This window comes from Eulemur rufifrons, chromosome 9 (genome assembly GCF_041146395.1).
Source record: "Eulemur rufifrons isolate Redbay chromosome 9, OSU_ERuf_1, whole genome shotgun sequence".
NCBI classification, from domain to species: Eukaryota; Metazoa; Chordata; class Mammalia; order Primates; family Lemuridae; genus Eulemur; species Eulemur rufifrons.
In genome coordinates this window covers 32,957,281-33,085,257 of record NC_090991.1, presented here as the reverse complement: position 1 = coordinate 33,085,257, position 127,977 = coordinate 32,957,281, and the positions used below count along the sequence as shown (strand labels likewise).

General features: G+C 47.3%; 4 protein-coding genes across 8 annotated transcripts; 2 read left to right on the top strand and 2 right to left on the bottom strand.

The window, feature by feature from the left end:
* The first annotated feature begins 7,075 nt into the window (after positions 1–7,075).
* On the top strand, positions 7,076–62,230 carry ABCC3 (ATP binding cassette subfamily C member 3). Its single transcript, XM_069482390.1, has 31 exons — positions 7,076–7,157; positions 30,432–30,608; positions 30,964–31,089; positions 31,272–31,409; positions 32,283–32,408; positions 32,615–32,676; positions 33,391–33,522; positions 34,652–34,843; positions 38,338–38,515; positions 38,617–38,778; positions 40,275–40,367; positions 41,572–41,775; positions 41,897–42,043; positions 42,435–42,522; positions 42,801–42,867; positions 43,090–43,216; positions 43,302–43,478; positions 46,002–46,169; positions 46,491–46,680; positions 47,649–47,763; positions 47,939–48,083; positions 48,181–48,388; positions 48,575–48,885; positions 49,686–49,885; positions 50,005–50,131; positions 51,198–51,299; positions 54,576–54,722; positions 54,906–55,064; positions 55,675–55,841; positions 58,407–58,601; positions 61,094–62,230. Exons 1-31 carry the CDS (start codon positions 7,113–7,115, stop codon positions 61,200–61,202), a joined length of 4,584 nt encoding a protein of 1,527 aa, XP_069338491.1. The 5' UTR covers positions 7,076–7,112; the 3' UTR covers positions 61,203–62,230.
* Positions 62,231–63,880: 1,650 nt separating this feature from the next.
* Positions 63,881–76,398, bottom strand: ANKRD40 (ankyrin repeat domain 40). The gene is made up of 5 exons (XM_069481174.1): positions 76,020–76,398; positions 70,407–70,555; positions 69,509–69,994; positions 66,836–67,017; positions 63,881–66,157 (listed from the first exon to the last, which is right to left on the bottom strand). Exons 1-5 carry the CDS (start codon positions 76,151–76,153, stop codon positions 66,011–66,013), a joined length of 1,098 nt encoding a protein of 365 aa, XP_069337275.1. The 5' UTR covers positions 76,154–76,398; the 3' UTR covers positions 63,881–66,010.
* An 8,267-nt stretch (positions 76,399–84,665) lies between these two features.
* LUC7L3 (LUC7 like 3 pre-mRNA splicing factor) lies at positions 84,666–110,610 on the top strand. 4 transcript variants are annotated; one of them, XM_069482387.1, is made up of 12 exons: positions 84,697–84,894; positions 97,080–97,146; positions 100,165–100,204; positions 100,711–100,855; positions 101,192–101,266; positions 102,574–102,678; positions 103,578–103,739; positions 104,142–104,425; positions 104,974–105,134; positions 108,404–108,544; positions 108,650–108,755; positions 110,105–110,529. In XM_069482387.1, the coding sequence occupies exons 1-12, from the start codon at positions 84,796–84,798 to the stop codon at positions 110,136–110,138; spliced, it is 1,419 nt and encodes a 472-aa protein (XP_069338488.1). In that variant the 5' UTR covers positions 84,697–84,795; the 3' UTR covers positions 110,139–110,529. The 4 variants fall into 4 exon arrangements, with proteins under 4 accessions (XP_069338489.1, XP_069338488.1, XP_069338487.1 ...); XM_069482388.1 differs by lacking the exon at positions 108,650–108,755 and having other exon boundaries at positions 84,666–84,894; positions 108,404–108,597; positions 110,105–110,610; XM_069482386.1 differs by having other exon boundaries at positions 108,650–110,529.
* Positions 110,611–116,782: 6,172 nt separating this feature from the next.
* On the bottom strand, positions 116,783–121,141 carry ANKRD40CL (ANKRD40 C-terminal like). 2 transcript variants are annotated; one of them, XM_069481171.1, is made up of 4 exons: positions 121,102–121,141; positions 118,475–118,555; positions 117,724–117,884; positions 116,783–116,926 (listed from the first exon to the last, which is right to left on the bottom strand). In XM_069481171.1, the coding sequence occupies exons 1-4, from the start codon at positions 121,139–121,141 to the stop codon at positions 116,783–116,785; spliced, it is 426 nt and encodes a 141-aa protein (XP_069337272.1). The 2 variants fall into 2 exon arrangements, with proteins under 2 accessions (XP_069337272.1, XP_069337274.1); XM_069481173.1 differs by lacking the exon at positions 118,475–118,555.
* Positions 121,142–127,977: the final 6,836 nt, after the last annotated feature.

Here is a 127,977-nt window from a genome sequence, read left to right as displayed (position 1 = left end):
TGCTTGGTGCTAGGCTGGGGAGGCAGGGTCTCCTCCTTCTGCTATCAAAGCATTATTGCTTCCCCTTAGCTCGGCAGCTCCGTGAATGTGAGTAATTCCAGATTAACTCTTATTTCTGCTGACAGCTATCAGCCGCACACTGAAAGCTGGAAATTGGCATAATGAAGCTGTTTTGGCTAATGGGCTGCCTGAGGCTGGGGGAGGATGCCTCAGCGGCTGCAGAGCTGGATTTGTGGGTTGGTGGAGGAAAAAGGGGCAAATGCTTCTAGGTCTTCCTTCCCGAGCCGAGGCTTCAGCCCTGGATTTGCCACACTTGTGGCTGGATGCGTGACCCGATTGGTCTGGGCTTCAGCCTCCTGCCTTTGCAGGGCGGGCGGGGAGCTGACTGGCACCCCCTTGCCCGCCCACCTGCTGGCAATGGGATTAAGCTGTGCAGATGAAGTGGGCTGCTCTGTCCCCGGGATGGGGGGCCAGGGCTGGGTGTCCAGAGGTGACCTTTTGGTGGAGTTGGCTGCTGAGTGGGGAGCTGGCCCCCTGGGGGGTGATGAACGAGCACCATCAAGGTGTTTACACGGTCTGTCTGCCGCCTGCCCAGTGGGAACCAGCAGAGGAGGGAGTAGTGAAGGCAGCCACGGGCAGGCAGGGGGAGGGGAAAGAAGAATGGCCCCAAGCCACCTTTCTGGTGCTTCCACAAGCAATATTCTCTTGTCCGAAATGCTGGTGCCAAGAGGTGGTGACCATGGGCTCAGTCAGCCTGTCACCTTCCAGGTGTTACCCCTAAACATCTGCCCCAACCCCACTCCCTTCTCAGCCCTGCCCCGTCCCCCAGGGTCCTTCAAACCCCAGGACTGGATTGGATTCTGGAAACCTCAACGGCAGCCCTCATGAACAGCCCCCGTCCTCTGAACCAGGCAGCTGGGAGCTGGGGGTGCCAGGCTGCCGGGTGGCGGCCCTGGAGGCATTCATTGTCCAGCCTTGTGTTTTCTATGCTGGCGAGAGCTTTTCTAATTGCTCTTTTGAACAGAAATGATACCACTCCTTGAAGCAAACACCTAGCTTTATCCTTTTAGTGTGTGCAATAATGCCAAACACTTTTCCCCTGGCCACCTTGGGTAGGGAGAGGGAGTGCTTGTAGGAGCTGCCATTTTTTATTTATTTATTTTTTTTTTAAGCAAAGCTGTACAAATTTCCTAGAGTTTTGTCACCTGGATCTGCAGATGAAGCTTTTATATTTTTGTAGAATTCTATAGCTGTCTATTTCCTATGAGGATGGAAGATATGGGGAGGAGGCTCTGGGATCTTTTTTCCTTCTATTGGTTGGAAGATTCTGGGTCAGGGCGAAGCCAGAGAGCTGGACTGTTGCCCCTCCCCTCCATTCCAGCACCGCCACCCCCCAACCGGACAGCGGGGCAGCCCTGTAATACTGCAGCTGTAGCGTTACTCAGGTTGACTCAGCGTGCCTGGTTCTTTCTGGGATCCCCTTCCCCTGGCCCCCTCCTCCCAGTAGGAGCCTAGGAAGCTTATTTGGGGTGCACTGACCACAGATTTGGGTTGCTCGGATGTGCAGTGGTCAGTCTGCCTGGTGGAAAGGAAGCGGCTGCCCCGCTCCCTCCCTGGCCCCATCAGTGGACTGACGGGTTTCTCTGGAAGAAGACAGCGCCTGGAGGGGGCATCTGGGTAGCGATGTGGAAATACTAACAGCAGAGTCAAAGTGGGTATTTTGGGGGAGAGAATTGTGGCCTCTCCCCCAGTAATGTAAAATTTTTATTGATGATGGAAACTGTTTTGTCTCATTAAAACGGTTTGCAGTGGAAATCCGTTCAGATTCTGCTGAATCTTACGAATGGCAGTAATAATAACGGTGATGCTAACCTCACGCTGCTGTCTGGTGGTTATTCGATTCTGTCCAGGGTGCGTGGCGGGTGGGGGCAGCGGGTGGAGAAGACTGAAGGAGGTTGGGTGGGAGGGGCTGGTGGAGGCGGCAGGCCTCGGATCAGGGCCTCCAGGGGCAGGACTGGAACTGGCTGGGGGCTTCAGGAGGATGGGGGCTTTCAGAGGTGGGAGCATCCACCCTGTCGCTTTTGCCCTTTCCCTTGGGGGTTCAGAGGAAACTGTCAGCGGCTGCAGCCCCCACCTCGGGCTTGGTTGCTTCTGCTTCTGCTTCCTCCACCCCCAGGACTCCAGGAAAAGGTCTGTCTGGGGGTGGGGGACTGGGAAGAGGGGCGAGCTGAGCTGGTGCTAAAAACAATTCTGAGGCTCATCTGCAGTCTCACTTCTCAAAACACCCCAGCAAGGGAAGTACAATTGCTAGCATTTTCCATGAGGCAGTGGGGTTCAGAGAGGTTAAGTGACTTGTCCAAGGTCACACAGCCAGGAAATGGCACAGTTGGGAATTGACCCTAGGTCTGGCCAACCTCTAAGCCACACTACCCCTGTCTCTTCTCACTGTGGGGGGCATGGGGCATGATGGGAAGAGTCCTGCTTACAAAATGACTTGCTAGGGGGCCCTTTTCCAAAGCAATCACATTCATGTTCACAGACATGTACATACATGTTCCCAGCTTGGCGTACTCACAGGGTTAGGGAGGCCCGTAGCCTCCCACCTTGTGGGCTCCCAGCCTCCGACCACAGGGAGCCATGGGGAGAGGGGTTCCATCACAGCAGAGGGTGTCCCTTGGCTCCAGGTGGCTGTCTAAGAGCCGGCCAAGGCTGGCTCTGCAATCACTCCAGGTTCCCAGGCCTCACCCTTCCCTGGCATAAAGTTACCCTTGAAACCCATGGCGCCTGTTTTCCTCCCCATCCCACTCCCTTCTGGCTTCCTGTCCCCTGCCCCTGCCCCACCCAGACCTCACCCGCTTTCCAAACAGCCTTCGCCTCCACCCTCACCTTGGTCCCCACCCATCACAGCCTGGTGCCCCATGGCCTCCTTTTCCCTCATCTGGACTGGTGACAGCGGTGTAGCAAATGCATCAGACACCAGGTGGCAGCACCAGGCGGCACCCTCACCTGGTGCTACCCCGCGCCCTTCTTGCAGAGGGAGCAAGCCAGGGAGAGGACACCCACACTGATGTCCCTTCCAGGGACAGGTGCTCTCTGTGACCCCCAAAGGAGCAAGCAGGCTCATGGGGACCAGTGAAGGACTTTGTGTGTGGAGAAGCCCAGACAAGGATCCCGGGCATCTGAGTGCCGAGCCCACAGTGCTCAGTGATCCCTGCCTGAAGCTCGGGGACTCAGGACTAATCCAGGACAGTGGTTGCCAGGAGGGGAATTAACTCTCAAAGCAGGTTTAGTTGCTCCGGGGCAGAGCAAGGCGGGTCAAGGAGGCAGCTGCTCCAGCGACCCCCCAGGAGGGAATTCTGCTAAGAACTTTGAAACTCTGCATGCCTTAGCTCTGGTCCAGGTGTGGGAGCTGCTGACTGTGGCCTGCAGAGCTAATTAATTCTTCTTGCTTTGAAAACTCCAGAATCGGGCACAGCAGCCAGCACTCTCACCTGCATGCCAAATCAGATCAAGCACAGGCTGGGGGCGGAGGGGCCACCAGGCTGGGGTCTGGAGGAAACAGGCCCACTGCTTGGGAGGGGACAAGGGGGAGGCGGGTGTAGGAGCTGGAGCCTGGTTCGGGGTGCTCCCGGCCTTCAGGGAGCCACCTGGGGCTAAAAGATTCAGGCAGGAAGAGGGAGGAAAGGCTTTGCTCTTCCACACCCTGCCCCCTCTGTCTCCAACCCTAGTGTTTCCTGTGCCTGGGTCTCCCTGTCCGCCCTTGTTCTGCTTTCTTCTCTCTGCTGTCACGCCTGCCCTGAGCCGTACCTTGCAATTATTTTATCTTTCCATCTCCTTGCCAGGAAATCCCTGATGCTGGGTTCCCCTGGGAGGCTCGCTGCTGCGGGGGAGGCAGCACATGCTCCTTCCATCCTGCCTGGAGCTGCAGTCAGCTGGGGAGGGAGGATGGGGCTTGGGCCACTGAGGCTGGGGGAGTTTCAGTCCATCTCTCTGCCACAGTCCAACCCACAGGGCCTTTATTGCTTCTCCCAGGAACCCTCCAGCAGAAACCATCTTGGCTCTGAAAACTCAAAAGCAGAGTGGGCAGTGCCCACTGCTGGGACTGTACCTAATGCCACAGTAGCAGTAGGTACAACACTATCACCTCTTCTTAGGAAATGGGGCATTTGCTTTATCTATCAACAAACACTTCCTGAGGGCCAACTTTACCAGGCACTGTCCTGAGTACTGAGGACACAGCGATAAATACGACTCAGTCCTTATCCTCAAGGTGTCCACAGTCCTCTGGGGCAGGTAAGCAAGCCAATTAGTGATTACAGTATGGGGAAGGGGACCTTGCAGAGGAAGTGTCCCTAGCCCGGGACTGGGATGGGGGAGGTCCAAGAAAGGCTTTGATGGGGAGGAGGACTCAAGCAAAATCATGAAGGATAGGTAGAGTTTGCCAGAAGCAGAGAAGGAGGTAGGGTGTGGGGAGGAGAGTGCAGCTTTGTCGGTGGGCTGGGAGGCATGCACGCACCAGCTGAGGATACAGGAAGTGCGTCCTGCTCAAGGAGGCTGCATGGGAACAGCCTGGCATTCAGAAGACGTGGGGCTCGTCCTACCTGGGCCAGGATAAGCTCTGTGACCCTGAGCAAGCTATGGGATGGCTCAGGGCCTCGGACTTCTTGCTTTGGTGAGAACAAACAAAACAATAACATCCTAGAAATACTGTGGTTACTGTTCAAGGGCTGTGTGAAAGGGGTCATATTTCATGAGTGGCCAGGAGGGCTGAAGCCCCAATGCCACAAGAGAGAAGGGGGAAGGCGAGGATCCCCAAGGGCCCCCATCATGCTCTCAGAGTCTCCCACCTAGTGCTGTAGCCTCGGGAAGGTGATGGCAAGATGAAAAGGCTAGGGCCAAAAGGGATGGTGCTTCAGCCCCAGTACTGAAGCCAGAACCTAAGGGACCTGGCCCCGAGCTGGAGCTCTAACCGGTGGACTGCCCGGCCAACCTTGAGGCTGGAAGGTCCCAGGTGGAAGTCTTGGGCTGGTTCTGGGCTCCCCATCTCAGGAAGGAGGTCTGATTGGGGAGCTTAATCCCTGAAGGACCCTAAAGGAAAGCCCCCAAGTCTCCCCAGTCCCAGAGGCAGCCTTCCTCGTTTATCTGGTACCTAAGACCCCACAAGCCTTAGAGGAGGACTGGGAGAGGAGGGAGGGTGAGGGGATGCTGGTGGGTAGATCAAGGCAACAACCCAGGGGCAGGGGGTACTCATGAAGCCATGACGGGGGCTGGGAAGGGGCAGAAGAAGATTCCCAGCTGCCCAGGCCATAGCAGCCTGGAGCACCAGGGCTGGGAGAGAGCACAGATGACAGCTTGCCCAAGTTGCTGAAGAAACTAAGTCTCAGAGACACCAAGGAGCTTGTTGAAGTCACACAGTATGCAAAAGGTACTGCCCGAGGCATGGGGGCGATTAGAGGTGACTCGGTCAGTCCCTGCCCTTGGGGACCTCTCAGACTGTCAGCAAAACAGAATCTTCACAACTAAATATAATCCAAGGCACACTGTGACAAGGTGTGAAATCTCTGTAAAGTCTTTTGCCCAGAGATGGGGTGGGAGGACAGGAGAGAGTGGGTGTGAGTGGGTGAGTGCAGGGGAAAGGGGCAGGCAAAGAGGAGGCTGGGAGGACTGGCCCAGTGGAGGGGTAGAGGCCCCCAGTCCAACAGCCGGGGATGGGGGAGGCTTGTCCACCCCATTCCCACCGCCATCCTGCGCCCGCCCAGATCTTGGTTCTGAGAGCTCACAGCTGAAGAGACTTCCCTTCTGGTGACTTCCTGCCTTCCTAGAGAGACAGGAGGTGGCCGACCACTTCTGTGCTATCTTGCTGGCTCCCACCCACGCATGCCACTGAGAAGACAAGGAAGGAAACACCTTCTCTTGAGAACAAGTGCCAGGAAAGGGATGGTCAGGGTGAAAGGAGGCCGACCTTGCAGGCAGGGGTGTGGAGAGCTGAGCCAGGCAAAGAGCTGCCCAGGGAGAATTCCTTTTCGGTCCCGAGAAGGGATGGGGAGTTGGCTTCTAGGACCCTGTTAGGGAAGAAAGAGTGACGGGGGGAGTAAGAGATGGAGAGATCCCGTCATGGGCAAGCTGGGGAAAACAGGAAAAGGTCACTGACTCCAAACCCATTTTACAGATGAGTAATGTGGAATCTCAACCTCAGGAGGAGGATGCTAACAGGGGGTTCTTCCTGGGTTCACCTGCCCATCCCCACCCTGATCAGGCTGAAGTGGAGGAAATTGACACATGCTGGGTGCCTGCTAAGTGTGCCAGTCAATATACTCTATATACCCTTCCCAGTGAGCCCTCAGAGAACCCTATGAGGAGATTCTACTATGATTATCCCTATTTCACAGATGTGAAAGTGGAGGCACAGGGAGGCACTGAAGTGCCAGGACAAGATCAGGGAGCCACACAGCCTTAGAAGGCAGCAATTTAAGAGGACTATAAGAGGTCACCGTCTGGATGATGCTGCGACCTCCTTCCATTCCCTGTTCCATGGGGCGCACACCTGTTCACAGTGCGTTGGTGTCTGCCGGTTGTCTCTGGCAACTTGTGGGGAAGAGGCAGCCTTCCTGATTGGGCATGCAAGCTCTTCCTGTTTTACAGATAAGGAAACAGACGTCCAGAGATGACCCTGACTTTCTCAAAGATTTCTTTTTTACCAAGAGAGGATTGCTAAATCTCTCTCCGTGCGTGTCTCCCTAACTCGTCGGGCCCCACGGAGTTGTTGGGGGCGCGTGTGGGAGCCTGTGTACCCCAGTTCCCCCTTGGAAGCACTGCTCTGGGCCTATCAGCCTCAGTATCTAGAGGGGCATCTCTCCCACATGGCCCCGGGGCCACGGCCCCCCACCTCTGCCCCAAAGTCCCTCCCAGCGCCAAAGTTTCACGGAGGCGGGGTGCTGACGCAACGCGGGGAGACTGACGCGAGAGCGCGACCCAAAGAGCCTGGGGGTAGGGCTCGGCGGGCGGGCGGGCCGGGGGCGGGGCGCGGGGGGCGGAGGCGGCAGCCAGGGCACTGGTTGTGGCCCGCGCCGGTGGCAGCGCACTCACCTTCGTCGCCAAGGCGCTTCGACCCCATGGACGCCCTGTGCGGCTCCGGGGAGCTAAGCTCCAAGTTCTGGGTAAGGGGCGGGGCTCAGCGGTCACGGTGGCGGGGGCTGGGGTTGGCCAGGTTCGTCCGGTCCCGCTGCCTGCCTTCCCGCGGATGGAGGGCGTGCGTGGCCGAGCCCCTGAGATGGCCTGGGCGCCCGGGAGAGGGCAATGGGGCGCCGGGGCGGGAGCGGGGGGCTGGTCTGTCCGCGCCACTCGCCCGTTCCTCCCAGCCGGTCCCGCGCGGTGTCCTGCTCCACCCTTCCTGGCCCCACGGAAGAGCCCAGGATAGTGAGGCACAATGCATGGCCCCCCGGGGAGTGGGGAAGCGCCCCACTTGCTGCTTCATCCTGGCCCCTCTGTCTGATGTACAAGCAGCATTTCGCCATTAGCCGGGTTCCTACTAGACCCTTCTGCCCTACGGACTAGGGTTGTGCCCAGTCCGCATCCCTGCTCTGGGACCCCCAGGGCATCCAGAGCACCTGCCCAACCAGGTACTTTGGGAGGCTGGCTGTGCAGGTCCTCACCCTTCTTGGGCAGGGGTCCGGCCACCTCCTTTCCTTGGGAAAGAGCCACCAGGTGGCAGGTCTGAGAGCAAGCAAGCCCTCCTTACCTCCCAGGACTGGGAGAGGGGGTACGTGGAGATGCGGACCCCACTCTGGAGACAGGCCCTTACAGGTACAGGGGATCCGGATTGCTTTAGTCCAACCCTCTCCTTTTACAGATGGAGAAAGGGCTGGGAGAGAGGAAGGGACTTGCTCAAAGTTATCCAGTTCAATGAAGGCAGTTCAATGAAGGGATAGAAAAGCAGGCCATTTTGTGACTCACCCCAAATCTCTTTCTAAGACAGGCTCCTGATCCCAGTCCCCCCAGAACAGTTTGGGTGCATTGAGTGTATACAGTCCAAGAGGCAAGTGATAGTGTGGTGTTCGTTTAACAGATGGAACTCAGATTAAAGGGGCTTATCTGTGGTCATCCAAGGGTGCCCAGCATAGGCTGGTCTCAAGTCCAGGACCTCTGAATCCCAATCTCAAAGTCTTTTTCCCATTTTGAGTATTTGTTCATATGTGCTGTGTGTGTGTGTATGTATGTGCGCATAGGGTCTTATCCATAGGTGTGCGCTGTACACGTGTGTGGGTGTGTGCATAGGTGTGTAAGTCCAGAACCACGCTCTTGGGCTGTGTTTGGGATGGGCTGAAAGTATTACGGATTTTTTGAAACTTGGGGCCATGGAGTGCCTCTACCTGTGCAAAATTCTCTTTAGTGGTCTCTCTTTTTCTCTGGGTGACCAAAAGATTAACCAGAGATGGTATAACTTCTCTGACACTGCCCTTCTTCCTTCCTAGCCCTACAGGAACCTCATCTATTAACCAGCTTGGACTGTCCACTTGTCACCAGGGTCCAGAGGTTGCACCTCTGGCTCGTGGGTGTAGTTCCTTTCACTGCTGGCTTGGCCATGGCTGGTATCATTGTCAGGGTGGAGTGCTGGTGCATGCACGTTTGAGAAAAATTTCTCGAGGCAAAGATGAGGATAGAAAGAAGAAATGTATTTTACTTTCCCAAGCGGGGAAAGGGTCAAACACAAGAGAGGAAGAGGAAGAGTGTGTTGGTAGAGAGAATCAGGTAGTCAGACTTTTTATTTAGGAATTGTAAAAAAGGGATGAAGATGATTTGTGGGTGTAGCTGAATTAAGAGGGAACTGTGAACGAACCCTGCATCCACTCCTCTTCTTTCTTCTTGGCAGACAAATAACAACAGACGTGGGTGATCTAGCCCTTAAGATATGATTTTGGGCGGGACTTGAGGTCTGATGTTTTGTTCCTCTGCTGTCTGCTTTCCGGTCCAAGGAAAGATTTACATCTCCCTTCTGTCTTTCGGCTCTTTTCAGACAACGGAACCCTTCAGGGTGCCTGCCAGCTAGGGAGAGAGGTCATGATTGATCTTTAGGTGTTGTTAGCAAATTACTGGGTTAGATATTTTCCTGTTATTTCAGCAATCATGACATGGTCATGGTGTCTGGAAGGCTCAGAGAGAAAATCAACAGGACAGTGTGTCCAAGCCTCAGGCACAAGGACTGCTTGTTGCTGAGGGGACAGCTAAACCTTGAGAGCTTAGGACTGTACAGAAATGGTGACCTAGTCTCAAGGAACCTGGAGTTGGGGAACTCAGGACTCCCTTTTTGTCCCAAGCTCAGAGATCCTTTGGTTCTACCCTTCCGTGTGATTGTAGAATCCAAGAAAGTCAGAGCTTAGGGGCTGGTCCAACCCCTCATGATAGAGCTAGGGCAACTGAGGCCAAGGGAGAAAAGGTCACACAACAATGAGATACAGAGTGCTGGACTGGAAAATAGGACCCCTGGGATACGGTTGGTTCTAACTTTGCTGTTGCCTGACATTGCACCTTTGAGCCTCTGGGCCCTTTGGCCCCTGAACTTCAACTTGCTGCTCGGGAGTGGTACGTACCTCCTCTGAGCACCCCAGGGACAGGCAGCTCATCTACATCAGGAAGCTCTCGTGAGGCCTCTGCTTGGACACGTTAAAATGGCAGGAAACTGACTACTCCGCTTCCCACTCCAATCTCTAAACATCTTTCACATGATCTTCTTGGCTCCTGAAAGCTGTTCCAGGCTGCACCTAGTGTGGCTGGCCAGTGCAGATGGGGAGTGGAGACCGCAGGAAGGCCCCCAGCTCACCCCTGAGGGTTTGAATTGCTGAGAAGAGAAAGGGTCTGAATCCTGAGGCTGGAGCCTAAACTATAACTCAGCTACAGGAAAGGCCTGGAATTCTGGGTGTGCCAGGTTGCATCTCATTTGCATTGCATATGATTCAGGCAAACCTCCCCTGGGACCTTTTACCTGTGGGCCCTGGGGGTGATACCCCTTGGGGAAAGCAGCTCAAGGTAGCCAGGAAGTACCTGAACTAGGAGTGAAAAGGAGGTGAAAGGAGCGAGAGGGAGTGGGGTCTTCAGGCCCCTCTGGGCTACTTGTTTTGCTAGCTTATCTTCATAGCCTCAGTTTCTCCACCTGTGAAATGGGGAAATAACTCACCTCACAAGATTTTCACGGGGATCAAACGAGATAGGGAACATGAAATGATCTTGAGAACTAATTAACTCTCTATGGGTAGCAGGTCCTGACACTCCTAGGAAGAGGACAGAGGAGAAAGAGAAGTGAGGTTAGAAGGGGACATTAGTCCACGGCCATACCACCCTGAATGCACCCGATCTTATCTGATCTTGGAAGCTTAGCAGGGTTGGGCCTGGCTAGTACTTGGATGGGAGAAGGGAATGTTAAACCTGGGAAGACCTAGAAGGAAAGGGCCGGCAGGGGCAGAGGCTCCATGTTAGCTGTTTGCTGGGGAACAGGGGAGCTGATCTTGGCTAAATCTGAGGGTAGGAGACTCAAGTGACACAGGACCCCGGAACATGTGCACGTATATGTGTATACTTACACACACCCTTTGCTGGGTAAATGATTTGTCTCTTTTTTTTGAATCTCTCTCTCTCACGTCATCCACTTTGGGCCAGGTTACCAACATCTCTGGGAGGTTTTGTGCAAATAAATTCCAAGAGAGTGAATCGTGTGACCAAACTACTCATGAGGCCAGAGGCACCTCTAGAACAAGCGGGGCGGTGGTATCCCTTCACTCTGCCCTCTGCCCCTGGCCTGGAGGATTTCTCTCTGTTCTGAGCAACAGAGGATGGAGAGCACCCAGGTGGCAAAGAGAAACCGTGGACGAGGGCCTGGGGCTATTTACTTTCAGGTAAACACCTGTTTGCAGAATTAACCTTGATCTCATGGCCCCAGGAAGCTCAGAAATCTGACGAGCCTGACCATGAAAGTTATGCAAAGATGGCACTGACTGCCTGAGAACTAGTGAGCTCCCCGTCACTGGGGATATGTAAGCACGTGGTTAGTGACCATGTGGGGACGCTGGAGAGAGAATTCAAGCCAGGCAAGGAGGTGGGGTCCTGAGATTCTGTGACCAACTGGGAAGAGGGAAGATGTGGTCAGTGAGGAATCACTGATTCCTCCTCTGAGATTTCCAGACTCCCCTTTCCCCGGCTCTTTACTGCCCTAGACATGGAGTTTACTTAGCAGCAGCTTCTGGTAGAGGCCCGTGGGTCTCCCTCTGGTCAGGCCCACGGGGAGGGTGCCCTTGTTACCGAAAGCTCAGTACTCGTCCCCAAGGCCGCATCAGAAGAATGAAGACAAGTGGTTTGAGGAGAAGGAAAGAGGAGTTTTATTAATTTACTGGCAAATGAGGAGGATGGAGACTACTGTCTAAAAATGCCATCGTGCTAATAATAAAGCAAAAATACAGAGCTTTTAAAGGGTGTGTTCTCAGCTTCAGGCAATTGCTGTTCAACTACAGTCGATGGTTACAGTCGTCCCATCTCTGCTGAAGACAATCTGATGGCCTACACCCAGGACCTCTGTAGCAGGTCATCGCAGGTCATCTCCTGCAGCGTAAAAAACTTTAGACATTCCTCTGCCCCTCCCCGACCTGAGGCAGGGATGCAGGTCCTAGCTCTCCAAAAGGAATTGGAGGATGTTTTAAAGAGACATAAAACATTTTTTTCCAGGGCCAGGTGCGGTGGCTCACGCCTGTAATCCTAGCACTCTGGAGGGCCAAGGCAGGAGAATCGCTTGAGGTCAGGAGTTCTAGACCAGCCTGAGCAAGAGTGAGACCCCATCTCTACTAAAAATAGAAAAAATTAGCCGGGCGTGGTGGTGCATGCCTGTAGCCCCAGCTACTCAGGAGGCTGAGGCGGGAGGATTGCTTGAGCCCAGGAGTTTGAGGTTGCTGTGAGCTAGGCTGACACCACGGCACTCTAGCCCGGGCAACAGAGCAAGACTCTGTCTCAAACAAAGAAACACTTTTTCAGGCCATTTCCTCTGTTACTATTCCCCACTGTCAATGTTTCTGTTTCATATGTGTGGGAGGAGGGGGGGACTACTCTATTCCACGTTCCCTTAGCTGTTTGCCCGCCCTGAGGAGGCAAAGCCCCGGCCCCTTGGAAGCTAAGCTCCCTGTGTCTCCTGCTCTGTTCTAGCTGGTCCCGATTCTGCCACTTACTCGCTTTGTGACTTTGGGCAAATTACTCACTTTCTCTGGGCTCCAGCTGGGCTTAGGTGGGCTCTGGGGCCCCCTCGTGTCTAGAGTTGCCTAGTGATGATTCTGGGAAGATGAACCTTGGGCTCGGGGGCTGAGGTCTTGATTAAGGTCCTCCAAGTTTTAGAGCTTCTCGGGATTAGGGTCTCTGCCTGGGGATCAGGCAGCCACCAGGACACATGAGTAATGCACAAGGCTCCAGTGTCAGTGCTTTTTGACTCTCAAATGAAGACAGTGACCTGCAAGGCTGCGGGGAAACTGGCAGGGACAGAGCCCCTGGGGTGGGCAGGTGGGTGGGAAGTGGACACTGCGCAGCCCAGTGGACACCAGAGCTTGCCTCTGCTCCCAAGAACCCAGTCCTCCCTGCCAGGCCAGGGATCCCGGAATGCCCTTCCTCCACCGCAGGTGGGGGCAGTGAAGCCAGTGTGGCACAGCTGTGACCTCTGAACTATTGGCTTCTGGCTAGGGGATTTCTTTCCTCGTGGCCCCAGGCTGGCTTCTCCCCAGCCGGGCCTGGGTCTCTGAGGGCTGGAGACTTGGGGAAGGAAGTGAGTCAGGGAAGTAGCATTCAGGTGGGAGCTTTGCCAAGCCTGCCTGCTGGCCCCCAGACAGCGAAATGGTCTTGAAGCACCGGCTGGCCTCCAGGGAGGGAGGTCCTAGCAGGGACCACAGCTAGGGTAGTAGCAGGACCTGGCAGCCTGGGCTGTGTCTACCGCTCCCCAGCAGGACTGTCCTGGGGGCACCAGGTGGGGCAGGACGGGACAGGAGGGATGAGACCTGGTGTGTTATTGTGGCAGCTGGGCCTCTGCCCTCCCCCACCTGCTGGGTCGGGGGTGGGGCTGGCAGAGGGCAGGGTGTGGGTGGGAATGGGGGGTGCTTAACCCTGGGATTGGATTTCTCCTTCTAACTGGATGTTCAGGTTTCTAGTGCTGGGCTCCTGCAGCCCCAGCTAGTCTACAGCCCGGGCGTTGGCAGCCCCTCCCCCTCTGTGAGACTAACTGCAAAAAGGAGGTGATTTGAGGGCGGGCTGCAAGGCTGAAAGTGATCTGGACGCACATGTTCTATCCCCGAGGCGGGGTGTCATGCCAGAGCCCTACAGAGCACAGAGGTGTAACCCTGTGGTTAGGGGCTGGGACTCTGAAGCTAGACTCCCTGGGTCCAACTCCCGGCATCAGCATGGGGCCCAGCTGCCATGAACTTGAATGAGAACCCTGGTCCACAGAGGAGCTCCGTGGACCAAAGTCGCTGTGGGCCGGCAGGCCCCGTGCACAAGTGGATTGGCCAGTTTGTGAGCCTTAGGCTAGCCCAGCACAGTTTTGGACCCCTCCGGGCCTTCCAGAGGCTTCCTGTTTTGGCCAAGGCAGCCCACCAGTGGGGACCAGAGCCTGTCCTAGCCTTTCTGCACCTCCATTTCTGCTAAGATAAATGATCTGTCAGTCAGTCCCTTCCCAGGCTGTGACCTGAGGAGCTGCAGGGCAGTGGTGGCTTCTCCTTCCCCCACCACTGCGGGGGATTAAGGAAGTAATGAGTTTTCTCCTGACAACAGGCCTGGGGCCCCAGGGGCTGGGAAGTCCCTGGCAGAGCTTGGGCGGAGGGCTCCAGGGTCCTCACCCCCACCTGCCGCCTCTGGGAGTCTGCAGGGATTTCAGCCTCAGTGCCCACGCAGGGGTGTCTGCCCGGTGGCCCATTCTGCATTCTGCGGGCTGGACCTCCCCCTTATCAGCCCCATCCAGCTGTTTAATCGCATTATTAAGGAAGCGCTTGTTGCTGTGGAAACTGTGTGGGTGATGGCGGGGGAGGGGCTGTGGGCCCAGCTTCCGCCTCCCAGCTGGTGCTCTTTGGAAGGGAAGGGAAGGAGGGAGAAGGGATCGTCCACCCTGCCCTGTGGGGTTTAGGGAGTGTCACGGGGTTCAGCAAATGACCTCCACTGACCCTGTCCTCACCTTCGTTGGAGTTGGAAGCCACCTCGAGTGCCAAGAGCTGTGGCCCTGGTACCTGGGAGAGGGCACACTGCGCTCCCGGGCGGGCAGCTGCAGAGGCGGGGCTGGCACCCTTCACTCATCTGCTTGTTCATTTGACAAATCCGCATCGAGCGCCTTCTCCCTGCCAGGCGCTGCTCTGGGCAGCGGGAAACACCGTGAACTACAGACTACAGGCCTCATAAACCTGTCTGCACGGAGCATGTATTCTAGTGGGAAGAGGCGGAGAAACAATTACAAATAACTGAATTTCACAGTATGATAGAAGGTGATTAGGGCTGTGGGAAAAATAGAACAGGCTAGGAGGAATGAGGTGCGGGGACGGGGCTGGGGGGTGGCTGGGAGTGAGTTAAAATTTTAATTGGGAAGGCCAAGGTGGACCTCCAGGAGAAGGTGAGAGCTGAGCAAAACCTTGCAGGTGCTGAGGGCCTGAGGCTGGGAACACCCAGGACTAGCGCTGCTGGCCTGGGGCAGGAGCAGGCCCGGCTGGGGGGCATGCGGGGACTGGGAGGAGAGTGGTGAAACAGGTCGGGGGATAACACCAGAGAGTCTTTTGGGCCAGGGGGACTTCGGCTTCTACTCTTAGTGAAAGAAGCACACCCGGTGGCCTTGACCCAGAAGAATGATGTGGTGGGTGGCACAGTCGGGCTCAGGTTCTACAGACGGCTGTCTCTGCTGCTGTGCTGGAAAAGACAGGGGCTGTGACAATGCAGGAGGGCCATCGGGGAGCGGGGGGCGGGGGGGAGAGAGACAGAAGTGCTGGGAGACACAGTCGATCCTGGCTCTATGGGGGTGCCAGGTGAAGCTGCCTCTTTGCAGATAAGGACAGAGGGCCACAGCACTGCCATGCCGTCCAGCCTAACACTCTGAAGGGAGAGTGGCAGCGTTTACTGACGGATCGGATGGGGGTGTGGGGGAAAGAGAAGCAGCAAGGGTGACTCCAAAGACTCTGGCCTGGGAGACGAGGAAGGGAGGAAGGAGTTGCCATCCCCCGAGGTGGGCGGGCTGGAGGGGGCAGATGGGTAGGAGTTCAGTTCTGGACATCTTGTGTGTGACACGTCCCACAGATGTCCTAGCAAGGGCTCTGGGGTGCACGATGGGGACACAGGTGTGGGCAGCATCCTGCTGTCCCCTAGGGAGGGCTCTTCCCAGTGGGGGACATGCTCATCTGAAGGAAAAGAGCCCAGGCTGGACCTCCCTGAGGGTCAGAGTAGCCACCCAGTTCTCACAGCCGCACGGTCTCCTGGCTGTAGCCACAGGGTAGGTGTTGTTCTGCTCAAGTCCGGGTGCTTCGCTGGTCATGCTGTCCCCTGCAGGGAGGTAGCTGGGATGCTGTTGCTACTCCCATGAACACGTGGAGACTGAGTTGAGGCATGAAGGGGCTCGCCCACAGTTACGTGGCTTGAAAGTGGCAGAGTCATGCTGAGGCTCTGTGCCGGCTTGGGTTCTCGTGGCCACTCCCTGCCTGCCTTGGAGAGCCGTGCCATGGCTTGCACGCCCACACGGCAATTCCTGTCGTGCCCTCACGCTGGGGCTCCCGTCCTCTGCACACACACTCCCTCGTCGCTCAGTGCAGTTTCTGGGCCGCTCCTGCGCACCTGGCCCTGTGCTGGGAATTAGAGGGCGCGGGCCAGGGCAGGAGAATGGGGCGAGGGCACGGTGTCTACCCTCAAGAGCTCAGGTTGCTGCAGGAGAGAGGATGTGTTCACCTACACAGATCCAGGTGGCACACAGTGGGGAGAAACCGCAATGTGGCCTCACCAAGCCTGGGTGCCTGTCCCAGCTCCACCCTGCTGAGTGTCCTTGAGCCTGTTGCCAAGGCAGGTGGAGCCTACTTTCTCCTTTGTAAACTGGGCTTAACGATGCCCCTCCTATGTACCTCTGGAAGTTGTTCTGAGACGACAACCAGATAATAACCATGTAAGTGCAGTAATAAAATGCCAGAGAAACATTAGTGGCCTTTATCACCCCCACTTAACTGGCTGCCAGGATAAAGCAAGAAAGTCAGAGGCCACGTGGCTCCAGACAGGTTTCCTGTAGGGGATGAGGCTTGGGCTGGGCCTGGAGAGGAGGGAAATGCACTCCAGGCCCAGAGACCCCATGGCCTGAGTTAGGGGCAGCCTTGGGACAGGCTATCTGGATGGCAACTAACTGGGGTACTTGACCAGTCCTAGTGGTGTCCCCAGCTCTGTGACCCAGTGCCCAGCCTTGAGCTGGCACGTTGAAGGCTGAGCAAGAGTATGTGGGTCTTTGGCTTGCATTGTTCAAGCAACTACTAAATACCAATTAGGGCTCTAGAATACAAGATGTACGTGGCATTATACAACCTCTGCCTGCTCCAGGCTTGGATGCAATGTCCCCAGGCAGCATGTCCCTGCCTGCATGCTCTGCAAGGCAGGGATGGGTTTGCCCAGTGAGGGACACAGAGCTGCATTTCAGGAAGAGTCATAGTGGTGGGCGGGCGCATTGGAGGGCAGAGGCTGACCAGGGTAGGGTCGGGGAGGGAAGGCAGGCTGAGCAATCGAGGCAGGGTGTGCAGACCACTGCCCTTCTAGGAGATATTTTCTTAAGATAGGAGAACTCAAGCACATAGATAATTCAACACTTCACCTAGATAGATAGTTCAAGGGCAGCTGGGGGCTTTGAATGCCATAGTAAGATGCCTGGACTTTGCCTTCTAGGCAGTAGGGAGGCACTGAAGGTTTAAAGGGAAGTTATGCTAGTATCCTTTCATTCATTTGTTCAATAAATATTTCTGAAACTTGTTACTTAATAAATTAAAATGTTTAATTTAGCATATTTAAGCACATTTTTTCCTGAGTACCTACTGTGTGCTAGGCACCATTGCAAGTACGTAGGATATATCAATAAATGAAATGAAGGCTCTTTCCTTCAAGGAGCTTACATGTCAGCATGTAAAGGAAAAGGTAAGAGAAAACATAATAAACTAGTAAATTATACAGCATGTTAGAAGGTGAGAGGTGCTACAGAAAAAATAAAAAGCAGAGAAGGGTGGGGGATTGGGAATGCTGGGGTGAGGTGCAGGTAGCAGAATTAAACAGGGGAGTCAGGGTAGAAAGAAAGACTTAAGGATGTCTGGGAGAGGAGTGTTCCAGAAAGAGAGAATAGCAGGTGCAAAGGCCCTGAGGCAGGAATAGCAAGTGTGTTCAGGAGCAGCAAGGAGGCGGGTAGCTGGAGGGAGGCAGGAGAGGCAGTGAGAGAGGCCACGGGTCTGGCGGAAGGGACACTGTGAGGTCCTGCAGGATATTGTAGGGTGTGCGGAGTGGAGATGTTATTTGGCAGTTGGATATAGAGTTGGGGATTGGGGGAGCAGTGGGCTGGAGAGATAGGCTTGGAAGCCATTGGCATACGAACAGTACGTTCAGATGAGAATGAGTGAGATCACCAAGGGGGTAAGTGCAGACAGAGACGTAGGCAGAGAAGAGCTCCGGGGCCCCAGGAACCAGTAAAGACACTGAGATGTCATGACCAGGGAGAAAGGGAAGACCAGGAGGGCGTGGTCAGGGGTCCAGGTGCCGAGGACATTGGAAGGGAAGAGACCGTGTCTTAGTCCATGTGTGTTGCTATAAAGGAATACCTGAAGCTGGGTGATTGTTTCAGAAAAATCCTGGGCCGGTGTAGAAAACCCGCCCTCCAAGCTGAAATGGTGCCAAGAGACCAAAGAAATGACTCAGACAAGTCCAGCTTGGGGAGTCAGATGAGTTTATTGGAGGTTACTCACGCAGGGCTCTCGTTCCTGGTGGAGACAGGAATCCTCCCGGCACTCACTCCTGGGCTGCAGCAGAAGTTCTTCGGAAATTAAGGTCCATGCTGCCTGCCTGTTTGTCGGCCTTAAATTTCTTTGTGGCAAGTGATGCAGAGCTCGCTCTCTCTCTCCCCGCCCCCCATCATTGTATGTTTACACACAGCACAGGTTGAACATGCACAGTGCTTCCCATTGGGCGGGGACTTTAGTGTTACAGTTAACTAAAGAGGGGTAAGGCAACAAAGACAGGTTCAAACTGGTCCTAAGACTTCTGACCATCTTTGCAAAAGGAGCTACTTAAGCATACCCTTTGTGCTCCGTATTTCTTTCAGCTGTTTTGTTTTGATCTATATCTCGAAATTCCAAAGACACCTGTATGAGTTCTGTGAAACGGTAAAAGCCAGTGGTGGGGAGCTGGTATTTTCACCTCGGTAATTTATAAAGAAAAGAGGTTTATTTGGCGCACGGTTCTGCAGGCTGTGTAGGCAGCACGGGGCCAGCATCTGCTGAGGGCCTCAGGCTGCTTCCACTCGTGTGGAAGGGGAAGGGGAGTGGAGTGTGCAGAGGACGCGTGGCGAAAGAGCAGAGGGGAGTAGGGGTGGGGGAGGAGGGGTGCCAGACTCTGCGTAACAATCAGCTCTCATAGGAATTAGTAGAGTGAGAACTCACTCACTCATTAGGAGAGGATGGTTCCAAGCTTCATGACAGATCCATCTGCCCCCATGACACAAACACCTCCCATTAGGCCCCACCTCCAACACTGGGCATCACATTTCGACATGAGGTTTGGAGGGGACAAATATACAAACTAGAGCATTCTGCCCCAGGCCCCCCAAACCCCATGTCCTTTTCACATTGTAAAATATAACCATTCCTTCCCAATAGTGCACAAAAATTTTAACTTATTCCAGCATCAACTCAAAAGTCTCAAGCCCAAAGTCTCATCTGAAACTCAAGGCAAATTCCTTACAGCTATAAGCCATTAAAATCAAAATCAAGTTATTTACTTCCAAGACACAATGGTGGCACAAGCCCATGTGGCTGCTCTCATGGCTGGAGCCCAATGCCTGTGGCTTTTCCAGGGATTGCATACTGCTGGGGACTGTAACTCTGGGGTCTGGAGAGCGGTGGCCCTGCTTCCACAGCTCCACTAAGCAGTGCCGCTGTAGGGACTTTCTGCAGAGGCTCCAACCCCACATTCCCACTTGGCATTGCATCAGTAGCATCTCTCTGTGGGGCTCTGCCCCTGTGGCTGGCTTCTGCTTGGGCATCCAGCTTTCTGACACATCCTCCAAAATCTTGGTGGAAGCTGCCAAGCCTCCACCACTCTTGCATTCTGCATACCACCAAAGCTCATGGCTTGCGCCCTCTGAACTGGCAGCCCAAGCAGCATCTGGGGCCATTTGAGCCAGAGCTAGAGCTGGAGGAGCAAGGATGTGGAAGCAACATCCCAAGGTGGTGCGGAGCAGTGGGACCCCTGTCCTGGCCCCTGGAACCATTCTGTCCTACTAGGTCTCTTGGCCTGTGATGGGAGGGATGGCCTTAAAGATTTTTTTTTTTTAATTAAAAAATTGTTTTTCTCACTCAAGGCTTTGGGAGGAAGTCCTGTAAGATTTCTGACCTGCTTTGGGGCCTTTGCTCCATTGTTCTGACTGTGAACACCAGGCTCCCTTGGATCCGTGCCAATCCCTCTGGCACGTGGTTGCTCCCCAGTACCTTTGGACTCCTCACCTGAAAACTCTCCTTCCTTCTCTCCCGCATGACCAGGCTGTGTATTTTCTAAATTTTTATGTTCTGCTTTTCTTTTAATTTCCAACTTTAGTCATTCCTTTGCTCCCATATCTAACCATAAGCTTTTAGAAGTAGCCACTCTACTTCATGAATGCTTTGCTGCTTGGAAATTTCTTCCACCAGATACCCTAGGTTATCTATCACTCTACGTTTAGCCTTCCACAAAGTCCTAGGGCATGGACACAATGCAACCGCGTTCTTTGCTGTGGTGTATCAAGGGTGATCTTTGCTCCAGTTCCCAGTAAGTTCCTCATTTCCATCTGAGACTTGGTCAGCCTAACCTTCACTGTCCATATTTCTATCAGCATTTGGTCACAACTACTTTACCGGTCTCTCGTAAGTTCCAAACTTTCCCTTATCTGCCTGTCTTCTTCTGAGCTCTCCAAACTCTTTCAACTTCTGCCCATTACCCAGTTACAAAGACATTTCCACATCTGCAGGTATCTTTATAGCAACACCCCACTCTTGGTACCAATTTTCTGTCTTCGTCCATTTGTGTTGCTATTAAGAAAAACCCGAGGCTTTTATAAAGAAAACCCGAGGTAATTTATAAAGAAAAGAGGTTTATTTGGCCCTCAGTTCTGCAGGCTGCACAAGAAACAAGGCGCCAGTATCTGCTTTTGGTGAGGGCTTCAGGCTGCTTCCACTCATGGTGGAAGGGGAAGTGGAGCTGGAGTGTGCAGAAGTCACATGGCAAGATGGTGGAAGCAAGGGGCAGGGGTGACAGACTCTTTTTAACAATCAGCTCTCACAGGAACTAATAGAGTGAGAACTCACTCATTACTGGAGGACAGCACCGAGCCATGCATAAGGGATCTGCCCCCATGACCCAAACACCTCCCATTAGGTCTGACCTCCAACACTGGGGATCAAATTTCTACATGAGGTTTGGAAGGCACAAATATCCACACGGTATCAGACTGGAATCCCGTGGCCGTTGCTCATGAAGAGGTGAGGGCCTACAGTAATATCAGGTTGTGGGGCCAGGTAGGAGGGGTCAGGTGGGAGGTATTATCATCCCAGTGTTACCATGAAACAAACCAAGGCCCAGAGAGGTGAGAGGTTAAGTACCTTGCTGGGGTCACATACTTTAAAAGAGGTGAAGCCAGGACTCAAACATCAGTCTGTCCAGCTACTCTACTCTACCAAGAATCAACAGGACCTTGGTCCTCGTGGGTATCAGGGTGGCTGGGAGAATGGTAGTGCCCTTGGCAGAGGCAGGCAAGGCCGGGGAGGGGCTGGTGCTGGCAGGGGGTAGACGAGCTTAGTATGAGAGGTGTTGAATCTGAGGTAGCCGAGGACAGATGGAAAGCCATCTGAGCGGCAGCAGGAAATGGGGGCTGAGGGGAGGAGGTGACTTGAGCTGTTGATCTGGATTTGGTGCTCCTCAGTACAATTTGGGAGCAATGATAAGAGACACAGCCAAGGACCAAGGTCAGGACTTGGGGGCCAGGGCCTGTGTCCACGGGCTGACACCAGGGCGAAGAAAAGGAGACAGCAAAGAATGCTTCCCGAGAGGCCAGGAAGACCAGGAAAGAGTGGTTTCCGAGGGATGAGGAAACTGCCGCAGGGAGGTCCTGCACAAAGCTAAAAGGGCCCATTTAATTTGCACATGGAGGGACTTAGGGTTCTATAGGGTGGATTGAACACCAGACTTTATCCCCTAACTTCCTGATTTCCCACTGAAATGACAGTAAGGAATAAAGGATGTAAACCTACAAGGACAAAAGGAAGAGGAGACAACAGCAGACAAGATATCAACACCTTTTTGGAAGGTGGAAAACAGGTGGAGGAATAATCACCGATGCAGGAGAGGGAAGACAGCTGAAACCGAAGGCCATCTGGAGCCTGGACAAGGAACTGGAGGGCTGCAGAGGGCAGGGGCAGGGGAGCAGGGGCTGACTGGGAGAATGTGTACGGGGAGGCTGCACACCCAGGCTCCGTCCCCATCTGCTGTCAAAGCCAGGCAGATCCCAGCCACCCCCACAGCAGACAAGCAGATTACTCTATGGAATTATCTTCCCAATGTTACCCTGAAAGAAAACAAGGCCCAGAGAGGTGAGAGGTTAAGTACCTTGCCGGGGTCACATACTTTAAAAGAGGTGAAGCCAGGACTCGAACATCAGTCTGTCCAGCTACTCTACCTCTACCAAGAATCAACAGGACCTTTGTCCTCGTGGGTATCAGGGTGGCTGGGAGAATGGTAGTGCCCTTGGCAGAGGCAGGCAAGGCCGGGGAGGGGCTGGTCCTGGCAGGGGGTGGACGAGCTTAGTATGAGAGGTGTTGAATCTGAGGTAGTCTGCACACTGAAGGGTAGAGCCCTCAGCCCCAAATTTGTCTCAGAGATCTTCCCTAAAGGACCAGGTTCCTACTTGATCACTCTAGAGTGAAGCCCAACAGCCAACAGGCCCACTCACCCTCAGCACACAGAGCATCCAACTCTTCAGTGTCTCACTCGAAAATACTGAGACAGCCAAGCCTCAAGAGTCACCACACATGTGAGGAAAACTTCTGTTGAAAGAAAAACTTTAGACAGGCCAGGCGCGGTGGCTCACACCTGTAATCCTAGCACTCTGGGAGGCCGAGGCTGGAGGATCGCTTGAGGTCAGGAGTTCGAGAGCAGCCTGAGCAAGAGCGAGACCTCGTCTCTATTAAAAATGGAAAGAAATCAGCCAGATAATTAAAAATATATAGAAAAAATTAGCCGGGCATGGTGGCGCATGCCTGTAGTCCCAGCTACTCGGGAGGCTGAGGCAGAAAGATTGCTTAAGCCCAGGAGTTTGAGGTTGGTATGAGCAAGGCTGATGCCATGGCACTCTAGCTCAGACAAAAGAGTGAGACTTTGTCTCAAAAAAAAAAAAAAAAAAACTTTAGACAAATTAAATTTAGCAGAATTTATTTGAGCAAAGAACAGTTCATGAATCAGGCAGCACCCTGAACCAGTAGAGGTTAAGAGCGCTCCACACAGCGACATGGGCAGGCAGTACTTATAGGCAGAAAAAGGAAGTGATGTACAGAAATAGCTTGATTGGTTACAGTTCGACATTTGTCTTAGTTGGGCACGATGTGATGAGGCGTGTGCCTTACATGAACAAGTTCTGATCGCCTGGCAGCTTGCGGTTGGCGGAAAGCTCAGCCACTATATTTGAATGAGGCTTGGATACTGGTTACAACAATATGCTCTCAAGTTAGGTTGCTGTTTGTTTACATATTAAGTTAGGTTACAGCTCTCTCTGGATGGAGGCAGCTTTAGGCCAAATTTAATTTAACTTAATAATTCCCCCCTTTTGGTCAATTTGACAGCATTTCTATCACCATCATAACGGACTTGTTTGGTCTCAGTATGAAATTCACAGTGTCAAATTAGTTGGATGATTCTTTATGCTTTCTTCATGTTTTTGTTATTCTAACTGTAATGAGACCATTTGATGTTCAAAGGATGGCCACACACAAGCATTTAGGACTCTCAAGGGGATACAACACAGCAGGGAGACTGTTACGATGGCTATCAGTAGGATACTACCAAGAAACTGAAGTACACTCCTTGACAGGAGTCTCCATGAACCAAACTAATCAAAATAAAACTATTCAAAGTTCAGGCAATAAGGACAGTTCAACATAGTTAATCACAGTTTTTGTTTGGGACGTGATGGTGATTAAGGACCATAGTTTGCCATGAAATGAACTGATTTAAAGGGGTGTCTACTTTTATAGTTAGCCTAGTGACAAGTTACAGTATCCTGGAGACCCACTGAAAGAAACATAAAGATTAGAAAAGCCTGGAGTGGCCAAGCTTGCTGTCTACCATTCAGGATGCCTGCAAACCAACCATTAGCTGCTCTTGTAAGCACATCACGTGTTCCTTTCCCCTGAGAAATTACTTTAGTGTATTCATTGGCATTGTTTAGAGAAACAGCAGCATCAGCCATCGTTTTAATTAAGCTTTCTGTAGTAGTAAAATCAGGAGAAACATAAGTGCAGCGTTCAGTTTTGTTCGGCACCCCACTCAGGCCCCCAGCGTGGGCAAAGAGGAGAGCGAAAGCTGCCTGATGCTCCGTTAAGTGTTTTTGTTGAACACAAACATTCTCATTTACCTTTCAGGGGGTGGCTTCTACCGTCTGAACCCCTGGGAAGTCTGATTGGCTCCAAAATCCAAGATTTTCCCCAATTTACAGATTAGCTTCAAATTCCGTACAACCAGCACCCCACTACCACCAAGAATAAATCCCCAGGAACCCCGCTGAAACCTTTTCTCAATGGAAACTAACTTATCTTCATGTATTTCGAGGAGTGTACTAATTTTGGTTATTGACCACTTTGAACTCTGATTATGGGAAGGTTCAGGGAAAGCTCTTCAAAAGGTAGGAGTGAGCCAGGCCCAGCAGCAAGATCCAAACCAGCAAGGAGGCAGAACAGAGTATGCAAATTCTCCCTGGGGGGAAGGGAGGGGTGGAAAAGAGGGCCACATAATGGGCATTTGACCAGAGGAGAACTACATTTATTCATCCATAAGTCTGCATAGCCCCTGAACAAGGTCCAGCGGTCAACCTACTTTTTTCTGGTCCTTTTATAGCATACTGTAAGGGTGTAAAACCACATTCAGTGGAAAGGGACCTTACTGGATTTAATCCAGGGACATACAAGCAATTACTTGTAGCCACATAGGTAGTCCCCAGGTCTTGGGTACACTGTGCCTGGAAGCACAATATACCTTTTGCTGGCATCACTTGGATAAGTTTTCTATATCTGGTTGCTATGAGGTTATTAATTGGAAAGGTCAGGGTACTATTTCCAGCAAGTGTAGAAAAGCAAGTAGCAGTGATGTCTAGACTACAAGGACAGCTTTCTACTCCTCCTTTGGGGTTTCAGTGTGACTCTCACTGGGAACACAGAGAGGCAATGGCATTAGTGGAACTGTTTCCCGATGTGGGGGCATTAGCCCATATCCCGAACAATTGCTGTGATTTCTTGCTAAAGTATAGGCTTTTGCTAAAGCTGTCACAGATTGTGGCCTCATAAGTCTTTTTATAAGGAAAGGGACGGGATTAGGACAGCAGAAAATAAAGAAAAAGATAAGGTTCTCGTGAGGGCAGAGAAGTCTTGATCTGTAATCTTGGCCAAGCTGTCCATGTCTAGGAGGCAGTCTGCTTCTAGGGAAAAACTTCCCTGCTCAGCTTTACCTTAAGGTCTCCAACAGGTGTACAGTGCCAGGAGTCTGGAGGGGCCCTTTTGAGTTAGAAGCTGTAGAGCCAAGAGGCCCTGACATTTTGCTGCAGAGAGGAACTTGGAATGTTCCCTTCCAATGGAGTTCAAGGACTGTCTTTCTCTTGCGTCATTTCCGAAAGATTAAATCACCCGGTACCAGATCATGAAAGGTCTGGTTGTCATCAGTTGATGTGTCACGAAGGGCTTCTCTTACCTGGGGAAGATATTCTTTAGCATAATGCATTAAAGCCTTGCACTATCGAGTCAGGTTAGAGTTGATAACAATGGGAGATGCGGGATGTTCTATTAGTATGGTATAGGCCTGCCAGTAACTATTTCATAAGAGGTCAATCTATGTTTTCCAGTGAGAATGAATCTGGTGGCCATCAGCTGGTAATACCTTTGACCAAGGCAATCCAGACAATTCGGTTAGCTTTGCCTAATGCCACTGTGTTTGTAATACTTCTTTAACTATTTCACAGCTTGTCCAATAAAACGAGTACCTCACTGGCTATTTCTCTAGGAACGCCCCACAAGGGAAACACATTTTCTAATAACTACTGTCATAGCATCAGCCTTCCTACAAGGGAAAGCTTCTGTACGACTGGAACACATGCACTAAAGGCGGCAATAGAATGAAATCCATCTGTAAGTGTTTACATGATCCAGCAGGTGCTGAAAATGTATCACCTGAGGTTTTTATGGTCTAACCAGAGTTATGGGTTTGACAAAGCAAACATTGGTTATGAACCATTTGAGCAGTTTTAGAACAGTGGCCCCACCAATATTTTTCCATAGTTTGGATCATTTTATCTCTTACAGGATGAGTCATGGAGTGCAGAGTTTTTAATATTGGAAGCTTAGAGGACTCGAGAAGAACCAGGCAGCCATCCAGGCTCTCCATGAGTTCATGCTTAACATTGGATTTACATCCTCTCAAATACCAATTTTGTTCCAATTTGGGTACATAGCACTGTTTATTATTAAATAAATAGGTTATCATAGTTTATGTAATTTGAATAAATCTTATGGAGTTCATGCAAATTGCATATCTTTATAATTCAGTACTGGCTGACTTAGCATCAAATCTGCCAAATCATTTCCTTGGTATTTAATTAATTCTTGTTCTGTTTGTTGTTGGATTAGCAGTTTTACGAACCAGTCAGTTTCTTCATTGGAGTTCTGGGAATTCCCACTCTAATCAATGGCATGTTCTAACGTTATCAGAAACGTGTACTTGTCAGTGTACTTTCCAGGAATTTTCTTGTAGATGAAACGCTTTGGGCTTTTTGTGGTTTAGGAAACTACCAGAGTAAATAATTGTCTGTGAATGACAACACTTAAAAACGGTCATGGTCTGATGACGGTTTTTTTTTTCGTTGTTGTTGCCCGGGCTAGAGTGCCGTGGCATCAGCCTCGCTCACAGCAACCTCAAACTCCTGGGCTCAAGCAATCCTCTTGCCTCAGCCTCCCAAGTAGCTGGGACTACAGGCATGCACCACCATGCTAATTTTTTCTGTATATATTTTTAGTTGTCCATATAATTTCTTTCTATTTTTAGTAGAGACGGGTTCTCGCTCTTGCTCAGGCTGGTCTCGAACTCCTGAGCTCAAACAATCTGCCTGCCTCGGCCTCCCAGAGTGCTAAGATTACAGGTGTGACCCACCACGCCCCGCCTTTAACTTTCTATTCTTGATACAAATGTTACAACCTTTCAGTATATGAAAGACATCTTTTACATGGAAATTTTACCTTACATCCATTTAACTCACTTATTTTTAACAATTATGCTTGGATGTATTATGAAGGTGAGATATTAAACAGCTAGCCGTCATCTTAAGTTGTTTTTCTTGCTGGCAAATGTTGTCATATGGACATAACATACGCTTATTTCACCAGTAAACCTAGGTAGGAAGTCATGCATTTGTATTATATTTTATCCTGACAATGCTGAAGACATGCCTATTTAAATCAAACCAGGCCGGGCGCGGTGGCTCACGCCTGTAATCCTAGCACTCTGGGAGGCCGAGGTGGGCAGATCGTTTGAGCTCAGGAGTTCGAGACCAGCCTGAGCAAGAGTGAGACCCCATCTCTACTAAAAATAGAAAGAAATTACATGGACAGCTAAAAAAATATATATAGAAAAAATTAGCCGGGCATGGTGGCGCATGCCTGTAGTCCCAGCTACTCGGGAGGCTGAGACAGGAGGATCGCTTGAGCTCAGGAGTTTGAGGTTGCTGTGAGCTAGGCTGACGCCACGGCACTCACTCTAGCCTGGGCAACAGAGTGAGACTCTGTCTCAAAAAAAAAAAAAAAAATTAAAAATTAAAATTAAATCAAACCAACAATGTTATTTGCCAAAGGTCACTCAAGTCATATGAACTTGAAAAGCACTTGGGTTATTTTTTGAGAGAATGCTTCATTTATATAAGCAATTATTTTTCTTTAAGCCCATTAAATAGAGCTCTTTACAGTTAATTTGGCAATATCAGAGGAGATAGAAAAGTATCAAACATATATATCATACAGACAGACAGACATAAACATATAAAAGGAAACAGATCTTATAGCTTTCATTTGAAAATTTTAGCCATGTGCCAGGTACAATAATACAAAACTCACCAACTTATTAAAGCGTATCTGGATTCAAATTGTTTTTCTGGCTAATGAAACAAGATTTCCTGACCAGATGGCTAAAGCTTTTGAATAATATTTGTGAAAAAGACTTTCAAGTTTTTTTTTATTTGCTTTCTGTAAAGGAACCTTATAAAGAGGCAACTTTTGATTCATTGAGTCTTTTAGATGCCTCTGTGTACCAATTAAAGAATACATCCCATTGCTTTTATGGCATTTTGGATTCTTTCTTTTCTAATGTGCCTCACAAGTGAACAATTTTATCTAGGTCAGAACTTCCCCACTGTGGCCACTGTCATTCTAAGTTGTCCTTAGTAAGGTTAACCCTTTTTTCCAAAAATACACAGGTTCTGGGGCCATAATTTTTGTGCATAGTTAGCCAGAGTCCCAGACTCCTCAGATTTGGAGGAACCCATTTTCAAAAGGTAATTCCTGAGGCTCCTAACTGAATTCAGTTCAGTTAATTAGCAAATCTGATTTGATCCTAGACCCAGTCCTGTCCAAGAATTGCTCAAATAAACTCAGAAAGCTCAAAACACATATTTGTGGAGCTTGGAATGCAAGAGCGAACTCATCCACAACCTGGCAGGTACCTTCACTTGGTTACTCAATGCTTCTCAGGGTTTCTGGATGTCTACTTCAGATCCCACTTCTGACACCAAATTTAATAGTTTATTTGAGCAAAAAAATGATTCATGAATCGAGCAGCAGCCTGAACCAATAAAGGTTCAGAGAGCTCCACCCAGCTATATGGGCAAGCAGTATTTATAGAGAGAAAAAGAAAGTGATGTACAGAAATAGCCTGATTGGTTACAACTTGGTGTTTGCCTTATTTGGACATATCTGAACAGTTTTCAGCCTGTGATTGGTTGAAAGCGCAGCTGCTATGGTTGGCTGAGATTCCTCTACTTGATACAAGAATCTACTCTCAAGTCAGGTTACAGTTTGCTACATAAGAAGGCAGCTTTAGGCCAAATTTAATTTAATTTAATACCTCCAACTTGAAAGTCAGAAACCAAACAAAACCAACCAAGAAACAGAAAAAAGGAAAATCTGAAGATTTTTGTGCATGCATAACTTTGATAAAGATAAAAAAGATAATTTTTTTTTTGAGACAGAGTCTCACTCTGTTGCTCGGGCTAGAGTGCCATGGCATCAGCCTAGCTCACAGCAACCTCAAACTCCTGGGCTCAAGGGATCCTCCTGCCTCAGCCTCCCGAGTAGCTGGGACTACAGGCATGCGCCACCATGCCTGCCTAATTTTTCTATTTTTAGTAGAGCCAGGGCTTGCTCTTGCTTAGGCTGGTCTCAAACTCCTGACCTCAAGCGATCCTCCCACCTTGGCCTCCCAGAGTGTTAAGATTATAGGCGTGAGCCACCTCGCCTGGCCAAAAATGATAATCTTTTAAATTGGCAATTAGAAAGTAGGCAGTTATATCCTCAGATAACAGTTGTCTCTAGAGGGATGGGATTGTGGGTGGTTTTTCTTATTGTTTATATTTTCTGAGCTTTCTGTAAAAAAAAAAAAAAAAAAAACTTCTAATGCTTTGCAAGAAGGATAAAAAAAGATTAGTATGTTGGTGGCCTTGGAGGAAACAATCTCAGTAAAACATATGTTTATTAAGGAATTAATTCCCCCATCTCTTTCCAAAAAAGTTCTTAGGTGTAATTATAGGCAAAGGTAAAAGACAGTCCTGTCAGATGCCACTAGGGTAACCAACCATCCTGGTTTGTCCAAGACTAAGCAGTTTCCCACAACACTGGACTTCCAGTACTAAAACCAGAGCAGTACTGCCCAAAATGGGATAGTTGGTCACCCTAGCCTGTGTAATTTGCAAAAATCTCTCCATACTGCCTTGTCCCTGAGTCTCACACCCACCCAGTGGGTTAGGTGGGCCACCCCCATTTCAAAGGAGAGGCACTAAGGCTCAGGGAAGCTCCTTCTCCCTTATCCTTGGGAGAGGCCTTAAGCAGAAGGGGGCTTTTAAACTATGTGCATATATTACTTTGATAAAATTTTCAAAAAAATTTTTTTAAAGAGTAGGAATCTAGAATGATAGAAAGCAGATGAGCCTGGGAGGGACAGATGCAAAGGAGGACAAGGGGACTTGCAGAGTGATGGAACTATTCGATATCTTTATTGTGGCAATGGCCTTGCAGGTGTATACAGCTGTCAAATCAGCCTCCTTTATATATAATGATCTTTCAAGACATCTTTCTCAGATTATATATGAAAATAGTTTGATGTGTGAATATGTAACTAAAAAGATAACTATTGTATTATATACGTATTTTTTATTTTCTGTATATTATGATGTTTTGACATCTTTAACAAACAAAAACAAACACAAAACAAACAACCCAAGCTTTCTGGCTGGGGAGACACTGCTTCTCCTGGGGCTAGTCAATTTGCAAAGATAGTAAATGGCTCAGCCAGGGACATGACCTTGATATACAAACTAAACAATCCACAGTTATACCTCCTCTGTCTGGCTCATGCAACACAAGAGGCAATATTGCTCTGTCTTAAACTGTCAACACTCATTCAGTTGCATACTTTAAATGGGTGCAGTTTCTTGGTCTTAAATTATACCTCACTGAGAGAGAGAAAATAGGAAGAAATGGAGGCAGCCGTGGCCTCCTTGGGGAACTCACACTCAGGACAGCCCCTGCTCATTTGCAGACTTAGGCTCCCTCCTCCTCACCTATCTTCCACCCCACCCCTGTCTTGGACGGAGCGTCTCTCTGGCCCACCCAAGGGAGAGCCCAATACTCTAGGAGGCAGCCACAGCACTGAATTGTCCTCTCTGTCCCCAGGATTCCAACCTGTCTGTGCACACGGACAACCCGGACCTCACTCCCTGCTTCCAGAACTCCCTGCTGGCCTGGATCCCCTGCATCTACCTGTGGCTTGCTCTGCCCTGCTACCTGTTCTACCTGCGGCAGCACCATCATGGCTACATCATCCTCTCCCACCTGTCCAGGCTCAAGACGGTCAGGGGCTCAGGGCTCTCCTATGGGCTGGACTGGGACTAGAGGATTCTGCTTTTAATGAGCCCCCCCTGCCCTCCTCAGCTGGACTAGGTTCCCCGGTCTCACCTGCCCTGCAGCTTGGGGCATGGCAGCCAGCCAGCTGGGTCTGCAGCCAGCTGAGATATTCCTGGCTTGGGAAAGTTCAAGCAAGTTCAGCAATGCTCTCTCTACTCCCAAGAAGCTTCTGGTCAGCACCCTTCCCAGCCTTCAGGGCCAGGCCCAGGCAGGTCTGGTGGCTTCAGGTGCAAAGACCCCACCCCAGCAGGACTGTCCCTGTCTCTGGCGATGGGGGCTCCAACCTGTGCCCTGTTCGTAGGTCCTGGGCGTCCTGCTGTGGTGTGTCTCCTGGGCGGAACTTTTTTACTCTTTCCATGGCCTAATCCACGGCTGGGCGCCTGCCCCCATCTTCTTTGTCACCCCGCTGGTGGTGGGGATCACCATGGTCAGTGTGGGGCCCAGGATGCTGGGTGGGGGTCTGGGCTGTGGATTGTGATGGGGGAACCCTGGGCTCTGTGGAGAAGGCCGGACACCGGGAGTGGGAGGAGGATGGGGTTGGATGGGGAGGAAGGAGGCAGGTCCAGACATGTGTGCCCTGCCTGGGCCTTCCCTGCCCTCCCTGCACAGCTGTTGGCCACCCTGCTGATCCAGTATGAGCGGCTGCAGGGGGTGCAGTCCTCGGGGGTCCTCATCATCTTCTGGTTCCTGTGTGTGGTCTGCGCCATCGTCCCCTTCCGCTCCAAGATCCTTTTAGCCAAGGCAGAGGTAAGGGGGGAAGGTGGGGAGAGGGGAACCTGCCAGGTCCAGCCCTGTCTAGGAGGGTGACCTCAGAGCTCAAGGTCACTGCTGGGTCCCAGGCCCCTCCCTGCTGCCCCCAGGACCTCCTGTGCAATCTGTGTTCCCCACATGCCGCATCTCTGCCTGGAAGCAGGCTGGGGAGGGGGGATCAGTGTAACACAGGGGAATGGGGCAAAGATGCTGCCATTGTTGATGCTCGTGGGAGTGCAGGGGGCTGTTCTGTAGCCCCCCGCCCCCCGCCCCAGCAGCAGCACCAAAGGTGATGTCTGATATGGGTGTCAGTCAGTGTCTGCTTGATGAACACGTGTGTAAGTTCTGTCTTACCTAGAAGTCCCATTAGCACGTTGTGCCCCTCTCTTCCCACCTTCCTTGGTCCCTGGCCTTCCCCTTGACCTTGGAGGGAGGTGGTGTTGGGTGGTGGATGGAACACTGGGGGTCCTCTAGTGCCTCCCGTTTCTGCATCTGGGTGGGATGCAGTCAAGGAGAGTGGCTGGGAGCGCAGGCTCTGGACGATCCCCTTGCTCCCTATGTGATCTCGGGCCTGCTGCCTAACCCTTTGGAGCCTGATTCCCTCACCTGCAGAATGGGTGTCTTGAGATTTCCTGCCTGTTGGCTGTTGTCCCAGTTAGACGAGGCCATGAAGGTCAAGTGCTGGCACCATGTCTGGCCTAGGACAAGTCCTCACTGAACCCCAGCCCCTGTGGTCTTTCCCCCTTCCCCAGAGTCCTGCAGGCACTGCCTCCCAGCCCAAAGGAGCTGCCGCCTGGGGCTCTCCCCAGGGCAGGGCTGCTGGCCCAGGCTCCTCTGGTGTTTCTGACACCCCCTCCCCTCTCCCCCCAGGGCAGGATCTCAGACCCCTTTCGCTTCACCACCTTCTACATCTATTTTGCCCTGGTGTTGTCTGCGCTCATCCTGTCCTGCTTCAGGGAGAAACCACCGCTCTTCTCCCAAAAGAATGTCGAACCTGTGAGTTTGCCATAGAGGGTGTGGGGGTTCCACGGCTCACAACTCAGCCCTTGAAAGCAGCCCCCAAAGGGGGACAGATGTCACCTCCACAATCTGTGCGCTGGGGCTTGCAGCAGGAAGGAGTGAGGGGCTCCTCCCTTCCTCTGCCCTGCTTTGAGAGGGTGGTGGGCATCCTTAATTCCGCCATCCATTCTCTCACCTTCTAGAACCCCTGTCCAGAGGCCAGTGCTGGCTTTCTCTCCCGCCTGTCTTTCTGGTGGTTCACAAAGTAAGTTGGCTCTTTCGTCAGCCTGGGCCAGAGGGAGGGGGAGAGATTGGAGGTGACAGGGGGGTTGGGGGGGGGGAAGCAGGTCAGAAGTTCAGGGTCCTGGCTGGCCCTGGGGCAGGGGACGGTGGGGGACAGTGTCTGTCTGGGCTGCTTGGCTGGGTGCAGAGGCCTGGCCTGGCCCAGCTCTGCTCCCAGGCTGTAGGCCAGCTCTCCACCTGGCGGCCCCGGGGACAGGCCCAGGGGGCTGGAAGGAGACTGTAATTAGTTCCCAGCGCTTCCGTCTGGGATAAACCTGCAGCTTGTCATCTTCTTGGCTGCCCCTCAGAATGGCTTGGGCAGGATAATTGTGTCTGTGACCTGGGTGACAGCTCATTAACGTGCCGCACCGAGAAAGCACCTGAGGCCAGGGCTGAATCCACCACGCGTGTCCTCACGCAGGGCCCAAGCCAGCACGGACTTCACCCCCAGGGCCTGGGGGGAGATGGGCATGTGGGCAGGAGGAGGAGGAGGGGGCTACAGGCAGGACCCTGGGAGGGGGAGGCAGAGACCCAGCCTGTTCACTGTGGGAATGGAGACACCGCCCTTGGGCACAGCACTCAAGGGAGACCCTCCTTTCTGGAGACCCTGGGGCCCTGGAGACACCGGCCCCCAGCTCCAGGCTGCTCAATTCTGACCCTACGTGGGGCTGCCTGCCGCCTCCACCCCCCTCCCCAGGATGGCCATCCTCGGCTACCGGCGTCCCCTGGAGGAGCAGGACCTCTGGTCCCTCAATGAGGAGGACAAATCCTACAAGGTGGTGCAGCGGCTTCTGGAGGCGTGGAGGAAGCAGGAAAAGCAGGAGCCACGGTGAGGCCCTCGCTGTGTGTCCGCACCCACCGCCCAGCCCCCCACACACCCCGGGTCCCCTGCAGATGACGCTAGTGGGCCTGGGATGGTCACACGGGGTGGCAGGCAGAGCAGGTGCAGATGATTTCTTGGTGGCCTCAGGGCCGTGATGTGGGAAGCTTATGCCTGGACACGGCTAGTTCTCCCCAGCTCGAGTGAGGGCAGGAGAACGGCTGGCTCTTTCCTACACTTGCTCTGCCCTGGGCCCCGTCCTCTCAACAGCCCTACGGTGTGGGTTCTATTGTCCCCATGTTACAGATGGGGACAACTAGGCCCAAGGTCCCCTAGTTGGCGGTGGCAGAGCTGGACTCCACACCCAGCTGTCTGGCCCCAGAAGTCCCGCTCTCACCACTGCGCCACGCTGCCTGCCTTACAGGGTAGATTCCGGGGACTTCCTCCAGGAGGGGAGGGAGCCAGCACTCTCCCACCCCACTCCGGCCTCCTCTTTCTGTCTCTGGCCGACTGCCCGGCCAAGAGAGCTGGGGCTCAGGGTCATCCTTCTCCAGCCACTTCTGCTCCCAGGGTTGAACTCTCCTCCCACTCATGACCTCGGAGTTCAGCGCTTACTCAGCCCAGGCTCCTGGTTGCCACTAGCTGTTGGAGGAACAAAGACTGGGCCTGGCCAGCAGGATCTTGGCTTCCATGGCTTGAGCCTCTGGGAAGACCTACAGGTCCCCCGTCTGCCGGCTGCACCCCTCTCTGTCCCTCCAGGCCACCTTCAACCCCGCCCTGCTCAGCTGCCCAGTGCGTGCCCCACGGGCCATCCTTGCTCTGGTCTCCCCTTCGCTCTCGGCGTCCGCCCTGGAGCCAGCGCTGGGGAGCTAGGGAGAGGCCAGAGGCTGGGAAGAGCTGGGTTTTGTAGTCCTCGGGGTCGCAGTCTGGCCCCCACCCCCTGCAGATGCCCTCTGGCACCCCAACACAGAGTGGCCCACACAGTTCTCACGTTGTCTGTCCCCCTCTCAGTTCTGAGAGCCAGAAACCCAGCTCCCTCCTCCTCCTCCTCCTCCTCACTCCCAGCCAGCCCAGCCTGGCCCTTGGCTCCATGGGGCCCAGCGCCCATTGCACCCACTGCCCCTTCCTCCCCGACCAGACGCAAGGCTGCGGAGGCATCTGGGAAGACCGTCTCCGGCGAAGGCGAGGCGCTGCTGCGGGCCCAGCCCAGGCCCGGGGGCCCCTCGTTCCTGCGGGCCATGCTGGTCACCTTTGGCCCCAGCTTCCTCATCGGTGCCTGCTTCAAGCTCATCCAGGACCTGCTGTCCTTCGTCAACCCGCAGCTGCTCAGGTGTCTCCTCGCTCCCTCTTGCTGCGGCCCTGCCAGAGGGCTGGGACACACAGGAAAGAGAACCCCAGGCCGGAGCGGGAGGGGCTACCTCCACTTCCTGTGTGACCCTTGGGCTACCTCCACTTCCTGTGTGACCCTTGGCAAGTGCCATTGCCTCTCACCCCAGCTTCCCCATTCGCGTCCAGCTTAGACTTGCTGGGTGCGCCCTGCGTGCCAGGCACCGGGGCGGATGTGTTACCAAGCGTTCTCTCTGGAAACATTTCCAGCAGTCCTGTGCAGAAGTACCCTTACTCCTGTTTTGCAAACGAGAAAGTAGAAACTCAGAGAGGTGACGTGACTCGGCCAAGGGCACAAGCTAGGGAAGAGGGAATCGTTTCTGAGTCCAGGGCCCGGAACTCCAGCTCCGGTGCGCTTTTCACCACCATCGGGCTCTGCCATCTGTCACAGCAGTGGCTCAGACTAGAAGGAGCTCTCAAATGAGAGGGTGGGAGGGAGAGCTGCCCAGTAGCTGAGCCCCCAGCCCAGTGCCCCTCCAAGCGTGCATTCATGTGTTCCGGGAACATTTGTTGAGCCTCCAGGGTACCAGGATGGTGCTAGTTGCTAGGGATACAGAGATAGACAGGGCCAGGCGCGGTGGCTCCGGCCTAGCGCCTATAATCCTAGCACTCTGCGAGGCCGAGGCGGGAGGATCATTTGAGGTCAGGAGTTTGAGACCAGCCTGATCAAGAGCAAGACCCCATCTCTACTAAAAATAGAAAGAAAAAAAAATTAGCCAGTCAACTAAAAATAGAAACAAAAAATTAGCCGGGTGTGGTGGCTCCCGTCCATAGTCCCAGCTACTCGGGAGGCTGAGGCAGAAGGATTGCTTGAGCCCAGGAGCCTGAGGTTGCTGAGAGCTAGGTTGATGCCATGGCACTCAGTCTAGCCCGGACAACAAAGCGAGACTCTGTCTCAAAAAAAAAAAAAAAAATGTTATGGTCTTGAGGTCTTGTGTGAGAAACCAGCGTGTACATCACTTGGAATAAATGGGGGCAGAGCTGTACTCAGCTGTCTGGAAAGGCCTGGGGGGGCCAAGAAAGCCAGCCTGGGACAGAGCAGGGAACCCTTGCCAGCTCAGGAAGTCACAGGTTTGCAGGGACAAGTAGGGAAAGATAGAGGGGAAAGTTCAGCCTAAGCTAGTCACAAAGGCCTGAGACGGCATGACTCAGGGATTCCAGGTGTTTCTGGGTTTTGAGGCTCTCCTGCCAGCAGGGCGGGGGAGGCAGGGCAGGGCTGGTGGGTGGAAGTGGGCCAACCTGTCAGATTAAGGCCAGGCATGAGATAAGCCTCCCTGGGAGCTGTTCCGGAGCTGGGTGTGTGGCCAAGGAGAGGGAGGAGGCAGGGCTACCTGGGCTCTGGCCTGGGGGACTGGCGATGCCGGATCCCTTGCTGAGATGCTGGGCTCAGCAGGAGCGAGGCACCGGGGTGGGTGGGAGGTGCTGGTGGGGTCTCCGGGATTGGGGGGGGGCGGTGGGTGCCCAGCTAGCTGGAGGTCACATTATCAGGGTCAGCAGTAGAACCCCACAGTCCCACATCTGTGGCTCTGCGCTCCCAGAGAGCCCATGTAGGGGGCGAGGGTGGAGCGCCCCAGCAGAGCCCTAGGAATTCCGACAGGCCAGGGGTGAGCACAGGGCAGACTGGAGGGGCCAGAGCTGGGAAAAGAAAAGAACCTGGAACGAGGAGTGAAGTGCAGAAAGCGCTTCCGGGGTGGAGGAATAAGGGGAGTAACCTCCAGTGTTTAAATTTGGCCAGTAAAATAGAGCCTGTGGGAGGCACCATGGAGCTGGTAATTGACTTTGTAAAAACAGAGGCTGGGACAGAGCGGAAGGGCCTGAGAGCAGGGGCTGCAGTGGAGACGGAGCCATCTAGAAACTTGCTGCAAAGAAAGGGGTATTGGCCCGTGGCTCACGCCTGTAATCCTGGCACCCTGGGAGGCTGATGTGGGAGGATTACCTGAGCTCCGGCGTTTAAGACCAGCCTGAGCAAAAGCAAGACCCTGTCTCTACTAAAATTAGAAAAATTAGCCAGGCATCTTGGCACGTGCCTGTAGTCCCAGGTATTCACGAGGCTGAGGGAGGAGGATTGCTTGAGCCCAGGAGTTCGAGGTTGCTGTGAGCTATGATCATGCCACTGTACCCTACCTGGGGTGACAGAGAGAGACCCTGTCTCAAAAAAAAAAAAAAAAAGATAGAAAGAAAGAAAGAAAAAAGAAAGGGATATTCATTTCCTGGTAGCAAATCACTGCCGATTAGGTGGCTTAAAACAACGGAAATTGATTCCCTCACAGTTCTGGAGGCAAAAGCCCAAAATCAAGGTGTTGGCAGGGTTGGTTCCTTCCAGAGGATCTGGAAGAGGATCTGTCGCTTCCTCTCTCCTGGCTTCTGGTAGTTTCTGACAACCCTCGGCGTTCCTGCCTAGTAGGTGCATCACTCTGATCTCTGTCTTCACGTGTGTGTGTGTGTGTGTGTGTGTCTGCAATTCTCCCTCTTCCTTCTCTTATAAAGACGCCAGTCACTAGATTAGAGTCTACCCTACTCCAATATGACCTCATCGCAAAGACCCTATTTCCAAATGAGGTCACATCCACAGGCACCAGGGCTCGGGACCTGAGCTTACCTTTCTGAGAGACACCAGCTGTGACAGAAGGGGAGGCCTGGCTATGACCCTGGCTGGAGGGCTCCACGGGTCCCACCCTGTCAATAGGCACAGGTGCAGAGCAGCTGGTAGAGGGGAAGACGGTGGGGACCAGGGGAAAGGGGCAAGAACGGAGCGCGTTCCCGGGGGCAGGGGCAGCCAGGACAGTCCGAGGGCACTCCTTTTCCAAGGCAGGAGAAAAGGAAGAGGGCGGGGGTTTGGAGCGCAGTGTGTGGGTGGCAGGGAGTCCTCAGTGGGTGGCTGAGTGGGCATACAGCTGCTGAGAGGGGCAGGGCATGGGGACAGGCCAGAAGGTAAGAAGAGAGGGGTGAAGAAGGCCCTGGGAGCGGAGGTGGGTTAGGGACCTGCAGAAGGTCACCAGGCGGCGCCTGGGGCCTCTGCAGTTGGGAGGATGGATTTGAGGGGCGAGGGTCTGTTGTGGTCTTGTGACGGACTGCGGAGCCCTCGGCAGCCCACCTTCCTGCCCGGTGGTTCAGGAGGTAAGAGAGGCAGGCGGGTGAGGCTGGTGGTGAGAGCCCCAGACAGTGGGTGGCAGGGCCCACGGGGGACAGGGAAGGAGGTGAAGGCAGCAGCCTGGTGCAAGGATGGAAGTCATGGTCTTGAGGCAGCTGGGCTGACCCTCCCGGCCTGGGGGTGGGGCGGGGAATGGGGTGTGGGGACGGGCTGGCAGCCCCCACTTGAGAGGCTGCAGAGGCAGGGGCTGCTGGGGAGGCTGAGTGTGGAAGCAGAGGGCTGCAGAGAAGGGAGCAGCTGGGACTTCGGACACCCCCGCCCACCTCGTGCCTCTCTTTTCCCCACAGCGTCCTGATCAGGTTTATTTCAAACCCCTCGGCCCCCACCTGGTGGGGCTTCCTGGTGGCCGGGCTGATGTTCGTGTGCTCCATGATGCAGACACTGATCGTAAATCAGTATCACCAGTGCATCTTCGTGCTGGGGTTGAGGTTCCGTACGGCGATCATAGGTGTCATCTACCGGAAGGTCAGCTGGAGCAAGGCATGGAAGGAGTGGGGGGCAGGCCAGCCCTGGGCAGCTTGTGAGGGGCTCGCAGCTGAGTCCCCTGCTCTGCTGTCCACCTGCAGGCTCTGGTGATCACCAGTTCAGTCAAACGTGCATCTACCGTGGGGGAAATTGTCAACCTCATGTCAGTGGACGCCCAGCGCTTCATGGACCTCGCCCCCTTCCTCAACCTGGTGTGGTCGGCACCCCTGCAGATCATCCTGGCAATCTACTTCCTCTGGCAGGTAACTCGAACCCTGACCTCTGCCCCTTCCTCTGACCTTGCTGCAGAAGGGACAAGAGAGGACTGTTCTGGAGCCCAGGCACGTGCTTATAATCCCAGCTACTCGGGAGGCTGAGGCAGGAAGGTCGCTTGAGCCCAAGAGTTCAAGGCCAGCCTGGGCAGCATAGTAAGACTCCATCTCAAAAAAAAAAATTAGCTGGGTTCCTGTAGTCCCAGCTTCTCAGGAGGCTGAGTTGGGAGGGTCACTTGAGCCCAGGAGTTCGAGGCTGTAGTGTGTAATGATCATACCTGTAAATAGCCACTGCAGTCCAGCCTGGGCAACATAGCAAGACCCCATCTCTAAAAAGACAGAGGCTGGATGCGGTGGCTCATGTCTGTAATCCTAGCACTCTTAGAGGGCAAGGTGGGAGGATCACTTGAGGTCAGGAGTTTGAGACCAGCCTGAGCAAGAGTGAGACCCCCGTCTCTACCAAAAGTAGAAAAAAGTAGCCGAGTGTGGTGGTGTGTGCCTATAGTTCCACCTACTCAGGAGGCTGAGGCAGGAGGATCACTTGAGCCCAGGAGTTTGAGGTTGCTGTGAGCTAGGCTGATGCCATGGCACTCTAGCCTGAGCAACAGAGCGAGACTCTGTCTAAAGAAAGAAAGGAGGAAGGAAGGAAGGATGGAAGGGGGGGAGGGAGGGAAGGAAGGAGGGAGGAAGGAAGGAAGGAAGAAAAGTAAGGGGAAAAAGGAGGGTTATTCTGGGTAGGCAGAGAGGATGTGGCATACACACAAGAGCTTCCCTAGGTACTGGGGGCAGGGGAGGAGGAGCAGGACTTTGAGGATGCCGGTGTCTACAACTGAATCCTTCCAACCTGTGCATTACCCTTCCCGCAGAAGCCAGGGGAGAACAGAGGGTCTTGGAGGCAGGCTGGGTGTGACTCTAGCTGTCACTATCCATGTGTGCCATCCTGTGTGCCTCGACACCCTTCTACATCTGCTGTTTGTCCCTATGGTCATTATCTGAAGGCTGGCTGCTTCTGCAAATGGGTGGTCATTCTGTCCTGATCTGTTTGGCCGACCACTATCTTTTGCTTCCTGCCCAGCTCCACGTTTCAGGCCAACAGAGCTGTTTGTCTGTTAGGTTCTGTCTGGAGACTTTGGTTATTTGTTCATCTGTCTTTTTTTTTTTTTTTTTTAGACAGTGTCTCACTTTGTTGCCTGGGCTAGAGTGCTGTGGCATCAGCCTAGCTCACAGCAACCTCAAACTCCTGGGCTCAAGGGATCCTCCTGCCTCAGCCTCCCGGGTAGCTGGGACTACAGGCACGCACCACCATGCCCGGCCAATTTCTTTCTATTTTTAATAGAGACGGGGTCTTGCTCTTGCTCAGGGTGGTCTCAGACTCCTGAGCTCAAGCGATCCACCTGCCTCGACTTCCCAGAGTGCTAGGATTACAGGCATAAGCCACTGCACCCGGCCTGTTCATCTGTCTTATCTATCTATTTGTGCCTCCTCAGAACCTGGGTCCCTCTGCCCTGGCTGGAGTTGCTGTCATGGTCTTGGTGATCCCACTCAATGGAGCTGTGGCCGTGAAGATGCGTGCTATCCAGGTAGGTGCCACCACAGGTGCACTGGCCCTGCCTGGGACACCTGGCCAGCTGCCTGGCGAAGGCTGTTCACTAACCTGGGGGCCCCTCCACCGCCTTGCTTGCTGAGTATGGACGACCGCTGGCCGCTTGCACAAACCGTAGCTCACTCTGCCCTCACAGCTCTGAGAGAGTTTTAGTAACTTTCTCATTTTGCAGCTGAGGAAGCAAGGCCCAGAGAAATTATGGCAGTCCAGAATCACATAGACCTGGGACTGGAACCTGAGTCTTCTGGTCTAATGACACCTTTCCCCACTAAGCATAAATAGCCGGTCATTCAGTCTGTTATTTGCAAATATGTGTTGAAGTCTTCAGCAGCTTCCCACTGCCCGTAGAATAAAGGACAAACTCCCTAAGACCAGCCACCAGGCCCCTGCTTACCTTGCCAATCCCTCACCACCCCCCACCCCAGGACATGGCCAAGTTTCAGCCAGCCTGGCCTTCTTTCTTTTCTTCAAAGCGCCAAACGCAGCGTACCTCTGGGCCACCGCACATACCATTCCCTCTGCCTGGAACACTCTTCACCCTTTCTCACCTGCCAGCTCCTTCCTTCCTCTCAGCATAAATGTCACTTCCTCCAGAAGCCCACCCTGATTACCCTGTTTAAGTTCGTTTCCCTGCCCCCACCCCATTGCTGTCTCGCAATATTATTTTCCTTCAGAGCACACATAATGATTTCTAATTAAGCATTAATCTGGTTAATCGTTTGCTCATTATCCGCCTCCTCCATCAGACTGTCAGCTGTATCATGGTCGGGGCCTTGTCTGAATTGCTTATTAGGACATCCTCCATGTCCAGCACATGCCCTGGCACATCGTAGGCACTCAGTAAATAGGGGTTGAATGAATGAACTCATCCGGCGTGCCAAGCCTTGGGTCAGCATCTGGAAGAACAAAGAGAAATAAACAATGCATACCCTCAGGAGCCTCACGGCCTGATGGGAAACCCATGTAAAGGAAGGTTATGGAACGAGAGGAAAGTGCCACATGCCTTAGAAACCCAGGGAAGGGGGCAGAGGATGCTGCCCGAGAGGGTCAGTGGCACTGAGGGTGGAGCTGGATTTGGTCAGGCCGAGGACACGGGGGAGGCGAGGGCTGGGCATTCCGGCACAGGGTGGGAGGCCGGGGCAGGCAGCAGGTGTGCCACCGAGGCTCGTTCCGCCGTGCAGGTGCAGCAAATGAAGCTCAAGGACTCACGCATCAAGCTGATGAGCGAGATCCTAGCTGGCATCAAGGTGCTGAAGCTGTACGCCTGGGAGCCCAGCTTCTCGGAGCAGGTGGAGGGCATCAGGAAGGGCGAGCTCCAGCTGCTGCGCAAGGCGGCCTACCTCCACGCCCTCTCCACCTTCTTCTGGACCTGCACCCCGTTCCTGGTGAGGCTCCCTGCCGGGGCTGGGCTCCTGCCTCCCACTGGGCCAGCCTGGGGCACTGCATGCCAGGGTGTGGCTGGGGCCCAGCAGACTCCACCCCGACACCCACCCGCCCTCTGCCCAGGTGACCCTGATCACCCTCGGGGTGTACGTGTGCGTGGACCAGAACAACGTGCTGGACGCCGAGAAGGCCTTTGTGTCCGTGTCCCTGTTCAATATCTTAAAGTTTCCCCTCCAACTGCTGCCCCAGTTAATCAGCAGCCTGACTCAGGTAACCGCGCGTGGGGCTGGGGATCCCGCTAGAGTTAGGGCAGGTTGTTGGGGTTCAGAGAAAGGTCACTTAGGGTCAAGGGATAATCAGGGAGAGTTGCTGGAATGAGGGGAGGGCCACTGGTGTTCTGAAGAGTTGTTCAAGGTTGAATGAGGTCACTGGGATCAGGGGTCATTTGGAGTCACAAGAGGTCAGGTGAGGTCTCCGGAGACAGCCCCCTCTTACCAACCTGGACTTTATCTTTGGGCAGTGGGAGCCACGGAAGACTCAGTCATGGGAGGGGCCCAGGTGCCATTGTCTAGGCCCGCCTAGCCCAGGAAGCTGGGGACAGGGCAGGGGTGGGGGGCGGGGGGGAAAGCACAGTCTCCAGGGCTGACTCACCCTCCTGCAGACCAGTGTGTCTCTGAAACGGATCCAGCATTTCCTGAGCCAAGATGAACTTGACCTCCAGTGTGTGGAAAGAAAGACCATCTCTCCAGGTCCAGAGACCCTCCTCCTGGGCTATTTACCCCAACCCTGGCTCTGGAAAATCCTCTGCTCCAAGCTCTCTCATTGTCCCATCACGACCCTCCTCTTCTTCCTCTTCACATCCGCTTTAACTCTGTGACCCCCTTCTCCTCCTCTGAGTTCTCTGTTCTCTGCCCCCCAGGGCTCTCCATCCCTCTCTCTCCCTTCTTCCCCCCAAGGGTTCCCCTCCCCTGTCCCCTGTGCTCTTCCCCCCATCCCTCCCTGACCCTATTCACCTTGGTCCTCCCAGGCTATGCCATCACCATGCACTGTGGCTCCTTCACCTGGGCTCAGGACCTGCCCCCCATCCTGTTGAGGTACCAGCTTCTCCCATCCCTTCTCTGACACCCACCGTGGGCTGAAGATCAGATCAATAGCAGCCCACAGCCCCCACCCCCAGGGTCTTTGAATGCAGGAAGAGCTTCAGCTTGCCAGGGTGGTGTCTGAAAGGGAGGAGGGCTCGAGTCTCCAGGTGGAAGGTTGGGGACCAAAACCCTGGTCCCCACCTCTGACTGGACTCCTGGGTTCCTTGCCCCTAGGCTAAACATCCAGGTCCCAAAAGGGGCACTAGTGGCTGTGGTGGGGCCTGTGGGCTGTGGGAAGTCCTCCCTGGTGTCTGCCCTGCTGGGAGAGATGGAGAAGCTGGAAGGCACAGTGCACGTGAAGGTGAGAGAGGCAGGGGCTCCCGGGCAGGGCATGGGGCTCAGCCACAGCTTGGGCAAGCCCCAAGGTAACGTCCTCCTGTGGCCAGGGCTCCGTGGCCTACGTGCCCCAGCAGGCATGGATCCAAAACTGCACTCTTCAGGAAAACGTGCTGTTTGGCCAAGCACTGGACCCCAAGCGCTACCAGCGGGCGCTGGAGGCCTGTGCCTTGCTCGCTGACCTGGAGATGCTGCCTGGTGGGGACCAGACGGAGATTGGAGAGAAGGTACAGCGTCCCCTCCCATCCCTGAGGAGCCAGCACACACAGCTGTCCTCCTCAACCCAGCCCAGGTCCATAGATTCATTCACTCATTTAATCATTCATTCACACATTCATGTACCATCATGCCCAGCTCTGTGCCAGGCACTGGGGAAAAAGATCTATTACCTGTTAAACGTGTGAACAGGTAAGGGCTATAGAATGCCCTGGGGCCAGGTGGAAGCCTGTGCAGGATACAGGAGGGCACTGGGGGGATTTTGCATAAGGAAGCAAACTTTGAGCTGAATCTTAACAACTGAGGAAAAGGAGCTCAGCATTCATCTATCCATTCATTCATCTGATTTTCACTAAGCACCTACTATATGCCAGGCAATACTATACACTGGGCTAAAATCTCTGCCTTCATATAGGTTACCTTCTAGTGGGAGAAAGAGACATAAAGCAAGATAAATAAGTAAAATATATATTAGATAAATACTCAGTGGAAAAAATAAGGCAGGGAAGGAATACAGGAATACCAGCAGGGCTAAATTGTTAGAGTAGCTTGGGAAAAACCCAATAAGAATCAGAGACCCAAACAAAGAGCAGGGCCGGGTGCTGTGGCTCATGCCTGTAATCCTAATACTTTGGGAGGAGAAGGCAGAAGGACCACTTGAGGCCAGGAGTTCAAGGCTGAGTTTGTGGCACTGCACTCCAGCCTGGGTAACAGAGTGAGACCCTGCCTCAAAAAAAAAAAAAAAAAAAAAAACTGAAACAAAATAACAGCTGGAGTGAGCCCTGTCTGGGGCCACAGAGCCCGATGGTGGGGCACAAAGCCCCATCTGGGGGCAGGCCATCAGAGGCAGAAAGAGCAAGCAGTGCAGAGCCTTGGAGGCAGGAGTGTGACTGGGAGTTGGAGGACCAGCAAGGAGGCCAGTGTGACTGAAATGAAGTGAGCATGAGGCTCCAGAGTGGTGACAAGGCAGCCAGGTCATTTGGGTTCCATGGGTCACTCAAAGGACTGTGTGGCTTTTGCCCAGAGTGATGAAAGCCATTAGAGGATGTGAGCCCAGGAACAGGAGGTGGACCTGGATGGGCATCCCAGTGCCCTTTAGTGTTACTGGAGGTTAGGAAGTGGAAGGAGGGCTCAGGGTGAGGCAGATCCTTGCAGACATTGGTTAAGAGTTTGGACTTTACTCTAAAACACATGAGACATCGGTGAAAGGTTTTGGGTTTTGATTCATTAATTTTTAACTGTGGTAAGATACACATAATATAAAATGTACCTTCTTAGCCTTTTTTTTTTTTTTTGTGCGGGTGGGGCGTGGACACAGTCTCACTCTGTCACCCTGGGTAGAGTGTCCCAGTGTCATCATAGCTCACTGCAACCTCAAACTCCTGGGCTCAAGCCGTCCTCCTGCCTCAGCCTCCTGAGTAGCTGGGACTACAGCCATGTACCACGATGCCCAGCTAATTTTTCTATTTTTTTAAGTACAGACGGGTTCTCATTCTTGTTCAGGCCGGCTACGAATTCTTAACCATTTTTAAATGTACAGTTCAGCAGTGTCTATGCAACCAATCTCCACAAGCTTTTCATCTTGTAAAAGTGAAACTCTGTACCTGTTCAACAATAACTCCCCAGCCCCCCAGCCCTTAGCAACCACCATACTGTTTCCTGTTTTTAGGAATCTGACTACTCTAGTGTCTTAGTCCATTTTCTGTTGCTTATAAAGAAAAGCAATTTATTTCTTACAGTTCTGGAGGCTGGGAAGTCCAAGGTTGCCGGGGTGCATCCGGTGAGGGCCTTCTTGCTGGGGGGGACTCTGCAGAGTCCTGAGGTCTCGAGGGGCATGGCGTGGAGAGGGCCTGTGCGTGCTAGCTCAGGTCTCTTTGCTTCCCATTCCACTCCTGTGATAACCTCTTCATCCATTAACTCAATAATCCATGAATGGATTAACCATTCATGAGGGCGCACCTCTTAAAGGCCCTATCTCCCAATATTGCCACATTGGGGATTAAATTTCAACGTGAGTTTTGGAGCTTTAATATTCAAACCATCTTATCTAGGCATCTTGCAGGAGTGGAATCATACATACAGTATTTGTGACTGACTTCATCAGTATAATGTTGTAGCATGTGTTAGAATTGCCTTGCTTTTTGAGGCTGAGTGATAATTCCGTTTTATGTGCATATCACATTTTGTTTATCCCTTCATCTGTCAATGGGCGCTTGGGTTGGGCAGGAAACCAGCTGGGTAGGGTGGTAGAGTAAGGGAGGAGGATGGCCTCACCTGCCCCAGGAGGACTCTGAGAGCCACTGCCCCTTCCTCTGTGGCTTTACAGCTTTGCAGGGACAGCCTCCTTCTCCCCAGTCCCTGAAGGGAAGTTTTTCTTGTCTAACCCAAGTCTTTCTTGTTGCCCTTTCACTGCCTGTGAAATGTGGGTTCAGAGGCCTGCCTTGCTGAATGACTGTGGACAGGCCTTTGTCCCCTTGGGCCTGTCTGACCCCCTTCCACCAAGCTCCCACCTCCTACCACCCTCCTCCTTCCAGGGCATTAACTTGTCTGGGGGCCAGCGGCAGCGGGTCAGTCTGGCCCGAGCTGTCTATAGTGGTGCTGACATTGTTCTGCTGGATGACCCACTGTCAGCAGTGGACTCCCATGTGGCCAAGCATATCTTCGACCAAGTCATCGGGCCAGAAGGTGTGCTGGCAGGCAAGGTGAGGCCTGCCAGGGGTTAAGGGGGCTAAGGTGAGATCTGGGGCCCTTGGAGAGAACTGGTGGGAGGCTGGAGGTTTGGGTGAGACCTAGAGGTGTGGGGGCCTGAGAAGCAGGCACGTGGGTTGGGTGGCAGGGGACGCCCATGGGGACACACACCCCTGAGGCACTAAGCAGGAGGTGGCTAGCATGCGGTGAGCCACCCATGTGCCTGTCCAGCTCCCTGGCACACGGGTGCCTCGCACTTGCTCTGTGGCTCCATGCCTGTGCCAGGGGTGTGTGTTGAAGCCAGTGGGGGTGAGAGCCTGCTGCCTTCTCCTCAGACTCGGGTGCTGGTGACACACGGCATCAGCTTCCTGCCCCAGACAGACTTCATCATAGTGCTCGCTGACGGACAGGTGTCTGAGATGGGCCCCTACTCAGCCCTGCTGCAGCGCAACGGCGACTTCGCTAACTTCCTCCGCAACTATGCACCCGACGAGGGCCAGGAACACCTGGAGGACAGCAGAACCGGTACCACCATCCCCGGCCCTCTGCCCTCCATGCCCTCCCAGCATCTTCCCTGTCTGGGAAGTCTCTGAGTGTCTCAGGACTGGCTCAGTGTTGCAGCAGGGAGGTTCTGGGAAACTTGGGTCATCTGTGTGACAGCCACCAGAGGGAAAGTATGCTGGACTTAGTCAAGTCCTGCCTCCTCCTGTGCCCTAACTCTGGGACCTTGGATCAGCAGCTCAGGGCCTGAAGCCTCAGTTTTCCCATCTGTCAAAGGGGTATAAGAGCCCAGGCCCAGCTTGTGTGGCAAGGCTGTTTCATGGATAAATTGACAATCGTGCAAGTGCTTGACAAAGTCATTTATTTATCTACCAAGATTTACTGAGCAATTACTATGTCCAGGCACTGTTCTAGGCACTGACACATAGCAGTGGGCAAACAGAAAAATCCCTGTCTCATAGAACCCATAGAAGTCTCTGGGTTCACAAGGCACCCCCGCCCCTACCCTCTTGTTGCCTGGCTCCAGCCCTCCGGCCCCAAACCCTGGATCGGCCGGCAGACCTCTGCCCGGGCCTTCTGCCTGCTGCCGTGTAATCGGCAAATGTGCCTTGAGCATTTCCAAGTGCTGTGCCCCTTGCTCGGCATGTGACGCGTTTCCCTTTAATCCTCACGTTGGTGCAATGAGGTAGATGCTCTTACCCCCTTTTTACATGCCCGCCTAACGTCACGCAGCAAGGGAGTGGGCTTTAAGCTCAGCCAGTCTGACTCCAGAGCCCAAGTTCCTAACCCTTATATTGGAGTCTCCTCCACAGTCCTTGAAGGGAAGTTTGTCTTGTTGTCTAACCCAAGTCTTTCTTGTTGCCCTTTCAATCCCTCATCTTTTCTCATGCTTGTCCATTCAGGCCCTTTCACTGGAGTGGGGACTGGGGGGTACCAGGGGCTTGCAGGGGGAGCTAGTCGAACTCTGTCCGCTTCCTCCCACCCCACCACAGCCTCGGAAGGCGCAGAGGCTGAGGAGGTGCTGCTGATCGAAGACACGCTCAGCAACCACACAGACCTGATGGACAATGAGCCAGCCGCGTACGAGGTCCAGAAGCAGTTTATGAGGTGAGCTCCTGAGAGCTCTCAGCACCCCCTGCCGGGAGGCCGTGACAGGTCTCCCCAAGCCCTGTGAGGTGGGCTGCAGGCAGGTATTTCCCCTGGCACTCACACCCTGGGCCTCCGTCGTGGGGTGGCAAGGGTTGGGGGCCTTCTCCCTGGGTCTGACCAGTTGCCTTCCCAGACAGCTGAGTGCCATGTCCTCTGACGGAGAGGACCAGGGTCAGCCTGTGCCCCGGAGATGCCTCATTCCATCACAGAAGGTGCAGGAGACAGACGCAAAGGCTAACGGGGTGCTGATCCAGGAGGAGAAATTGGAGACCGGCACCGTGAGTAGGGCGGACCAGAGGGGCTGGAGAGGGTGGCAGCCCTCCAGCAGCCCCGGGACTCATAGAGTCCTCTGTCCCTGACTGCCACTCCCTACAGGTGAAGCTGAGTGTGTTCTGGGATTATGCCAAGGCAGTGGGGCTCTGGACCTCACTGGCCATCCTTCTCCTCCATGTGGGTCAAAGTGGGGCCGCCATTGGGGCCAGCGTGTGGCTTAGTGCCTGGGCCAACGATGCCATGGTGGACAGCAGACAGAACAACACTTCCCTGAGGCTGGGCGTCTATGCAGGCTTGGGAATTCTGCAAGGTGAGCCTGTGAGAGTGCCCAAAAGGGGCTCCCACACCCCTTCCTCTCCTCTGGGCTGCCAGCCCCCTCACACCATGTTCCTGCCTTGGAGCCTCCCTAACCCACTCTGGCAAGCCATGTCCGTGAATCTGCCCTCCGTGCCCGCCCCCTGGCCCAGGTAAGCTAGCCATCCTCGGCCTCCAACAGGGCTCCTGGTGATGCTGTCGGCCGGGACCATGGCAATGGGCGGCATGCAGGCTGCCGGCTTGCTGCACCAGGCGCTGCTGCGCAACAAGATGCGCTCGCCACAGTCCTTCTTCGACACGACGCCCTCCGGCCGCATCCTCAACCGCTTCTCTAAGGACATCTTTGTCATCGATGAGGTTCTGGCCCCCGCCACCCTCATGCTACTGGGTTCCTTCTTCAACTCCATCTGCACTATGGTGGTCATCGTGTCCAGCACGCCGCTCTTCCTTGTGGTCATCCTGCCTCTAGGGGCGCTCTACATCTATGTGCAGGTGCGTGGGCGGCTGGGCGTGGCTCTAATGTGGGCGGGGCGTCCGTGTGGGTGGGGCAGCCAGGGGCGGGGCGCTTCAGGCCCCCACCATTGCAGCCGGGTTTTGCTAGAAACGGCAGTTACTTCATCTCTTTGTCACTTTTCCTCACCTATGAGATAGACTCGAACCTACTTCCTAGGGTTGGCGTGAGGATAAATAAAGTGAAATTAACTGTGACTGGCCCCGGGGCTCCTTCTTGTTGGCTGTTTTTTAATAAAACATTGTTAATGGTTTGGGACACATTATCCTTCCCTTCTTTTTCTACCTGTCTGAACATATGTGTGCTTGTATGTGTTTAACATGAATGAATTGATAACATTCAGATACAGCTAACTGTAAAAGGCTTTTGCAGACGCGGAGCTCCTCTGTTCTGCAATGAATTAATCGTAGCAGAAGCTCGGCCCCTGGTATAGAAACCGTGATCTGGGCTGTGCGCTGTGCTGGGCCAGGGGAGCCTCAGAAACACATCCTGTGTAGTCCTGGCCGTCTTGGGCCCACAGGGGAGAGGATGGAAAGTGGGGACAGAGCCATGTTTTCGTGGGGCTGCAGCAGAGATGATCAGAGGGGAAGAAGGGTGCATGACAGACGCACCAAGCCCCAAGCCTTGGGTCTTTGGAGGTGGGGGAAGGCAGCGAGGTCTCAGGGTAGGAGCAAGGCTGGCTGGGAGGAGGCCAGGGGAAGTGGATGGGTTCGGAGACAGGCAGGACTGAGTTGGGGATTCCATGGCCCTGACCGCAGACTCTTTCCTCATCCCCCACCAGCGCTTCTACGTGGCCACATCGCGGCAACTGAAACGGCTGGAATCGGTCAGCCGCTCGCCCGTCTACTCCCACTTTTCAGAGACAATGACGGGCACCAGCGTCATCCGGGCCTACAACCGTGGCCAGGACTTTGAGGTCATCAGTGATACTAAGGTGGACATCAACCAGAAGAGCTGCTACCCCTACATCGTCTCCAACCGGTCAGAAGCCGCCTCCCTCACCTCCTGCTCCGCTAGGAGTTCCCACTAGACTCTCTGGCCTTCAGGGTCCTGGCCCTTCCTCCACCCAGCCCCGTTTGCTCCTTGTGTGACCCCGACAGGTGGCTGAGCATCCGAGTGGAGTTTGTGGGGAGCTGTGCTGTGCTCTTTGCTGCACTGTTTGCCGTGATTGGGAGAAGCAGCCTGAATCCAGGGCTGGTGGGCCTTTCTGTGTCCTATGCTCTGCAGGTACGGAGGGGCCTGGGCTCCAGGGCAGGGCCACCCCCGGGACAGAGGTCACACCGGTACCACAGGCATCTCCTGAGTGCCCCTCTCTGCTCAATGTGGGGACTAGCCACAGGTTCTGCTCTCAAGGGCTGCGACTTCACAGTCAGGCATGGAGAGACATCAGCTGGGGATTGTGATTCAGGCTGAGCAGGTCTTTGTGGCTGGAAAAACAGTATGTTTTAAAAGCCCGGAGGAGTCTCCCTGCTTTGGGGTGTTAGAGAAATGATCCTGGAGTTCGGCACCAAAGGACAAACAGAATTTGTCCTATCTGTGGGCAAGATGACATGAGGGGAGGTCCAAGGGCAGGAATACACCTGTTCAGAGGCTGCAGAGAAAGCACACAGATTCAGTAACTAAAGCCTTGGCTGGAGCTCAGGCAAGTCGCTCTGACACCAGCCTGAATTGTCAAAGAGTGATCTAACTGCATATGGAATTTTTATAAAGCAGATCATATTTTTAATACCTCAGGTGGCTCAAATCTTGAATGCATTGGTAAACAAAGGGCAAGCCAGAAAGGTCAGTTTTCTTAAACTTTAATGTGCATATGCATCACCTGGAGATCTTGTTAGAGTGTACATTCTGATTCAGCAGGCCTAGGATGGGGCTCAGGATTCTGCATTTTGATCAAGACTCCTTGGTATGCAAAGTGTGGTCCCTGGGCCAGTTGCATCAACATCTTTTGGGAGCTTGTTAGAAACGAAGACCCTCAGGTTCCCGGTCCTACCTCAGACCTACTGAATCAGAAGCTGCATTTTAACAAGATTCTCTAGGAAGTCTTATACATATTAAAGTCTGAGAAACACTGGGTGAGGCGGTCCTTGGTTAAGTCTGCATTGTCACTGTTTGGAGTACAGTGGTGATTAGAGCCCCGGTTGGCACACCTGTGGGCTTGCCCAGGCCCACCTGGCTCATAGGTGGGCTAGGCTGTCATTAATGGGAGCATGATGGAGGACTCTGAACTCTTCCCAAAGCCATTGCAGCGGGGAGGGGGAGACTACCCTATCTGTAACGCAGTCCCTTTGGCCAGGTGACATTTGCTCTGAACTGGATGATCCGAATGATGTCAGATTTGGAGTCTAATATCGTGGCGGTGGAGAGAGTGAAGGAGTACTCCAAGACGGAGACAGAGGTGGGTGCTGGGATGCGCCTGGGGCAAGGGACTCTGAAATAGCTGGGGAAGAACGCTGGGTGGCTTGCCATCCCTAAAACTTAAGGCCATCTGCTTAGGCGGCTCTTCATGCATTCATTTATCCATCCAAACATTATGGAGCATCAACCAACTAGAGATCTATGCCAGGAGGTATAAAGGGTTCAGAGTTGAACAAAACAGGGTTTGCCGTCAAGCAGCTTCTGATTTAGTGGGAGGGGTAAGACATATTACAGAGCTCTGCGGTGGGTGACAAGAGCTCTGGCATGGTGCACCCCACGAGGGCAGATAAGGGAGGTCCTTCAGCTGGGGTGATCAGGGGAGGCGAGCTTAGATTTGAAGGATGGGCAGGTTTTGCTAGACTAGGTAAGATAGTGGGGTGGGCGGTGGGAAGGTGAGCATTCCAGCCAAAGAGACCAGCCTGGGCAAAGGTGCAGAGGTGGAGCAATGTGCCCTTTGTTGGGGAGGAGTTGTCCTCTACAGGGGCATCCAGACTTTTCTCCACCACCCCCTCCCACGGTCACAGCCCAGCCCTCTTCATGCCCAGAAGCTACAGCATCTCTGAGATCTCAGTGTCAAGCATCCCACTTGTAGACCACGCTGCTGTCCTTCTCAGCTCTCTTGTTCCAAGTCCTCCACGATCACAGCACTTTGTCCTCATTGAGACCCCCAGTCCCGTGACCCGACTTTGTCTCTGTCCACCAGCTCCTCTGGCATCACTTTGTTGCAGCCCAGCCCGGTTCATCTGCCTGCTGCACAGAGAAGAGCCAATGAACTGAGACAGTCGGGGTTGCAATGGAGGAAGAGTTTTATTCTGCAGAGTGCTAAGCGGGGAGACGGGAGAAAGTTTTTCAACTCTGCCTCCTCAAGGATTTGGGAGACAGGGTTTTTAAGGATAGTTTGGCAGGCAAGGGATCAGGCAATTAGGTTTGTTAATTGGGCCCAAATTGTAGGTATATAGAAGTCATCTTCTTGTGTTGCTCCAGTCCCTGGGGTCATAATTCCAGTTGAGTCGGTCTCTTGGTCTGGGCCGCTGGTCCATTGGGTGGGTCAACCAACGCACTGGAATGCGGCCCTGGGAGATAGCTTAAAAACTCCCTTTAGATTTCGAAAAGGTGATGTTATCTACAGAGAAAGTTAAGAATCTTTATGGACACCAGCTATGGGGAGAAATTACAAAGCTTTATGACCACCCGTTGTGTGACTCTGGAGTGGCAATTATAGAGAAGCAAACAGGGGGACAGTGACTAATTATTGTCATTATTTTTAGCTAGGCCCTTACCACAGTTCTCACCTTGCACCCCGTTTTATTCATTTGTAAGGGCGGTTTCAACTCCCCTCCCCAGCTAGGCTGGAGTCTGTGCTCCGCCAACACAAACGCTCTCAACTCCCTTTGCCCTTCTCCCTCTCCAAGTGGTACCCACCTACGAAACCCCACCCCAGGTCAGCCCTCCTATCTACCTCCTTTATTCCTGCGCTGAGCACCTAAAACCTTGCAGGAGAGAATTACTGATTGTACTTCAAGTTTAAAGCCACACACCACTGCTGGGTTTTCCTACTTTGCTTCCCCAAGAAGCACGTGTTCCCACTTTCAGAAAGATTTCTTTCGAACATTCTCCGTTTGCAAACCCCACATCTCCTCCCTTGTGCTCAACCGTAGACCTTGCCTGACACTTCCATGAGAAAATAGGTTATAAGACAGGAACCTCCACCACCTTCCTGCCTCCGGGCCTTTAAACCTGCCTGTGTCTCCTTCATTTTCTTCCTTTCTCTTTTAGCAGGAATTATGCCTTTTTGTTTCAAAATCTAGCCCCTCCGCTCCTCATGGCGCCCAGGACTTGTCAGTTCGCTCTCCAGCTCCTGTGTCGTCCGTCTTGCTCCCTCTGTCGGATGTTTGCCATCCACATGCAAAAACATGCCAGGGCATCTTCCATTCAAGACACACAAACGAACCCTCCCCTTCCCCTGCATTCTCCGACCCCATTTCTCTGCTCTCCTTCGGCGTGAAGGCGTGAAGCTTGCTTTAAAGTACGTGTTCTCGCTGCTTCCCCGGCACCCTTTATCTCGTCTGCCCCCCGCAGCCTGCTGTCTGGCCCTGTCACTTCACTGAGATGCTCACCAGGGACCTCCCAGCTTTCAAATCTAAGGGACACTTTTCTGTTCTCATCTAGTTCAACCTCTCAGTGATGTTCGGATGAAAGGACACCTCCCTTCTTCTTGGGGTCCTCCTGGATTCCGTGACCCTCACCCTATCAGTCTGCCTCTGCTGAGCGCCCACCCCAGCTGGCCCTCTTCCTCCCAGCCTGGCTTCTCCTGCCCCCGCCTTCTCCAGGCTTCGGCCCCAGCCCCCTCTCTCATGATCCTGTCTCCTCCACCCGCCCCCATCCTCACTCAGACACAAGATCCTGTCTCCATGTTCTCCTCCTAGCAGCCAGAAAGATCCTTTAAAAACGCATTAAATGACATCATTCCTTTGTGTACGGCCCTCTAATGGCTTTGCATCTTACTCAGAGTAAAAAAGCATAGTCCTTAAAATGGCAAGGCCCCCCCCCCATGCTGGGACTACCCACTGCGTCAGCCTTCTACCTCTCAGCTTTGTCATTGTGTTCCAGAACATACCTGGAGGCATTTGCACTTGCTGTTCCCTCTGTCTGGCATGCCTTTCCCCCAGGTATCCACTTGGCTTGTTCCCTCAACTCCCTCAGGTCTTCACTGTCACCTCCTCCAGGAAGCCTTCCCTGACCACCGTGTACGGAGCAGCAACACTGAGCACTTCTTGGCCCCTAGCACTCATCATTTCTTACATTAAGATTTGCTTATTTGTTGATCATATTCCTTCCTGTTCTAGAATGTAAGCCTCAGGAGGGCAAGGACTTTGTCTCATTGGGGACACCACTGTGTCCCCACTACCTGGCACAGGGTAGCCACTCAGTAATCACGAATGGGTAAAGGCTGTGAGAGGGGAGGTAGGGCAGGCAGGGAGGGCATCTCCAGGAACATGGGGCACGAGGAGAGACGGGGAGCAGGTCGGAAGGGGGGTTTTGAGGTGGCTCAGTGGTGAATAAGGTGAGAGGGATACAGAAGCCATTGAACCACAAAGTTGACAGGGTGCCAGGAACTCCCCCTCAACTCCTGCCCTGCAGGACCATCGTGGGTGAGGATAGAGGGGACTTGGGAGAGAGAAACTGAAAAATGAGGGCGGGCCAGGCTGGGGAGGAGGTGCCATCGTGATGAGACCCCATTTGTACCTCCCGCCAGGCGCCCTGGGTGGTGGAGGGCAGGCGCCCTCCCGAGGGCTGGCCCCAGCGTGGGGAGGTGGAGTTCCGGAATTACTCCGTGCGCTACCGGCCCGGCCTGGACCTGGTGCTGAGAAACCTGAGCCTGCTCGTGCGCGGTGGCGAGAAGGTACCGTGCGGAGGGTGGGTCCTGGGTGTGCGGGTGCCTGGGGACGTGGCCACAGCCTTCGTGGGGAGCGTGGGTCTTTGAGGGAGCAGGTGCTCTGCCAGACGTCTGCTTGGCCTCTGAGGGAGTCCCGGAGATGCCGTGACCTCTCAGCTCTCCCCTGACGGCCCCGCCCCACCCCTCCAGGTGGGGATCGTGGGCCGCACTGGGGCCGGCAAATCGTCCATGACCCTGAGCCTCTTCCGCATCCTGGAGGCAGCAGAGGGTGAAATCCTCATCGACGGCCTCAACGTGGCAGACATCGGCCTCCATGACCTGCGTTCTCAGCTGACCATCATCCCCCAGGTATGAGCCTGGCATGGGCTGGCCACACTGACCCAGAGCCCTGGGGCAGGCCCCACCCTTGTTCTGTAGCTTGAGGATGGGGACTGGGACCTCAGTCTTGATGCTGGGGGTAGGGGTCGGGGGTGCGTGGACAGCACAGGGCAGAGCCACCGAGGAACCAACTCAGTCACAGATCTGGAAGGGTCAGACATCCCTGCCCAATGAGGCCCTGCCCTTTGCCCTCCTGGACCAGCAAATGGGGAGGGGGGACCACAGGACCCCTCCAAGTGCCCCATCTCCTGAGACGTTCTGTCCTGGTCTCCTGTTGACAGCTCTGAAATACATTTCACTTTTTCTGGCTCCTCTAGACTCTAGGGTATATTTTTCTGCCGAGTGGACACTTTGGAGTCAGCTTAGTGGCTCTGATTCCTGCATTAGCAGAGCACTCAGTGACTGGCAAAGCCGAGCTTTATCGTCTCCCCGCAGGCAACACTCTCTCTGCCTCCCCCCTGGAGGGCAGGAACAGCGTGGGAATGCCGCCACCTTAATCCCCTCTTTTTCCCTGGTCCTGGGGCCCATGGCCCCTTGTGGGCCTGAGCCACCTCTCCATGAGGCCATGTTGTGTCCCCAGGATCCCATCCTGTTTTCGGGGACCCTGCGCATGAACCTGGACCCCTTTGGCAGTTACTCAGATGACGACATTTGGCAGGCCTTGGAGCTGTCCCACCTGCGTGCGTTTGTGAGCTCCCAGCCGGCAGGCCTGGACTTCCAGTGCTCTGAGGGCGGGGAGAACCTCAGGTAAAAACTCGGGGTGTGGACAGGGTGGGAGCAGCAGTCCTCCCTGGGGGACCCTGCGGGGGAACCACGTAACACAGAGTCCGGGCCAGCCAGGGTGCACAGAGGGGAGTTATTTTGTATTGAGCGTATTCCGTGTGCCGGGCATGGTGAGCCACCTCACTGACCCCTCACATGGCCCCAGAGGTGGTCCCTCAACCCACTTTGCAGGTGAGGAAACCGAGGCTCAGAGAGGGTAAGCGGCTTGGCCAAAGTTGCACAGCGAGGAGAAGGCATGCCTGGGATCTGAACCAGCTCTGAGAGATTCCAAAACCCTCTTCAGGCATGTTGTGTTAGGTTGTCGATGCTGTGCCTGGGCTGGGCAAGGCGGCTCTGGATGGAGCCGGGGAGCAGGTAGGAGGAAGCCTTCTCCCCTCCAGAGCTTTCTTACAGCCCCGGACTCTATATCCCCAGCCACTGAGCATCAGGGAGGGCCAGGAGTCACCTCTTAGGGTCCAGAGGCTTAACATACCCGTACCTGTGTTATCTGTGTGGTGTGGGGCAAGTTGCATAACATCTCTGTGCCTTGTTTGCTTTCACTCTACAATGAGGATACTAACAGGCCATACCTCTTCACATCACGCTGCCCAAGAAGAATATAATGCAAGCCACATGTGTGTAATTAACCATTTTTTAAAAAGGAAAAAGAGGTGGTGTGGTGGCATGTGCCTATCATCCCAGCTACTTGGGAGGCCGAGGCAGGAGGATCACTTGAGCCTGGGAGTTTGAGGTTGCTGTGAGCTAGGCTGATGCCACGGCACTCTAGCCCTGGCGACAGAGCGAGACTCTGTCTCAAGAAAAAAAAAAAAAAAAAAAAAAGGAAAAAGAAACAATTTTAGATATATTGGGCTAAGTAAAATATACTATTAAAATTTATTTCATACATTATTTGCATTTTTCATACAAGTTTGAAATATGGTGTGTATTTTACATTTACAGCACATCTCGGTTGGGACTAGCCACATTTCAAGGGCTTGATGGCCACATGGGGCCAGTGGCTACCCTTTGGGCAGAGCAGTTTTAGGGCGTGATGAAATGAAAATCGCTTAGCTTGGATACACTCCTGTGAAACGTCAGCCATTCCCTTCCTCCTCCCCTCCCCCTCCTTCCCTCCCCCTTCCTCTCCCTCCCCCTCTCCTTCCTCTTCCTCCTCCTCCTTATTTTCATTTTTATATTCAGTGCATACGCATGGCCCCTCCCCAGACCTTGAAAACAAAAGCAAAAACTTTACGTTTGCCTGACACGTCAGCGTTCAAAGCACTTTGGCCTCCACTATCTCATTTAATCTTTACCACAGTCCTGTGGGCGGAAGTGAGGCTTCCACGCTATGAAATTATTTGCTCAAAGACGCTTAGCTAGTCAGGAGCAGGGCAGGGACTCAGGGAAGGGGGAGACTTTTGTCCCAAAACTTTCCTGGCTGTACCTCCTCACCCAGATGACCCGGGGGACTCCCCCCACCACCCAGACAGCCCTTAGGACTCAATGAGCATCTTAGCTGAGTTCACTTACAGAACTACCTGTGGGGCGGCTGGCAGACAAGCATGGGCTCTCTGGGCCCCATGCCCCATGGCTGTGTCTTCCTCGGTCCTTCTGTCCTGCTTGCTCTCGCACTCCCCCCACCCCAGGACCGCCTTCCCCCCACACACGATCAGAGGCAGAAATCCGCTCCACTCTTCCCTCTTCCTTGTAGCCACTTTAAGCATAACCTGTGTCCTGTGCCAGTCCCACCATAAATCAGCCCTGAGTTCTATCGGGCGGCTCATTCTGCTGCCAAAACCTTCATTAGTTGCAGGAACAGGCCAGGGAGCGAGCCTGGCCTTTACTCCGGCTGTGGTGACTCACCCCTTTGGGAAGGGCTGAGGTATTTGTCCTTGGATGTGGGGGTGCTGTGGCCTCTGTGGTTGGGAGGCCACAGCACCGCTTTGTCCGCTGGCCCTGGCTTCCAAGGAAGGAGGTTGAAGGTATGCATCTGGCCCCTCCTTCGGCTCCCCAGTGACCAGACACAGGCAGTCCCTAGGTCCTGCCCTGCTTTGCGCCTCCCTTATCCCCAAACAGAGCCCTGACCCGTATTCCCCGTGGTGTGAGAGATGACTGCCTGAATTGTGTAACATTAGGCTCAGCAAGATGGCGTAGTGTAGCTTATGTGCAAATATCCAGGAAGAGAAATGCAAGCATATTCTTACTAAGGTGTAAATGACTGATGGAGCAAAGCAGAGAACATCACGGCACTAGATGAGAAGCGAGAATAGGGAAGAAAGCATAGAAAGAGGAGGCTGGGGGTGCTGAGAACAGACTGGGGATTTCACTGTGCTTTTTAGCCCTGGCTCTGTCCTCGAGGTCCCTCTTTATCCTGTGATGTCCAGACCTCCACTCTGTTCCAGGAAGACTGGGCTGTGGCAGAAATGGGAGAGGTCAGACAGAAAGCCAGTCCTGGCCGCTGAGAAGTGGAGACAGAAACAGGTCTGGGAGCCAGGCCTGGAGGCAGGCTGGAGGCACCCACCTGGTAACGCCTGCCTTCCCCATTCCCAGTGTGGGCCAGAGGCAGCTCGTGTGCCTGGCCCGAGCCCTGCTCCGCAAGAGCCGCGTCCTGGTTTTAGATGAGGCCACGGCCGCCATTGACCTGGAGACTGATGACCTCATCCAGGCTACCATCCGCACCCAGTTTGAGACCTGCACCGTCCTGACCATCGCACACCGGCTTAACACTATCATGGACTACACCAGGTAGGACACGGAAACCTAAGCAAGGGGGGACCTGGTGGGGGCTGGGGGCATCAGGAAGGGGTCGGGCAGATTAGGGTTATCTGGGCATCGAATGCTCCTGGGGCATGGGGGGGCAGAACGGAGTTTCCCAACAAGATACAGGTAAGGGGCAGACGAGAGTGTGGTTACGTGGGTGCAGGGGTGGGGCACACAGTGACATTTTCTAAGACACCTGGGGAAGGGACACAGTGGGGATCCCCAGGCATTGTGAATTGTGCACAGTTCACCTCCATCCCTCTCCTGTGGATGATACGAGGTGAGGGGAACCTTCATGCCAGTCCCATCACTTCCTGAGCTCCTGTGGACAGAGTGCTTGCCTGTCCCTCACTTCATTTGCACCGCCCTGCCATCCTGTGAGATCGGGCAATTACACCCAGTTCACCTGGGCGAGTTCACCTGGGTGAGTTCGAAGATCAGGGAAGGTGCCTGATGCCTGGGTCCCTGCCTGGCACCCTGAGGGCACGTGAGGAGGTGATGCCTGCTTGGGAGAGCTCTGTGTCCGAGTCAGAGGTCTGAGTGACCTAGGGCAATTTACAGTGCCTTTCCAATGGAAACGATAATGTCTCTGGGATTGTACGAGGAGTCAGTGAAATGTGTTTAAACTGCAGGTGATCCTGGGGAACCTCAGCGTCCTCCCCAGTCCCTGCCTCCCCAGTCCCTGCGGTCCCCTCCTGTAATTCTCCCTGGCACTAGTCCCTCAAAGGATTAGGGGAGGGTCCTTGCCCTCAGCATCTTGTGGCTTCTTTGGAAAGGCAGGCCACTCAGCCAAAGAAAAAACTGGGACCGACTCCGTCATTGTGTCCATTGTCAAGGTGCAGTGCTGGAGGTCAAAGGCATGGGCCGAGTGACTCAGAGTCCCGGCTGGGTGGGCTCCTTAGAGACTTGAGGGGGTGGGAATGCTGAGAGGGGAGGAGGCAGGAGGCTCAGACAGGCCTCTGCTGAAGGAGTATGGTGGGCACACATCAAGAGGCCTTCATTCACTCAACACACGCACGTACTGGTAGGGTAGGGGAGGTGGGCAGGGCACCACGGGCAGGACATTGGGTCAGACCTTGTCTCTCTCCCCCTGTGGCCTGGAGGGTCCTGGGGGCCAGCTGAGAATGCCTGATGCTGCCCTCTGTCCCATCCCCACCCCACTCCCAACCCCCACCCCCATTCCGGACCCCACTGGGAGGAGGAAGGGAGGGTGGGCCCTGGGTCAGGAGGAGGGTCTGAGAGGATCTGTCCCCAGGCCTAACCAGAAATGCTTTATTCACCAGCAGCCCTAGGGTGGGAGACTCAGATCGACCTTGGGTGTTGGGAATTCATTCATTCTAATGGGGCAGGCAGAAATGAATCAAATAATCGGGCTACAGAACATGTAATTAGAGCCTGCAGGAAGGAAGCAGGGTTGTGTGTGCAGGCCAGAGGAAGGCTCTCCACACAGGCCAGCCAGCGCACTTGCTCTCCTAAGGAAGGGGAGCACCAGCCAGGCCCGATGAGCATGGGTTGTGGGGTGGAGGTGAGTAAATGAGGTAGAGAGGGAGCTGAGAACTTTAGGCAAAGGATGCACCACGTGCCCTGAGGCAGGAGGGTGCATGAGGCTGGAGTGCAGAGGAGGGAGGCAGCAGAACCAAGATGAGAGGACAGGCTGCACTTTGGGGACCAGGGGAAAACCCCTCAGACCTTACCCTAAGAGCAATGAGAAGCCACTGAAGACTGATTTGGGGGAGGGGGGAGCCTCCTGGGCTCCAATTTGGGCAGTGGCCAGGCAGTGATGTTCACAGAGACACTCCTTTCCAGGACAAGTTTCTAGGAGCCCAGCAGGTGGGGAATCAGAGTGCCCCCTCCCACGGAGGAGCACCTCTCCTGGGCTTGGGAGAGCCCTTTCCCCTCCACCTGGTGGAGCCAGCCTGTTGGCCTCACACCAGGTGCACCCTGTGTGTGGTTGGTGGGGGAGTCTAACCCCAGGCCCAGGCCTGACTGGGGGGGGGGGGGCGGCGGGGGAGATCCTCCCAGCAGCAGCAGCCAGATTTGCAGCCCAAGTCCCAGATTCCAGTGTCAGGCTTACTGCGGCCAGTTTCCTGCCGTGTGCCTTTGTGAGCCGGCACAAAGCAGATGGATGTGCCCAGGGCCCAGCACACAGGCCCATGGCTCCCTGTGCACAGCCTGCTGAAATCCTGTGACCCCGGCCAGGGGAAAGGCTCATTAGGGAAGGTTTTCGGAGCCCTGACTAGAAGAGATGAATAGGACCTTGCGTTTGATCCTAGAAACCGCTCCACTTGCCAGGAGAACTAACAGAATGGCTAAAATAACCAGGCTTGCAAGCATGTGCACTCGGTATAGCGGCTGTGTGGGGTGGATTGCCTGAAGTGGGTGGTTGGTATGTCAGCGCCGGCCTGAGCAGTACCCAGAAGGGCAGGGTTGGACTGTGGCTGGGTCTGGGCTGACCCCTTCTTTTATTTTTTGGCTAGGGTCCTGGTCCTGGACAAAGGGGCAGTAGCTGAATTTGATTCTCCAACCAACCTTATTGCAGCTAGAGGCATCTTCTACGGGATGGCCAAAGATGCTGGACTTGCCTAAAATGCATTCCTGGGATTTCCTCCTGGCCTTTCCTAGTTTCATCAGGAAGGGAAATGACACCAAATGTGTCCACAGAATGGACCGATGGCAAACAGTGGGGGCACTGGTTAGATTTTGCACCGGTAAAGTGCTTCACAGAATAACCTCGTCTCAAATGGTTGACACGAGGAAGTGAGGCCCAGAGATGAATGACATGCCTGGGGTCGCAGCTAGTTTGGGACAGAGCCCAGACTAGTCCCTGCCCAGCTGACTCCCAGTCTAGTGGTATTTCCATATCGCACTGTTTTCAAACAATCGTTTCATGAAATGACCTCCCTCCTCCCTCTGATTTTTCATATTTTCTAAAGTATTTTTTTTTTTTAATAAAAAGCTTTTTCTTCCTGGAACAGTCTGCTGGGTCAGGCATCCCTAGGAACTGGGTCCTGTACTCTGGGGTGCTACCTGAATCCATTAAAAATGGAGTACTGATGAAATAAAACCATGTGGTCAACAATACGTACACCTCAATGTAGTCTTTTTCTGCCTGTTCACGAGGCTCGGGGATCCGGGCCTTTGTAGGAGGCCGGGAGGAAGGGCGAAGAGGCTGCAGTTATCTGAACTTCAGGCGTAAGAGTTTTTGGCTGAAAATATTGTCTTCACAGCCAAAATTCACTGAGTAATTGCCAGTAGTTCCTGCTCTGCTATGCAGATGCCGTAAAAAGGTGAGAAATGAAAGCTCTGCAATCTGACCCGAAGCCCCTGGGGAAAGCTGCTGTGAACAACTCCATGTTCGTGTCATCCCTCATCCCTCCAAGCCTGTTTCCCTAGGGGCTGAGAAGTGTGTGGTGCATTATTTCCTAGCTCCTTTAGAAGTCTGTTCCAGACAGTTCCGATTGCCAGCGAGGCCTCCGACTCATTCAATTTCCTCGGTCCAGCTGAAGCTGAATGTGTGAGCACAGAGAAGCCCAGAAGCTGCCCCTGCCTTGACAGTCCCAGGCTGGTAAACCAGATAGGAAGGGGTGAATTGTCTGCTTTCTTGAGCAAGCCAACACAAAGTTGGTTTTCTGTGGGTCAGGGCCCACCTGGCACAGGCCTTATATTTGGAATGGATCTCTTCTCTTTGTTACCTTACTACTGTGGTCCCCAACCCCCAGACCATGGACCAGTACAGGTCCGTGGCCTATTAGGAACCGGACCGCATAGCAGGAAGTGAGTGGTGGGTGGGGGAGTGAGTCAAACTTCATCTGTATTTACAGCCACTCCCCATCACTCGCATCACCGCATAGACTCCGCCTCCTGTCAGATCAGCAGCGGCATTAGATTCTCGTAGGAGCTCGAACCCTATTGCAAACTGCGCATGCGAGGGATCTAGGTCATGCTCCTTATGAGAATCTAATGCCTGATGATCTGAGGTGGAGCTGAGGCGGTGATGCTAGCGTTGGGGAGCGGCTACACATATGGATTATCATTAACAGAGAAGTTTGACTGCACAGAGACCATAGTAAATCAATTGCTTGCAGACTCATATCAAAACCCTATCAGTGAGTGGCAAGTGACAATTTAATAATTATAAAGTGTACAACAAATGTAATGTGCTTGAATCATCCCCAAACCATCCTCCCCACCCCTAGGTCCATGGAAAATTGTCCTCCGTGAAGCCAGTCCCTGATGCCGAAAAGGTTGGAGATGCTGCCGTACCAAGTTCACTGGTCTCCTTGGTCTCATTCCTATTCCCTGTACCTTTACTCTTGCTATGATGTGAATGGCTGTGGGTGACTGTTGTTTCCACCCTAAACAGTTTGCAGTGGATGCAGAGATGGCTCCTTTGATCAGGTTTTTCTATAAGCCCTGGGTCGGCCTGTGCTGCAGGACCATTTGTTAAAGGTTAATCACATTTTTTTTGGCAGGCTGTTTCTGCCCAGGCTGTTTATGGGTATATATATGGAAGATGACTTCCATCTTTGTGATAAAACAAGTATGAAAGCACAAATGCCCAAATTATTCTGCCTCTCGTTGGTGCTAAGAAAAGGTCTCTGCTATGCTCTCTGATTTATTAGGCCAATTTGGCATGACGTCTGCTTTGTGAGGAGCTAGCTGGCCTGAACCAACAGAAAAGCAGATTCATTCAGCATTATTCTCAGCTAAAGATCTGAAGGTGTAAGGCTGTATTTCCTCTCCTGTCTTGGGAGTTTGCTACTGAGCTCACTGAGGCCCTGACAGGTGCTGACAGCCCAAAGGAGAGGCTCAGTTGTGTAAACAGGATAATCAAAAAATGTGGTTAATAGGGGATGACCTCCATCTTGCTGGCTCAACTACTCCAGGGAAATGAAGCCGACTGCTGTGAACAGGGAGGAAAGACACCACACGAAGTATCTGTCTCCTGGTGCCACTGACAGGGCATGAGCACTGCAGCAGCAGCGGGCTGGAGGAGGCGCAGGTGGAAAGCGGGCCCTTCTATTCTTTCTCCAGCGCATCTGGTCCCTGGGACTGTCCAACAATTTGAACACCCTGTGATTGTAAGTATGGTGCTGTTTACGAGGCCAAAATTAAGGAGTGTTGGCTTGTTTAGTTAATATTTAATATTAATAATACTTGTTATGTTTGAACAGTCACAATGCACAAAGAAAAATTTCTTTAGTGAATGTTTACACACAGTGTGAACACATGCTTTAAATATGCAGTGGAGGAGGAGGGGTGAATTCACAGTTAACAAAGCTAAAAAAAAATCCTTGTTATAAATTACACAAAGCATATAAAAATATTTCTCTGAATGCATAGATTAAGACTTTAAACTCACCTACCAGCAACTGTGCAGTCTTATCCCACTGCCACACCCAGGAGTCAGTTGACCACAGAGGATTTTATAAAGAAGAGAGACCAGCACAGGGCAGAGCCTCATCAGCCCCATCTCTCATCGGACACACCAAGGCCCTTGCTCACCTCTGTTTCTAAGCCCAGGAAGCCCTGGAGCTACTCCTCTGCAGGCCACCTCCCAGCCAGGGGCCTCAAAAATCTCTAATCTGGGTGGCTGAAAGAGTTGACCCCGGTAATTTGGACATGAATTAATATTGAGTTTATTTCCTCCAGGATAGAATCAGACTTAATTGTATCAGTAAATTGTAACTTTTTTCAAAGCAAAAGGAAAAAAAAGGTTACTACCGCTAGTTAAACTAGTTTCTGATTGGTTGAGACACGTGGGAGGTTTCTTCCTTAAAGCACTTGAGAGAAAGAGGGCAACAAGTAACCTTCACTCTGCTGTGCGGAACACTGCACAAGGCTGAGTCACCAGCAGAAATTGGTGAAATTCAAGTAAGTCACTAAACAGAGTGACTCCCTGAAGTTGGCCTTGAAAATCATCTCAGCCTCATTTCAGCATTTAGGCAGCAGCAGGAGGCCATCATCACAACATTCTCTTCCATTGACACCTGCACGTTCTCGCTCAATTGTAGTGTTCTAATAAAATTAAGTTAACACAGTTAGGAAGTTGAGTTTCTTTGGAAACTATAGGCACTATGGGGAAAAAGCTTCTTAAGACAGCAGGGATGCTCTGCAACAGCTGGCTTCAAACCCCTGCTCTCCCATTTGTCTAAGTGTGCTAGTTCTTATTTCTAAAGGTAAGGTGTTTGTTCCAAGAAGACGGTGGCTTTTCTTTTAACATTAATGACAATGAAGGAAAGAAAGGAAAAGAATCTTCGAATGCATTCTTTAAAAAAATTCTTATGCCATGCTCAAGAGTTTAATCGGGTGTTTTGTTTTTGTTTTTCAAAACAAAGTCTGGTAGACTCACAGGTGACTTTGTTAAGTAAATGGGTGGGGGGGGGGAATCCCTTAAGATCAAACAATTTGTTTACAAAAGCAACAGATTTCAGAGTTGTGTAAAAATCCTAAGAATTTCAAAATAACCTTTATCTTTGATACAAAAATAAAGATGCTAACTCCTTTAGCTCAGATTCCCACGATAACCTTTAAAATAGCAACAGATTCAGTCTTAAAAATTGCTTTTCATTTCTAGTGGAAAATGAAAGTGGAGAACATGGAACAGCAATGTTTGTGCTCTTCTCATACAATGCAATAGAACACATAGATGACAGGAATCGCTTCAGAGTAAAAAAAAAAAAAGCAGTTGCTCTTTTAGAAGGCATCAGAGAGCCCCCTAGTGACCATGAGGGGAGTTAATGCAGAGACGACTGTCCAGAGACAGAGAAGCCGTTATGAGTGCCTACAAAGGAAAACGTGGGGGAGGGGAAGCTCTTTTGGTTAACAGCGTATTTACAATTAGGTAACTGTATTCTTAAATACTTTTAACCTGAGTAACATTTATAAATATGTTATATGAAACCTCACAGTCACAAGTCACACTAAAATTCATTTGTTCGGTACCTGTGCTTTCCCCAGTCTTCCTCTCTAGTCAGTTCAGGACTTCGGGAGAGTTGTGAGCATGCAACACCAAGAAAAGCGCATCCCGGCCCTTCAGGTGCACTGTCAACAGGAGTGGCTAGAAATAGGCTCCGCTCTCTCTCAGATTCTGCTTAGACAACTCTCTTACATTCTGCACATAAAACACACTGGATATAGAACCTTCGGCTTCTGCCTCTCCAGACCACTTCTCAGCTGTTCAAAGCTTCAAGCAATAGGTTTATTGTGCACCAAGAGGCTTGGAAGAGTGGCACCGCTGCTTGGGGGGTCAGGGGCTTCCTACCTTGGCAGAACAACGTTAGTGTATACTACGCAGTGGCACCAGGGGCCCTCCCGGGCATCCAAGGAATTTAAATCAATGGCTTGTCCTTGGCCCAGAGGTGACACAAACTGTCTCAAAAGTCCCTGCTGCGTTAGTAAGTCAGTTTTGAAGCTCTCCTGTTATAGCAAGGCCTTTCAGTCAGTGTGGATGCAGCATTTCTGAACAGAAAATTATTTTCACTTATCATTAGAACCAGTTCCAGCTCTTGGAAATCTTGAAGTCGAGCAACATCTTTGTCCTAAAACAAAAATAGGTTAAATAGATTAAGAGGAGCCACTTGTCTCCATCTGTTTGGTATGCTATAGTGATACTAGTATCTTGGCTTATTTCAAAACCTAGAAAGAAAAAAAAATCCCTGTGACAGGCTGAGTCAGTGAAAGTGCAATTAAATCCCCAGGGGCATGAGCTGGGTGGAACGGTGGAAGCCCTTAAGCAGCTCAGCAGCTGCTACAGGACGAGCACACACCTTGAAGGCAGAGGCCACGTATGGATCACTTTTCCTGGGTGCCCTGAGATGCCAAAAGCCTGACGTTCAAGAACCCAGAGATGCTGGAAGGAGCACACATGTATGTATCTGTGTGGGTTTGCCCTGTATTTTAACTTGGTTCTTAACTTGTGAAATACAAGGCACGTCTAATACTGCACTAAGTTAATCCTTACAGATCACTATAGAAACAACCCAAAATAGGTATATATGAATGGTAATTCAGAAAATGCTCTCGGGTATCTTACAACTTTCAAAACTGCCAGTGTCTCCACAGACTCAGTAAAGCTTAATGATTACATTTGGAAAACTACTCTGCTCCTTTTCTATTCTCTGTTCATTTCTTCAACCATGACTCACATAACCAAGGAGGAAGCTAGGTATTTTCCAAATGCAAAAAGCAACCATTCGTGCTTAACAGACTTGTCTTACCTTTCTTAACAGAGTATTAGGTAACTTTCTGATTTTCTCCACTTGATCTGGATTAACGCCCAGCTCACAGCAACTCACTCTGAGCAATTCTTGGTAGGTGAGCTCCTGTCGGTCCAGTTCAATTTCAATGAAATCATTTTCTCGAAGAGATGGGTTCTGAATTCTCACCTTGAGTACCAGCTCTAGAAAAAAAGAAAGAGGAATGTTTGTGAATGGTTCTAGCATAGTACAGCCCATATAATTTAAGATCTTTTCCAGAAGATGGTTACACTTAATCATGCCTTGTGCCAAAGGGTTGTGCCACCTAATGAGAAAACCAAGCACAGTCATCGTGGTTTGCTTGGGCCCAATTTTGTCTCTGCTGAGGCAGTTTCCTATATTGTCTTCCCTGCATGTAAGCCTGTGGTTCACAGAGTAAAAGGGGAGCAGAGGCAACCATCCCAGTTGTGTAGAAGGATAATTTACTTCTGCCATGGGAGCTAAGGAGGCAAAGACTTAAGAATGAGGTTGGGTATCAAACTACACATCAGCAGGGCAAGGGAAAGAGGGTTGGAAAGAAGGCATGGCCAAGATATAGTACAAGAGTTACTCTGAAGAGATTTAATAATTACGGACCTAAAGGTATGTATGAAATATGAAACTCCTTACAATAAAGACAGTAAAAGAGCCAAAAGGCAAGCTAGTAAAAATATCTAAAGTATTGCTATGATTTGAATAAAGTACACCTTAATAAGGAAGGGGTCTTGGCTTATTATTCACGCACCTAGGATCTAATTGGTCTGCCTCTGTAGTCCGAGCCTGGCTGCCAGATGGCCCAAGCCAAGCACCCATGTACATTTGGCAGCTGTGCTTTGCTCCTTATGTATGAATCCCTCATAGCACCCATGGGGCACTGTTATCAGCACCTGTAGTAATCGGTCCTCAAAAAGGGGAGGTGAGGGAGTTACTTATAGGGAAAAAGAAAGGTTGGACTAGACTGTACCCTATGGTGTTCAACTGGAATTGGAAATATTGGGATGAACTTGTGGTTTTTAATATTCTTAAAAGATATGTGTGTGTGTGTATATATATACACACATACATACACACACATGTATATATGAATGTATACGTGTTTGTCTGTTTGCTTGTTTTTTTCTTTCTTTCTTTCTTTCTTTCTTTCCTGGCTCTGATCTCTGAATAGGCCTAAAAGAAATGACACACCTATAGCAATGAGGACATCTAGTGCCCACATCCTGGTTCCTAAGTACCATCCTCCAGCATAAAGAACCAGGGATCCTTAGAGAAATGGCTGATTCCAGGGTTAGGGCAGGGAACGTTACACTTTGAACCTGGGACATCTTGCTGCACCAGAAAGTAAGGAAGTACTCTGAAAATGATGGGGACATGTCCAAGGCACACAAAAACTAGTTTGAAGGGGCTCCCCCTGGCCAAATCTGGAATAATTTGAATATTTTAAAAAATGATAGTAATAGATTATAACCCACTGAATACAATAAGAATCCATGAGTTCATACTGGTAGAAATGAGGGAGAAGGGAAAGCCCTTCTTTTCTTTTCTTTTTTTTTTTTTATTTTTTTATTTTTTTTAAAATATATTTTTAGCTGTCCATATAATTTCTTTCTATTTTTTTTTTAGTAGAGATGGGGTCTCGCTCTTGCTCAGGCTGGTCTCGAACTCCTGAGCTTAAACGATCCGCCCACCTCGGCCTCCCAGAGTGCTAGGATTACAGGCGTGAGCCACCGCGCCCGGCCGGAAAGCCCTTCTTTACAGTGAAATACCAACTAACAAACAGAGAAAGAATGAAAGAAAATCCTATGCTACAAAAATAACTGGCCTGGACTCTCCAAAAATATCAAGATCAAAAATGATAAAGAAGGAGTTAAGGAGGGGCAGGGGGAAAAAAAAAGAAAGAGTTAAGAAATGTTCCAGATTAACGGAGACTAAAACGACATGATAACTAAACGCACTATGTGATCATGGGCAGGGGGCAGGGGTGGGCAGAGTAAAGGTAGCTACAAATAGCATTGTTGAGACAACTGACAAAATTTAAGTATGGACCATGGATTACAGAACAGTATTACATAGAGGTTACACTGCCTTTTTTTTTTTTGTGAGAAAGAGTCTCACTCTGTTGCCAGGGCTGGAGTGCCGTGGCGTCATCATAGCTCACTGCAACCTCAGACTCCTGGGCTTAAGCAATCCTCCCACCTCAGCTTCCCAAGTAGCTAAGACTACCAGCATGGCACAAGCCACCACATCCAGCTAATTTTCCTATTTTTTTGTATAAATGGGGTCTTACTATGTGGCTCAGGCTGATTTCAAACTCCTGGTCTCAAGCGATCCTCCCACCTCGGCCTCCCAAAGTGCTAGAATTACAGGCGTGAGCCACCGTGCCTGGCCAAGGTTATATTTCTTAAATTTGATCATTGTGCTTTAGTTATATAAGAGAATATCCTTGTTCTTAAGAAAGATACAATAGGAATGATACTTAAGCATATGAGGGTAAAAGAGCAAAAGATAAATAATCTGTGAATCTGAGTAAAGGGAGTTCCTTAAACTAGTCTTACAACTTTTCTGTAAGTTTGTAATTATACCCAGAATATATAAAGGAATCCCACCCTCTGGACACTGACTCCCTGTCGCAGAGGCTGTTTGCTGAGGAGCGGTTACCTTGCATATTAAACGGAAATGCTCCTGTGAAGAAAAATGGCTGGAATGCTGGCGCCGGTCCCGTATATGTCCCATTTTGAGGCTCCAGAGACACTGGTGGCTTGGACGGGACAGAAGAGAACAGAGAGCGGCTCTGACTCACTGGTGGCTGACAAACAGGGCCCGGTTTTGTGCTTTCTGGTGTTCGGAGTATGGCAGAGGGGGCAGACACATCACCATTCTGAACCAGTGCCAAAGAGGTGTGGTCCCGGGGAAAGGCCCCCAGCAGGGGAGGTTCTCCAGGGGGAAGCAATGGAGGCGAGCCATCTGCAGGGGGTGAGGCAGGAGGCGTGGAGGGGCCCCCGTTCTGCAGCTGGGCTGAATCCTGTGCTGTGGGGGTGTAGATAAACGGGAAGGCTGGGTTGGCCAAATAGTTGGGAATAAAGGGCAGTTCTGACTCCTTCTTCAGCTGGGGGAGGGTGTCATCGTCATCATCATCATCTTCCACTTAAAAAGAAGAAAACAGAACACTTACACAGCCCTTTAAAAATTACCAAGAAATCCTCTGGTCTACACACTGAGGTTTAAAAAAAAAAAATCAAGGAAAAAAGTATCTTTTGGAAGCTGGTGATAGTGACAAATATTTTGGTCAGTGTTTACTGTCTCTTCAGGTCAGAAAAAAATATTTCATTAGGTTTATAATTACCATTTTTAATCACTGTCTTAAATTTTACAAATAAAAAAAAATAAAACCTTACAATGCTGATCTCCCCAGAAACAACATGGAATTACTATCTTGGCATGGGAATTAGCTTTTAGAAATAGACTAGTTGTTTGACCAGCATCAAGAATGCAGCCAATAATACAAGTCTTAAATTAGTTTGGCCAAATCAAAAGTTTGCCCAAAACAAAGACTTACCTCCCATAATCTTCCTGATTTCTCTCCTCGATGTCAATTGGACTGGCATTTCTCCTTTTGTGGTAAGAATCTCTTTGTCAGCTCCTGATTTTAACAGGTAAGAGACCACCTGACCATGGTTGCGTTTACATGCCCAGTGTAAACAAGTCCTGTTCCAAAGAAAAGAAAATAAGAATTATTTAAAAAGAGGAGCGTGTTACTCTATCAGTATCACTCATCAGATACATTAGTCTCTTTACAATATATTTTTATATTGCCACATTCCTTTTCGGGGACTGTGGAAACTTGCTTCATATGCACCAAATGTCACCTGAAGATCAAATATTGTCAGGCCAATAACCATCTCCTATCTGCAGCTTGCTTTGCCACTTAAATTATTATTACTACAGCAGTTATTCCTGTCTGAATCTCAGTTGATCACTTTCTTTTCCTCTTTACTTTTCTTTCCTTCACACAGATACAATAGATTTCCAAATTTCCATTTTTAAAAAAGTTGGCTTTTTCTAGTTCTCTCTAGAAGGCTACAAACATCTCCTCATCTGCATAAATGTAAGGTACTGTACACATACTTTAATTCCTAAGGTACTTAAAAATCACACATCGACAACCAAAATTTTTTGAGAACAGAGTCTTCTAATGTATCAGACTCATTTAGGAAAACTAATGATTTAATACTGTACACACAGGAAGCAATTCTGTGCACTCTGAAGGGCTATTATTTTAATACTGCATAGAAATGTAATTAGCATGCCAGCAAAAACTCTATCTTAACAAAATTAAAGGATTCAGAGCTGCTAAATCCATCCCCAGGTGCCAAAGCTGAATGCATATCATGGAAGGAAAATACTTTTTTCCCCCTCTGTTTTGAAATGTCTCCCTTCACCAACTTTCTAATTGAACTGAGATAAATACCTTCAGAGCTTATAGCCAAATACAGATATGAAGAATAGAACATATGTTCAATAGTGAGGGGTTAGGTCACTAACCTAGGAAGTATAATTATCTGGCAGTTGACTTGGTTTCAGGAAAAAACTTGAGCACCTTAATATTAGTAACTTACAGGCAGTTAGCTTATCTGTCTGTCTGGGGGCAATACCATTGATGTTTCACAGTGACATTCTACATTATTATTCATTAGAATATCCAGGCCGGTGGCTCATGCCTGCAATCCTAAGCACCCTGGGAGGCTGAGGCGGGTGGATCGTTTGAGCTCAGGAGCTCTAGCCTGAACAACAGCGAGACCCCGTCTCTACTAAAAATAGAAAGAAATTAGCCAAACAACTAAAAAAAAAGAATTAGATTATCCAGGTGCCTTTAAAGTATACTCTCTATCAAAATGACTGCCAATTTGGGAAAAATAAGGGAAGGGTCTTGATATAGACTTCTAAATCATTAGCTCTGTGGAGATAAGGAAATGGGGCTAGTGCAGTGGCTCACGCCTATAATGCCTGTAACTCTAGGAGGCCAAGGCGGGAGGATCACTTGAGGCCAGGAGTTCGAGATCAATCTGAGCAAGACTGAAACTCTCTCTCTACAAAAAATTAAAAAATTAGCCAGGCATGGTGGTGCATGCCTATAGACCCAGCTGCTCAGGAGGCTGAGGCAGGAGGATCCTTTGAGCCCAGGAGTTTGAGGTTACAGCGAGCTCTGATGATGGTACTGCACTCTAGCCTGGAAGACAGAGCAAGACTGTCTCAAAAAAAAATAAATAAATAAAAAAATAAGGACACGTCTGCTTGGCATATATAGGTGCTTAATTAATATTTGCTGAACAAGTGAACCAAGGATAAGGTAGACATTGCTTAGAGTAGTAGGATCCAATATATTGTTGATTCTGGGCCAACTGCAGCCTCGAGTGAGTTTGTGTGTGATTGTCTGTGGCGCAGGCTTGAAACGTGAACAATTAAAATGATAAGTGAGTCCTCAAAAATGAATGGAGCATGATGAGAAAAATATGCTCCCTTTGGAAATAAAATGCTCACTTGCTAGTAGTAAATCACTTTTTCATGGCAAGCTTGAGATTGAAGGAGGTAATTTACTGCCAGTGGGTCTGAGAGACTCTGAGACAAATCAACTAGCTAAAACATCACCATGTAAAGTGGGGTTAAGTCAACACAGGATGCCCTCAAAAGCCCTGTGCCCTCAGTGATCATCGTTTACAGCCCAGAGTTGTGTGACTCTGGGCAGCCGTAACTCAGAGCCATCGCAGCCAGGCAATATTTTCAACTTCTTCATGAGCCATTTATACTTGTTCCTTAAAACCAAGGGATATGCATGACACTTGAATTACAATTGATGTGGGAACTCTATCTTTGAACTTCAACTCTAAGCTGTAGATTTGCAGTCAGAATATCCTATTAGTGCTGGGAACTATTTCAGACCAGAGGCACTGGACATCATTCATCAACCTGGCATCATTCATCAGCGCTGAAATTGTGGTTACTGAGCAACCAAGAATTGAAAGCAGTCACCATGCTGTTTTCCTCTGCTAGAGAGTAAGTTTTCTTAGGGTAACATTATATTCCATTGCCCAGCACATTGCTTCACAATAAGAAAATATTAACAATAGTTAACACGGATATAATGTTTTACCTGTTGGACATTGTTCTAAAGGCTTTACGTATATGATCTTTATTTAATCCTCAAAGCAAACCCATGAGGGCCAGGCATCGTGGCTTGCACCTATAAGCTTAGCACTATGGGAGGCTAGGAGTTTGAGACCAGCCTGGGCAACACAGCAAGATTCCATCTCTACGTTAAAAGAAAACCCACAAGGTAAATTCTACTGCCAAGATTCTCCCCATCTTACAGAAGAAGAAAACAGAGGCATCTGTGCCTCTGTTCTACAGAGCAGGTTCAAAAAAAGCTGTTTACATTATGCTTTCATCTCATTATATGCTCACATCACTCTTCTGAAGTGGAAATGAAGCAAATAAATAAGCAAAGCATGCAGTATGCTAGGTAATAAGTGTTACAGGGATGATAGAGCAGGGGAAGCGATTAGGGGATGCCGGCGATTGAGGAGGGCACTGTGCAATTTTAAATTTAGGGCCAAGGAATGGCCTCCCCAAGGAGACATCTAAACTAAGATCTGAAGGAGGTGAGGGAGCAAACCATGTGGTTTCCAGGGGAAAGCATGTGAGACAGAGTGAAGACAAAACACAAGGGTCTTGAATCCGGACTGTGCCCGGTACTCTAGGAACAGCAAGGAGGCCGGGGGAAAGAAGGGAACAAAGAGGCAAAGCCCAAGATATAAGGTACAGAAGTGAGGAGGGAGGGTGGGAGGACAGGGAGTAGAAATGGCAGACTTTTACTCAGTGAGATGGGAGCTATTAGAGGGTTTAGAGCAGAGTGAATATAAGGTTACCCTAAAAAAACTTACTCTCTAGCACAGACAAGCAGAATGGTGACTGACTGACTTATAAATAAGGATCCCTCTGGCCACTGTGTTGAGAAAAGACTATAGGGTATAAGCATATTCTGTGCTTATGCAAGGAGACTAGTTAGGAGGCTACTGCAATAGTCCAGGTGAGAGAACCGATCGTGGCTTTGTGCCAGAGGTGCAGTGGTCAGGCTAGTGAGAAGTAATCAGGTTCTGACTATGTCTGAAGGTGCACCTGGCAGAACGGGCTGAATGACTGGATGTGGGGTGTGAGGGGAACACAGGAGGCATGGAGGGCACCAAGGATTCTGGCCTGAGCCCCTGGAGGCTGAGATGAGAAGCAGGCTTGGGGCAATAGTGGGATAAGGGAATTCTAGGAATTCAATCTTGGACATACTGAGTTTGAGGTGCCTGTTAGAAATCTTCCCCAATGAAGTCTGTGAGAAGCCTCTTCAGGTTACTTCAGATTCACTTTGCATTTACTAAACACCTACTACGTGGCAGGCATTGCGTTTAGGAGGGTCAGATGGAGTCTGATGCCAGGTTCACTTTCTATTTTTTTGAGACAGAGTCTCGCCCTGTCGCCCAGGCTAGAGTGCAGTGGCATCAGCCTAGCTCACAGCAACTTCAAACCTGGGCTTAAGTGATCTTCCTGCCTCAGGCTCCTGAGTAGCTGGGACTACAGGCGCGTGCCACCATACCCAGGTTCGCTTTCTAGCTCTACTAGTTACTGTAAATTCCATGACCTAGCGAAGGAGTGCTATGCAAATTGGGGAAATTATTTAGTCTTTCTGGGCCTCAGTTTCTTCATCTGTAAATGGAAAGAATAACAATAGCTATGTCCCCAAGAAGTTGTGAATGAGCTATTAGTAACATATGTAAAGTCCTTGGTATCACATCTGTGCTACAGAGCAAGCTGAATGAATATTAGCTATTTATATTATGCCTCATCTCATTAAATGCTCACAACACTCGTCTGGAATAGGCAGAAAATGAAGCAACTAGGGTGAGGTTGCATAGCGAGGCAGGAACAGAGAAAAACCTGCAGGAAAGACCAGGCTCGTTCTTCTACACAACACTGCCTCCCAGTGCCAAAACGGTAATTCACAACTTTGAACCACAGAGCAATGCTCAGGAAAGGTACATACACAACAGCAAGTTTGCAAACTTTTAAACAAAACAAAACAAAAAGGTAGTATCCATTGTTTCTTGGCTTTCTGGATAGCTATCCCGGCTGTTTTCTTTGGGGAAAGGAGGTAGACAGATTTTTGAGGCAGTCAGGAAATCTTGGTTCTGGTCCTATCGTATTCATAATTGTGTGGCTTAGGGCAAGTCATTCTCTGGGGGTTGAAGTTATCTCTACTGTCACTTTCAGTTCCAAAAGGTAGGATTCCACCTTAAAAAAAAAAATAAAACATTTGCAAACTCGCTTTAACTCTAAACTAGCAAAATAGGCTGGCTAAGCACTACCTGGATCAAATAAAATTTTAAATTTTAAATGCAAAAAGGGTAGCATAATAGCACATTCAGTAACTTAAAACTAAAGATTTGACCACTAGCAACATCTTAAAATGAGACTGCTCATTTCATTGAGAAGGACTCGGTCTGCAGGCAGACATCTAAAGCCTTGGAAGAAATTCAATATCTGAAATTGTAGTATGAAAACAAAGCAAAACACTCTATAGGATAAACAAATGAGTCTCCCCTCAACAGGCAATTGTAGGCAGCAGCAAATCACTGTTGCAGTGAGACAACAGAGCAGCCGAATAGCGATGTAAATGGTTTTGTTTTGTTTTGTTTTCTTAGTCTTGGCTAAAGAAATCGTGCCAGTTAATAAGATTCATATTTGCTCAGTTGCTTATGCTTTTACAGAATAATTCAACACTTGAACGGGGTCGTGTGCTCCAGCGCATAGTCGCTGAGAATCACAGCCTCCGGCACCGTTTTGGCCAAGTTAGCCTGGGGACGCGGGGGACCGCGGGGGCGCCAGGGTCCCAGAGGGCGCTGCCCGGGTGGACCACGTGGGCCGAAATTTGGGCAGGACGTGCTCCTGACTGCACGAGGCAGGGGGGCCTGGGCTGGCCTCAAGAGGGCACACCCTCGGAGGCGCGAGACGGCAGGCCTCGCCTTAGCCCTGCGTCCAGGGGCAGGGCAGGGTCCAGGTCGCGGCCGGCTGCCCCACGCCTCGGGCCGGCTGCCCTGACCCTAGGCCTCCCCCGCTCCCCACTTACCAGCCGTTGACCTCATTTTGGGAGTTCACATCCACCCCGCTCTCCACCAGTTTCTGCACCTCCCGAATGTCCCCCAAGGCCGCGGCCTCCCGCAGCCTCTCCTGCTGCTCCTTCTGCTCTAGGAGGGCGCTCATCTTGCCCTCGGCCCCAGGCCCCCGCCCGGGCCCGCCTGCCCCGCCCTGCCCGGGGCCTGTCAGCGCCTCCGCCGCCGCCGCGGCCCGCTCCCGGCCATGGGGAGGGAGCTTGGAGCTCGCCCGCCCTGCTCGCGCCGCCGCCCGCGCCCGTCCCGGGACTTCTGCTCCCTCCCGCGGGCCGCCCGCGGCTCCCCTGCTGCTCCCGGCCCGCAGGCCCAGGCCTCCTCCCCGGCCGCACTTCCCGAAGGCCGGCTCCGGGGGACCCTATTCAGTGTGACAACCCTGACCCAGATATTTTCCGTTCCGACCCACGGCTCCAGCGCCGGGCCGGCTGTTTATGTAACTACTGCACATTATTATCTGCCATGATTCATTGACTATTTTTAGGCCTCCCCACCCCACAGTTTCAAGGGAGGAGGACAGACACATGAAAAGAGAAAAAAGCATATTTGTGAGCCAGAAAAACCTTATCCTCTGGTGCAGACTGTTTACCAGGCATCAAAAATAATTGGTAGGTTCTTTTCTGTTGGGTTTTGTGTTTTTGTTTTCGCCTTTTTTTTTTTTTCTTCCCAGTTCGGTTGGCTCATTTTCCTTATCTGAGCCAATTTTTGCCCAGCAGGATGGGGGAATGGGCTGAAAACGATCCTACTATAATACGCCCATTATTGTGGAGATAGATTACACTGTTCTTTCTTCTTTTTGACAGTGCTTGGGACAATTCAGTTAGAATATTTATTTCAATTGTTGTTTTGCATCTCATCTTAGACAGGGATTTCTTCTAACTTGGCTTTCAGGAAAAATATTTATACTGTGCTTCCAGTTTATAAACTGTAATTACTGTCTATAAATCATAAGTAATTACTCTTCATGTAGGCCATGTAAGGAAATAAGAAAGAAAGGAAGAACACCAAAAGTGGCTTTGGAGGTCTCCTGGTCCTGATCCCAGGTGCCTGGGGAAGAGCTCTGGTGTGCACGTAAACATCATTTTGCCTGACTTCTTGCCTAATCTATCCAAGGAGTCTCAGAGCCTGGGTGGCATTGTTTTTATGCCTAGTGGGAAAAAGAGAAAATATTGTTTTGCTGAGCCCAGGTGCCTGGAAGAGATCCTCCCATGTGGCACAGGCTAGAACTTTGCAGATGGGGTCAGGAGGATTAAGGAAATAGCCCTGGGGAGGAAGGGAGGAAGGCCTGAACAAAGAGAGCAGATGAAATAGAAAGGGATAAATTTAGGCATGGAGTTTTCATTTCCGTCTCTTGGGGCTGCCAGGATCCTCACAGCAAGCGTTTTTCTGGTTACTGTTTAAGAAAAACCAATGCCTGTTTGTTTATTATGATACAGTAATTCACACAGTACACAGTGCACACCAGGTGGTGCTGAATATAAACTGACTACACACTTAAATTGACCCCCACGGCAAATTGATACTCTGTTTCAGTTTACAGTTTTATTTGTTCCCCCAATTTAAATTTTAATTCTCAGATCCAGCGTGATACTCCATCTGAAGCTGACATACGTGGCCCTGGAGTTGGGCCCTTTAACACATTCAAGTGACATGGGAGTAGGTAGTGGCCTCTTTAAAAAAAAAAAAGCAGTTTAAAATATTGTTAATGACTGCACTCCAAAGTCTACGAGTTCTCATTATAAGAGTTATTTGTCAAATGTCCCTTCCTTAAGGGGATTAAAGCATGTACCCTATAACTGTTGAATCAGTGAATATTAATATCTTCTTAAACTCAACTTCTGTTTTTGTCTGATTGCAGTCTTCTGTTTGTTATCCTCAGATAAAAACCAAAAACCTCCTCCACCAACAAAACCTCTGATCTTGGATACAACTGAATGTAACCTGGTGGCTATTCTATTACTACTTTCACTTATTTGTACTTTGTCTTGTCTCCAGGGAATTACCTAACTCACTGGGTGTATTAAGCATGCACTGTTTGCCAGGCTCTGTTCTAGTCACTGAGGATTCTACTGCCAACAAATGACTCCCTGACTTCCAAGAGCACACAGTCTAGCAGGGCAGACAAGGCAAACAATAAAATGTGCTACGAGTTACAATAGAAGTGACATGGCATGTGGCATAACAGTTGTAGGCATGGAGATAGAAGCCACTGCCTGGGTTTGTATGCCAGCTTTGCCACTCACATAATCTTGGATGAGTTACTAAACCTTTCTGTGCTTCAAATTCTGCATCTGTGAAATAAGGACATTAATAGCACCTGCTCTGCAGGATTGTTTTATGGGTTGAATAAATGAATATGTGTAAAGAAAGCCTGGTTAAGTCAGGAGAGAGCCCTTGATCAAATGGGAGGGCAGTGGTGGTCAGGATACAAGGATAACACCCAGAGTTCTGGGTGATTAGCTAGGGGTGCCATTTAATGAGCTTGGGACAAAGAATGGATAGAGGGCTTGAGGTTCAGTCATAAATTCATTTTTGAACTGTTAAATGAGCTTTCTGAGGACCTTTAATGACTACTATTCTCTGCTGTCTACTACTATCAACTCATTGCCAGGCACTAAGGTAAGTGCTATACATGAATTAATTATTTCATTTAATCCTGACAATAACCCTGGGAGTTAGGACCATCATTATTGCCTGAGGTAATTAACTTGTCCAATGCCCTGCTGCTTAGTGATAGAGCAAAGCTTTGAACTCAAGTTCAACTCCAGACCCTGTGTTTTCTTTTCTGATTTTCACTTAAGTGGAGATGTCTAGTAAATGGTTGTGTGCGTGCATATTGTGTTTAGGAAGGAGGTCTGGGCTGGGGATTTGTATCTGGCAGTCATCAGCAAAAGGTGCTAGCTGAAGTCATGGGAACAGAAGAGATAGCCCCAAGAGAGTCTGTGCCTGCTAAGAAAAGACAACCAAAGGCAGAACGCTGAAGAAGACAGATGGTTCCCAACTTCCAATGGTCTGATTTAGGATTTTTTGACTTTACAGTGGTGCAAAAAACAAAACACTTTAAAAAAAAAAACTATACTTCAAGTACCCATACAACCATTCTGGTTTTCACTTTCAGCACTGTATTCAATAAATTACATGGATATTCAGCTTCAGCACTTTATTGTAGAATAGGCTTTGTGTTGGATGGTTTTCTACAAGCATAGGCTAATGTAAGTGTTCTGAGCACATTTAAGGTAGGCTAGGCTAAGCTATGATATTCGGTAGATTAGCTGTAGTAAATGCATTTTCGACTTACAATATTTTCCACTTACAATGGGTTTTATAGGGATGTAATTCCTTCCTATGTTGAGGAGCATCTATACTCAACATTTTAGTGATGGACAGAAGAGGAGAAATCCTCAAATCAGAATGAAGAAAAGTAGCTGGAATAGTAGGAGGAAAAGCAAAGCAGTGGAAGGGGTTGGAGACGGGGAGTGGTCCACAGGTCAAGTGCTGCAGAAAGGGCAAGAGAGAAAGGACTGAGTGATGGAGATGGAGACCAGATTGTCTTAATCCACTCGAGCTGCTTTAACAAAATACTATAAACCAGGTGGCTTAGAAACAACAGAAATTTCTCTCTCACGCTTCTGGAGGCTGAAAGTCCAAGATCAGGGGGCCAGCATGGTTGGGTTGTGATGAGAGCCCTCTTTGGGATTGCAGACAGCTGACTTCTCGCTGTGTCCAAAGATGCCATGGTGAAGGGGCAAAGGAGCTCTCTTGGGCCTCTTTTAGGAATGACACTAATCCCATTGCTGAGGACTCTGTCCTCATGACCTAATCACATCCCCAAAGTCCCACCTCCTAATACCATCACCTTTGGGGTTAGGGTTTCAACATAAGAATTTTGAGGAGACATAAGCATTCAGACTATAGCATAGACTATAATGGGGTTCAGAGTGAACAGGAGCTACCTCCTACATGTTATATACAGTGCTAGAATCCGGGAATACAATGATGAATAAGACAGGGCACCTGATCTCAAAAACTTTTATTCTAAAGGAAAAGATTAATGTTTGAAACGTTGCGTGGCAAATCCCCAAATATGCAAGGATGCTTAAGGCAAGATGGTGGCACAAAGAAGAGGGTGATCAGTTGTGTGTGGCAGGCAGAGGACAAGAGACCAGATCAGCTTCATGGAGCTGCTGAAACTTGGGCTGTGTGCTGAAAGATGGGTAGCAGGTACTGGGTGCTGGGCTAGGGGAAGAGCATTCCATGCCTAAGTTTCCAAGCAACGTAGATGTGTAATGTAGGAAGCAAGGTCTTTAGAGTGTGGGGAGTAGTAGCAGATGCAGTCAGAGAAGCAGGTCAGATCATAGGTCACCTGGTGGTGCTGGAACTTTAGAGTGGATCTATTCAACTTAGGGCATAGGAAAAAAAAGAAAAGAAACTTAGAGTGGAGATGATGGGGAGCCATTGGAGGGTTTTGAGCGGGGAAGAGATGCAACCAGATTTACATATAGAAAGATAACTAGCCAGGTGCAGTGAGTCAGTAATCCTACTGATTCCAGAGGCTGAAGTGGCACAGTGGCTTGAGGCCAGGAGTTTGAGACCAGCCTGGGCAACGTAGCAAGACCCTGTCAAAATAAAAGAAGAAGAAAGAAAGATGACTGAGGCAACAAGATAGATGGAGGATGGAGTCATGGGGGTCACACTGGAGGCTGGGAAGCAGTTAGCAGACCTATAGTGATCGTGGTTTCCTTTCTATATTAGTTTGCTAGGGTTGCTATAACAAAATACCACTGACTGGATAGCTTAAACAAGACAGTTTCATTTTCTCACAGTTCTAGGGGCTAGAAGTCCAAGATCTGGGTGCCGGCAGGTTTGGTTTCTCCTGAGGCCTTTGTCCTTGGCTTGCAGATGGCCACCTTATCACTGTGGCCTCACATGGCCTTTCCTCTGTGCAAGCACATCCCTGGTGTCTTGTGTGTCCAAATCTGATTTCAGCCTACCCTAATGGCCTCATTTGAACTTATCACCTCTTCAAAGGCACTTCTCCAAATATAGTCACATTCTGAGGTTCTGGGGGTTAGGGCATCAACATATGAATTTGGGGGTAAGGGGGACACAATTCAGCCCATACCATTTTGTATTCATAACAGATATGGATGAAATGGGGTATGGAGACCACTGGGCTGATAAGATCAAGGTATTTCACATCCCACCATTAGGAAACAACCAACTCATATAATCCATCAAAATTATCTGCAAACTAGGCATTGTGATCTGTTAATAAAGACTACTTTTACCTCTGGATCCTGTGGCCTAGCAGAGAGTTTGATAAAGATGACATTGGAGATGGTTGAATTAATGAAGGATGAAAGGAGTTTGTTATCTGCAGTGGTAACACATGCTGAACTGTGTGGTTGCCCTTAGACTCTAGGAAGAGGAGATCCATAGTGAAAAATATGTCTGGTGTGTGACTGGATCAGGAGCTCTCACCTCTGTGATGCAAAGGCATTTAGTATTTTCATTTTAAGACCAAATTGTAGTTATTATTACATTTTTGTCTCCCATAGTTTAGGAGCTCTCTAAGAACCAGGTTTTATACATCTATCTTTGCATTCCCAGACAGTAACCCAGGTCCTGGCATAGAGCATGTACACCATTATAGTTTGTGGAATGAACAAGATAATTAGATTTAAAATTTTTAGTGGGCTGAAGAACTTTGCAATCAGGTTATATATGTCCTGTTTGTTTGTGGTTCATGATTTATACTTTTCTTTTTTTGAGACAGGATCTCTCTCTGTTTCCCAGGCTAGAGTGCAGTAGTGTCATCGTAGATCACTGTAACCTCAAATTCCTGGCCTCAAGCCATCTTCCTGCCTCAGCTTCCCTAGTAGCTGCAACTACAGGGATGTGCCACCACACCCAGCTAATTAAAAAAAAAATTTTTTTTTTGTAGAGATAAGTTCTCCCTATGTCACTCAGGCTGGCCTTGAAACTCCTGGCCTGAAGTGATCCTCCCACCTCAGCCTCCCAAAGTGCTAGGATTACAGGCGTGAGCCACCATGCTTGGCTTTTTTCCTTTTTGGTGGTAGTGGCAGTGGGGAATCTTTAATAAGTGCTTTATTGAGAAAATAGTAGCCAACAGTGAGAACCTCCCTCAGTAAGAGTTACTGCTAAATCTACAAATTGATTTGTATCTTTTTCTCCTTTCTTGTTTCAGTGGAGAAAGGTCCTTTGTCGTAGGCTCCTGGAGACTATGCCCTCCCATTCTCAAGAACTTAAAAGCTTTAGCCATCTCCTTCTTTTACCCTCCACCTCTCCATTGGATTCTTCCCAATGTTAAACATACTCCAATTTCCTATCTTAAAAAAGCCTCCCATATCTCATACTTTCTTTCAGTTTTCACTCTATTTTTCTGCTTTCCTTCTTAAAAAAGAGCTGTCCAACCACCATCTTACTTCCTCATGTCCCCTTCACTCTTCAAACTCACTCCAGTCTGACTTCCAACTGCGGGACCCGATGAATACTTTCCAGTCCTCTCCTGCTAGACCTGCAGCGGTTTTCTACAATATTGATTACTTTCAGCTTCTTGAAACATTTTCTCTTTTTTTTGCCTTCCTTGATTTTAACCTCTTCTGATTTTCCTTTAAACTCTGTGGCTTCTCCTTCACAGTATCCTTTGCTGGTTCCTTCTCTACCCGTCTAAAACAGCATCTCTCGAGTGTTTGACAATCTCAGGCCATTTAACGAGCATCCTGCATACCCGGGATCACCAGTTTTAGGTATATTTAAAATAATGATGAACATTGTTTCCTATAATGAGATGACCTTGGTATATGTTACTTTCTCTTGTGAATTCTTTTTTGTCCACTGTGCTTGGCTACATCTTTATCATCTTTTAGGTCTTAAGTGATTTCCACAGAAATGCCTCTGTTACTCTTTGACAGCACCCTGTTCTTTTCCCCTCATTATCATAATAGCTAATGATTAAATGAACTTAAAATGTGTTGGCAGCAACTCAAAGGCTGAGGCAGAAGGATCACTTGAGCCCAGGAGTTCTAGGCTACAGTGAGCTATGATCATGCCACTGTGCTTGAGCAGGGTGACAGAGCGAGACCCTGTCTCTAAAAGAACAAAACAAAACACTGTATTGGGCCTAGTTGTATCGATATGTAGTGCCTTACATTGTATCAAGTCATCCAACCTTCATTTAATCTTCACAATAATGCCATGTATGTATTGGGGAGGGCTATTATAAGCCTCATTTTACAGAGGAGGAAACAAAGGCACAACCCAGGGAATCTGGCTTTAGAGTCCATACCCTTAAGTGTGTTAGAGTACCATCCCAATTTATGTTGATATATTTGTGTCTTTATTATTATTTTAAATTTTGATTCCTTTCAATATTCTTTTTCTTTTTTCGAGACAGACTCTCGCTCTGTCACCTGGGCTGGAGTGCCATGGCATCAGCCTAGCTCACAGCAACCTCAAACTCCTGGGCTCAAGCGATCCTCCTGCCTCAGCCTACCAAGTAGCTGGGAACACAGGTGCAGGCCACAATGCCTGGCTAATTTTTTCTATTTTTAGTAGAGACAGGGTCTAGCTCTTGCCCGGGCTGGTCTGGAACTCCTGACCTCAATCAATCCTTCCGCCTAGGATTACATGTGTGAGCCACGACGCCTGGCCTGTTATTATTTTACAGACAGGGTCTTGCTCTGTTGCCCTGGCTAGAGTGCAGTAGCATCATCATAGCTCACTGCAGCCTCCAAGTTCTGGACTCAAGCAATCCTCCTGTCTCAGCCTCCCAAGTAGCTGGGACTACAGGCTCACACCACTATTGGCTACTTTTTTTTTAAGTATTTTTTGTATGTGGAGGGTCTCACTTTGCTGCCTAGGCTGGCCTCAAACTCCTGGCCTCAAGCAATCCTCCCACTTTGGCCTTCTAAAGTGTGCATCTGACCTTAGTTGTGGCTTTATTTCTTTGATGATTGTCTCTCTCACCAATGCACAGGTCTTTGGGAGCAAGGACTGTGTGTGAAAGGTTCTGAGCTTAGCTTCAAGTGGCACATGGTAAGTACTAAGCTATTTGCTGAACAAATGAATCAATAATTTTTAAAAATTCCACAGGCATCATGTGTAGGACAGAATCCTCATACTCCTTTTAGCAACCGCCTTGTCATTTCCTGCCTTGATTTCCCACCCTGTGCATCAGGAGAATCTGGGTGGGAGGACAAAGCCAGGTAGAAGAGGCGGCGAGCGCACTGGGAAAATGGAGTCAGAACACGGAATCTTCAGTTTCCCCCACTGCAAGATGGCACCGTGCACACCTCGCGGACTTCGGGAGACTGCTTTTTTATCCATTTTAGAGCCGTGTCCAAGCTTCAACACTTGGTCTCCTATGCCTCAGTGAAAAAGCCCGGGAAGAAAGAACTACGCCTGGGGAGGCTCGCTGGCTGAGCTCGCCGAGCGGCACCGCCTCCCCGCGGGGGCGGAGTCCGGGCGGGGCCTCGGCGGGCCCCACCCCCAGACGGCGGAAGCCGGGCCGCCCTCGCCGCCCGGGCCTGGGCGTGTCCCCGCGGGCGCACGGCATGCTGGGAAGGCGCCCGCGCGGCGGCCATTTTGTCTGATCGGCTCCTCAGTAGAGGCGGCTTTTCGGCCTCAGAGCGGGCCGGGGGGGTTGGCGACAGTGTCGCCGGCATTTTCGTTGGTGGGTGCCAGGGCTGGTGGGAGCAGCCGCCCAAAGAAAGCACCATGATTTCGGCTGCGCAGTTGTTGGATGAGTTGATGGGCCGGGACCGAAACCTCGCCCCGGACGAAAAGCGCAGCAACGTGCGGTGGGACCACGAGAGCGTAAGTCCCGCGGGCCTAGGGCCTGCGCCTGGGCGCCGTGGGGGAGGGGAGAGGGCGCGGGCGCGGGCTAGGGCCCGCCGGGTCGCGGTGTGGTTTGGTGCCCGGGCCGCGCCGGGGTCGGGCGTCTGACCGGTGGCCGAGGGAGCCAGGAGCACGGCCCTGGAGGGAGGATTCAGCTCGGACCCGGGAGAAGGGATGATTTGTTTTTGTTGTTCTGGTATCGAGGAAGTCCGAGAGAGCCCTTGGTAGAATTGAAAAGCAACGTGATGAGGCGGGGAGACGCGGGAAAGGAAGCATAGCAGCGTTTTATTGCACCTAGCGGCTCCGAGTTTTCACCTCAGGAAATAGGGAGAAGGGCAGATTATTCCGTTATTTGGGTTGAGTGCCGTATTTAGGCTAAAATTTCTGACCAGAATTAGTGATGTTGGATTTTGACGCTTGTATTGGAGAACAAATTTACAAGTAGTAATAACTTGTCAGGGGTTACCGTGATTTACACATATCGTTTGTTAGCATTGTGCTCTAATAAGTCTGACATATAGATGGTTGTCAGGTTCCCCCCCCCCCCACATAAAACTTACTTGCTTCTCTTAACTATGAGTAAAAGTAACTGTTACAACCCCAGTTTCACAGGTGAGACTTGAGAGGCTCACCCAAAGTCTCTTGGCAAGTAAGTGGCGAAGCTAAACCAAATCTTTGTAGTCCTGATCACTTTCTATAATTCTGTGGAACTGGTTTTCCACAACTACTGTATTTCAAGTAGTTTGGTTTAGTTTTGAACATAACAGTGTAACGTTTATTTTAAATCTTGCCCGAAGAATAGATGTAAAATTTAATTTTACTTTATGGTTACACTCAAACATGGTAAAAGTTAAAACAGTTGCTAACCAAAATAAGAAACAGTTCAGCAGAAATGCTTTTTCAGAAAATTAGTTGCTTACTTCATTTAAACGGCGTTTGGTTAGAGTAAAATTTCTCTTTTGTAAAATTCATCTAGTTACTGCTAGATGAATCCTTTTAGTACCTTAAAAAATGTGTTTGACTAGAGGTGTATCGGGGTGCTACCCGATTCCAAAGTAGTACGAAGTGTTCTTAGAGTAGAATTCTTCGTAGGCTATTTGTCAGATTCATTCACACATTTTATCATTGATTTAGAAATGTGAATCTTTTAAAGAGGTTTTTTTGTTTGGCATTTGGGCTTTTCCCTCCATTCATCACTCTAGGAGACTAAGTATCTTTGTTATTTATCTTGATCCTCTTTGTTTTCTAGGCGTCTCTATTGCAATGAAGTAACTTTTTCAAAAATTTTTGCCACCTAACTCAGTAACCTTTCCATCTAAGCTTTGCAAAGGTTAAAAAAAAAAGGAACATGATAGCCATTCAGCTAATGTGCAAAAAGGACATTTGTGTATTTTGGGTTCTAGAGAAAAATGCTTTTGATTGCACTGCTCATCAGCTGGAGCAGCCTTATGTCTCTACCTTTTAGTTTTGAACATGTGTTGTGAAAAAACTTTTCTTTGCAGTGGTAATTTATTGCCACATTGCATTGTTTGTGGTGTGTTTATGACTTTGCAACGATGAGGCTCTCAGAATAGCAATTCGGGTTTTATGTCATCTCAGCCATTATCTGCTTTTCTTTCAGTTTTAGTGCTTTTTACTTATTTTAACTTTTAGTGTTTGGCACCAAAATATTTCATACCTTTAATGACCCATTGCACTTCATTCTAGATGCAAGGATCTCAAGTCAGTTACTAGCATTTTCAAATTCATGTCTATAAGGGAGAGGTTAGTGGTGTTGACCGGGAACAAAGCACATGGCTTCTTCTAAATAAGTGGAGTTATTGTAGGGTATAATAAAGCTAGGGAAGCTCATGGTATCATTTCTGGGTCATTTGCATATTCTTTTTCTGTTGGCTGTTAGCACTAATCCTGCAGGGATGAACAGGCTCTTGTATGCTGTAAAGGATTCACCATCACTGTAGCCTGATACTTCAAAATGTTTTTGCATTCCTATTCTATCTAGAAATTGTTCTTAGCCACACTTACACTAGATAGAAAAAGCCATTTCAGCTGGGCAAGTTCCTTCTCTTTCCTTTGGAATAGGGATGAATAAATACCCCAAAAAAGAAAGCAACAGTATATTAAAACTCCAGTTGCTGTGGCATTTGTAGATATTTAACAATCAAAGTCGAAACTACCTTAGTGTTAAAAGTAGTCCCTAGGTAGCTGTATTTGCCTGACCTGTTGTTTTCAATGCAAATTTATGTTTCTTACTACCCAGAGAGTCTAATTCTGTAGGTCTGGGGTGAGGGCCGAGAAATCTGCATTTTTTTAAAATGGCTCCTCTTGGGCATTCTGAAGTTTGTAAATTACTGCTTCCTGACTCATCCTGATTAGTCCTGGGCTTTTAATTGTGCAGATGGGCACAATTAAATTGTAATTGATATTACTTTGGTAGATTTTAATTCTGTACTTTTCCATCCCTTCATAGTAGCACATGGGGAAGCTCAGTTTTAAGTGAAGGATGCATCTGATGCAAATCATCGACCATTTTTTAGTAATGATGTGTATGTAACCATCAGCAAGGTTGAATCTTAAAGTGCTTTTCTGGGGTTAGTGCTTTACAGGCATTTCCAGCTTCACAGATTGCTACCTCTGGATCTGAGCGATAGAAAGTAGTTTTCAGATAAAGTCAAATCAACTTTGACACTGTTCCAAAGATTCATTGACACACACTCCTGCCTTTTTTATTTGTATTTTGGATTTGCTTAAGATTGTTGGGGTTTTTATTTTTTATTTTTTTTGCATTAAGCAGTTTATGTCTGCTTGGTTTGGTTAATCCTAAACAACCACCAATGACGAGGAAAGCATATGATTGTAACTAACTGCTTAGGGTGAGTCCCTTTCAGTTAAGGTCCACAGGGGAAGATTTCAGTGTTTGCCAGGAAGGCATTAGTAAGTAGCCCTGTTATTAGAAGATTGTAGGGAATTGTAAAGGAATTTTGTAGTTGAAATTGAGGTTTTTGCATTCTAGATCTCAATCAGAAAGCGAAATTACTTAACTTTGATTCTAATAATATCTGAAGTGATATTTCTTTCAACATTTATCAAACTCAAGCATACTCTCTGTTCAGTAAAGGTTTAATAATTTATGAAGAGAATTGAACTAAATGTTCTTTTCTAAAATCTTTGGAATGTTAGATATTGTCATTGACACTGAAAAGTTTAGAAAAGGAAAACCAGTTAAGGCTTCTATCCACATTTTTACTTGTGAACTTGTTTTTAAAACTCTGAAAAAGGGGTTTAAAATTTGGGAGGGAAATTGGAAGCAAAAAAATGAGTGATTATAGTGCATGACATCTGTTAATATAAGTATTTTACTTAGATAGATTTCATTCAGAGAGTCACCAAAATGTTCTTTCTGTTGGAAATGTGGGCATTTTCTGCCTTATTCTATAGTACATGGTAAGTATTGGCTTCTCAGAATTGCCAGCAGTCCTTGTGTTAATATGTATATATAACTGCTATTTGCTTTTTCTTCCCCAAACATACAGAATTAGAGTGAATAGTATAATGAACTCTGCATGTACCCCCACACAATTTAAAAATATCAACACATGATCATCATTTCCTCTATCCCTTCCATTATTTTGAAGCAATTCTATTTCAACCTTAAAGACATCGCTATGCATCTCTAAAATATAAGGACTTCAAAGAAAAACATAACCACGGTGCTGTTATCACACTGAAAATAGTAAGGTATTTCCCAAGTATTTGGCTGCTTTAGGAAATATGTGTGTATATTGTTATATATGTTATTAGACTAGACAAAAAGGGAGAAGGTAGCTTAAGTTCCTAGCACTTTTTCTTTTTTACTAATATGGTGCTTCATTGTTTTATGAAATATGCTTAATTTTCTCATCATTTCATACTAGTAGGTTGGGGAAATTCCTATATTAATTTATTCAGTAAAAATGTATTGCTCGTATAGTAGATAAAAATAGAATAATACTATACAGCACTTGGCCCTAGTGTGTTGGAGCCATCAGTGTGTTGGTGACAGATATGAAGGAGTAATGTGATAAGTGTCACAATGGGAAAAAGTACAGTTGATCTTTGAACAACATGGATTTGAACTTGAGGGAGTCCACTTGGAGTTTTTTTCAAAAGATATATTGGAATATTTTTTGCAGATTTGCAGCAATTAAATACACAGATGAACCACATAGCCTACAAATACCAAAAAAAGGAAAGTTGAGTATGTCATGAATGCATAAAATACATGTAGATACTAGTCTATTTTATCATTTGCAACCATAAAATATGCACTAATCTATTATAAAAAGTTAAAATTTATCAAAACTTACATAATCCCTTACAGAAAGTACATGGCACCATTTGTAGTTGGGAGAACATAAAGATGCGGTATTAAACCATAATTGCATAAAATTAACTGCGGTACATAGTATACTCCTGTAATAATTTTGTAGCCACCTTGTTTGTTATTGCACTGAGCTCAAGTGTTGCCAGTTATCCCTGTCATCTTAAAAAGCCCTGTGATGCTAATCATCTACATGTGAGCAATTCATCCTTCCAAGCAAATTGGTATGGCATTAAAAAGTGATCTCTTGTGGTTTTTGTGTATTTTTTCATTGTGTTTAGTGTGCTACCATAAGCCTTGAATAACACTATGGGACCCATACGAAGTGCTACTGGTAATGCTGAAAGTGCTGCCAAGAAGCAAAGTCATGAAATTACAAGAAAAAGTTGTTCATGTGCCATCATTTGAGATCTGAAGCCGTGGTTCCCCATCAGTTCAGACAGACGATTCATCCTGTAAACAGACAATGTAAACTTAGGATATCGATAAATACAGTACTATAATTTTCTCCTCCTTATGATTTTCTTAATATTTTCTTCAGTTTTTTTGTAAGAATACAATATATAACGCATAGAATATAGAAAATAAGTGTTGACTGACAGTTAATGTTATCAGTGAGGCTTCCAGTCAAAAGGCTATTAATAGTTAAGTTTTGGGGGAGTTAAAATTTATAGTTGGATTTTCGGTGGCTTGTGGGGGCTCATTGTCTGTCTTAATCCATTCGCGTTGCTATAAAGGCATACCCGAGGCTGGGTAATTTATAAAGAAAAAAAGTTTATTTAGTTTACGGTACAACAGGCTGTACAAGAACCATGGCACTGGCATCTGTTCCTGGTGGAGCCTCAGACTGCTTCCACTCAGTGGTGAAAGGGAAGGGGAGACGGCCTGTGCAGAGATCATGTGGCGAGAGCACAGGACTGCCAGACTTCTCAGCAGCCATTTGGGGTAGCGGGACTAAATGAGAACTCACTCACTCAATCCTTCAGGAATGGCACCAAGCCATGCATGGGGGACCCGCCTCCGCAACCCAGTCACCTCTCACTAGGCCCCACCCCAACATTGGAGATCAGATTTTAACATGAGACTTGGCAGGGCCAAACAAACCCTATCCAGACTGGAGCAGTGCCCCTAACTGCCCTCTACCCCCGTGGTTCAAGGGTCAGCTGTATAGGGTGCAGAGAACTCAGTGAGGGACATTTAACCCAGACTGTGATGGATATTCCGGAAAAGCCTTTGCAGACAAAGTGACCTTTAAATACTGGGGCCTTCAGGATTGGTAAGAATTAGCCTGAGGGAAAGGGGAGAGAAGACAAATATTACTAGCCTGAAGGAAGGGCTGGAGAAAAGCAGTGAATTTGGCAAATTGTAAATAGTGATATCTCGTTTGGTTTTGTTGGGTGGAGGAATGTGGCAAGATAGACAGGAACCTTTCAGAAAAGAGATGTTTACTATCTGGCTGCTGTGGAAAATTGAAATTTTACCAGAAGTTTGTATAGGCAATAAAATAGTGAACCATGACTGCAAAGGTATATGTAATAAAATTAAAGACATGGAAATGAATGATTAGAAAATGTGATCATGGCATAGCTGACATAAACTGTATTTTGTCAGGGACTGAATCTTTTTATTATAAATTGTTTTATTAAAAATGATCTCTTTGGGGGTTTGTCTGTTTTCAACTGTTTTAGCTAAAAGGAAGACATTTGCTTATAGCCTGTTGTAATCAGAATTAAACTGGCCGGGCGCGGTGGCTCACGCCTGTAATCCTAGCACTCTGGGAGGCCGAGGCGGGTGGATTGCTCAAGGTCAGGAGTTCGATACCAGCCTGAGCGAGACCCCGTCTCTACTAAAAATAGAAAGACATTATATGGACAACTAAAAATCTATATAGAAAAAATTAGCCGGGCATGGTGGCGCATGCCTGTAGTCCCAGCTACTCGGGAGGCTGAGGCAGTAGGATCGCTTAAGCCGAGGAGTCTGAGGTTGCTGTGAGCTAAGCTGACGCCACGGCACTCACTCTAGCCTGGGCAACAAAGTGAGACTCTGTCTCAACAACAACAAAAAAAAAAAAAAAAAAAAAAAAAGAATTAAACTTAATGGTAGAAGTAACAAAAGACTACAGAGTGAATTATTTTTTCTCACCAGTAAAATTTCCAGGCATTCTTGCATTTTAAATTAACAAATGTATATGACAATCAAGGTATTGCAATAATACTTTATTTCAAAATACAATAAGGTTGTTTATAGGTTCTTGGAAACTGCAACTTTAAGCAAAATGACCTATAACGAAACTAGTTTTATTATAGGCTAATTAATATAAACAAGAGTAAGTTCTTATGGCATAATTCTGGTCACAAAATATCGCCAAACTTCTCAATAAGGACCTTCTAATATTAAATATTGAAATGTGAGCTACGCATACATTTAAGAAAGATTAATAAAAACAAGACAATTATTTACCCAGTTTTTGGTGAATCAGTGAGTGCTGGCAGTTGTGGTGGCTTAAGGAATAAATGTTTGTAAAGTGAAAATTGTAAGGAACAACTACTGCCCCACAGTTCAAAAACAGTCACGTGGTAGGCTCGCTGACTGGTTTCAGACTGCATCATTTATTGTTGTGCATTTGTGTGATTATCGTATACTTTATGAATTTTTATTTTATAATAATTTGTGTTCATTCCTTTTCCAACTTATTCCAGTTCAGGGTTGCAGGTGGCCGGAGCCTGTCCCAGCAGCTCAGGGCGCAAGGCCAGAACCAGCTGTGGACAGGATGCTCTTCCATTAGAGGGCACACACACACCCACGCCCAGACTGGGATTATTTAGACACACCAGTTCACCTACTGTGTGCAGCTTTGAGATATGGGAGGAAACTGGAGTACCAGAGGAAAACCCACACAGACATGGGGAGAACTTACTTACAAGCTCCACACAGTGATCCTAGCTGGAAATCAGTTTTTTAGTTATTGGAGAACTTGCTGTATATAGTAATTAGGATTAGCTATTTAGATTTATTTAAGTCCCTGTCTTCAGATTTACTGTTGCCAACATGAGTTACGTTGCCTGTATGTATGGTTGTGTTGTGTTGTTTTGTTTTGTTTTGTTTTTGAGACAGGGTCTCTCTCTGTCACCCAGGGGGAGTGCAGTGGTACAGTCATAGCTCACTGTAACCTTGAACTCTTGGGTGTAAGTGATCCTCCCACCTCAGCCTCCCAAGTAGCTGGGACTACAGGAACACACCACCATGCCCAGCTAATTTTTTAATGTTTTGTAGAGACAGGGTCTCACTATGTTGCCCAGGCTGGTCTCAAACTCCTGGTCTCAGGTGGTCCTCCTGCACTGGCTTCCCAAAGTTCTGGGCCCTGGCTTGTTGCCGGTGTTTAGATTATCAGAATTAGACATTGAATAAATGCATTATCTTTCGTAAGCAGTTTAACAAAAATAATGCAGACTGCATTGAAAATATTTGATTAGCTCAAGGGAGAATTACATTGCTTGCTGTTGGATTTAAATAGGTACAGAAAGAAACGTTAAGATGTTCTCAGTGTACTTTTGTAATTGGAAGAAATTGATAATCAGAATTGAGAATACCTATGTTAGAAGAAGTGAATGCTAGAAAAAAAGGGCACTGTTTATTAAGATGTCTTAGCATTTTCCTAGTTAAATATTTATACTGTACTTAAATCCCCCAATATGTGTCTTCCTTACATTAAATAATGTTCTCATTAGAGATTGATTCCATTAATGTATGAGACAGTTGATTTTACTGTTTTCTGTTTTCTGAGTTTAGAATTATTAAAATTGCTTTTTATGAAAGGAAACGTGCTTGCTATAAAAGATTCAAATTTTAACAAATGTAAAAAAGTCTGTTCTTGCTCTTCTCCCCATTGCCAAGTCCTTCCCCAAGACAACTTAAAAATTGGTATGTGTTTCCAGACTTTTCCTAATAATTTACAGACATATATAATTTTTAATTTTTTTTACAACATTTTTACTTACACTGTGAAATTTTTCCTTGTTGGTACATATGAATCTACCTTATTTAACTATTTGTTTCCTGTTGGATGTGTAGATTATGTCTGATTTCTCTGGCTGTTGCCAAGTAACCTGCAGTGAATATTCTAGAATGTATATCTGAGCCACTTGTAGGACAGGTTCCTAGAAAGATTAAAGAAATACACATTTTACATTTTGGTGGATGCTGCCAAATTGTTCCTTGGCCCTCCAGTATTTGGAATGTCACTTTCCCATCACTGTATCTAACACCAGATATTTTAATTTTTTGACAATTTGTGTTTTAAATGGTGGAAACTTGCAATTAAAATTTTTTAGTCAAATTTCCAAGACTGATTGTATTTCTGATGAGATTGAACTCTTCTGGTGACTGATGTTGCCTTACACTTATTAAGAGGATAAATCATGATTATGTTAAAGAGAATTCTAGCATCCCCTCTGTGATGTTTATGCCTCCTACCTTTGGTTATTAGGTTGCTAGGTTCATGGTGGACATTTAATAAAGACTTGCTGAATAAAAGGCTAAGTGAATGAGTGAATTAATTAATACGTATTTAGAGAGTTTGCAAGGATACTAATTTGTAACAAAGGCTTATATTTTCTAGGGATTACTATTAAATGCTTATTGCTAGTATTCCAAAACTTGAACAATTAGCATGATTATATCCAAAAGTAAGATACTAATCCTCTTGGTTTATTTTTATATTGGCACTGATGACTTTAAGCACCCAAATATGCATGTACTACTGATCTTTATACACACGCACACTTACTTTTTTTTTTTTTTTTTTTTGAGGCAGAGTCTTGCTTTGTTGATCCAGCTGGAGTGCAGCGGCATCATCATACCTCACTGCAGTCTCAGACTTCTGGGCTTAAGTATCTTCCTGCCTGAGCCTCCCAAGTAGCTGGGACAACAGGCAGGTGCCACTACACCTGGCTAATTTTTTTTTTTTTTTTTTTTTTTTGAGACAGAGTCTCACTCTGTTGCCCGGGCTAGAGTGAGTGCCGTGGCATCAGCCTAGCTCACAGCAACCTCAAACTCCTGGGCTTAAGCGATCCTACTGCCTCAGCCTCCCGAGTAGCTGGGACGACAGGCATGTGCCACCATGCCCGGCTAATTTTTTCTATATATATTTTAGTTGGCCAGATAATTTCTTTCTATTTTTAGTAGAGACGGGGGTCTCGCTCTTGCTCAGGCTGGTCTCTCTCGAACTCCTGACCTCGAGCGATCCACCCACCTTGGCCTCCCAGAGTGCTAGGATTACAGAAGTGAGCCACTGCCCCGGGCCTCTTGTTAATATTTTTAGTTGAACATCCTTGATCCCTGTGAAGAGTTAAAAGAAGCAGTCTAAGTAGCTAGAGTTTATTGGATAGAGTAACAAATAAGTTAGATGTGCCATTAAATGGTCAAGCAGTATCTTGAGAGTGGAAAGGGCACATGGAACTGGATTGGGAAAATGGATTCTGGTCTGGATTTTCTTAAGTAGCTGGGTGCCTTCAGGCAGGTCTTGTGGTTGATTTCAGTTTTCTCCACTCAAATGGGGTGATTGAACTAAATTTGATAGCTCCTGGTTAGCCCACAGACAGGCATGTCTTATTTGGTCTGCTCAACATAGCGCCCAAAGGCATTTTAAAAATTAATTGGTAGTATTTTAAAAATAAGGCTAACTCACCCTTTTCTCCCAGTTTAACACATATATACAGTATTGATCTTTCCATAATCACAATGGGAGATATTTATTACCTCCTTTTTTAATATGAGGAAATCAAGACAATTACGACTTGTGGTTCTATAGCAGATAAATGGCAGTCAGGATTTGAACTCTACACCATGTTGCCTCTCCAAAGCATAACCTGTTTCACTGCTTGACTATTTCATACTTTTATGTGTCTTTTCACATGTTGCTTCAATAAGTACTATGTTGTATTTTCTAGAAATACTTGAAGTTTATATGTGGTTATATTTTAGAGTCTGGAGGGAGAGTAAAGATGTGTTTATTTCTCTTGTTTTAGTGAATGAGCCTTTCTGAGGATCAGTAGAGATTGTCGCTTGACCAGTTTATACTTAAGAAGGAACAGTAGTCTTATATTGGTCGTGATGACAATAGAAGTCCTATTGAAAACCATAAAATCAATCTTTAGATAAAATCTTCTCTAAAACCCTAGAATATACTTCTGTAAAAATGGGAAATAGAAATTAAAATGACTGTTTATAAGTAAGTAAAGGTAAAATGCACAGTAATAGTCAAGTTTTATGTCTACGAGAGCTGCACACAAAATTTTGAGTTTCAAGATTATTATATAACCAGTTTACAGCTATAATTAATGGCAGATTCTGGTAGTAACTTTCACTAAACACAGTTGTGTGAAATTTAAGTAATTGTTGGGTCTGTGGAACCAGGGTTAATAGTCTGAAAGATGGGGCATAGTGAAAGTGGCATACTCTTTGCCAGATCCTCCCTCCCCCAAATAAAAGAAATTCTTAAATATTTTTGAAAATTGAATACTAGCATTGGTATTTTATTGTGACACACTTAAGGTGAATGCAGAGTTTAACAAATTAGAATTAATTTTAATTTTTTTTTTTTTTTAAAGAAACGGGGTGTCACTGTGTTGCCCAGGCTAGATAGAGTGCAGTGTCTGTTCATGGGTGCAATCATAGTGCGCTACAGCCTCAAACTTCTGGATTCAAGCAGTCTTCCCACCTCAGCCTCCCAAGTAGCTGAGAGTACAGGCATGTGCCACTGTGCCGAGCTGCAAAGAGTAATCTCAAAAATCAAGTATTAGAACTTCTAAAGGGGGAAAAATAATATAAAGATACTAAGACGTAAGGCTATGCCAGGATAATATTGGCATAAAACTAATCTGTTGTTTAGGGACTATTTAGATATGTTTTATGACTTTAGTTCTCTGGATGCAGCTTATGGAACCACATTGCTTCAAATGAGCATAAAGCCTTTGAGGCAGAAAGCAGTCTTTTCAGATTTAGCATCCAGTCCTAAGTGTCTAGAAAGAACTCTCAAGTTTAGATTTAACACTACCTTTTCTTTCATATGTCATAGTTGTGCATTGATAATCCACACAGTAACGAAGTTTTATGTGAAGGGAGGGTGATGCTTTGGAATTCGGATTTACACGGTTTGGTTTGCAGTGTTACAGAATTAAATACAGGATAGAGCAGTTCTGGACTGTATCTGAAGGAGTTACAGTAGTACCAACAGGGGAGAATTAAACGTTGGTTTCATGTTACTAGTTTTTTCCCCATACCCCACAAAGAGTCATTCAATAAAGTGTTGGCATGTATGAAACTATCCAATACATTTTATGGTGTATTACAAGATCTTCTAAGTAAAAATATGGAACCGAGTTGCTTTAAATGAGTGTTACCTGTGATTTCCAAATCCTAATCTGTAAATAGGTCGTAGTCTATTAAAAAAACAGAATAAGAACAGTGTAGGGTTTTTTTTAACATAAAGATTTCCCTTTATTCTGGGATGTCTTTCCCATATTTGTTTTTGCTACTGGAGAACCTGCAGGTGGCAATTAAAAATATTAATAGTAGAAAATATTGGTAGCTAATTCTGTCATTATTGCACATCTTTTATTGAAATTTGGAAGTCTAAGAGACACTAATTTACCTGGTTACTATGATTCAGCAAATGAAATTGTTCTTATACTTGATTGAAAGATACATCAAGAAATTAGATAATAGTTATGTGACACCCTTTGCCAAAATAACTGTAAAACTGAGCAATTTTAAAAAGTTAAGTACCTTTGTTTTTTTTCACTAGGTTTGTAAATATTATCTCTGTGGTTTTTGTCCTGCGGAATTGTTCACAAATACTCGTTCTGATCTTGGTAAGTGAATTTTCTGTGTAACTTTTATCAAATTTATGACTTTTAAAAAAACTGGTTCTTTGTAGTTCTTGTTTTTTCTTAAAGATTTGCTAAGTAATTTCTTGGCTTAGATATTTATGAATGTGTTAATAAATGTCAGTTTGATTAAACACGGTGGCTTAATTAAACATACATGTCTATTTCCACTCCCTCCCAAAACCTCACTAAAATGAAAATTTTAAAAAAGATGTAAATGGAAGAGGAGATAACATTAGAGATGTCAGCAAATTTTTGGAAGATGACAAGTGGATGGAGGAGTAGCAGCAAACTCAACAGAGCAGAGAAACCTGTACCCTAAAAGCCTGCAGAAGGGGATACTAAACAGAAGCAAGTGTTTGATCAGCAGAACCTTGGACAGGCTCAGGATTTGGAGGCACCAGGTACCACAGAAGGCAGGGTTGAGTCATGGGTCTGAAATTAAGAGAGATTAGTCTAGTTAAGGGTTTTTCAACCTTGACACTATTGACATTTCGGGCCAGTTTTTGGGGGGGCTGTCCCATGCATAGTGGGATGTTTAGCAGCATCCCTGGCCTCTACCCACTAGACGGAAGTGGCACCCCCAATTGTGACACCTAAAAATGTCTTCAGACATTGCCAAATGTCCCCCCAGGGTGCAAAAGTGTTCCTATTTGAGAGCCACTAGTCTAGGTTGTCCTGTATATCTGTTGATTCCACCTCTCCCACACCTTTATCTTAGGAGAATAGAGGTTTATTTTCTGGAGAAATTGAACTAGAGAGAGTCTAGTTCATCTGAACCACAAAATACAAAAAATAATTGACTATTTTCTCAATTCTTTCAAGGATGATACATAACTAGTATCATTCTAGGTACATAAAAGAAATTCATTATGCACAATGTTTGTCTTAGAGCATTAGGAGCACTTTAGGGCCGAAAGAGTCTAGATCTTGAGATTCCAGAGATAGCACAGGTCAGTAGCAAGTAAAGATAAGACTAAAAGAGATGAAATGAGTCTGTATTCTTAATAGTGAGGCTGTCCTCTACCCTGTTCATAGAAGGATACAGCCAGATGTTTTTCTCCAGGCAGAAGAGAAGAGGATTCTTATCTAGAGAAAGTAAACAGTTCCTGAGAAGTGATCTCTATAGGTACTGGCCGCTGGGCAAGCTCTTAAAAGCAAGTCTTACTGCCTGGTTTTCCTACGGTGAAGCAGTAGTTGACAAACCCCGCCTATCCATAGTAACTTCCACTCAGATTTTGGAGGTTTATTTTAAAAACCAGTTGCCGGCCAAGCAGCACCAGCCAGACATTTGCAGAAAATCCTCCACGTGAGAGATTTATCAAAACCAAGAGTGAGAGAAGAACTTGGTGGAATTAGAGATAATGGGGAAGGCAAAAGAGAAATTTAAAAAATCATAACTAAATTTAGTATCTTCAGAGAAATATGAGAAGATACTGCATTCATCAGAAAGAATTGGATGCCGTAAAAAGGGAACTTTTGAAAAACAAAAAGCACTTAGAAATTAGACCTGGAGAAATCTTGAAATAAAATCACTGGAAAGATTTGAAAATAAAATTGAATGCTGGAATGTTGGGCAATAGGATAGAAAAGATAAAAAATATTTTAAAAATTAGGGAACTCTAAAACCTGGTTAATAGTTCTGGACAGAGCAAGCAGAATAGAAAGGAAATTACAAAAGAAATAGCTTAAGAAAAAAAATTATAGTACTGAAGGACATCAGTCTCTAGATTGAGCAGGTCCTACAAGTGGTCTTGACAGTGAATGAACAGAATCCATACCAAGGTAAAGGATTGTGAAATTTCAGCACACCAGGGATGGAAGGGGGTGTATAAGTCATAGGCTTATGAATCCCAATGGCCCAAGACTGGTCAGTGACAATGCAGGAAGCTTGAAGACATTGGGGAAAAATACCCTCGGGGCTGTGAGTGAAAACATTTTTGCCAAAGTTAGCTTTATAGCTAAACATCAAAGTATGAGGGTGAAAAAAGACATTTTCAAACATGTAAGATCTCAACAAATTTATCTCCCACGGACCTTTTCTCAGGAAATTCCATGAAAACGTGCAAAACTAAGAAGGACCAAAAAACAAGAGAATCTAGCAAAACTCATCCAGTACAAAGCAGAAAAGGAATTCATCAGACTGGCAACTCTATAGTGAGCTTAGAAAATGAGTATCCCTGATTGAAGTAAGATGGAAAGATCATGGAAGAAAATGAAGCTGATTATCTGATGTATTTTGAATCTTCAGGGAAATTAGTATTGAGAAAGTTTCTGTAGCTGAGTAGAAGTGTTTAAGAAGAATTTGAAAATAGATACATAGAAAACTAAACAGATGAAAAAATTCCACGAAAAGTGTATCAGAAGTATCATCATAATGCACCTTTTGTTTGGCCTGACAATGGACAGTACTTGCATAGTCAAACTGTAAACACTGGATGTTTGTTTAACCTAAAATTTCGATGTCTAAGATTGATAAACCAAGGAAAAGAAATAAGCATAAACTTGAGAAATATGGAGATAAAGGCCAACAGAAACAGCTAAAAGTTGAAATTGGTTGCTTTTTGGAGGTGGGAAGGAGTAGGACTAGGGTGCTAGTGTTGTGCTATTTGACTTTATGTGGAGGTATTTAAAAATAATAAAATGTCATTGGTGGTTCAGACCAGTGGTCCACCCCATCAGCATTTTCTTTGGTGGCAATAAGGAACAATTTCCGTCCTCCTTACCCTTCTTTTCCTCCCTTTTTCTCTCCCTCCCTCCCTTCTGTTTTTACCATATAGTTGCCCTCTATTATATTAACCTTGAAGACTGAGGAGATGACTTTTCATGTGCTATTTGGCCATACATAATGCTTCGTGGTTCAGTAGGATCACTTTAGTTGTCTGCAGACGGCTTAGTGATAAAATACATCTTTTTCTTTTTAAAAATCAAAAATAGCTTCCTTTTTTTGGCAAGAGAAAATGTTAATTCCACGAATAATTTATAAATTTTTTCTTCCCCCAGGTCCATGTGAAAAAATTCATGATGAAAACTTACGAAAACAGTAAGTCGTCGTGCTTTTTTGTCATTTTTGTCTACTCATAATTTGGTTTAAAGGGGACAAGGGTTGAAGAAATAATTGAAATTAAGCAAAATGAATGTTTGAGAGAGGTCTAGTCACTAGCTCGGATGGTAATAAGGCTATATGGCTTCAGTAATGATACCATTAATCACCACATGAGTACATACTATATACCAAACTTTTTTTCTGTATGACATTTGCTTTTTAATAACCATGATTTTATAGATAAGACTGGTACCAGGTCCAGGGTCAGAGATCCAGTGCAGTGGTAGAGCTGGTGGTCAAACCCTTGTGTAAAACCTGTGCTCTAAACCAAACATAATGATCTGTATTGACTTCCCTGATGGCAACCAGAAATTCATTTCATATGCACCTGGTTTGCTCTTTAGCCTAAATGCAACAGTCATTGAGACTGGTTAAGATAGAATATTTGAGTTATAATGGATAAATGTTTGGAAAGTAGTGCTTGTTTGTTCTCATTTTATTAGGTATGAGAAGAGTTCTCGTTTTATGAAAGTTGGCTATGAGAGAGATTTTTTGCGATACTTACAGAGCTTACTTGCAGAAGTAGAACGTAGGATCAGACGAGGCCATGCTCGTTTGGCATTATCTCAAAACCAGCAGTCCTCTGGGGTAAGTATGAGATGAATTTACAGTCTTCATAATGCGTCCATGTTCTCTGGAGACTCAGAGACCTCCGTAATATTTTTGAAAATGTCTTCTATTCATTAAAACTTAAAAGATACTCATTTTTTTCAGTCTTTATTAGTACCATTGATTTTGCTGGTCATAAGATTTTTCTGTTAACTATTAGTAACTGACAAAATATGTAATTGACTAGAAATTGAAGATAATTGAATTCTTTTGATTAAACATTTTAGTTATTAAATAATACATATGGCATATAAGAGTTAGAGTGTTTATCTTTGTATTTTACTTGTTCGTAATGTATTTTGTTGTCTTCAACAGGCAGCTGGCCCAACAGGCAAAAATGAAGAAAAAATTCAGGTTCTAACGGACAAAATTGATGTGCTCCTGCAGCAGGTGAGAATTATGTGCACTGATGTCAGAAACTACTTGGGACAAACACCTAACAAGCAAAAGTATAAGGATGGCAAATACATAGGAAAAGATGCTGAACTTTATTAGTCATTAGGGAAATACAGATTAAAAGGACTGGTCATACCAAACATTGGTGAGAATGTGGGCCAGCTGGAGCTATCATACACGCTGGTGGGGATATAAAATAGTACAACTACTTTGGAAAAGAATTTGTTTCTTAAAAAGTTAATAATGCAAGCCAGGCATGGTGGCTCACACCTGTAATCCCAGTACTTCGGGAGGCCAAGGCAAGAGGATTGCTTCAGCCCAGGAATTTGAGACCAGCCTGGACAACATAGCAAGACCTTGTCTCTACAAAACATTTAAAAATTAGCTGGTTGTGGTGGCATGAGCCCGTAGTCCTAGCTACTTGGGATGCTGAGGCAGGAGGATGACTTGAACCCAGGAATTCAAGGTTGCAGTGAGCCACGGTAACATCACTGCACTCCAGCCAGGGTGGCAGAGTGAGCCCCCTTCTCTATGCCCCTGCCCCTCAAAACACCACAAGCCATTCCTAAGTATTTACCCAAAAGAAATGAAAACAGTTATGTACACAAACACTTGTACATCAGTGTTCACAAGAGCTTTATTCATAATAGGCCAAAAAAGGAAAAAAAAAAAAAAAACCAAACTAGAAACAATTCACATACTCATCAGCAGGTAATGGTAAATGGATAATTAAATTGTGGTGTATCCATATGTTGGAATACCACTTAGAGACAAAAATGAGTTAACTACATGCAACAGTGTGGATGAATTTTAAAATAATTAGCCTGAGTGAAAGAAGCCAGACCAAAAAAGGAATATGAACAGTAGAATTCCATTTATATAAAATTCTAGAAAATGCAGACTAATCTATAATGAAAAAAGCAGAGCAGTGGCTGCCTGGGGATGTGTATGCTATTGAGGTTGGAGGAGGTACTGAAAAGAGGCCAGAGGAAACCTTTTGGGGGGGGGGTGATAGGGTATGTTCATTATCCACATGGTGGTGATGATTCTATGGGTATATACTTCCGTCCAGACTTTCCAGACTTACCAAATTGTGTGGCATAAAAATGCATTTTTAAATGAGTGTAACCCATCAGTTAGACTTATTTAAAAAACTGCAAGGGTAAATTAAACCCAGAGAGTCTTTAGTAAACAAAAAAGATGGAAAGTAAACACTTAATACTAATGAAGCGTGGGGAGAAAAGAAAATAGTTTGGTTAGAAAGAAGTCTTGACTGTCTTTTTCCCCCCTCACCCTTTCAGATTGAAGAATTAGGATCTGAAGGGAAGGTAGAGGAGGCCCAGGGGATGATGAAATTAGTTGAACAGTTAAAAGAAGAGAGAGAATTGCTTAGATCCACAACCTCGGTGAGTAACACCTCATTTTAAATTACCTAGCCTATTCATTAGGGATAATTGGGGACCTATGTCTGAGAACCTTTGGAAACAATTTTCTAATGCCCTAAAGTAAAGTCGGCAGACTTTTTCCTAAAGAGCCTTGTGGTAAATATTTTATGTTTGTAGGCCACAAGGTCCCTGGCAGCTACTGAGCTCTGCTTGTGTATCATGAACTCAGTCTTAGACAATACCTAAATAAATGGGTGTGGCTGTTTTCCAATAAAACTGTATTTATGAAAACAGTCCTTTGGCGACTGGCTTGCTAATCTCTGTCTTAAATCTTAAATATTCATTTGATCCTGGATTTTATTTTCACGTTTGTGAATATCTCCAACCTTTTTAACTTTCAATTGGAGAATACAATATATATGTTTTAGATATTATTGATGGTAAAATATAATTGGTCATTGGTTCCCTAGTATTGAATAGGATATGTTCAGATTATATCAGTAAGTTCCTTAATGATATTTTAAAATTTTTTTATTTTCTCATTTTTTATTTTTATTTAACTAAATGAACTGAACAGAATTTAATGATTTTTTTAAAAATATGGATCCCACACCTGTTGAATCTAAACAAGAAATGAATTCAGACTAAAATAGGTAGCTTTCTGAAAGGTAGTGTAAATTTTTTAAGGTGATGTTGGTGTTCAGTTGAACAGTTGGTCTCAGCACATTTCCTGTATGATATGGCAGGTTGGTTGCTGTGCTTCCCTAATAGTTGACCAGTTGCTGTCTAGTATTATTGCTTTGGGAAAATGGAAAATAGCAATTCAAACACATTAGAAAGCTGTTCTAAACGTTAAGTACTTTTTTGGGATTTGTTTCTCTTCCTTGGATATTATTGTAATAACTGACTTATCATTTCAGACAATTGAAAGTTTTGCTGCCCAAGAGAAACAAATGGAGGTTTGTGAAGTGTGTGGAGCCTTTTTGATAGTAGGAGATGCCCAGTCTCGGGTAGATGACCATTTGATGGGAAAACAACACATGGGCTATGCCAAGATTAAAGCTACTGTAGAAGAACTGAAAGTAAGTTTCTTCTAAACATATATTTTAGCTATAGCTAAAAATAACTATTTTAATACAGTTAAAAATTGGTCACATGGAAATAGAAACCTCTCATTGATATTTTGCTAATGTGTGGAATTACTTGAAACACTGAGAACCCCTGTGAAATTTTACTATTTATCATACTATCAAAGCACTTTATTTTCTTGATGCTGTAAAGCGCCAGAAATTGGGGAAGAATATTCCTGAGGATTTAGTCATGTAATGATATCATGTGGACACACATGGTATTGGAATTTCTACATTTCCTTAAAGGGCATCAGCTTCCATAAGTTGTCTACAAATTACTTCACATTAGGTGAACATTGTTTGGCATTGTCTTTAAGGTTACAGTTGTGTAAAAATCCAACTTGATTTTCGTAGGAAAAGTTAAGAAAAAGAACTGAAGAACCTGATCGTGATGAACGTCTAAAAAAGGAAAAGCAGGAAAGAGAAGAAAGAGAAAAAGAGCGGGAGAGAGAAAGGGAAGAAAGAGAAAGGAAAAGACGAAGAGAAGAGGAAGAAAGAGAAAAAGAAAGGGCTCGGGACAGAGAAAGAAGAAAGAGAAGTCGTTCACGAAGTAGGCACTCAAGCCGAACTTCAGACCGTAGATGCAGTCGGTCTCGGGACCACAAAAGGTCACGAAGTAGAGAAAGAAGGCGAAGCAGGTATGTAAAACACCCAAGACAGCGTCCGGCTCATAATGAGTGCAGTAAACAGTGGCAGTTACTAGGGTTATTCCTCGGAATGGTACTTGGAAGCTCTTAAATATCTTGAAGTGCTAGAATGGGTTGTGAGAGCTGAATCAGTGAATGGTTCCATCTTCGGGGCAGCTGCTTTGCTGTTTCCCAGCTGTCTAGGAGGTTTGACACAACCTGTTTAAGAAGTCAGCATACCTGATGGTCTCTTGAGCTTCTCACTGATTTAAGAAGACATAAAATATGAAATCAGCCATACTGTTTTAGAGTTATAATTGAAGAAGAGCCTTAAAGAACACAGTAACTATTTTAGCACTATTTGAGATAAATTGAATTTTAAAAGATTTTCAATTCTTAAAATTTCTAATGTAATATGTTTTAGTAGTAGGTTTTATTCATTTGCTTTTTTAAGTGTGAGTTTTGGTTAACGTTCATTACTCAACAGTGTATATTTCTTAAGGCTTTTTCTCATTGTAATACCACCTGAAGTTGCCTGCCTTTTGTTTTAAATTATTAAGAAGTAGAGATCGACGGAGAAGCAGAAGCCATGACAGATCAGAAAGAAAGCATAGATCTCGAAGTCGAGATCGAAGAAGATCAAAAAGCCGGGATCGAAAGTCATATAAACACAGGAGCAAAAGTCGGGACAGAGAACAAGATAGAAAATCCAAGGAGAAAGGTTAGTTCTTATGAGAATTCAGTTCATTAAGAGACTGTTTTCACACACTTTTCTCCAGACACAGGCAGAGTTCCATTTCAAGCATACTCTTTTTCATTTATAAGGAACACCATTCAGTAGGAGGCAGGCATTCTTTCCCCCCTTCTGTTCTGATTTTTGAGAATGATAGTTGGCCTGGTGTTTTCTTAGGATATGTTAAAATCACATCCTTCGATTGCTAACCTGAAGAAGATCTTTCATCTGGATTCTTTTCAAGTATTGTATTACCTTTCAGTGTTATTGGGCTGTAGAATTTACTACATTGGTTATTGGCTACATTTTTTTTTATCCACTGCAGTGTTCCATAATATGTCTCGTAAACTAAATGTACATTGTTGCATTGATCTTCGTTTACAACATTCATTTAACTCAGTAATTCTAAGTATCTAGAAGTTGATTACCTTACATGTGTTTTAACATGTTTTCTATTGAATCAACATGCTCTTTCACTTCTACTTTTTCCTTTAGTTTTTTGTGGCATACCAATAGCTGATTTACTGTGCTATGAGCACTATTAATGGACTTTTTCATTTTGTTTGGCATGTTTTCACAAGAATATTCTCATCTTTTAACTTAGCTTTTATTGAAAAATATTCTTTCACTCATCAGGGTCTGCTCTATTTTCTTTTGTTTTCTCAGATTCTTTCATTTTGTACTGATGCCGGGCTGTTCTGCTTTGCATGGTTCTAGGAATGAGGGAATGGGCTTATTTCTGATTTTCTCAACTCTGCTTGTTCCATTCCGTTCTGCCTCCCTCTGTCCATGTTTGATCCCAAACATTGGAGCTGCTGTTTGAGTTTACTATACTGGTCTTTTATGAAGTATTCATTTATTTTATTCTTTTATAGAACTGTCCTAGTTTTTTGCTGGATTGAGTTAGAACTAGCAGCATAAACAGTGGACGTAGTTTTTGGCTTCTGCTTTTATTCTTATATAAGTGCACCCTCTGTTTTAAAAATGTATTTATTTTCCATTTATTGGCTTTTTCTGTAACATGGAAAACTGTTAAAAAGTAAGAAACATTTTGACTTTCAGGAACTTTAGTACTTGCCATTCAAGTTCAGAAATTGCTTCTGTGATTCAAAAGGCAATCGCTACCAAAGGTTAACTGACTTTACATTTTAAGAACATTTCACCCAATCTTTTTGCAAGACTTTCTGTGTAATGTATTTTTGGGGTGAGGAGTCAATTCTCAAGAGCCATATATGGATATCAGATCAAATTAATCACTTTTGAGAAAGTTTTTAGTCTTTTATATTTCTGTTCTTACTTTAGTTGCTCTATTTTCTATCATCATTTGTGCCACTTAAAATGGTTGGTTGGTTGGTTCTTATGGGTAAAAGCTAGCTAGCCTTCATAACTACCTGAAATCAGAGTTAAGCAGTAATGGCACTGGCCTGCCTAGAAACAGGGATATTTGTATAATTTCTGGGTAGAGTAAAAAAGATGTCCTGCGTTGCTTACCTGTAATCCTAATGGAATGACATCATGGAATTTAGCTAAACTTTTCTTTAAGCAAAATAAGCTGAGTTGTTTAGACAGACGGGTTTTCCTGATGAGACTTGGAGGAAGGAGGGAAGACTGGATACCAAGAAAACTGTATCAGGCTCATCTTCAGTGTAGAGTTATCTTAAACTGTAGGACCCGCTTTCAGAAATGATTTGACTTACTGGCTTTTGAAAATGCTGTGTAACCATCTAGCCACTCCTTAAGTGTATAAATGACTGAAGATCTGGACTTCGGGCTAGGTATGGGAATAGCAGGCATTTGATAATGACAAATGAGTAAGAGCAAGTTCATTACTCCAGGTGCTGTGATGGAAGCAGTTTATCTAACTCCACAAATGAAAAGTGGTTTCTCACACAAAGCTGTCTTATCAACCAGTTTAGGGTGCTCTCTTTGTCAAGAGAGTTTCCTTTTCTAATCCATAGCCCTAAAATCCACCACACATTGTGGATGTCCTTAGGACTATTAAGATCTACCATATTTACATAGGGCAGAAGATAAGATTATTGGACTGACTACTAGTCCTCTACGGAGCAACAAGACGACTCTTCCTCACTGAAGCTACCTGTGCACCGGAGAAGCCCATAAGGCACAAAGGGAGGACTTTTCCACAAGGTCAGTTAGAGCACACCGTACTGGCACAGTTCCCACAGTGGACAGACAGGCATGAAGCAAGTCTTGCTGTTAACTACTTGGACATTGCTTTGTGTATTTTGCAAGTGTTGTGGACTGAATACGCTCCTTCACCTAAGATCTTTAGTTCTTACATTCTTTGAGTGGGTGCCTCTCTCATGCCATATTTTGTTTTCATTTCCATCCCTTTCCCAGTTATTTGGTGTTGTGTGTTAATAACTTTGTCCAGAAACTGTGTGAAGGGTTTGGCTTCTCTTAAAACATTTTTTGGTCTTATAAACTACTGTTAGACCAGGTGTTCTTAGATTTAGGGGGAAAAAGTAATTTTTCCAGAAAGTTTACATTTTCTGTGGAAATCTTTTGTTAGGGAACTACTTGGAACTGAAAAAGCCTAGAATGTGCTTGCTCTATGTAACACTTTTGCCTCTAGCCTGAGGGTTTTACTCTTCCAAAGATAGTAGTACAGGAAAAAGCTGAAATTTACTTTTTTCATTCTTCTTTTACAGCTAAGTTGAATTTTAATTTCTCCTTTTGGAATAACAACTCTCAGATGGCATATATGTTGCTTTTCTTAGCAAAGCACAAAAGTTCAGTTGCTTAGATTGGGATTTAAGATCCATTTTCTTCCATTAAACTTGTCCTTCTTGGATACTCAAATATGTATATAAATAATTGCATTTTTAAATATATATTAATAATTGGATAAACATGCCTATTAAACATTCAACCTTTTATACCTTTGGGGGTTATTACTATTTTTACCCTTCTCACTTAATAATTTAACCTCACAGGAACAGTATTATGTACTGTCTTTTATACCTTTCCCATTGCTTTCTAATGTTCTTTACCCAAAATGAAATTTTACATTCTACTTTGTACTTAATAGCTTCTTACCAGTTTGATTCCCCTTCCTGCCCTCTCCCTCCCCCATAAACTACAAATTTTATCCCTTTGGTAAATTCACCAGACTGTTACTTGAAATCTGTGGGAAATGATTGTCTTTCATCTCTCAATTGTTTCACTTTTCAAAAAGTCATGTCTTTATTGTATTTTACTTTAAAATCCCTGGTCAATGTCTTCTTTTATGGCAGAAAAGAGGGGATCTGATGATAAAAAAAGTAGTGTGAAGTCCAGTAGTCGAGAAAAACAGAGTGAAGACACAAACATTGAATCGAAGGAAAGTGACACTAAGAATGAGGTCAATGGGACCAGTGAAGACATTAAATCTGAAGGTGACACTCAGTCCAATTAAAACTGATCTGATAAGACCTCAGATCAGACAGAGGTAAGTGTATTGTTTCTCACTTTGATTAGGGCTTTTTGTTACTGTTTGACAGTGCAGCGTAAGTATGCACAGATGAAGATGGAACTAAGCCGAGTAAGAAGACTTACAAAAGCATCTTCTGAAGGAAAAGACAGTGTAGTCCTGCAAAACATTTTGAGGTACATTGTTTTGTCTCAGCTATTTTGTAGCAGACTCGTGCCCCCATTAGTGTGCCTCTTTGGAAATTATTTCCCACGTTTGTAATATAGTCACCATTGAAAAGTTAATTATCCTTTTTTTAGGGATTTTGCTGTCATTTCTTTTTTTTTTTTTTTTTTAATAAAAAGGTTGAACTGCTTTTTTTTTCTTTTTGGTATTAAGTCCATCTTGTGTTGGTACATTGGCAGAGACATATGCTTTAAAACCTTAAATATTTCTGAGGCACATGTTGGACTACTTTGTTTTAATTAAACTGCTAGTATTTCTTTGTCAAGGATGTTTCTAGTTTTTTGCTTTATTGCCTTGCATTCTAATGCAGTTTGTTCTGTAACTCGAGAGCCAGTAGCATTGGATTGATGGAAGTGTAGGGTTTATGAATTATTGCAGCTGACTACCATACCTCACACAGCGTTGGTGTTGTGAGCGGCCCATGAAAAGCCAAATTAAAAATCAAGGATTCAGTCAAACTAAGCAGGTACTCATGCCAGGTACTCCTTTCTCTACCCACATCCATGTTTGAATGCTATTGCCTGTGATCTTTACGCTTAACTGTTGTGTATCTTTTTTGTTCTTTACAAGAAGCGCAGAGGGGTTTTTTGTGTATTGCGTGAAAACTTAAATGTTAACAGAATGGAATTTTTTTTCAACTGTATGTAGGGATGCAGTGGTGCCCAGAATTAGATATCTTTAAAGAATTTTAAGTACAATAAACACTTCATATTATTCGCCTTGTTACATTCAATGCAATTCTCAAGTCTTTCAGAGGTATGTGTTTAATATTTCCTACTGTGTAGGAGAATTTGCAGTCAGCCATAGGTATCTAGGAATAGTCATTGGCTGATACATGTAAAGCAGCAGTGAATAGCAAGGACAGACACCTTCAATCTGTGAAATGCAAAGAACTGATACACTGTATAGAATAAATTTGGGTTTTTAAAGAACTATTAAAAGTCAGGTTCTATAAGTGTTCTTAAAACCTACAAACTGTTCATTCTTTGGGCTAGTGGCATGGGATAAAATATTCCTAATGAAAGGAAGGTACCACTTAGTTGATTTGTTGATGGCATTCCTTTTCTGGGAAAGCAATGTAGCGTTATGTCTGTGTGAGCCATTCACACGTAGGCAGGCATACACAGGCACATGGCTTTAAGAACCACACTGATGCCTTGATTATTAAAAAGAATACAAACATTCCATATACACATGTTAATTATATTTAGCAGTTAGTGACTGGGCCAACACTTTGTCATAAAAATTAGCCTTTTACATGTTGTCTAATTATCATTTTTCCCCAAATTTTGCATTGTAGGACTACTGTTCGAAGACTTTTGGATGAATACTGAAAACGGCATAAAGTGAAGATCGACATTAAAATGAGGTGACAGAAAGCTTATAGTGGCATAGAAAAAGTATAAAGCTCAGTTAGTGTTTTTTTTTTATTATTAAAAATTAATTCAGGACTGATGTGACCTACCAGATTTCAGAACATGTGTTAAATAGTATATATGCCACTGAAAACTTAGGTCATGTATCATATTTTTTCTTTAAGACTTTTTAAGAAATATTACCTAAACATGTGGCTTGCTAAGTGTTTAATTGCAAGTTTTCATTCTTGGACTTTGAAAACAGGATAAAACATTAGTATTTGTTTGAATCAGCCTAAGTGGGATTCCATTTTTACAACTCTGCTATACTTAGCCTTTGGAATTAGAAGTAAAAATAAAGTATCTCTGACTTTCTGTTACAAAGTTGATTGTCTCTGTCATTGAAAAGATTTAGTATTAATCTTTTTCTAATAAAGTTATTGACTCTGAACTAGTCCCTTGTTTTAAATATAACAGGTACGCAATTACTAGAGGTGTTGGTGTACAGTTTTATCTGATTTGTTCTGTTTAAGACTAATTTTTATAGACTTTCTAGTTTAATGTTTTAAATAATGGTGCTTCAATTTTGGGTGGTTATGAATAAATTTGAATTTTGCTTTTAATAGCGAAGATGTACAGTAAACTAGAATATATTTTTACATCCCCAAGAGATTTCTTTAGTAGTAGGAAATTCCGGATATCCTTCTGACAAACCCTATCTTTAGCTATGAAATGATGATGTAGAAGACCATTCAAGAACTTTTAACTAGATTTTGGTCTTTTAAGTCCTGTATCAAGATTTCTTTTAACCTGGTCTTGTCAGTTTATAAATGTATTTTCTTTCTGTGTATGGGGTGTCTAGTATATATGATGAGGATGTTTTTTAAAAAGCAGGTGATTATTTTTATGTCACATACAAGAAAATTGGCAGCATATTTATTTCTATCTATAGCCAGCTTCAACTGTATTGAAGTATTATCTCAGCTGCATACATAGCCCCCCCCCACATATATATCTCATAGCAATTCCTTGTGATTTATAATTTTCAAACACTGCCACCACTTTTTAGGTAAAGAAATTGAGTAGTGGATTAAATGACTTACCCAGGGTCTTGTGCCTTCATGTTGATGGACTGCAGGTCTCTGCCTCATGGTCCAGTGCCTGACTTAGGCCACTGTGTTCATTCTAACAGGTATAATGAATTGTTATGGAATTTACTAAAATAATCCTTCAACAAACTTTAGAAAATAATGAAGCCACCACTTTAGGGGCTCTGGATGAGAAAATACTGTGGGGACAGAGCCCTCCTGACTTCGGTAGCTGATGGTGGAGATGCAGCAATAGATGAGTGGGGTTATCTCCAAATTTGTAAGAGATGATTCACGTGAGGATTAAGATAAGACAAGAAACAAAATCTAGCAAGTCAGCCACCTCCCAAGCTCTGCTTTGTGTAGTTTGACAAGATTATGGTTATAGCAGTAAAGGACTTAAAGTGATAGTTTATCATATTCTGTTACTAGATATTAAGAAAAACAGATAAGAAATCTAAGGTATTAAAATGCCAGATTTGTTCTGTTCTTCATCTAGAATCGGTAGCTAACTTACATGAAGTATAGTACATGAGCTCATGTGAAAAGGCTTCCTCTGTGGATACTTAAATCTATGGATAACTATTGAAGTTACCTAGAGTTTGACGGGGAGACTTTGGCCCCTCAGAAGGTCCATGACTAAAGTCTGGCCTTCACGGAGATTTAGAAGTTGGGTTTTATACCATTTACACTCAGAACTGATCTGGCTCAAAAGGAACCGATTCTTGCTAGCCAGGCTCACAAGAAGCCAATATAGAGGCCAATTTACTAGAAGAAATGAATGTTTCTGCCATGCAGACCAAAAAGTTGTCAGTTGGTAAATGTATTTTCTCTTTAGAAAGCCTTTAAGGGGAGTCAGTTATCAGAGGATTATTTGGTAAGATTGAAATCAGCAATCAGTTGATCCTTTTTTTAAAAAAAGAAAACTTTTTGCTTTGGAAATGTAAAGACATACACAAAATTAGAACAGTATAATTAATCTCTATTAACTTATCACCATCACGACCAGGTTTACCTCCCGTGTGCTTGTGTTTATATCCACTGCCCCCTATCATTTTCATGGAAGTCTCAGACAAACCATTTAATCTGTAAATAGTCCAGCATGTATCTAAAAGACAGACTTATTAAATAATAGTTCATTAATATAAAATATATTGGATGAACTTCTAAATGCCATAGCCATCAAACTCTGTAGTACTGGTCTGATAGCTTAATTTCCACTGCACCTCTCAAGAGGACCTGCTGCTCAAGGCATCTTCTCTGGAATGTAGAAATAGACTCTATGTATCATGTCCCTTTTGTTAAAACATGTTTTTTTTTTTCTTCAAAGAGATTGCAGTCCGTTTATTTTTCGATTTCAGTTGAAATATCTTTCTTGCTGTCTTGATCTTGAGCTTTTAATAACCTAGTCATATTGCTCAGATATTTTTACCCCTCTCTTTAGAGCATTACTCACCTGCAGGCAATCTGTTTCCTTAAATATAGTTAGTGTCACAGTGGATAACTAACCTTATTTCCAAGGTCTGACAACACTTGGACCACATAAGCATTGAGCTCAGCCACCTTCTGATGAAAGTTTTTAGAGATGTAAAAACCGAAAAATTTTATGGTGGAAGATCTCTGAGCTTGTGTCCTTTGTGTTTTTTTGAATGCATTGTAGATGAGCTATGTGAATATGTTTTTAAACATCTATTATGTGCATGAAACAAAAAACACTTGAGAAGTTACTGTGTATACATTCTATGGGATTGGGCTTCATTCAGGGTTGGGTTTCAAGTTTGAGTTTCTGACTGATTGTGAAAGAACCCCAGGTGACTGCATTTTTGAAATTTTGTATTAGCATTGTAATGCTTGCACACGGTTAAAAAAAAGTGTTTAGTGATCTATGTCTCTCCTTTTACTCCTGTCCCTCTGTCCTTCTCCAGGAGATACTACTGTTAACAGTTATTCTTCCAAGTGGATTTTTTGTGGGGTGATGTGAGGTGGGGGATATAAACATATGTATAGATCTTTTAAAATATATGACAGTATACCCATATGTTCTGAGTCTTGCTGTTTTTACTTAGTAATATTCAAAAACATTTATTTTGAGATATGGGAGATAGCACTTTTAAGTTGAACCTGTAGTTTTTAAAAGTACGTTTCAAGTAAGCCAAAGCGGAGAAGTAAATGTATTTTTCACTGTTGTATTAGAATTTTGAATTTTCTATTTTAAAATGCAACTTGAGAGTTTCATAGTTGATCTGTTTCTTCCCTTCAGTCATTCCAAATAGATCAGTTGTCAGCAGATTTAAGAATGTTTAGGAACAGCAACTTTGGGAAACAATTTGGCATAACTGGGTGTGCCATTCACTCCTAGATACATATCCTAGAGAAACTCTTTATCGTGTGTGCCAGGAGATGGATGTAAAAATGTCATATCAGCATTGTTTGTAATAGGAAGAAAAAAAACCTGGGAAAACCCAAATGTCCATGAGCAGTCTGTTGGATAAATATTGTGGTATATTCCTACGATGGAATTCCACAGAAGTGAAACCGAACCACAGCTCCACGTGTGAACCATGGATGAATCTCAACAATGTAGTGGTCAAAAGCAAGGCGCAGAAGAATGCATCCACATGACAATTCCATTTCTATGAAAGTCAAAAACAGGCTGTTAAATACATGATAAATGAAAGAAAAACAGGAAGATGATTAACACAAAATTTGATGTTAGCCGTTGAGTTGGAGGGATGGTGGGAGATGTGATCGTCAGGGCAAAGAGGGGTCTTCAGAGGAACTGCTGATGCTCTATTTCTGAAGCTGGGTGGGCATTTTCTTTTAACTGTATGTTTATGTGCTTTTATGTGTATGATATTTCTTAATAAAATTTAAATTTTAAAGGGAAAAGGCCTTGGTGTAGGTAGTTACTAATAACATAGATATTTCATAAAATTCACCCTCCTTCAATGAGTGACAGGTTTCAAAGGTACTGATTCTTGAGCTGTCAAATTTAGGGTCTTAATTGTTGTTCTTTAAAAGCTAGGAAGAAAATCTAAATGTGTTTTCTGTGTGTTATCCTATTTTTATCTTGACAATTTGAATGCCAGCCAGGGAGCCGATGCTTTTGTTCTCCTGTCCAAGCAGCTTCCAAAGAATCTTTTCTCTCGGATTTACGCTATTTCAGGAAGGGAAACTGCTAGGCTGAGCAGTACTCCTTTCCCCCTTGCTCAAGATGATCACCTCAGAGGGGCTGCTGCTTTTGGCCTTGTTCTAATTTTAGTAGGGGCACTATGAATTGTTAAAATTTTTACTCTTTAAAAGGAGGGACGTGATTAAAACTTGAGATGCACCTGCAGGTTTGCAGGGTTCATGTAGCTAGGGCCCGGTGTCATCAGTTCACAGTACTCCCCAGGTGAGACTTGGATCCTCTCCATGGGAGCTCAGGGCTTGGCTGTTGTAAGTTCATTCAGCACATCCCTTAGTGCTCCTGTGTGCCAGGTGGTATCTGGTAACTTTGGATAAATCAGGAACAAAGTAGCTGCGGCTCCCTCCCCTACTGGAGCCTGTCCTCAAGGCAGCAGTGGCACCGTCAGGGCTCTGAGCTGTATGTGGGACAACTACATACATACAGCTGTGACTGAGGAAGAAGAGTGGAAAGGGGCAGTGGTGTGAGTTACCAATCGCCCCATTAATTGTAAGTCAAAGTAGGTTGTGAGCAAGTAAGAATTCAAGATCATTCACGTTTTATTTTAACCTAAATGTGTTCTGGACTTTTTTAGGATAGCATTCTGGTACCTGATAAATTGCACTTAAAAAACAATTTAAAAATACTGCAATGGAATTGCGCCTTACTCAGAAACTAGTTTTTACAAACAATGCACGATCAAAATTACTCTTGAAGCTCTTCAAATTTTTTTTACTTAAAACCAGCGACCTTAAGACCATTTGTGTTTGTTACAGAAGATGCATTTTTGTCATTTTTGCATGTGCGCTGTGTTAGTACAGGTATGGAATTTGCCCACCAACATTGTGATGATTAAATTGTTGCCCTCATTGATCTTATTGTAACTAACCACCAGATGACACCTGTCTGAGTTCAGTCAGCATATAGTGTAAGCTTTCCTCCAAACAGTGATTTTTTTTTTTTCAAATCTATTCTACCATGTTCATTTAAACACAACCTAAATTTATCATTTTCCCACAAATGGTGATTTTGGGACATTAACATAACCAATCCTGAGCCTCTGCCTAAATTTTCCTTAGTATTCAAAACAAAATAAAGTTGTAAATAACTTAGGGTGGTGTCACTTGAGGATTTACTTGTGTCACCCACTATCGCAATTTCCCAGCACTGAGCCCTAAGTTGGCTTGCATTAGGGGCTGTGCTATGTGATTTGAGTGCTATGCTACGCACAATGTTGAAGTCCTCTTACCATAAGAGACCATGGATACTGACCGCATTGCAGACTCTTACATTCACTCCTTACATTTCATCAATGAAATATACAAACTTCTCCATCGCTAACCATTTTCCTCTGTTTTGGACAGCTGGGTCAGGTAAGTTCATGTAATGCCTATGTGTCCCTTCCCCACCCTTCACCCAAGCTGAGCTATTGGGAAGTTGGAGATGAGGGAATGGGGGGTCCTGTTTTATGTGCTGGGAATACAAGTAAGACATTGTGCTTGCCCGTAAGGAGCTCTCGTATTTATACCATAAGGATTAGAGAGGAACAGATTTGCAAAGAAGTGATGCTGGTGTATGTTAATAAAAGCTGGTAGATAGGGTCAAGTGGCATGAGTGCTTATAAGCAAGGTGTAAGCAGTTGTTAACTAGAAGTTAGCAAGAGAACTGGGCCAGAAGGATGCTAGGTAGTGTGCTAGGGAGGAACCTAGCATGGGACATGACGACAGCCCACCTTTGAGCCAGGTGCTCCTGAGGGCACCAGCTGGTTTGTTGTTTTTTTTGTTTTTTTTTTTTCTTATTTAATAGCGTTCAGTGGTGCAGGCCGTGGAGTGGCTCTTTTATAAGTTGTATGTTAAAAATAGCCTCGGAGGTATTTATTCAAGTCACATAAATCATGCCATTTTTGTAAGTACTTTTACCACAAGAGGCTATGGTGAGTTAAAAAGTGTAAATAGGAAGGGGGATAGTTAGTATGAGATGGTTTTTGAATGGAGAGCACAGGTTGAAACAGTGTTGCCAAGTGGGCCCTGGCTTTCCCAGCCCCATGGGCTTACCCTACCCACGTGGGGTTCATGTGAGGAGGTCCTGGCCATTTGTCCTGGCTGAATCCCACAGGGCCTAATAACTACACCTGACGAGGATCGGGATGCAACTCTACACAATAAACATGCCCTGGGTATCACACCTTACAGTTTTCTTTTATAGGTGTTTCTCGGAACGCTTCGAACTTAACTCTCTTCCCAGCCTAGAGAAGTTGGAGATGAGAAAATAGTTTCCAGAGTTCACATATGAAGTTAGCCAAAGTGGTATATGCATCCAGACTTCATTATTTACAAAATAATGATTCCAGGTTTTTTCCCCTGGGTTATTTAATAAGTCATTTTTGCGGCATTGCTATTGTAGCAGGGCTTCTCTATCAGAGATGATGTGTATTCTATTAATTCAGTGCTTCCAGTTTTCAGTAAAATGAGTTCCACTTCCTGAAAGTTCTGTAGCCTTCGAATGTCTTTGTCCTTGATGTGGAAAAGAAATATAATAGTTTATCAATACCGTGATGTTATTAAAGAAGGCTTAATATGGGCAGCATCTTGGGCTCTTGCCTAAACTCTTAAGAGATTTCTGTACTGTTTTTTCTTTATCCATGGTAAACTATGTTAGCAGTTGAGAATGGGGTTTTGTTTCTTTGTTGTTGGGCAGGGGTGGGCAGGGACCCCTGTTGGCAGGTTTCTAGAAGAGACTTTAAACCACGGCATGATTTTTTTTCTTTTTTTTTTTTTTAGAGACAGTATTTTGCTCTGTTACCTGGCTGGGGTGCAGTAGCATCATCATAGCTTGCTACAACCTTGAATTCCTGGACTTAGGCAATCCTCCTGCCTCACCCTCCCAAGTAGCTGAGACTACAGGCTCGTGCCACCATGCCTGGCTAATTTCTCTTAATTTTGTAGCAGTGGAGTCTCATGATGTTGCCCAGGCTGGTCTTGAACTCTTGCCTAAAGTGATCTTCCCGCCTCAGCCTCCCAAAGTGCTGAGGGGGTGCATGAGCCACCGTGCCCAGACTGAACTAGAATCTTAAATTGGGAGAGTCACTTGTCATTCAGAGGCTTTTAAAAGGGTTTAGGGATTAGGTGTGCAAATCTCTGAAAGTACCAGACTGAAAATGACTTGGCTACCCTATTTGGCCATTCTGCAGCCAAAATTTCCAGTGTCTTTAATTTTGTTTCATATCGGAAGTGCGAAAGCTAAATGATTGGCTCCACAGAACATGATTTTACCCACAAAAATTTCACATTTAGAAACTTATAAACCCTACCTTTCTGAGCAATGTGTTCGGTAGCTTTCTGATCTTCTCCACTTGCTCTGGGTTAATCCCCAGTTCACAGCAACTCACTTTTAGTAGGTTTTGATAACTCAGCTCTTGTCCGTTAAGTTCAATTTCAATGAAGTCATTTTCTTTGGGGTTCTGAATTCTGACTTTAAGCACCAGCTCTAGCATCCATAAATTCAAATATGGTTTGTAAAAGAAAATACCCGTTAAAGATTTTCAATAGTATTACAGCATAGGTAATCCTAAAGTCTGAGTAATAAGTAGACATGGAGCTTTCGTAGGTACATACACACTTTTCATTAGCTGAGGCTTCTTGGAGTGCTGGGCAAGCTCTAGGATGTATGCCCCCACTAACTCCAACGTAAACAGCTTGCAGTTTGAAGCCAGCCAAGGATTCAAAATATGCAATGGATGTTTAAATGTTTCACCTTTGGGCAATTCATAGCAGTTGTTTATACCTTGCTGGTTATCTGGACAGCTTCAAGGGAAATGTGCATAGCCTTGGGTGCTTCTTAAGCCATTGTGCAGAGGTATACACCACCCCGTCCCCCATAACTCTCCAGTGAGAGGTAGGCCCTGAGAAATAGGGCCTTTTTGGATAGTGGCATTCAGCTGAGTCTTCCAACTTAAACTGTCCTGAGAAGGAGCAGTATGGACTAAGGGTCTGTTTGGAGGAAACCACACGCTGAGTTTGGCTTTGCAACAGGGTCACATGATCTAGGGGCTGAGTCCTCACCTAGACAGGTGTCATCAGGTTTGGCATTATCTCCTGGGTCAGTCGACATGGGTGGATTTGTGTCGTCTTGTTTACATTCACCTGGGAGAGAATTGGGAAAGAGTTGAGAAGTGGCAGGGCCTTGGCATCTGGCTGTGTGCCAAACAAGGGACAGTGATGCTCCATCTCCACTTTAGGGAAAAAGCAAGTCAGGGAAAGGGCAGCAATTACTTTCTGTCTGGAAGAGTAATTTTCCTTAATCACCGCCCAAATCCTGAAAAGGAGCTGAGGCAGTATTTTTAAATGGTGCGTAATCTGGAGAAGAAATATTTATAATCTCTGTGCTTAGCTCAAGTTTCTACTTAAATATTTTCAGCACCACGTGCTTTGTGTCTTCAGTTCTCTAGCAGAGTTATACAGTTAGAAAGGTCCCTTTATAGGGAGAAATGTTCTCACCCAGAGGGATGGGAAGGGAGTGGATATTTACAGAGCACTTTGCATATGCCAGGCTTTTACATACTTCTCTGTTTCTTAAAATACCCACTGGACACGTTGAAAGCCTCCTCTGCACCAGGCACTGGGCTAAGCCCTGGGGAAACGATCAAAAAACCCCAAAGATGTCCCTGTCCTGGAGTTTACAGGCCAGCAGAAGAGATGTTAATAAACGGGAAATCACAATTGCGGCAGGTGTGGAGAAGATGAAATATATGAAAGTACGTAAGGGGTCAAGGAAGGCTTCCCTGAAGGTTGAGAAGCTTAACTAGACCCGGAGGGTGAAGAGTTTTCCACAGGTCCAGAACAGCGTCAGCAAAGGCCCCCTGAGGAGGGAAGGCGGGAACGGGAAGCATTTCAGCCTGGCTGCAGGGCCGAGAACGTGGAGGGACAGTGAGGCGGCGGGGCCCAGGGTCGGGAGTATGAGTGGTCCCCCTGTGCTGTCCATTTAGGTAGCCCCTTGTCACATGGAATGAGATATGCTCTAAATGTAAAATACACACTGGATTTCAAAGGCAGTAAGGAAACATTTTTCATTTTTCATACGGATTATATATTGATAATAGTTTAGATATGTTAAGTAATAGGAAAGTTGGTTTCACCTGCTTATACTTTTTCAGATGTGGCTGCTGCATACGCGGCTTGCATTACAATTCTATTGGACAGGACTGGTCTAGATGGACGGTTTTGGTCTTTATTCTAGAACACCGCCAAGCCATTATAGTTTTCAGCGGGAAGCTGTCATGATCAGACTTGCATTTTGTAAAATAATAAAGAAAAACCGCACTGTCCTCAATCTTACAGGGTATGGACGTTTTTATTTCCTTTTTCAGACAAGAAAATTGAGGCTGAAAGGTGAAGTAACTTGCTCAAGGTGGTAAACGGCAGGACCTGGATGTGACCAGGGCTGGCTGCGTACTCTGCGGAGCCGAGTGCTCAAGGAAAACAAGGGTGAAGCCCATCTCTCCCCTTCCCACAATCCTGACCCAGGCAGATGGGTGACCCCCAGGGGATTTTGACCGCCTCACCTGAATGCACCAGCTGCCGGGATGGGGGTGGGCGAGGGGTCCCGACCTCTTCCCTGCCGTTGCCCTCGCAGCGTGCTGCGGCACCGCCTGCCCCTCCCAGCGGAACGAGGGACTCTGGCAGCGGGTTACAGCAGTGGGGGGGAGGCTGGCCTGGGTGTGGAGCCCACATGCAAGAACAGAGGCTCCAACTCCCCACCCCCGCACACGCTCCATCGTCACCTCTGACTCCACTTACAAAACAAATCCAAAGCCAAAATTATGACCCATTTCAAGCCAGCGGCCACAGAACATTAAGTCCCAAGCCTGAGGCGACTGCGCTGATCTCTGGCTCGTGAAGTCGGCCTTGCTTGTGCCACCCTGCCACATGCCTCCCCAGAAATGACACTGTCCAGAAATGACACTCCCCACCCAGTTCCGTCCCCTCCCAGGACGGGAATAATGTCCCTTCCCCTAGTCCTCAGGCATCTGCAGAGTCTTGCCTTTGCCTTGCCACTCCAAGCCCCGGAGGTGGCTCAGCGCCTGGCCCCTCTCCCAGGCGACCCCTGGGGCCACTGGGCCCAGCCCTCCACAGACCTGGAACAAGGCCTCCCTGCCTCCACTAACTCAACCAACACACAGCATGGGACTTTCCCTGCCTCCTCCCCCACGTGTGAAAGCATTTTATTCTCTGATTAATATGTCAGATCCGTCTGTGGATGGACAGCGTCTCACAGAGGACAGGAAGCACGCCCTTGACAGGCAGGTGTGGGCCTGCATTCTTCCTCTGACACTTAGCAAGAGTGATACTTTGGGAAAGTCAGGTAACCTCTCTGATCTGGAAAATGGGGCTAATGAGGTCACCGCACAGGACTGCAGGAAGTAATGAGAAGGCGCACGGACGGCCTGGCTGCTCCCAGCACTAGCAGGCACAGGAATTGCTGCCTGCTCTCACTGTCTCTCACTGCTACTGGTACTCGCTGCCCCCTGGGAGGACCCTTGGTCCAGGAGCTCTGCTCTGGGCTACAGCACTGCACAGTTGGGGAGGCCACGCGTCCTGCTGGCCACAGCACCACCCCTGCCCCAGCCTTCCCCAGCCCCCTCTCCCATCCTCCTGGAGGACTGTGTTGGGAACAGGACTCCCAGACTCACCTGCTGGCTTTTCCCTGACATCCTGTTTGGGGTCGGCCATGGGTCAGCGCTGGGCTCTCAGATCACCAGCCCCTCTCGCATTTGTGCCCAAGCTCCCGACCCAATAAAAAGCACTTTCTAAGCCTCTACACATCCGTCTGCAGCGAAACAACAATATGTTCTTGTCATCAGCCCAGGAGCATAGGGCAGGGTCATTTTTATTATTCGTAGGTAGGCGAACGGAGCTCAGGTGTGTGGTAAGACTTGCACAGGGTGATGCAAGTGGAGGAAGGTCCTGAAGTTCAAGGCTCTTGACTCTCTACTCAGGCTGTGTCCACTGGTACCAATAGAACTCACATAATGGGCAGGGCGTGGTGGCTCACGCCTGTAATCCTAGCACTCTGGGAGGCCGAGGCGGGTGGATCGTTTGAGCTCAGGAGTTCAACACCAGCCTGAGCAAGGGCGAGACCCCGTCTCTACTAAAAATAGAAAGAAATTATCTGGCCAACTGAAAATATATATAGAAAAAATTAGCCACGCATGGTGGTGCGTGCCTGTAGTTCCAGCTACTCGGGAGGCTGAGGCAGGAGGATCGCTTGAGCCCAGGAGTTTGAGGTTGCTGTGAGCTAGGCTGATGCCACAGCACTCTAGCCTGGGCAACAGCGCGAGACTCTGTCTCAAAAAGAAAAAAAAAAAAAACCTCACATAAGGGAATGGCGTCCTTGGGAGGGGAGGCCTGGGAGGCACAGCCAGGCACCCAGCCAAGCCCTAGGTGGGGGTCAGGCCCTCCTTGGAAAAGGTTGGCAGCTACTACATCAGGGGCAAGAAAAACCAAAGTTTCTGGGATTGAACAGACTCCCCCTACTTCCCAATTCTCTCTCCCTTTTCTCCCAGCCCTTTCCTCAGCAGCTGTGGATGAAAAGAAGGAGGCAGGAAGACCCTGGCCCATACCTGGGGAGGCTGCCTTGGAGAGGATCCTGGATTCCTCGATCTTAAACATCAAAATGGAGCAGGCGGAGGCTGCAGTAGAAGGTTCATGAAGGGTGTGTGGGGCTGGTCAAAGTCCTTGGTCTGTAGAGCGGTTACCTCAAAGGCAGACTGAGGACAGAAGGAGGTGCTGGGATAGGGACCCAGACATTCAAGTGACTCTCATATTTCATTTAACCCTCTAGAGACAGAAGACCTCAGCAGCAAAATGCTGGAGGGAACCACGAAGATCACAGCCCACCAGCTCTCAAACTTAGCCGTGCATTGAAATCACTGGGAAGCTTTAAAAACTGTGGCTGCCTGGGTCCCACACTACAAGGAGTCTGACTTAGTTGGTCTGGGGTGCAGTCTGGGCCCCCGGAATCTTTAAAAGGTCCCCAGCTGATTTTAATGTGTAGCCAAGAAGGTTGAGAACCACTGATTTGGCCAAACTGCTTAAGGAGCCAATGGGGAAACTGAGGCCTAAGGAAGTGAAATGCTTACTGATAGTCGTATGGCCAGCCAGACATAGGCCTGGCACTAGACCTGTGTCACCTGGCTGCCAGGTTGCCACTGCCTCCTCTGCACGCTGATGGCGCCTGCCTGCAAGGAATGGAAGAGGGTGGGGCCAGCAGAGAGAAGGAAGTAGCAGGGACCCCCCCTGGCCTGGCCTCGGGAGTGGGAAAGAAAATGTACTTTGGCCAGCCTGCCGGCCAGGGTGTGGCCAGCCATAAAACCATAAAAAGAGGCATCCGGAACCTCCTCGCCTGAGTGGGCGGGGTCCACAGCTGCAGGGGAAGCAGATGGAAAGGTTTGGGCTCGGAGGGGAGCCTGGTGCGTTCCCACCTTGCTCACCTGTGCTGTCTGTTCATTTACTCACTGCCCCCTTCATTGACTCATCCATTCCTTCATTCACTCATTCACACCACAACACTCGCTTTTTTCTTGTTTGGGGAACACTCTTTTAAAGTTAATTTTAATTTTTTAAATCAAATATTACATGTTCTAGTTTATTTTTTTTAATTTTATTATTATTTTTTATAGAGCATTGTGGTGTCAGCCTAGCTCACAGCAGCCTCAAACTCCTGGGCCCAAGCAATCCTGCTGCATCAGCCTCCCAAGTAGCTGGGACTACAGGCATGCGCCACCATGCCCAGCTAATTTTTCTATTTTTAGTAGAGATGGGGTCTCGCTCTTGCTCAAGCTGGTCTCAAACTCCTGAGCTCAAGTGATCCTCCCACCTGGGCCTCCCAGAGTGCTAGGATTACAGGTGTGAGCCACAGCGCCTGGCTACATGTTCTGGTTTAAAACATCGAATAGTACTAAAAACCGGGGCCCATTTGCAAGGAAGAAGGCAAAGTGCTTGCTGGGGAGGACATCAACTGCCACGCAGGCCTTGGCGTGTGTCTTTTCTCATTTTTATGCTGGATATTTCCTGGGCCCTTTTATCTGTGCATTAGCTTTTGTGTGTGTGCGGCCCATGCCTATGGGAGGTAGGTTTTTATTTTGATAGCATTTCAGATTTACAGAAAGTTGCAAGAACATATACCCTTTACCAATTGATAACATTTTGCCACATTTACTTTCTCTCTCTCTCAGTGTTTATATATATGTGTGTGTATGTATATATGTGTGTATATGTACATGTATGTACGACACACACATATTTCTTCCCCTGAACCATTTGAGAGTAAGTTGTAGACATCTGCTCCTTTACTCCTAAAGATTTCAAACTGTATTGCCTAATATCAAGGATATCCTCTTACATATCCAAGACCTAATGATCAAAATCAGGAACTCTGACATTGATGTTCTACCATTGGCTTAAACCACAGTCCATATTCACATTTCATCAATTAACCCAACGATATCCTTTTTAGGTTTTTTTTTTTTTCCTGGTCCAGGATCCAATTCAGGATCATGCCTTGCATTTAATTTTCATGTCTTTTTAGTTTCTTCAATCTGGAGTTCTTCAGCCTGTCTTTATTTCTCATGACCTTGGCATTTTTGAAGTGTCTGAGCCAGTAGTTTTGTTGTTTGTACTTCAGTCGGGTTTGTCTGAGGTTTGCTCATGATTAGATTAGATTATGCATTCTTGGCAGGAATAAGAAGTGATTTGGGGGTCAGGTCTTAGTGCATGATATCAGGAGGCACATGTTAGTTTGTCCCATTTGGGGACAGTGACTTTAATCTCTTGTGTAAGGACTGCCAGGCTTTCCCACTGTGAAGTTAGACTTTTCCCCTTGTTAGGCAGGGACCAAACCTGCAGGTGGCAGATACAGGCCAGGAGAGCGGCCCCTAGCGGTGGAGAAGGGGGGAGAGGGGGAGGGACTGCAGGAAAACGCAGCTCACAACCGCAAAGAGCAGGAACTTGAGGGTTTGAGGCACACACACCTGCGGAGCTGCAACTTTGTCATACGAACACCGGTTGATCGTGTATGTCAATCATCTGGTCACATCCCACACCTCCCGTCAGCCCTCCCGCGGACCAGGCCAATAAAAGGAAACCACCTGGGAGTCCTCAACGTCTTTCTCCACTCGTGGAGACTGACCCGTTCCTCTCTGAAACGTCCTCTGGCTTTGCATAACTCCCTCCTTTTCTGCAATAAAAGCTGTTTTTGTGGAATTGCTTCCTGCCTGTGGTCACTCCGTCACACCCACCCAAGCAAGGAGCCAAAGAACCAGGACAACCGTCTGCCTAGAGGCCGGACCTGACACTCTTTATAACTAATATGTAATTTGCGGGGAGGTACTGTGAGACCATTCTTCTCCAAAGCTTCATGCTTTAGTTTTTAGCACCTATAGATGATTTTGGCTTGAATCAGTTGTTACTGTGATGATTGAAAAATGATGATTCTCTAATTCCATTATTTCTACATTAATTATTTGATAGTCTACTGCAAGAAAGAGCCTTCCTTCTCATTCACTCATTCACTCACTAATCAGTACGGACTCATGGATTCTTATTTTATTCAGTGCATCATAATCCATCACTATCATTATTTTGATGCTTAACTTATCCCAACTTTATTCAGTACTTTGTCCTTACAGCTACTTCCCACATCCTTTGACATATCCCCATCATTTTATGAGCACTTTCCTATTTTCTGGCACAAGATGTTCTAGCCCAGTCCTGGAATCAGGCATTTCTTCAAAGAACCTGGTTCTTTTTAGTGAGGAATAGGTGTGATCACTGCTATGGAGACGACGTTGCTTCTAGGCTCTTTGATTGTGCAGAGCTAGGAACATGTACACGTATGTGCACACACACAAATACAGATATCTACTTCTGTACATATATTTTTAAATCAATCTAATTTATTTTTCTTTTTTGTCTGTGCATGTGTGTGTGTATATATATGTAGGTTTTAGGTTATTAATTATGAAATGTCCGATTTCCTTAAGTACTAAGTTTGACAGTTGCTATTTCTGACATTTCACTTTGACACTTCTTGTTTTATTTTTTTTTTTTTTTTTTTTTTTTTTTTTTTTGAGACAGAATCTCACTTTGTTGCCCAGGCTAGAGTGAGTGCCGTGGCGTCAGCCTAGCTCACAGCAACCTCAAACTCCTGGGCTCAAGCGATCCTCCTGCCTCAGCCTCCCGAGTAGCTGGGACTACAGGCATGCGCCACTATGCCCGGCTAATTTTTCTATATATATATTTTTAGGTGTCCATATAATTTCTTTCTATTTTTAGTAGAGACGGGGTCTCGCTCTTGCTCAGGCTGGTCTCGAACTCCTGACCTTGAGCGATCCACCCGCCTCGGCCTCCCAGAGTGCTAGGATTACAGGCGTGAGCCACCGCGCCCGGCCTTGTTTTATTTTTATTGTGAAGATACATCCTCAGTCTTGTAAACCCACGTTTTTGGCTTGTGATTATCTTTCAAACTTTTTTTTAGAGCAATTTTTGTGAAATCATGCATAAATCAAAAATTCGTGTTATTTTCGAATATGAGTTCTGCCATGGAACCAGTGCAGCGCAGGCAGCTCGAAATATCAACGAAGTATTTGGGAAGGATGTGGCTAATGAACGCACAGTACATCAATAGTTTGAGAAGTTCTGTTCTGGTGATTTTAACCTTGAAAATGAGCCACGTGGGCGACCTGAGACCAAGGTGGATAATGATGAGCTGAAAGCTGTAGTGGAAGCGAATCCATCTCAACCTATGCATGATTTAGCAGCAAGGATTGACGTTACTATTCCAACAATATTGGACCATTTGAAACAAATGGGTGAGGTAAAAAAGCTGGATAGATGGGCTCTGCAAGAATTAAATGAGTGTCAGAAGAGAAATCATCTCAAAACTTGCCTTTCTTTGCTGTCTCGACATAAAGGCGAACCATTTCTACACCATATTGTTATGTGTGATGAAAAATGGATTCTTTTTGACAATTGCAAGCATTCTGCACAATGGTTGGATAAAGAAGAAGTGTCAAAATAGTCCAAAACTGAATATTCATCAAAAAAAGCTAATGGTGTCTGTTTGGTGGTCCAGAGCTGGTGTTATCTACTACAGCTTCATGAAACCTGGTCAACCCATTACAGCAGATGTTTACTGCAACCAGTTGGATGAAATGATGAGGATGCTTGTGATTAAGCAGCCAAGACTGGTCAATAGCGACAAGCCACTCCTCTTGCAAGACAGTGCTCAACCACGTGTTGCACAAACAATGCTGCTCAAACTACCGAGGCTGTACTTAGAAACTCTCTGTCATCCACCGTATTCACCAGACCTTGCACCAACTGACTACCACTTCTTCCAGGCTTTGGATTACTTCTTGCAAGAAAAAGTATTCAATTTTCAACAAGCTGTGGAAAAAATGCCGTTTGCAATTTCATCGCCACTCATTCTCCAGGCTTCTTCACTGCTGGCGTAACAAAGCTACCATTAAGATGGCAAAACTGTGTTGACAGTTTAGGTGCACACTTTGATTAATTGTACTGCTTCTTGTTTGAGATATAATAAACAACACTTTTGATTCAAAGTTGGACATTTCATATTTAATGACCTATAGTAAATGACCCATCTATTTAAGACCCCAAATTCATACTTCCAATTTCATTCCAACACCATGGGACTCTCCCTAGCTTGCTTGCCTTCCTTTCATATTGTCTCCCTCTCTCCCTCTTTCTTTCATTCTCTTTCCTTCCTTTTCTTCCTTCCTTCCTTTCTTTCTGTCCCTTCTCCCTCCCTCCCTTCCTTCCTTCTTCTTTCCCTTTCTTTCTTTCTCTCTTTCTTTCTCTTTCACTCTCTCTCTCTTTCTGTCTGTCTCTTTCTCTTTTTCTTTTTCTTTTTCTTTTTTTTGAGACAGAGTCTCACTCTGTTGCCCAGGCTAGAGTGAGTGCCGTGGTGTCAGCCTAGCTCACAGCAACCTCAAACTCCTGAGCTCAAGGGATCCTCCTGTCTCAGCCTCCCGAGTAGCTGGGACTACAGGCATGCACCACCATGCCCGGCTAATTTTTTCTATATATATTTTTAGCTGTCTATATAATTTCTTTCTATTTTTAGTCTCGCTCTTGCTCAGGCTGGTCTCGAACTCCTGAGCTCAAACGATCCGCCCACCTCGGCCTCCCAGAGTGCTAGGATTACAGGCGTGAGCCACCGCGCCCGGCCTCTTTTTCTTTTAAACAACAGAAATTTATTCTGTCACAGCTTTAGAGGCCAGAAACCCAAGATCAAGGTGTTGGCAGGGTGGGTTCCTTCTGAAAGCTCTGAGGGAGAATTTGTTTATGCGTCTCTCTGATTCTGCAGTTGCCAAAGTCCTTGGAGTTCCTCGGCCTAGCTTCTTCCATCCCATATTGTAACTGTCCTCTCCACCAGCGGGGAATCTGGCTCCTGACATCTTTAATACACTTACTCTTTGCTCAGTCCTACAATACACAGAAAGTAGTTTCAGAATTGCTCATTTGAAATGTAGTTAGGTTCATTG

Excerpts from the sequence above, each read along its gene's own strand:
- ABCC3 (XM_069482390.1), top strand. The coding sequence starts at position 7,113 with ATGGACGCCCTGTGCGGCTCCGGGGAGCTAAGCTCCAAGTTCTGG. Across the intron at positions 38,516-38,616 it reads TAGGTGTCATCTACCGGAAG|GCTCTGGTGATCACCAGTTC; the intron begins GTCAGCTGGAGC and ends GTCCACCTGCAG. Across the intron at positions 50,132-51,197 it reads CTGTGTCCTATGCTCTGCAG|GTGACATTTGCTCTGAACTG; the intron begins GTACGGAGGGGC and ends CCCTTTGGCCAG.
- ANKRD40 (XM_069481174.1), bottom strand. The coding sequence starts at position 76,153 with ATGAGCGCCCTCCTAGAGCAGAAGGAGCAGCAGGAGAGGCTGCGGGAG. Across the intron at positions 69,995-70,406 it reads AATCAGGAAGATTATGGGAG|TGGAAGATGATGATGATGAC; the intron begins GTAAGTCTTTGT and ends CTTCTTTTTAAG. Across the intron at positions 67,018-69,508 it reads ATTTCCGTTTAATATGCAAG|AGCTGGTACTCAAGGTGAGA; the intron begins GTAACCGCTCCT and ends CTTTTTTTCTAG.
- LUC7L3 (XM_069482386.1), top strand. The coding sequence starts at position 84,796 with ATGATTTCGGCTGCGCAGTTGTTGGATGAGTTGATGGGCCGGGACCGA. Across the intron at positions 84,895-97,079 it reads TGCGGTGGGACCACGAGAGC|GTTTGTAAATATTATCTCTG; the intron begins GTAAGTCCCGCG and ends TTTTTTCACTAG. Across the intron at positions 102,679-103,577 it reads TGCTTAGATCCACAACCTCG|ACAATTGAAAGTTTTGCTGC; the intron begins GTGAGTAACACC and ends TTATCATTTCAG.
- ANKRD40CL (XM_069481171.1), bottom strand. The coding sequence starts at position 121,141 with ATGGCCGACCCCAAACAGGATGTCAGGGAAAAGCCAGCAG. Across the intron at positions 118,556-121,101 it reads TGTCAGGGAAAAGCCAGCAG|GTGAATGTAAACAAGACGAC; the intron begins GTGAGTCTGGGA and ends ATTCTCTCCCAG. Across the intron at positions 117,885-118,474 it reads ACCTGATGACACCTGTCTAG|TCAGAATTCAGAACCCCAAA; the intron begins GTGAGGACTCAG and ends TGGTGCTTAAAG.